General features: G+C 53.8%; 8 protein-coding genes across 26 annotated transcripts in view; 6 read left to right on the plus strand and 2 right to left on the minus strand.

Annotated features, from left to right (window-relative positions):
* The first annotated feature begins 11245 nt into the window (after positions 1-11245).
* Positions 11246-15201, plus strand: LOC102969811 (neutrophil gelatinase-associated lipocalin-like). Its single transcript, XM_007094458.3, has 7 exons — positions 11246-11485; positions 12005-12141; positions 13527-13606; positions 13750-13869; positions 14089-14190; positions 14848-14878; positions 15052-15201. Exons 1-6 carry the CDS (start codon positions 11348-11350, stop codon positions 14865-14867), a joined length of 597 nt encoding a protein of 198 aa, XP_007094520.1. The 5' UTR covers positions 11246-11347; the 3' UTR covers positions 14868-14878; positions 15052-15201.
* Positions 15202-24589: 9388 nt separating this feature from the next.
* LOC102969530 (neutrophil gelatinase-associated lipocalin-like) lies at positions 24590-28463 on the plus strand. 2 transcript variants are annotated; one of them, XM_015543051.2, is made up of 7 exons: positions 24590-24727; positions 25239-25375; positions 26760-26839; positions 26982-27101; positions 27322-27423; positions 28117-28147; positions 28270-28463. In XM_015543051.2, the coding sequence occupies exons 1-6, from the start codon at positions 24590-24592 to the stop codon at positions 28134-28136; spliced, it is 597 nt and encodes a 198-aa protein (XP_015398537.2). In that variant the 3' UTR covers positions 28137-28147; positions 28270-28463. The 2 variants fall into 2 exon arrangements, with proteins under 2 accessions (XP_015398537.2, XP_007094519.2); XM_007094457.3 differs by having other exon boundaries at positions 28323-28463.
* A 12047-nt stretch (positions 28464-40510) lies between these two features.
* Positions 40511-44405, plus strand: LOC102954048 (neutrophil gelatinase-associated lipocalin-like). Its single transcript, XM_015543023.2, has 7 exons — positions 40511-40694; positions 41216-41352; positions 42754-42833; positions 42971-43090; positions 43308-43409; positions 44069-44099; positions 44222-44405. The coding sequence occupies exons 1-6, from the start codon at positions 40557-40559 to the stop codon at positions 44086-44088; spliced, it is 597 nt and encodes a 198-aa protein (XP_015398509.1). The 5' UTR covers positions 40511-40556; the 3' UTR covers positions 44089-44099; positions 44222-44405.
* A 3910-nt stretch (positions 44406-48315) lies between these two features.
* Positions 48316-51878, plus strand: BBLN (bublin coiled coil protein). Its single transcript, XM_015543024.2, has 2 exons — positions 48316-48611; positions 51399-51878. Exons 1-2 carry the CDS (start codon positions 48533-48535, stop codon positions 51569-51571), a joined length of 252 nt encoding a protein of 83 aa, XP_015398510.2. The 5' UTR covers positions 48316-48532; the 3' UTR covers positions 51572-51878.
* Positions 51879-52832: 954 nt separating this feature from the next.
* CIZ1 (CDKN1A interacting zinc finger protein 1) lies at positions 52833-68315 on the minus strand. 4 transcript variants are annotated; one of them, XM_042963668.1, is made up of 18 exons: positions 68102-68315; positions 67191-67308; positions 66839-66954; positions 65167-65238; positions 63588-63817; positions 61306-61399; positions 61005-61113; positions 60142-60487; positions 59892-60063; positions 59593-59711; positions 58772-58969; positions 57914-58038; positions 56213-56300; positions 55618-55731; positions 55264-55416; positions 53770-53839; positions 53519-53640; positions 52833-53177 (listed from the first exon to the last, which is right to left on the minus strand). In XM_042963668.1, exons 1-18 carry the CDS (start codon positions 68253-68255, stop codon positions 52962-52964), a joined length of 2616 nt encoding a protein of 871 aa, XP_042819602.1. In that variant the 5' UTR covers positions 68256-68315; the 3' UTR covers positions 52833-52961. The 4 variants fall into 4 exon arrangements, with proteins under 4 accessions (XP_042819602.1, XP_042819601.1, XP_042819604.1 ...); XM_042963667.1 differs by having other exon boundaries at positions 59892-60487; XM_042963670.1 differs by lacking the exon at positions 68102-68315 and adding an exon at positions 67822-67929 and having other exon boundaries at positions 59892-60487.
* A 5590-nt stretch (positions 68316-73905) lies between these two features.
* Positions 73906-118046, plus strand: DNM1 (dynamin 1). 9 transcript variants are annotated; one of them, XM_042964226.1, is made up of 23 exons: positions 73907-74187; positions 86914-86987; positions 87304-87453; positions 87819-88022; positions 88258-88356; positions 88453-88613; positions 89663-89805; positions 89916-90051; positions 90229-90296; positions 91430-91568; positions 99611-99697; positions 103139-103209; positions 103415-103466; positions 103672-103683; positions 106043-106156; positions 109824-109933; positions 110665-110776; positions 111183-111194; positions 111564-111734; positions 112844-113085; positions 113453-113668; positions 115804-115840; positions 116767-116835. In XM_042964226.1, exons 1-22 carry the CDS (start codon positions 74027-74029, stop codon positions 115823-115825), a joined length of 2556 nt encoding a protein of 851 aa, XP_042820160.1. In that variant the 5' UTR covers positions 73907-74026; the 3' UTR covers positions 115826-115840; positions 116767-116835. The 9 variants fall into 9 exon arrangements, with proteins under 9 accessions (XP_042820163.1, XP_042820162.1, XP_042820165.1 ...); XM_042964227.1 differs by having other exon boundaries at positions 116764-116813; XM_042964229.1 differs by lacking the exons at positions 103672-103683; positions 115804-115840 and adding an exon at positions 114396-114397 and having other exon boundaries at positions 73906-74187; positions 116767-118046.
* Positions 118047-118693: 647 nt separating this feature from the next.
* GOLGA2 (golgin A2) lies at positions 118694-135232 on the minus strand. 7 transcript variants are annotated; one of them, XM_042964071.1, is made up of 27 exons: positions 134805-135232; positions 133092-133214; positions 132044-132124; positions 129896-130012; positions 129563-129606; positions 129379-129442; positions 128919-128978; positions 128648-128728; positions 127804-127842; positions 127455-127517; positions 127275-127368; positions 127074-127180; positions 125834-125892; positions 125402-125543; positions 124191-124280; positions 123976-124083; positions 123646-123733; positions 122561-122898; positions 122163-122276; positions 121283-121528; positions 121128-121203; positions 120831-120919; positions 120392-120574; positions 120184-120286; positions 119994-120100; positions 119758-119911; positions 118694-119670 (listed from the first exon to the last, which is right to left on the minus strand). In XM_042964071.1, the coding sequence occupies exons 1-27, from the start codon at positions 134886-134888 to the stop codon at positions 119444-119446; spliced, it is 3081 nt and encodes a 1026-aa protein (XP_042820005.1). In that variant the 5' UTR covers positions 134889-135232; the 3' UTR covers positions 118694-119443. The 7 variants fall into 7 exon arrangements, with proteins under 7 accessions (XP_042820005.1, XP_042820006.1, XP_042820007.1 ...); XM_042964072.1 differs by lacking the exon at positions 132044-132124; XM_042964073.1 differs by lacking the exon at positions 128648-128728.
* SWI5 (SWI5 homologous recombination repair protein) overlaps positions 135092-136894 on the plus strand; it is a 4521-nt gene continuing 2718 nt past the window's right edge. The window contains exons 1-4 of the mRNA XM_042963502.1: positions 135092-135114; positions 135260-135300; positions 135588-135636; positions 136582-136666. Coding sequence (XP_042819436.1) covers positions 135092-135114; positions 135260-135300; positions 135588-135636; positions 136582-136666 — 198 coding nt within the window. The remainder of the gene's footprint in view (positions 135115-135259; positions 135301-135587; positions 135637-136581; positions 136667-136894) is intronic.

Consider the following 136894-nt stretch of genomic DNA (forward strand, 5'->3'; position numbering starts at 1 on the left):
ATACTAATGAGGACTCCTAAGATACCTGAGGTCAAGCTAAGGGTGTTTTACCTCTAGTAAGGCATTAACGTTAGGAATGGTAGGGGTTCCTGGAGAAATGTTGTACTCTGTGTTTGCCTCAAGTACTTGTCACTGGGCTGCAGAGTATCAGGAAATTTAACTTTTACCTGCCATGTCCTTCTTCCTTTTCTTCCCCACATAACGATGGTGGATAGGGTGTTAATAGGGGCTCCAGGAAACTAAATCTGTAGGCTTCTGGAGATTAGACTATTGATGAGATTGCCCTTTTCTTCTATTTTTTTTTTTAATTTTTAAAGTTTATTTATTTTTGAGAGAAAGAGACAGAGCTTGAGTGGGAGAGGGAGAGAGAGGGAGACACAGAATTGGAAGCAGGCTCCAGGTTCTGAGCTGTCAGCACAGAGCCCGATGTGGGGCTCGAACTCACGAGTGGTGAGATCATGACCTGAGCTGAAGTCAGACGCTTAACCAACTGAGCCACCCAGGCAACCCTCTTCTAATTTTTTAAGATATTTGTAAACTGATGGAGACTTGTGTCCTGCATGACTGTGATCTCTATCAGTTAACCATATGTTTTCTTTCCTTTCCTTTGTTTTTGGGCTGCCAGAGGAATGTCACACATATCCCACCTTGAGGAGAGGGGGTTCTAGCTTGTTCTTTGCCCTCACCTTGGTATATGGTCCCTCCTCACCCAGAATCTCTTTTCTCAGTGCCCACCACCCGAAGGCCAGGCTAGGGGAGCTGGTTCCCCAGAATCAGGTGGAAGAGCCCATGAGGTCTCTGCGAGTCTCATCTGAGGCCAGTGAGCCCTCAGGTCAGCGTCATTTCAGGCTTTGGTCAGCTCTGGCCCTCTTGGTGACATCTAGGAGACATGGCTCGGTGGCTGGGACCCATCACTGCCTCCCATGGACACTCAAGCCGCCATGAGGAAACTGCTTCCCTCCTAGAGAAAGCTAGGATCAGCCATGGCAGGAACACTTTTGGAACCTAGGCTTAGGCCCCTGGGCTCCACAGTCCGAAACTATGGCTAAAGATGGCAGGTGATGTCAGCAGTCTCCCAACGACGAGTCTGAGTCCTTGCACTCACTGTGACCCAAAGTTCTCGGATACAGAGTGGCAAGGGTAGAGAGCCCCCATTGGGGGACCACCACCCCCACCCTTTTTCACACACTGCAGATGCATGGCCCCCATTGACCCCCTCCAGGATGGAGCTGGGACTATAGCCTCAGAGCTCTACTCTGTCAAGCTGTCTCATTTGCAATTGGCAGGCCCAGCTTGGAGTTTCTGTCCACTGAGCCCACAGGAGGGGCCAAGTCCCTTAGGGGTCAGCTGAGGTCTGGGTCCACCCTACCAATGGGGCATGGATGAGGGGAGGGGCTGACTCAAGGTGGAAATGATGGGGCTTTGGAATGATGGGGGTTCAAAGCTCACAACCAAGAATGAATTCTTGAGACATCTTTGGTGCACAAAAGGTGATTTTGTTAAAGCACAGGGACAGAACTTTTGGGCAGAAAGAGAGCTACACTGGGGTTGTGAAGAGTGACTGGTTATATTGTTGGAGAAGTGAATAAAGTACGCCAAAGATGGCTGATGGGGCTAAAACAGACTCTGGTCTCTAGCTTAGAGACGGCTCCTCCGGGTTCTTCTTCCTTTGTTTGCTGCACGCGCGAAAACCCCAAAGATATGGAAGCTGACAACTATAAATTACCCTCCTGACTCGCATTCAGGGCTCAGATCTTTGGAGAAACGGTCTCCCCTGAGCCCACCAGTGTTAAATAAATCTCCAATCCACCAAGATCTCCGAGTGCCGCTTGGTTTTTCCGCCAGTGTTCCAGCCTGGTTCCATAACATACTTGATTCCCTGACCGGGAAACCCAACCGCACTGGCCCATTGTTGCCACTGGTTTGGGAGAACAGCGAGGCGGTGACAGAATGAGGGATTGCAAGGAAGAGTGAGCACACTGCTTGAATTTTGGCAGTCTCCTGCTCGGTTGCCTCAGGCTGGTCCCCGCTCCACTCTTCCCACCAGACTCAGAGACCTGGTAGGTGAGGACCTGGACCCAATGTTGGAACCAGTAAGGCCGGGGCCCCAAAGAAGTCAGGCCCACCCAAAAGGGTGGAAGAGGGACCTCATCAATCCCTGGAGGCCTTAATAGGACTCACAGGTAGAAAATTTTGTGGGAGGGAATGTAATGGACTCTGGTGTGTGTGTGTGTGTGTGTGTGTGTGTGTGTGTGTGTGTATGAGAGAGAGAGAGAGAGAGAGAGAGAGAGAGAGAGAATGTGTGGCTCAGCCAGACTTGCCAGTCGAGTTCGAGTTTGTGGCTCCATGGACGGGCACCCTTAAGGTCCCCAAAAGTCTACAGAGTCTGAATGGGCTCTCCTGTGTTGTGGTGAGAATATAAGGTCTAGGGCGGTATTGGATCAGATTCCTATCACAAGTCACAAAGCTGAGTCTGCTACGGCCAAACCTCTCCTAAAGTTTCCCTCAGGAACACGACCAGAGGGGTATCTGATTGGTCCTCTCATCTGAGGGGATACCCTCCCTTTGTCTTTGTGACACCAAATACGAGAAAGAAATTAATAAGGGATCAAACAGCGTAAGCCTACGATTTTAGAGATCATGCTCAAAAATTTTAAAAAGGGATTTTCAGTCAATTATGGGGTGAAAATGACACCCAGGAAGTTAAGGACCTTTTGTGAACTAGAATGGCCCATATTTAGTGTAGGATGACCCCCATAAGGGACATTAGATGCTCAAATAGTGCAGCGGGTTTAGCTAATAGTCACTGGGAACCTAGGCCACCCTGATCAACTTCCATACATCAACTCCTGGCTTGAAATTGCCCAAAATCCCCCAACTTGGGTACAATTCATCATTAGCAAACAGAGCCAGGCAAAGGTTTTAGCCACTTTATCTGGAGGCTCACCCAGGGAGCCAAAGAAGCGACCCACCGCTCCTCTAATATTTAAAGGAGACATGGAGGAAGATATTGTCTTTCCACCTCCTTATAACTCTTCAAGCTCCCTCCCCCTTCCCCCTGAGCTTGAAACTCCTCCCCAGTCTGTCTCTCTACAGTGGCAGGAGTCACTGCCGCTCTGCCCTGCCTCCGATCTCCCTGCCCCTCTCAGACTCAGAGAACCCTCCCCCACAGGGGCCAGCAGCCAGACTGCGCCCCAGACCCAGACCTAACGCTCTCCAAATGCCTGTAAGGGAGACAAGAGAGCCCGAAAGAGAATGTGAACGGAACAGTCCAGCCCAGCCGTTCCATGATGTATTATTAACCTTTCTCTACAACTGACCTCCTCAATTGGAAACACAACACTCCATCATACTCTGAAAGCCACAAGTAATAGTCGACTTGATGGAGTCCCTCTTCCAGACCCACTGACCAACTTGAGAAGATTGTCAATGGTTACTCTGTACTCTGTTTAATACAGAAAAAAGAAGAAGAATGAGAGAAAACACGACAGTACCTAGAAGATCACACACCTCTGGGGATCAATGACCCTGATGTCTGGGCTCAAGCTGCCGCGGCTGAAGAATGCCCAACATGGGATTTCACCACAGAAGAAGGACAGGTCCACATCCAACGATACCAGGAAGCCCTCCTTTGGGGAGTCCGACCTGGAGCCAAAAAGCCCATGAACATGACTAAAATAGCGTCAGTCACACAGCATCCTGGGGAGTCTCCCAGAGACTACTAGAAAGATTATGTAAAATATATCATGTATACACCCTGTTTGACCCCGAGGCACCAGAAAGTCAACAGATGGTAAATACCTCTTTTGTGGCACAGGCTGCCCCAGATATCAGAAGAAAACTCCAGACGTTGGAGTGCTTTGCTGGGATGAATATCACTCAGCTGATAGAGGTCACCAATAATGTTTTCATGACAGAGAAGTCACAGCCGAAAGAGAAGTGGAGAGAAGACTAAAAAAGAAGGCCACGCTTCTTACAACAGCACTAAAAGAAACAGATGCTGCAAAGATGGGAAGACACCAACCACCAAAAGGGGGAAAGCCCAGGGGCACCTGGGTGGCTCAGTCAGTTAAGCGTCCAACTTCAGCTCAGGTCACGATCTTGCAGTCTGTGAGTTCGAGCCCCGCGTCAGGCTCTGGGCTGATGGCTCAGAGCCTGGAGCCTGCTTCCGATTCTGTGTCTCCCTCTCTCTCTGCCCCTCCCCCGTTCATGCTCTGTCTCTCTCTGTCTGAAAAATAAATAAAAACATTTAAAAAAATTTAAAAAAAAAAAGGGGGGGAAAGCCCAGAGCCCCCTTAGCAAAAGACCAATGTGCATACTGCAAAGAGAAGGGACACTGGAAGAATGAATGTCTGAATTGGAAGGGACCCTCAAAACCCAGCTGATATTGGGAAGAACCTTGAGGCCAGAACCTCGTTGGTCTGGCCGGGGTAGAATCGGACTAAGGGGGACCGGGCTCTTTCTCGCTTGGCTCCCATGAGCCCACGGTCGAAATGAAGGTAGGGGGGCGAACAATAACTGTCATGGTTGACACTGGGGCTGAATACTCCATTGTTACTTCCCCGGTGGCGCCCTTAAGCCAAAAGACAGCAACCATACTTGAGGCTACTGGGACACGGGAGATCCAGCAGCCCTTCTGTCAAGCTCAACAATGTGAACTTGGGGGTCACAAGGTCTGGCATGAGTTCCTCTACTTACCTGACTGCCCAATTCCTCTCCTGGGCTGGGATCTGCTCTCCAAACTTGGGGCCCAGATAACTTTTGAACCCACTGGACACACTAGCCTCCAATTAAACCCAAGGGAGAAGGAAACCCGGGTCTTGGTGATTACCCTGCCAAGGGAAGAAGAATGGAGACTATTCTGCACCCAGGCCCTACCCTGTAGCCCCTCAGAATTCAGGCTTACATTCCCCTCCATATGGGCTGAAGATAACCCGCCTGGACTAGCTTAGAGTCAGGCCCCCATCATTGTTGACCTGATCCCCAGAGCCCAACCTCAGAGACAAAGGCACTACCCCCTTCCACTCGAGGCTAGAATGAGTATATAAGAGCACCTGACCAAGCTCAGAGAAGCAGGTATTCTAGTTGAGTGCCAGTCGGCTTGGAATACCCCGCTCTTGCCAGTCAAGAAGCCAGGAGGAGGATACCGACCAGTACAGGATTTGAGGGCCATTAACAAAGTGACTGTTTCCTTACACCCAGTGGTTCCAAACCCGTATACTCTCCTCAGCCAAATTCCAGACTCAGCCAGATGGTTTACATGCCTCAACCTAAAGGATGCTTTCTTCTGCCTTCACCTGGCTCCTCAAAGTCAACCATTGTTTGCCTTTGAATGAACTGAGCCCGTTACAGGGCGCCAGATGCAGCTGACCTGGACACGACTTCCCCAAGGTTTCAAGAACTTGCCCACTCTTTTTGGGGAAGCACTAACTGCAGACCTCACCAACTTTCCGAGAGAAACCACAGGGTGTGTTCTCCTCCAATATGTAGACTACCTCCTTCTTGCCAGTGATACCCAAGAAGACTGAAAGGTACCAAGGCTCTCCTGCAGCTCCTATCCTACTTGGGGTACTGGGCGTTGGAAAAAGGCACAGATTTGTCAGCAGCAGGTCTGATACTTAGGCTTCCTCCTCACAAAAGGAAAAAGAGAACTAGGACCGGAAAGGAAGAAAGTTATCACCACACTGCCACAGCCCCAAACAAAACGAGGCTTGAGTGAATTTTTAGGGGCCGCAGGGTTCTGCTGCATTTGGATTCCCAGATTCTCAGCCAGAGCGAGGCCCCTCTAGGACCTGTTGGGAGGAACAGACCGGGAGCCCCTCGCATGGACTGAGGAGGCAAGGGCTGCTTTCACAGAAATAAAGTTGGCTCTGGGACAAGCCCCAGCCCTGGGTTTGCCTGACATAGAAAGGCCCTTTAACGGCTTCGTAAATGAAAAGGACAAAATAGCCCTTGGAGTGCTCACTTAGAGCATGGGGCCTTTGCAATGGCCAGTGGCCTACCTGTCAAAAAAACTTGATCCCGTGGCTGCAGGATGGCCACGGTGCCTCAGAGCTCTGGCAGCCACAGTCCTGCTCATCAAGGAGGCAGACAAACTCACACTGGGACAAACACTTAATGTTAAGGTCCCACACGCGGTCATGTCCCTCATGAGCACCCAAGGATATCGTTTCCTCTCCAATTCTCGGCTGACACAATACCAAGGCCTTCTCTATGAAAACCCAAGTGTCACTCTCAAAACAGTAAGAACACTAAACCTGGCCACCTTCCTTCCCACGGAGGAGGGAGAACCCGACCATGACTGTTCCGAAGTAGTGGATGAAGTCTACACCAGCCGCCTGGACCTCCAAGACCAAGCTATGACAGGCCCAGAAATCACTCTGTTCAGCCATGGGAACAGCATTTACAAGAGAGCAACCGAAGAGCAGGATATGTGGTAACCACAACCACCGAAGTTCTGGAAGCCAAGGACTTGCTGGAAGGATGGTCAGCACAACGAGCTGAACTGTATGCCTTAACCCGAGCCCTCATCCTTAGCAAAGTTAAACGATTTAACATCTACACTGATACCCAGTATGCCTTCACTACTGTGCATGTACACGGGGCCATCTATAAAGAAAGAGGCCTCCTTACTGCTGCAAACTATCAAAAACAAGGAAGAAATACTAAAGCTTCTTGAGGCTGTATGGCTGCCAGACAAGGTAGCTATCCTACACTGTAAGGGACATCAGAAAGGAGACAACCCCATAACCAAGGAAATCGCCTGGCCGACAAAACAGCCAGAGCGGCCACCTGTGGTGACCCAGGTGAAGCTTCTACCTACACTATGACTCTTGCACCCCACAGGGAAGACTCCCCGCCCCTGTACACAAACAATGAAAGAAGTTGGGCCTCGACAGAAGGGGGCACACTAAGCAAAGAGGGATGGTGGGTCATGCCAAATGGACACATCTTTGTCCTGTCATCTATGGGAAAACACCTAGTCAAGGAATATCACCAACTCACACACCTAGGGAAAACTGCACTAGAGGCCCTCCTCAAAAAGAACTACTATATCAGCCAGCTGCTGGTATTTTGCCAGGCATCAGTGAATAATGTGTAACATGTGCCAAAAACAATGCTTGGTCTGCCCCATGGCCCCTGCCTGGCACGCAAAAGATGGGGGTCACCCCTTTCAAAGACTTAGAGGTGGACTTTACTGACATACAACCAAATAAAGGGTTCAGGTACCTCCTTGTAATAATCTGCACATATTCAGGATGGGTCGTCGCATTCCTGACCAGAATGGAATGAAGCCGCGAGGTGGCCAAAGCTCTTCTATGGGAGATTGCGCCTCGATTTGGTCTACCCTTAACCATACACAGTGATAACAGGCCTGCATTTGTGGCAGACATTATACAAACCCTAACAAAGTCCCTCAACATTACCTGGAAACTGCACACTGCTTACCGACCCCAGAGCTCAGGGAAAGTAGAGTGGATGAATCGCACCCTCAAAGAAACCCTGGCTAAGTTCCACCAAGAGACTAATCTCCCATGGCCAGATTTACTGCCGCTGGCCCTCCTGTGTGCCTGATGCACACCTGGGGCACTAAGATTCTCCTCTTTTGAGTTATTTTATGAGCGACCCCCTCCCCATGTTTAGGAAAACTCCCAGGATACCTACACCAGATTGGAGACAAAAGAATAAGAGAATAGCTCCAGACCTTGGGGGCAGTCCTAAATAAGTTACAGAGATACACCATAGAGAGGGCCCCAATTTCCTTAGGGACCCCCGTTCACCTCTTTCAACCAGGAGACTCTGTGTGCACAGATTGGAAGAGGGAACCTCTTAGACCACGGTGGACTGGGCTCATACTGTCATTCTAACAACTCCTACAGCCTTAAAGTTTCAGGTATCGCCCCATGGGTCCATCACTCCAGAATTAAGAAGGCCAACTCAGAAGAACCCACAACCTGGTGAAGTGATCCAGATCCAGTCAACCTACTTAAACTGACCCTCAAAAGGGAAATTGGCCCCTGAGACCTCCAGCCCTGCTCCAGCCACACCCGGAAGATGGCTGGCCTGCGCATGGCAGAAGCTTGAGGAATCAACATGTGAACCTAGCTGGGGGGTTTGGATGCAACTCTGCTAGCCCTTGCCCCTTACTAGTGTCATAGCCCTGATCTTACTTTTTACTGTTGGGCTGATAGAGACTGCACTAACAAGGTGGACATGGGACAAAAGATGCATGCCAGGGGCGCCTGGATGGTTCAGTTGGTTAAGTAGCTGACTTCAGCTCAGGTCATGATCTCACGGTTCATGAGTTTGAGCCCCACAACAGGCTCTGTGCTGACAGCTCAGAGCCTGGAGTCTACTTTGGATTCTGTGTCTCTGTCTCTCTCTGCCCCCCCGCCCCCCGCTCATGCTCTCTCTCAAAAATAAATAAACATTAAAAAATTAAAAAAAAAAAAGATCCATGCCGGGACTCACATACTTTCTCTGGATGGGAGGGGCATTAAGTATTGCCTGTATATTATGATAACCTCTCACCCTCACAACTGCCGCTTACCCACTTTGCCCCCAGGATTGTTATATAACAATAAGGGGGTCAAGGGCGTTCAGCACCTTCACCTCCCTCCACAAAGATTGCTACAAGGGAAAAACACCCACTCTCTGTCAGTCACCCAGTGCCCCAAGGACTAAGTATTGGACCGTAGAGATAACCCAAAATGTCAGGGACCCATGTCACAACAAGGGCCTCCAGAGAGGGAAGCGAGCTTGCTACACTTACCTTCCTCAATGAGGGATCTCAGACGGAGGAGGGATGCCAGACAGGGCCCTTCAAAAAGTTATAAAGGATACCCAGGACAGGGTAATATAAGCCATAAAGGTGACCACTCCCCTGACAGCCTACCAAGGTTTGACCTTTCAGCCCTCAATCAGATGCTTACCAATTCCCCACTCCAGCGTTGGGCCAACACTACTCTACAACTCCTCCATAAAATAGATAATCACACCCAAACCTGCTGGATGTGCTTGCCGCTCAGCCGGAGGGCTTACTTAGCCACTCCTATCCCTTTGACCTCTAATTCAGCCTACCGATGCTTAGAGGCCAACTGGACTCAGATGTTATTTCCTCTTCCTTACCCCAGAGATATCCGTGTACACTGAAGATCAGCTCCTAACAGCCTTTAGCCCCAAGTTCCTGGCTAAACGGGCAATCCTGCTACCCGTTCTGGTAGGCGCAGGAATTGCGACAGGAATAGGAACCAGAATAGGGGGCACAGGTTCATCCGTAGGACTGTACCATAGACTATCTCAAGAGATAAATGAAGACATGGAACGGGTGGCAGATTCTCTGGTAAACTTACAAAGCCAAATAAACTCTCTGGCGGCAGTGACCCTCCAAAATAGGCAAGCCCTCGACCTCCTCACTTTAGAAAAAGGAGGGACTTGCATCTTTCTGGGGGAAGAATGTTGCTATTTCATAAACCAGTCAGGAATAGTTACAACTAAGGTTCAGGAACTCAAGGAAAGAATTCAACATAGACAACAGAAAAGTATCAATCAATGGAAAGGATGGGATCTCACGGATTGGGCATCCTGGCTTCCTGCCCTGGCGGGGCCCCTCCTCTCCATAATTTTACTTGTATTCATCGGCCCCTGTATACTGAATGCTGTGGTACATTTTATTGAAAACACTGTTGCTCGCCAAACTACTGCACACATCTTAGCCTTCTAAGAGTACCAACCTGTAAAACTGAAAGGTGATGCCTACTAAAAGTTTTTTTTTTAAGGCATCAAGGGGGAAATGTTGGAGAAGTGGATAAAGTACACCAAAGAAAGGCTGATGGAGTGAAAACAAACTCTGGTCTCTAGCTTAGATACTCCTCCTCTGGGTTCTTCTTCCTTTGTTTACTGTGCACAAAACCCTCCCCCTCCCCCCGCAAATATGGAGGCTGATAACTATAAATTACCCTTCCTTCTGGCATTCGGGGCTCAGATCTTTGGAGAAACTGTCTCCTCTGTGTCCGCCGGTGTTAAATTAATCTCTGATCCACCAAGATCTCCGAGTGCCACTTGGTTTTTCCACCAGCGTTCCAGCCTGGTTCTGTAACAATATACCATGGGGTTGGGGGAGATAAAGTTAAGAGGAAGTTTCTAGAGGGATTTTCATATGTTCAAGAAGACTCGCACATTACTAGAGGCCTAACTGTTGTCAGGCTAAAGTTGTTTTCACCTCTAGCAAAGCATTAACATTAAGACAGTAGGGAGTTCCTGGAGAAATGGGATACTCTATATTTTCTTAAAGAATTGTCAATAGGTAATAATGAAATTTAATGCCATGTGCCATTTCCTTCTTGCCTTTGTTGCCCATATCACTGGTGGGGGAGGGGGGGTGACAATAGGGCTCCTGGAAACCAAATATAGGCTTCTGGAGATTAGGCTTTTGATAAGATTCCCTTTTTCTCCTAATTTACTAGGACATAGGTACACTGATGGAGACTCACATCCTGCCAGATTGTGATCTCCATCAGTTAACCACTTGTATTCTTTCCTTTCCTTTGTTCTTGGGCAGCCTGGGGTGCCTGAGGAATATCACACAGATCCCACCTGGGGCTCAGGGAGCATGCTGGCATGTGCTCTGCCCTCAGCCTGCCTTGTGCTCCCTCATCAGGAACACTCTCCAGTCCACCTTTGGAGATGGGGGACGGGAAGGGTGTCTCACCCTGTGCCAGGGCCTGGTTGGGTCCCTATGGGGGACAGTGTCTGGGCTCCAAGAGCAGCACAGGGTACACTCTGTCCTTCCCTGCCGGGAACCTCCTCTTTCACCTCCCCTCCTTTCCTTGTCCCTTTGGAGAACCACAAAGCAGCATGGGCTCTGTTGATATGAGGCATTCTCCGCTTTCATCAGATACAAAAAAGGGGTACCACCCCAGTTACCCCACCCTGCACTTGGCCCCAACTGAGAGGCTTCTGGAGGTCAGAGATGACAGCCGGTCCAGATCAGAGACCCTTGTCCTCACACAGTACTAACCAGGGAGAAGAGAGTGTGGAGGGTTTCAGTGTCCTTGCCAGAGATGTGAAGATATGGGGAAGGCATCCTCCAGCCTCCTGGACCTTCCTGCCCCTCATCTTGCATAATCCTGACCTGGGGGAAGGGCAGAAAGCTTGCCATGATCTTCAGCATGAGTTGCTGACAATTGCCTCACCCTTCCTGGATTTGGTAAAGGATAAGTCATTCCACCCTGGGGTGAGCCATTGGCCACAGAGACCATAAATAGCATCCCCCCAGAAGCCTCCTCACTCACCTCCTCTTTCAGCTGATATCCGGAGTGGTGCCAGCTTCCTTGGCCCTGAAGTCATGGCCTTAGGTCTCCTGTGGCTGGGCCTTGTCCTGCTGGGGGCCTTGCAGACCCAGGCCCAGGACTCCACCCCAAACCTGATCCCAGCCCCGCCTCTGCGCAGGGTCCCTCTGCAGCCTGACTTCCAGGATGAGCAGGTAAGGGGCACGAGGGGCAGCTGCAGGCAGGCCCTGAGAAGAGTGTGAACAGAGGGGAGGAGAGGCAGGATGGGCTCAGGCTTTAGCTCAGTCTACCCTCGGGTCCCCTGATGGAAGGCACACCCCATGACCCCATCCCCACCCAACCTTGCTGACAAGAGGGTCAGCTGAACACAACTATGTTGGTCCACACTCTCTTCCATAATCCCTGCAGTCCATGCAAGATGGGATCATCTTCAGGGCCTCTACAAGATGAAGAAACTGAGGCTCAGGGATGCCAGCTGGCCACTCGCCAAGTGTCACCCTGTCCCTGACACACTAAGAGCTCTCCCCTGGCCAGATAGCTCCAGCTCCAGCTAGCTTCTTCAGCCCAGCCTGTGTGGCCAGTCTGGGTCCCAGCAGCCCAGTTAGAGGGGCTTCTGGTTGAAGCCTAGGCTGCCTAGAGATGCCTACAGGGATGGAGCAGGAGGGCCCCCTGGGGCTGCTCCTGGCTCTGCCTATCATCAGCCCCCATTGTAGTTCCAGGGAAAATGGTATGTCTTAGGACTGGCAGGGAATGAATTTAATAAAGAAAAACACGGCCAGTTTAAGATTTACTCCACCACTTACGAGCTAAATGAAGACAACAGCTACAATGCCACCTCTACCCTGGCCTGGTGAGTACCACCACCTCCTACAGGAACATGGGGGGCCTATAGGGCTGCCGTGGGGGTCCAGGAGGCAGACTGATGACATAGCTGAGCGGCAACCAAAGCTGAAAGATGATCATTCATCCTACCGCTGGGTACTGGATCCCTGTATTTATATCTTCTCTCATTCACTAGATCAACATTTCGTGGTCACTTCAGCACAGACACACGACAGTTCTGCGGATGGACACAGACTGTCATCAGGAAACAAGAGAAAGAAAGAATAGGTGTCTTAGAATGGGAGGAGGGTCACTGGATCCAGCCTAGAATCCCACCTAGGGCTTTGTCAAGAGCTTCCAGGGAGGTGGTCTGTGGGATGGGCCTTGAGGAACCAACCTGCGTCAGAAGGAGGCCTGGGACCTTCGTGGCAGGACTGCTGGACTGAGTCAGAGAGAGCCACTTCAAGAAACAGCAGGCCATTGCATGGCTGCCCTGAGCAGGAGCTGATGAGTGGTCTGGAGAGGAGGGTGACCACAGTGGCGGGGGTGTCAGGTACTGGTGAGGAGCGGGTGTGGCTGCAGCAGGAAGAGGAATGATGGTGTGCAGCCCAGGAGGCTGATCAGTCATAGGTGGAAGATGACCAGATCAGGGGCAGATTAGGACCTAGAGAGGGGAGTCAAGGATTATGCAGCACCCCTGGGTTTCTGGCTCTGGCACTTGGGGATGGGGCTAGAGCCTCTGTCATGGAAGGAGCAGAAGAAGGGCAGGTGTGGAGAGATTGGCTCTGAGGTGCCAGGGGAGATGGGATGCAGGTGAGAGGTTAGGTTTGGTCCAACAGCTAAGGGAGTCTTGGCATCCAGCAGACTGGAGTCTCAATGGTGATTCCCCCAGGAGAGTTTAAAGCAGGAGCCCACAAGATAAGAATAGGGGACAGGGGAGCCTGGGTGGCTCAGTTGTTTAAGAGTATGACATTGTCTCAGGTCATGATCGTGGCTTGTGGGTCTGAGCTCCACGTTGGACTCTGTGCTGACAGCTCAGAGCCTGGAACCTGCTTTGGATTCTGTTTCCCCCTCTCTCTGCCCTTCCCTGCTCATGCACGTGCACTCTCTCTCAAAAACTAATGAAAATCTAAAAAAAAAAAAAAAAAAAAAAAGAATAGGGGACAAATGCCTTGGTTGGCGGGGACAGTATGGTGGGAAGACTACCAAGGGGAAACAGCTCCAAAGAAAGAAGGACAGGAGGTGTGGAGGGAGAGTCTGAGCAGGTCAGGTGGGTAAGAGCACAGTAGTCAAGGACAGGCAGGGATGGGTCAGTGGGGAACAGCCAGGCACATCTCTGGGGTGGGGTGCAAGCCTACTGCTGTGGGAGGGTGGGCTATCACCCTCTCACCCACCCATCTTTTGCTTCCACAGGAACCAGACCTGTGACCACTGGCTCAGAACTTTCATCCCAACTTTGTGGCGAGGCCAATTCACCCTGGGCAACATTGAGCGTGAGTCCTGAATGGGGTGGGTCCTCAGGGGCATGAACCTCCCTGTTACCCCACACAGAAGCAATCCTGTGGAGACGGGAGAAGAATCAATAGCTCCCTCTGCCCAGTTAGGGCAGACTGAGATCTCACCATCCACCATACAGGATACACTGGAATCCAGAGGTACATTTTACGAGTGGCAGCCACAGACTACGTCCAGTTTGCCATGGTGTTCTTCAAGAAAATTTACAAACACCAGGAGTACTTCAAGATCACCCTTTATGGTGAGTCTTGCCCCTCCTGGAACCAGGATCTTGGTCATGTTGGAGGAGAAGAGGTCCGTGACACCCAGCCCCCAATGTGCCCTTCACCCCAGATCTGGGAGGCAGGAGAGGGGTCTTTCCACAAAACCCCTCAGGAGGAAGGGGTCTGAGGCATGGTTCATGGGTTTCACAATATTTATGGAGCTTTCACCAGCCATTCACCAGCCATCCTGGCCACAGGGAGGACCAAGATGCTGACCCCTGAGCTGAAGGAAAACTTCATCACCTTCGCCAAATCCTTGGGCCTCACAGATCACCACATAATCTTCGCTATCCCCATTGGTAATCACCAGGTGGAGAGAGGAGAGGGCCGTATGGGAACTGTCCAGGCCTGATGTTGCCTCACTATGGAAGGGGGGAGAGGAGGGATGCAGACCCCTGCCATGGTCACTGGAGTCTCAGGATCCACTTTGGTTTCAGGAAGACCCTGCCACAATCAGGGTTCTGGGCCCCTAGTGTTCCTCCCTCACCCTAGCTTGGGCCTGCCCACATGAGAATTGCAGGCATGGGGTGAAGCTTCCTCAGTCTCCTTGCCTGGCCACCTCCCCCTTTGCCCTGGGGCTGCCTCACTACCTACTTGGGAGGAGCCCTTGTCTTCAGGCAGCCTGGCCTGGGCAGGTGCTTCCCAAAGCCTGAGGGTCTGTCAGGACTCAGCAGGTAAACAGGCAGAAGGCTTGGTGCCCAAGCAGGAACTTGGCTGGGCCTCACCTTCCTCCTTTGAAGAACGGGTGTCACCCAGGTCTGCTTGTCCTCAGGCCTCTCCCCCAGTCCCTGCTCCATCATCCAGCCTTCTGCTGTACCATCCACGAAGGGAACCCCCAGAGCTTCTGTGGCTAGACTAGGCTGAGGCCCAGGGTAGCCCAGGGGCAGTGCAGGGGTCCTGGAGGTCAGGGATCCCACACACACCCCCTCCCATGCTGACCACTCTGTCCCACACAGATGAGTGCATGGATGAGTGAGCAAGTGTGTGGTAAGTATGGTTGGAGTGGGGGCTGATGGGAGCCAGGGTGCAGCTGGGAGGGGGTCCCAGGTCTGCCTTTGTCCAACCTTCCCAGCACTGCTGTCCTCTTTATTGCCCTGACTCCCTCTCTGGTGCCCTCTGGCTCTCTCCACCACATCCTCTTCACGTTGACCTCTGCCCAGGGCAGTGCCCAGCTGTCACCACCAACCTGGACACCACTGAGAGAGCCAGGAGACCCTTCTCAATGCACAGCCCACCAGCTGCTCCCCAGGCTGACCTGCTCATGAACCCCCTCCCTTCTTGCTAAATAAACACATGTCCCCTGGTCCTCACTCTGTGCTCCTTGACCTCTGGGCTCTCTGAGAGGGAAAAAAATCAAAGGGCAGTCTCCTATTAGCATCACTCCCAGGAAACGTGGTCCCCAGCAAGGGATGGAGGCCACAGAAGCAGTGTCCAGCTCTGACTGAATACTTCTAGCTCCCAACTCCAGGACCAGCCCCAGACCAGCAGCTGCCCTCACTTGCCCCTGCCTCCTAGCATACTGAGGGGGCACATCTCACACTCACGTCCAGCCATCTGCAGCAAGCCCAATGGCAAAGGCCCAGCCAGGGCCAGGCAGCTGGAGAGGGTTGGGGGGTCAATGTGCTGTCACCCCCACTTCACCAGTGATGAAGTTTTAGGGCTATGGTGCAGGGTCTGGAGCAAAGGACAGAGAAAGAATTCTTAAAGATGTTTTGGTGCAAAAAAAGTGATTTTATTAAAGTACGGGGCAGGACCCATGGGCAGAAAGAGCTGCTCTGGGGTTGTGAAGAGTGTCTGGTTATATACTCTGGCTTTGGAGGAGGTAAAGTCAAGGGAAGTTTTTGGAGATTTTCATATGATAAAGAAGATTTACAGAATACTGGAGACCTAGCTGTTGTCAAGCTGAGGTTTTTTCCCTCTAGCAAACATCAATATTAAGACAGTAGGGAGTTCCTGGTGAAATGTTCTTCTCTGCCAGCCTCAAGTATTTGTCAATAAGCTGCAGGGTATCAGGAAATTTAATGTTACCTGACATTTCCTTCTTGCCTTTCTTCCCCCAAAATACTATGAGGGGTGATGTTGGGACTCCAGGAAACTGAGTCTATAGGTTTCTGGTTGTTAGACTATTGATAAGATTGCCTGTTTCTTTTAATTTACTAAGATATTTGTAAACTGATGGGGAGTCATTTCCTACATGACTGTGATCTCTATCAGTTAACCATTTGTTTTCTTTCCTTTCCTTTGTTCTTGGGCAGCCAGGAGTGCCTGAGAAATGTCACACACATCCCACCTGGAGTGGGGAGGGGTAATGCTAGCTTGTACTTTGCCCTCAGCTTGTCTTATGCTCCCTCATCATATCCCCCATAAACAATTCTGACCCTTACATCTTTAAGGTAGTTGGAGGTGGAAGGTTTCATCTTCTGTAGCTTCTTCTTGCTCAGTAAGGGAATAGAGATGTCCCTACCTATGAGTCAATATTGATCAGTTGGGGAACATATAGAAGAGTTACAGAAGGCAGAGACAGCTGGGTCTAAGATGGACAATGAATATGAACCTCCTTGAGTAGAAAAGATCATTTGTTGGCTTGAAGTTATTGTAGTGATGGAGTCTTGTCACCAGGCAGAGAGACAGGGGAGAAAACAGCCAAATGTAATTAGAATAACAAGAACAGCCCAAATAAATGCCCTTTGGTAATTGATGGAAATCCTCAAGTCCAGGAGTTTAACCAATCATGAAAGGAACGGAGGAATTCTTTAAAGCACCAATTTGAGTATCCTGGTAATTTAGAAATCCAGAAATATTTGTGCGATAGTCTAGAATGTATACTGATGAAGTTTTGGGGTGTTGGTGGGATGGTCCTGAGACGACGGCCAAGAAAGATTTATGGAAGACGTCGTTGGTGGGAAAAAAATTGATTTTGTTAAAGCACAGGGACAGGACCAATGGGCAGGAAGACCTGCATTGGGGTTGTGATGTTTAACTGATTATATACCCTTAGGTTGGAAGGGGGTCAGGAATAGAGTAAGTCTCTAAGGTATTTTGGAAGCAAGGTTTCCAGGAATTTGAGGGGGGCTCACTGTTGGTAGCAAATGCCACTTATCACCATTGAATAAAATTTCAATCATGAGACTCTTCAGATGCATATCAGGGGCCATAAGCTTGGAATATGATTGCCAGCATATATCTTGGGGCAGTTGAGAGAAGGAAGTAGACTTACAGGACCCTCAAGGTTGGGATAAGGTTGAGCTAAGGTTCTCTTTGCCCCTAGCAAAGTGTCATCATCGAAGCAGCTGAGATCCTAGAGGGAGGTCACTCTGCTGGTTTCAAGGACTTGTAAATGCAGTAAAGGCATTTAATTTTTCATTTGTCTTACTCCCCCATCACCATGGCAAGCACTTAAACACCTTTTCTCTGTTCTTGAGCCCTCAGAAGTCTTTGAATATCACACATATTCTACTTGGGGTGGTGGTAGAGGAGGATGTGCCAGCCTGTTTTGCCCTCAGCTTGCCCCACACTTCCTCATCGTATCCCCCCTGAGCAATTTTGACCTTAAATATTTAAGGTTGTTGAAGGTAGAAGGTCTCATTTTTTGTAGCTTCTTCCTGCTGAGTGGGGGCATAGAGTCATCCCTACCTATGGGTCAGTATTGGCCTGTCAGAGAACAAAAATGGTAATTAAGGTGAGACAGCTGAACCCAAGGTGGATAATGTGTATTAACCTCCGTGAGTAGAAAGGATCATCTCTTGGCTTGAAGTTATTGTAGTGATGGAGTCTTGGTACCAGGCAGAGAGACATGGGAGAAAACAGCAAAACATAAGTAGAATAACTAGAAAGCTTAGCTCAAGTGAAAAGTCCTATGGTAGCTAACAAAAATCCTCCAGCCCAAGAGTTTAACCAATCACTAAAGGAAAAAGAGGGGTTATTTAATGTGACAGTTTGAGTATTCATGTTAGTTAGAAATCCAGAAATATTTTTGAAGTACTCCAGAATTTATACACACCGTTTTGTTCTTATGAGAATATAAGTTCCACCTTGTGCAGCACTTAAAACATCTAACACCATTCTGTGTGTTTTGTAGAAGTGTTTTATCCATTTGGGTTATTTTAGTGTTTATAATATAATGTTATTTTGAGAGTCATTTAAGGCCTTAACTGTGTAACAGGTGGTGTATTAGTTTTGTTTAGTAAGCCAGCAGGTAATTAATAAGAGATACTTTTATAGAAACAAGAAAAATGCAGGTTAATGCTTAGAGCAGATTACAAACCCAGTGTCTCCCAGTGCTGCCAGCACGAATTTTACATGTTAGGTTTGAATGCTTGTGGGAGCAGGCAGTAGAAATCAGATTGATCTTTCTGGTTTGTAACTCAAATGTCTGTGGTGATCCTTGTGAAAGGCCCATTGTAAGAAGGAACTGTTAGTAGAAATTGAGAAAGGAAGATGAAAAAGAAAGGTACAACCATCCTAAGAGAAGTTTGAGATTTTCCACAGGTTCACAGGAATAAAAAGGCACATTAGTTTGCTCATTGATTTCCCCTGTAGAGGGTACAGGTTTTATTTTAGATATAAGAGCACATGAAGTGTGCCCCTCTAAATTTTTTTGCAGTAGAAGTACATGATATGACCCAGTAGGGGCTCTTTCATTTTGGAGTTAAATCCCCTGTTGTATTGGACTTTAAATCTTTAAATAAACCAGGTGTTTTGTGTTTATATGGGTTGGGTTTCTAGTAACTGTCAGATCAGGTTTAAGAAGGATATGTTTTGCATATTCATTTAGAGATTTAGGAATTGCACATACATTTGAACAGTTCCAGCATTTACCCAAACAATATCACCTAAAGTTTATGACGATTTAACAGGGTCTTCGCTTAACATACCGAATAAAAAGTCCTCCTTGATCAAAAAGACTTTCTTTACAATTGAAATCCTGGGTCATTTGTTAAACCTTAGAAAGTGATAGAGCACATTTGAAATGGGATTCCGATCATTACAAATCTTAATGCTTTAAAGTATTTATTTAACCAAGATGTCAATAAGAGATTCCAAAAGCAAATATGTAGGCTTATATTGTTGTTAGCAAAATCTAGGTCCTTTAACAGTGAGAAGTTTTAACTAAGTGGTCAAAGACCTGATAAAGACATAACCTACAGCTGTCGTTTTCCCAGAAGTCAAAAGAGAAAACAATCCTTTGTACATTATTTTATCAAGAGCCTAACAATCCAAAAAAAATTGTCTTTTAACAGAGAGAAAAGCAGAATTTCAACCTTATACAAGTGTACTTTTAAAAATCCATTCTTTGCAACTTAGTCTATCCAACCACATGTAAAATTCCTTTCCAAAGATTTCCCTTCATGAACCTTCTACAACTTTCTGTTTCATTCAGATTTTTCCCCAAGCCTTTTTTCTCCAAACCAGTCTCATTTAGGACAAAACTATTTTCTTTTACCTGCAATAAAAAATTTATTTCCTTTTTTCTCTCTTTTTTACACATTCCTACTTTTTTACATATACAGTTGCTATTCTTATTTCCATCAGTCCTCATTATGTTTAGCAGAATTTTGACTCTTAGAAACGTTAGTCTCCAGCAGAGACTAAGTATACCCAACTGTAAACTGTTACACCAGAATCTTTAGAAGGCAAATTTATGAATCAATTAATCACAAACCATGTTTTCCAATAGACCCAAATGTTCTTAGTTTCTCTGCAATAAGAAGTCAAAAGCACAAATCTACATTCAGTAATCAATGCTTTAGCACTCCATTCTATTTGGAAAAGACCTAGATATCCAATGAATTCAATCCCGTTTATCCAAGTGTCAGATTACCAAACTTTGAAAGCTATCTTAACAATCATCCATGAAAACTTTGAGATACACAAAATTACCCTTTATTTTAAGTCATCTTGTTGCTAACAAGTTGCAACAGAGACAACATGAGTTCATTTGACCTTTAGGAAACATTGGTAGAAAAAAAAGTTTTATATTTAATTCTGATAACTCATAACACATGTCTGTCTTAGTTAAACCAACAAACTTAAATAAGCTTAACCACAAACAACATTCCACCTGCGTTTGCTTAAAGGACAATTTGTTCCCCATTGTCACATTTTACCTGGGACACCAGTGGGGCAATCTGAAGTGGGCGATCCAAGGGGGTGCTCATTGCTCCTTGACATCAAGGGTGGGAGGGTGGTATAGAAGCCAGTTATGTACATCCCATGGAAGGTGATGCAGAAACAGGAAGAAGGGGAGAGGGGGGAAGAAGAGGTAAAGTGCCAGAACAGCAGAGAAAGACAATTCCTGGTTCTAAACCTTGTCAGCTCTAAAAGAGGAGACCCCATGTTTGTTTGTTTGTTTTCCACCAAAGTGGAAATAAAGGAATCTATGTCAGGCTAGAGAAGACAGGGGGTTTCCCCGAAACAAAGGGACTTTAGGCAGCTGCCTAAAGGGAATATTTGCCTAAAGGGAATATTTTTTAAGTCCTTGCCCAAGGTAGACTAACCACAGTTGGCTCCACATATAGTCATTAAGTCAGGAAATGAGTGAGGGAGAGCCTCCCACATCTATTAGGTGGAGGAACAGAGAGAAAGAGTCAGCATGCCCTTTGTCAGGGATTGTCTGTGTTTCTTCTAGCACCTGAGTTCCATCAGGAGGCCTGTTAGGACATCCACTATGCCAGGAGGGAGTTTACTAGCCACACACATTTGGGAAAATACATTCTATAAGAGGCCTTTTGGTTCGGGTCCTTAAAGCTGTGAAGGCCTAGACCTCAGGTACCTCCGTCCATTGACCCTGTTTTCTGCAGAAGAAATCTAACTGCTAGATTCTACTAAGGTCATGCAATGTTATGGGACATCAGTCCTTTCCTAAATTTTGCAACCCAAATTGTTTCCAGTGGGTTGAAAAGGCATCCCAAGGGAGAGTTTGGGGACTGATGAGAAGCTCCCATCCTCTTTCTAGAGAGAGAAAAGCAGAGACGGTCCATTAAAACGAAAATCACCCCCACCTCCCAGATGGCATCCCACGTGCAGGATATATCAGAAGTTCCTGAGGTGTCAAAGTGACCCAAGGCATACCTTGAACAAAATTGCTATGATCACCAACCAGCCCCTAAGGGCCTCTGTAGGAGGGATACTGGCATCCCCCCACTTTCCCATTGCATCCTAGGCTACAAATAGGTGTCAGCAGATGGACCTTGCTGAGAAGGCTGAAGAAACCACAAGTTTTAACTCATGGAAAACACTGGAAAAGTATTACAAAGGGGAATTGCCCAATTTTGTACTTTAAGTAGTAGTTAATAAGGAACATTGACTGAAAACAGTGACGGCAGAAACCCATCATGATCTAATCTACATGCCAACACATACAGTCTTTCAGCCAACTTCCTAGGAAATGGTCCCCAGTTGTGTTTAAATTCAATCAGTTACTAGTTCTATGGGTTTCCAGGGGAGGGCCTACAGCCAGAAGTGGCTAGATCAGGGATGTAGATGGGATCACTTTAGACCAATGAGGAGGAAACCTCACACAGGAGTCTTAAGATTTGCATCTGTGCTAGTCACTTAGGTGGCTGTCCCGTGTCCAACACAGACAACTATGTATAAGAACAGGAATAAAGAGAGGGCACAAGACTCTGGGTCTTTTTTACCATTCTGGCCTGAGTATTCACTTCCAGCCAAAAGGCAGGCTTTCTCCTCCCCCATAGAGTAACCACGAGCTAGAGGATTACAGACTGAGCAATGAACAGGAAAGTGTTGCAATAAGATCATACTCCTTGAAATTCCTAAAATAAGAGTAAAGGAAGAAAAGAGAAAGTACTCACCAAGTTTGCACCAAAGCTCAGGGACCAGATTAAAGGACTCAGACCCCCACATTGGCGCCAAAAAATGAGGTTTTAGAGTGGGGTGGGTGGTGGGTTCCAGAGCAACAGACAAGAAAGAATTACTGAAGACAACTTTGGTGCAAAAAAAAAAAAAGTGATTTTATTAAAGCACGAGGACAGGACCCGTGTGCAGAAAGAGCTGCACTGAGGTTATGAAGAGTGACTGGTTATATACTATGAATTTGGGGGAAGTAATGACGAACTGGAGAGAGGCCTCCAGAAGGACATTGACATGCTAATGAGGACTCCTAAGATACTTGAGGCCTTGCTATTGTCAAACCTAGGTTGTTTTACCTCTAGTAAGGCATTAACATTAGGAATGGTAGGGGTTCCTGGAGAAATGTTGTGCTCTGTATTTTCCTCAAGTATTTGTCACTGGGCTACAGAGTACCAGAAACTTAATTTTACCTGCCATTTCCTTCTTGCCTTTCTTCCCCACATCACCATGGAGGTTAGGGTCTTAATAGGGGCTCCAGGAAATTGAGTCTATGGGCTTCTGGAGGTTAGACTATTGATAAATTGCCTTTTTCTTCTAACTTACTAAGATATTTGTAAATTGATGGAGACTCATGTGCTGTATGACTATGATCTCTATCAGTTAACCATTTGTTTTCTTTCCTTCCCTTTGTTCTTGGGCAGCCAGAGGAATGTCACACATATCCCACCATGGCAGAGAGGTTTCTAGCTTATATATAGCCCTCAGCTTGCCTGATGATCCCTCTTCACCCAGAGTCGCTTCACTCAGAGCCCACCACCCAAAGGCCAGGCTAGGGGAGCTGGTTCCCCAGAAGCAGGTGGAAGAGACCATGAGGTCTCTGCGAGTCTCATCTGAGGCCAGGGAGAACCTAAGGTCAGCCTCAGATCAGGCATTTGACAGCTCTGACTCTCGTGGTGACATCTAGGAGACACTGCCCGGGGGCTGGGACTCATCAGGCCTCCCATGGACAGCTAATCCCCCATGCGGAAACTGCTTCCCTCCAGGACAAAGCTGGGATCAGCCATGGCAGGAACACTTTTCGGGGGCCCAGGCCTAGCCCCTGGGCTCCACAGTTGAAGACTATGGCCAAAGATGGCAGATGGTATCAGTGGTTTCCCAAAAATGAGGCTGAGTCCTAGCACTCACTGTGACCCAAGGTACCTGGTGTCCAGAGTGGCAGGGTAGAGACCCCCCCCCTTGGGCCCCAGCCACCATCACTTTTCACACATGCAGATGCATGTCTCCCATTGTCCCCCACCAGGATAGATCTGGGACTATAGCCTCAGCTATCTGCTCTGTCAAGCTGTCTCATTTGTGGCTGCCATGCCCAGCTTGGGGTTTCTGTCTACTGGGCCCACAGAAGGGGCCAAGTCCTTAGGGTTAGCTGAGGTCTGGATCCACCCTACCAATGGGGCATGGATGAGGGGAGAGACTGACTTAACGTGGGAATGTTGTGTCTTTGGAATGGTGGGGCTTTGGATCTGACAGCCATGAAAGAATTCTTGAGACATCTTTGGTGCACAAAAGGTGGTTTTATTAAAGCATGGGGACAGGACTCTTGGGAGAAAGAGCTGCACTGGGATTGTGAAGAGTGACTGGTTATATACATTGGGGTTGGGGAGATAAAGTTAACAGGAAGTTTGTAAAGAGATTTTCATATACTCAAGACTCACACATTACTGGAGGCCTAGCTATTGTCAAGCTAAGGTTGTTTTCTCCTCTAGCAAAGCATTACCATAAATACAGTAGAGAATTTCTGGAGAAATATTATACTCCATATTTGCCTCAAGTATTTATCAATGGGTTGCAGTTCATAATGAAATTTAATGCCATCTGCCATTTCCTTCTTGCCTTTGTTCCCCATATCACAAGGGAGGTGGGAGGGTGATGTTGGGTGTCCAGGAAACTGAGTATGGGTTTCTGAGGATCAGGCTATTGATAAGATTCCCTTTTTCTCCTAATTTACTGTGACATAGGTAAACTGATGGGGACTCACATCCTGCAGGACTGTGATGTCTATCACTTAATCATTTGTTTTCTTTCCTTTCCTTTGTTCTCAGGTAGTCAGGAGTACCTGAGGAATGTCACACATATCCCCTGGGGGGAGGGGCATGCTAGCATGTGCTTTGCCCTCCACTTGCCTTATCCTCCCTCATCACAAACATTGCCCAGTAGACCTTCGGTGGTAGGGGGAGGGGAAGGGTTTTTCACCCTTGTCAAGGCCTGGTGTGGGTCCCTGGGAGGGCCAGGATCTGGGCTTCATGAAGAGCATAGGGTACACTCTGTCCTTCCCTACGAAGAATGTCAACTTTCAGCTGCACCCCTTTCCCTGTCCCTTTGGAAGACCACAAAGCAGCATGGGCTCTGTTGGCACAAGGCATTCTCTGCTTTCATCAGGTACAACAAGGGGACCCCACCACATGTAGCCCACCCTGCACTTGGGCCCCAGCTGAGAGGCTCCTGGAGGTCAGAGATGACAACTGGTCCATATCAGAGATCAATGACCACACACAGTGCTAACCAGAGGGAAGAGAGTGTGGAGGGAATCAGTGTCCTTGCCAGAGATGTGGAGACATGGGGAATGCATCCTCCAGCCTCATGGACCTTCCTGCCCTTCATCTTGCATAATCTTGACCTAAGGGAAAGGGCAGAGAGTTTGCCATGATCCTCAGCACGAGCTGCTGGCAATTGCCTCACCCTTCAGGATTTGGCAAAGGATAAGTCGCTCCACCCTGGGGTGAGCCATTGGCCACAGAGACCATAAATAGCATCCCCCAGAAGCCTCCTCACTCGTCTCCTCTTTCAGGGAATATCTGGAGTGGTGCCACCTTCCTCAGCCCTGAAGTCATGGCCCTAGGTCTCCTGTGGCTGGGCCTTGTCCTGCTGGGGGCCCTGCAGACCCAGGCCCAGGATTCCACTCCAAACCTGATCCCAGCCCCACCTCTGCACAGGATCCCTCTGCAGCCTGACTTCCAGAATGAGAAGGTAAGAAGCCTGGAGCGGCAGCTGCAGGGAGGTCCCAGGAAGAGTGTGAACAGAGGGGAGGAGAGGCAGGATGGGCCAGGCTTTAGCTCAGTCTGCCCTCGGGTGCTCTGATGGAAGGCACACCCCATGTTCCCATTCACACCCAACCTTGCTGATAAGAGGGTCAGCTCAGCAGACTCCCCTCGTCCACACTCTCTTCCATAATCCCCAGTCCATGCCAGGTGGGAACATCTTCAGGCCCTCTACATGATGAGGAAACTGAGGCTCAGGGAAGCGAGCTGTCCACTTGCCAAGGGTCACCTTTTCCCTGACACACTCAGTGCTCCCACCTGGCCTGATGGCTCCAGCTCCTGCTGGCTTCATCAGCACAGCCTGTATGTGTATGTCCCTGTAGCCCAGTTAGAGGGGCTTCTGGTTGAGGCCCAGGCTGCCTGGAGGTGCTTGCAGGGATGGAGCAGGAGGGACCCCTAGGGCTGCTCTTGGTTCTGTCTATCATCAGCTCCCATTGTAGTTCCAGGGAAAATGGTACATCATAGGATTGGCAGGGAATGAAATTAATAAAGAAAAACACAGCCAGTTTAAGATGTACACCACCACCTACGAGCTGAAAGAAGACAACAGCTACAATGTCACCTCTACCGTGGTCTGGTGAGAGCTACCAGCAACTAGGAAGCATGGGGGGCCTAGAGGGCTGTGGTGGGGGTCCAAGATGCAGACTGATGATATAGCCGAGGGGTGACCAAAACTGAAAGATGATCATTCATCCTACCACTGGGTACTGGATGTCTGCATTTAACTTTCTCTCATTCACTGGATCAACATTTTGTGGTCACTTCAGCACAGACAGAAGACAATCCTGGGGATGGACACAGACAGACATCAGGACACAAGATAAAGAGAACAGGGGTGACCTAGAATGGGAGGAGGGTCACTAGATCCACCTAGGATGTTCTCAAGGGCTTCCAGGGAGGTGGACTGTGGGCTGGGCTTTGAGGAACCAACCTGTGTCAGAAGGAGGCCTGGGACCTTCGTGGCAGGACTGCTGGACTGAGACAGAGATAGCCACCTCTTAAAGAAACAGCAAGCCATTGTATGGTTGCCCTGAGCAGGAGCTGATGAGCGGTCTGGAGAGGGGTGGTGACCACAGTGGTGGGGGCCTCAGGTACTGGTGAGGAGTGGGTGTGGCTGCAGCAGGAAGAGGAATGATGGTGTGCAGCCCAGGAGGCTGATCAGTCATAGGTGGGAGATGACCAGAGCGGGGCAGATTAGGGCCTAGAGAGGGGAGGCAAGGCTTACCCAGCTCCTCTGGGTTTTTGGATTTGGCACTTGGGTATGGGGCTAGAACATCTGTCATTGAAGATCCGAAGAAGGGCAGGTGTTGGGAGATCGGCTCTGGAGTGCCAGGGGACCAGATGTTGGCCCAACAGCTAAAGGAGTCTTTGGCATCCAGCAGACTGTAGCCTCGGTGGTGATTCCCCTGGCAAGGTTACAGTGAGAAGTTGCAAGATAAGAATAGGGGACAGGGGCACCTGGGTTGCTCAGTTGGTTGGACATCTGACTTTGCATTAAGTCATGATCTTGCAGTTTTTGAGTTAGAACCCTGGTCGGGCTCTGTGCTGACTGCTCAGAGCCTGGAGACTCCTTTGTATTCTGTGTCTTCCTGTCTCTCTGCCCCTCCCCTGGTCGTGCTCTGTCTCTCTCTTTCTCTCTCAAAAATTAAAGAACATCTTAAAAAAGTAAAAAAAAAAAAAAAAAAAAAAAAAAAAAAAAAAAGAATAGGGGACAAATGCCTCAGGTTGGGGGTTGAGTATGGAGGGAAGGCCACCAAGGGGAAACAGCCCCGAAGAAGGAGGGAGAGTAGGTGCTGGGGGAGAGTCTAGGCAGGTCAGGAGTCTCAGTGCAGAATAGGCAGGGACAGAGAGGGTGGGCTCAGTTGGGAAGAGCCAGGGCCATATGCAGGGTGGGTTGTGTGCCTCCTGCTATGGCAGTGTGGGCTGTCACCCTCTTATCCACCCATCTCTTGCTTCCACAGGAAAAAGGCCTGTGACTACTGGATCAGAACTTTTGTCCCATGTTCTCATCCAGGCCAATTCACCCTGGGCAACATCGAGCGTGAGTCCTGAGTTGGGTGGGTCTCTGAGGCACGGACCTCCCTGCCCCTCCACACAGACGCCATCCTGTGGAGGCTGGGAAGGAAGCAATAGCTCCCTCTGCCTGGCTAGAGCAGGCTGATCACTCACCATCCACCATACAGGTTACATTGGAACCAAGAGCTACACTGTCCGAGTGGTGGCCACAGACTACAACCAGTTTGCCATGGTGTTCTTCGAGAAAGTTTACAAAAACCAGGAGTTCTTCAAGATCACCCTCTATGGTGGGTCTTAACCCTTCTGGGACCTTGCTCTTGGCCATGCTGGGGGAGAAGAGGCCCATCGCACCCAGCCTCCAAGTTGCCCTTCACTCCAAGCCCAGGGAGGTGGGAGAGTGGTCTTTCCACAGAACCCCTCAGGGGGAAGGGGTCTGAGGTGTCTTTCATATATTCCACAATATTTATGGAGCTTTCACCAGCCACTCACCAGACATCTTGGCCACAGGGAGGACCAAGGAGCTGCGACCTGTGCTGAAGGAAATCTTCATCAACTTTGTCAAAACCCTAGGCCTCACTGATGAGCACATCATCTTCCCTATCCCCAACGGTAATCACCAGCTGGGGAAAGGAGAAGAACATATGGGGACTGTCCAGGTCTGATGTTTCCTCACTAGTAAAGTGGGGAGGGGAGTGACCCAGGCCCCTGTTGCAGTCACTGGAGTCCCAGGAGCCACTTTGGGCTCAGGAAGACCCTGCCACATCCAGGGTTCTGGGCCCCAAGTGTTCCTCCTTCACACAAGCTTGTGCCTGCCCACATGAGAATTTCAGCACTGGGGCCATGTTTCCTCAGTCTCCTTGGTTGGTCACCTCCCCCTCCACCCAGGCATATTTGTCCTGGGTCACCTCACCTTTGTCCTGGGGCTGACTTACCACTGACTTGGGAGGCACCCTTGTCTTCAGGCAGCCTGGCCTGGGTAGGTACCTCCTCAAGGCTGAGGGTCTGTCAGGACTCAGCAGGTAAACAGGCAGAAGGCTTGGTGCCCAATCAGAACTGTGGCTGGGCCTCACCTGCCTCCTTTGGAGAACAGGTGTCACTCAGGTGTGCTTGTCCTCAGGCCTCTCCCCAAGTCTCTGCCCCATCATCTAGCCCTCTGCTGTACCATCCACAAAGGGAACTCCAGAGCTTCTGTGGCTGGTCCAGCCTGGGGCCCAAGGCAGCTGAGGGGCAGTGTAGGGGCCCTGGAGGTCAGGGATAGCACACATATACCCCTGCCCATGTTGACTATTCTGTCCCCCATAGATCAGTGCATGGATAAGTGAGCAAGCGTGCGGTAAGTATGGCTGGAGTGGGGGCTGGTGGGAACCAGGGTGCATCTGGGAGGGGGTCCCAAGTCTGCCTTCGTCCCACCTGCCCAGCACTGCTGCCCTCTCTATTCCCTTGACTCCTTCTCAGGTGCCCTCTGGCTCTCTCCAGCCCATCCCCCTCACACCAGCCTCTGCCCACAGCTCCGCCTAGATGTCCCCAACAGCCTGGACAGCACTGAGAGAGCCAGGGGACCCTTCTCACTGCACAGCCCACCAGCTGCTCCCCAGGCTGCCCTACTAATGGAACCCCTCCTTGTTTGCTAAATAAACACATATCCCATGGTGCCAGTCTGTGCTCCTTGACCTCTGGGCCCTCTGAGAGGTTAAAGAACATAGGGCAGGCTCCTATTAGCATCTCTCCCAGGAATTGTGGTCCCCAGCAAGGGATGGGGGCCACAGAAGCAGAGTCTGACTCCGACTGAACACTTCTACCTCCCAACTCCAGGCCCAGCCTCAAACCAACAGCTGCCCTCACTTGCCCCTGCCTCCTAGCACACTGATGGGGCACATCTCACCCCCATGTTCAGCCACCTGCAGCAGGTCAATGGCAGAGGCCCAGCGAGGGCCAGGTGTGAGGTTATGTCACCCTACTTCACCAGAAATGAAGTTTTGGGGGTAATTGGGGGGGTCCTGAGCCAAGGGCCAAGAAAGTATTCTTGAAGACATCTTTGGTGCAAAAAATAGGATTTTTTAAAGCACAGGGACAGGATCCATGGGTAGAAAGAGCTGCACTGGGGTTATGAAGAGTGACTGCTTATATACTCTGGCGTTGGAAGAGGTAAAGTCAAGGGAAGTTTTCTAAGAGATTTTCATATGCTAAAGAAGATTTACAGAATACTGGGCACCTAGCTACTGTCCAGCTAAGGTACTTTTTCCCCTAGCAAAGCATTAGCATTAAGACAGTAAGGAGTTCCTTGAGAAATGTTCTTCTCTGCCAGCCTCAAGTATCTGTCAATGGGCTGCAGGGTATCAGGAAATTAACATTACCTGCCATTTCCTTCCTGCCTTTCTTCCCCATGTTACTATGAGGGGTGATGTGGGGGCTCCAGGAAACTGAGTCTATAGGTTTCTAGAGATTAGGCTATTGATAAGATTGCCTTTTTCTTCTAATTTACTAAGATATTTGTAAACTGATGGAGACTCATGTCCTGCATGACTGGGATCTCTATCAGTTAACCATTTGTTTTCTTTCCTTTCCTTTGTTCTTGGGCAGCCAGGAGTGCCTGAGAAATGTCACACACATCCCACCTGGGGTGGAGGGGGTAATGCTAGCTTGTACTTTGCCCTCAGCTTGTCTTATGCTCCCTCATCCTATCCCCCATAAACAGTTTTGACTGTTACACCTTTAAGGTAGTTGGAGGTGGAAGGTTTCATCTTCTGTAGCTTCTTCTTGCTCAGTAAGGGAATAGAGATGTCCCTACCTATGAGTCAATATTGATCAGTTGGGGAACATATAAAAGAGTTACAGAAGGCAGATGCAGCTGCATCCAAGGTGGACAATGAGTACGAACCTCCTTGAGTAGAAAGGATCATCTGTAGGGGCGCCTAGGTGGCTCAGTCAGTTAAGCATCCAACTTCAGTTTAGGTCATGATCTTGTTATGCCCAGAATTCGTGATCCCCAAAGACCACTAGGGAGCTGAGTCCAATGCAAAAGCAAAAGAGCCTTTATTCGAGCTAGCTCGAGCTCAATCCCCTACCTGCACCGAACCAGCGGTGAGATACAGGAGAGAGAGCGAGTTTCAAAGGGACAAAGGTTTTATTGGGGCCTAGGGACAGTTGGTGAGGTAATGGCTGTGGCCTCAGCCGATTGGCTGGGGAAGGGTCCGAGTGCTGTTAGGCAGGTGGGGGAGGGGGGTTACTCAAGGGGAGGAGGTGTGGTCAAGGTGAAGGACACAGAACAAGATGGAGTCGGCCGGTGTAGGCCCGCCCTTTCAATCTCACAGTTTGTGAGTTCGAGCCCCACATCAGGCTCTGTGCTGACAGCTCGGAGCCTGGAGCCTGCTTCGGATTCTGTGTGTGTCTGTCTCTCTCTCTCTCTGGCCCTTCCCCTCTTGAGCTCTGTCTCTCTCTCTCAAAAATAAACATTTAAAAAATTTTTAAAAAGAAGAAAGGATCATCTGTTGGTTTGAAGTTATTGTAGTGATGGAGTCTTGTCACAAGGCAGAGAGACATGGGAGAAAACAGCCAAATGTAATTAGAATAACAAGAAAGAACAGCCCAAATAAAAGTCCTTTGGTAATTGATGAAAATCTTCAAGTTCACAAGTTGAACCAATCATGAAAGGAAAAGAAGGATTGCTTAAAGCACTAATTTGAGTGTTCAGGTCAGTTAGAAATCCAGAAATTTTGTGTGATAATGTAGAATGTATACTGATGAAGTTTTGGAGATTGGTGCGGTGGTCCAAAGCCAATGGCCAAGAAAAATTTCTGGAAGAAGTTTTTCATGCAAAGAGGTGATTTTATTAAAGCACAGGGACAGGACCCAGGGGCAGGAAGAGCTGCACTGGGGTTGTGATGGGTAACTGATTATATACCCTCAGGTTGGGAGGGGGTCAGGGATAAAGTCTCTAAGTTATTTTGGAAGCAAGATTTTCAGGACCTTGAGGGGCTCGCTGTTGCTAAGGAAACACCACTTATTACCATTGAATAAAACCTCATTGGTGAGACCCTTCAGATGCATATTGGGGGCTATAAGCTTGGAGTATGATTGCCAGCATATATCTTGGGGCAGTTGTGAGAAAGGAAGTAGACTTACAGTATCCTCAAGGTTGGGATAATGTTGAGCTAAGGTTCTCTTTGCTCCTAGCAAAATGTCATCATTGAAGCAGCAGAGATTGAAGAGGGAGTTCACTCTGCTGGTTTCAAGAACTTGTCAATGGGGTGATGGCAGTAAAGGGATTTAATTTTTTTTGCCTTAGTTTCCCACATCACCATGGCAAGCACTTAGATGCCTTTCCTTTGTTCTTGTGTAGCCAGGAATGTTTGAATAATACACATATTCTACCTGGAGGGAGGGGAGGATGTGCCAGCCTGTTTTGCCCTCAGCTTGCCCCACCCTGACTCATCATGTCCCCCCTGAACAACTTTGACCCTTAAGTCTTTAAGGTTGTTGTAGGAAAAAGGTCTCATCTTCTATAGCTTCATCCTGCTGAGTAGGGGCATAGAGTTGTCCCTACCTGTGGGTCAATATTGGTCCATCAGGAAACATATAGGGCAGCTAAGGTGAGGCAGCTGAACCCAAGGTGGACAACGTGTATGAACATCCTTGAGTAGAAAGGATCATCTCTTGGCTTGAAGCTATTGTAGTGCTGGAATCTTGGCACCAGGCAGAGAGACCTGGGGAAAAACAGCAAAACATAAGTAGAATAACTAGACAGATTAGCTCAAATGAAAGGTCCTTTGGTAGCTAACAAAAATCCTCCAGACCAAGAGCTTAACCAATTGCTAAGGTAAGAGAGGGATCGTTTAATCCACCAATTTGAGTATTCATGTCAGTTGGAAATCCAGAAATATTTTGAAGTAGTCCAGAATGTATACACACCATTTTGTTGTTATGAGAGTTTAAGTTCCACCTTGTGCAGCACTTAAAACATCTAATGCTATTCTGTTTTGTAGAACTGATTTCTGTATTTGACTTATTTAATATTTAGTAATATAATGTTATTTTGAGAGTCATTTAAGGCCTCAACTGTGTACAGGTGGAGTATACTCATTATATTGACTCTGTTTTGTTTAGTAAGCCAGCATGTCATTAATAGGAGGTACTTTTATAGAAACAAGAAAAATACAGGTTAATGCTTAGAGCCAATTACAAACCCACTGTCTCCCAGTGCTGCCAGTGAGAATTGTTAGATGTTAGGCTTGAAGTATCCTCAGATGTTTGTGGGAGCAGGCAGCAGGAATCAGATTGGTCTTTCTGGCTTATATCTCAAATGTCTGTGGTGATCCTTTTGAATGGCCCATTGTAAGAAGGAACTGTTAGTAGAAATTGGGAAAAGAGGATGAAAAAGAAAGGTACAACCATCCTAAGAGAAGTTGGAGGTCTTCCACAGGTTCACAGGATCAGAAGGCAGATTAGTTTGCTCGTTGAATTCCTGTGAAGGGGATACAGGTTTTATTTTAGATACAGGAGCCCATGAAGTGTGCCCCTCTAACTTTATTGCAGTGGGAGTACATAATAGACCCAGTAGGAACCCTTCCATTTTGGAGTTAAATCCCCTGTTGTATTAGACTTTCCATCCTTTAAATAAACCAGGTCTTTTGGGTTTATATGGGGTGGATTTCTAGTAACTGTCAGATCAGGTGGAGGGAGGATATGGTTGGCATATTTAGAGATTTAGGAATTAACCTGGCCTCCAGTGAATAGTAAAGCACTATAGTCTTTATCTACTCATAGGTCTATAGTGAGAAAAGTCTGTGCATACAATTGTTGGCGGAATCCATCCCATTTTCCAGCTTTTTAACTATGCCCACGGGGATTTATTATTATCTCCACTGAATAACAAGCAGAAGATTTTTCTATACATGAAATATTGTGACAATTTTTCTGAAGTTTACCTCAAGGTGTCTAGTTTAGACAAACAGCAAACATCTAAAGACAATCAGAACTAGAATTTAACGTCCAGAGAGCTGCGTTATAGAAACATAGTTTTTCTGTCTAAAAACCCTCATTTCCAGAGATGGCCAAATCAAGACTAATTCGTTTGCAAATTAAGTCCAGTTTTAACAAACTTGGCCTAATGATTTACATAAGCTCAGCTAGAATAGTGATTGATCCTAAGGATCTTTTAAAGTTTGCTTTGCTGGAACCTGTTATAAGGAATCTCCAGGTTGAACTGGAGACTGAACTGATTGGCCTCTCCAGACCAGAAGCCAAGCCAAGTACTTGCATCACACAGGCCTGCAATACTTGTAGATTTGGGCAAATTTCTCTCCACAAGGTCCCCAAGATATCCTGAGTTCCCTGCACCTGCCCAGAAGTGACATTCTTTACTCACGCAGTAAAGCTGCTGGGAATTCTCTGAGCAAGGTATCTGACCAACGTTTTCTTTTCTTTTTTTTTTTTAATTTTTTTTAACGTTTATTCATTTTTGAGACAGAGAGAGACAGAGCATGAATGGGGGAAGGTCAGAGAGAGAGGGAGACACAGAATCTGAAACAGGCTCCAGGCTCTGAGCTGTCAGCACAGAGCCCGACACGGGGCTCGAACTCACGGACCGCGAGATCATGACCTGAGCCCAAGTTGGACGTCCAACTGACTGAGCCACCCAGGCGCCCCTGGCCAACGTTTTCAAGGGGTTTTATGGCTCCATGTTTCATAAAGTCAACCTTAGTTCCCTAAAGCCATTTGGTCATATCAGGGTCTATGCATTTCTCTCAAATAGGACGTTCCAGTCAAAGCCTTGGCAAAACAACCAGTATTTCCAAAGGTGTCCTGTTACAAGAAGAATCTTCTTGTACTTATGCAAATATCTATAATTGCCATGAAAGAAAGAAGACTCACTGAGAGTGGTTGAATTTCAGAGGCTTTAGGGAGAGAGAAAAGTTAAATGTTTCAGTTTACAAATGAAAACTTCATGACATCTCTGTACATTATAGATATCTTAAGAGAAAATTCCCTTGATCCAGAAGAGGAAATATCACAGAACCAGCAATATTTCAAACAAGAGTCACAAAAACTATAATCTTCCTCAGTTTATTTAGTGCCATGTTCCTAATGCTTGTTCAGTTTGAACGAAGCTTTTTAGTTCTGGAAATTCTTTCCCGTTTTAGCTTAATCTTAAAGATGTCGAATACCTGTATTTCTCCTAAAAGTCCTTTTTATGAATCTCCTTGAAGATGAAATACGTTTTGTGGGAGAACAAGAACAATTAAAAATGACAAGATCTCAGAAATGGACATTGTTAAAGATCTGATGAGAGTTCATGATGATGCGATTGACGAGGAAACAGTTATTTCTGTAACCCATAACACTTCAATAATCAGAATATCAAGGGAGGACCTTATATCAAAACATTAAAACTTTAGGAATTGTATATATATTTGAGCAGTTACAGCATTTAGCCATGCAATACAACTAAGGTTTACCATTATTTGACAGTGCTTTTCCAAGTAACTTAGCATACCAAATAAAAAGGTCTAATTGGTCAAAATCTTGGGAAAGTTTGTTAAAACCTTAGAAAGTTATACAGCACATTCTAAATAGGATTACAGATCATTACAAATCTTAAAACTTTATTTGTTTAACCAAGATGGCAATAAGAGATTCCAAAGGCAAATATGTAGCACTGTATAGTTGTTAGCAAACCTAGCTCCTTTACCATTAAGAAGTTTTAACCTTAAGTAATCAAAGACTTGATCAAGAGGAAACCTAAAGCTTTCGTCTTCCCAGTAGACAAAGAGAAAAAAACATTTGTTTACATTTTCTTATCAAGAGCAGATCAACAATGCCAGAAAACTTTGTCTTTTGAAAACAGAGAAAAGGAGCATTTCAACCTTAGGCCCATGTACTTTTAAAATCCATTCATCTCTGGGCAGCTGGGTGGCTCAGTTGGTTAAGCATCCAACTTCAGCTCAGGTCATGATCTTACAGTTTGTGAGTTTGAGCCCTGCATCAGGCTCTGTGCTGATAGCTCAGAGCCTGGATCCTGTTTTGGATTCCGTGTCTCCCTTTCTCTCTGCCCCTCCCCTGCTTGTGCTTTCTCTCTCAAATATAAATAAACATTTAAAAAAATTTTTTTAATAAATAAAAAAATAAAATCCATTCATCTCAACCTTAGTCCATCCTGACCACGCATAAAATTCCTCTCCAGGGGCGCCTGGGTGGCTCAGTCGGTTCAGCGTCCGACTTCGGCTCAGGTCATGATCTCGCAGTTCGTTGAGTTTGAGCCCCGCATCAGGCTCTGTGCTGACAGCTCAGAGCCTGGAGCCTGTTTCAGATTCTGTGTCTTACTCTCTCTCTGCCCCTCCCCTGCTCATGCTCTGTCTCTCTCTGTCTCAAAAATAAAATAAAATTTAAAAAAAAAAATTTAAAAATTCCTTTCCAAAGATTCTTTTCATGAACCTTCTACAACTTTCCTTTGCCTTCAAATTTTGGCCCAAACCATTCTTCTTGAAACAACCAGTATCATTTGGGACAAAATTACTTTCTTGTACCCTCAACAACAAAAAAATGTATTTCCATTCTTTATCTTTCTTACATATCTCCCACTTTCCTACATACAGAGTTGCTTTCCTTATTTCCATCCATTTTAAGTACACTTAGCAGAATTTTAACTCTTAGAAAACTTAGTCTCTAATAAAAACTTAGTAACCAATCATAAACTGTTACACCAGAATTCTTTAGATGGCAAATTCATGAGTCAATGAATCACAAACCATGTTTTCCAATAGACCCAGATTTTCTTAGTTTCTCTGCAATAAGGAGTCAAAAGCACAAACCTATATTCAGTAATCAATGCTTCAGTAATCAATCTATTTGGAAAAGACGTAGATATGCAATAAATTCAATCCCATTTATCCATGTTTCAGATTATGAGATACTTTGAAAGCTATCTTAAGAATTATCTGTGAAAACTTTGAGATACACAAAATTAACCATATTTTAAGTCATCTTTTTGCTAACAAATTGCAACAGAGACAACATGAGCTTCTTTGACCTTTAGGAAACCTTGATAGAATAAAAGTTTCATATTTAATGCTGAAAACTCCAAATACATGTCTGTCATAGTTAAACCAACAAACTTAAATAAGCTTAAACACCAAACACATTCCACCTGCATTCACTTAAAGGATGATCAATTTGTTCCCCATTGTCAAATTTTACCTGGGACACCAATGGGGGAATCTGAAGTGGGCGATTCAAGGGGGTGCTCATCACTCCTTGACATCGAGGGTGGAGGATGGTATAGAAGCCAGTTATGTAGGTTGCATGGAAGATTATGCAGAAACAGGAGGAGGGGGAGAAGCAGGCAGAAGAATGGAAGTTCCAGAAGGCAGAGAGGATTCCTGGTTCTAAACCTTGTCACAGGGAAAGAGGAGACCCCATGTTTGTTTGTTTGTTTGTTTTCCACCAAAGTGGAAATAAGGAGTCTATGTCAGGCTAGAGAAGACAGGGAATTTCCCTGAAACAAATGGAGTTTGGGAATATTCTTTAAAGTCCATGTGCCAAGGTAGACTACCCACAGTTGGCTCCAATTAAAGCCATTAACACAGGAAATGAATGAGGGAGAGGTCCCCACATCTATTAGAAGGAGGAACAGAGAGAAAGAGTCAGCATCCCCTTTGACCTATGTTTCCTCTAGCAACTGTGTTCCATCAGGAGGAGGTCTGTTAGGACATCCACTATGTCAGGAGGGAGTTTACTAGCCAAACACATTAAAGCAAATACATTCTGCAACAGGCCTTTTGGCCCAGGTCCTCACTTAGAGCTGTGAAGGCCTGGACCTAGGGTGCCTCCATCCACAGACCCTGTTTCCTGCAGAAGAGATCTAACTGCTAGAACTTACTAAGGCCACGCAGTATTACATGACATCACCTCTTTCCTAAATTTTGCAATCCAAATTGTTTCTAGCAGGTTGAAAAGGCATCCCAAGGGAGAGTCCTTGGGGACTGAGAAGAAGGTCCCATCCTCCTCCTAGAGATAGAAAAGTAGAGAAGTCCATTACCATGAAAATCCCCCCCCAACTCCCAGGTGGTGTCCCACATGCAGGATATATCAGAGGTCCCTGAGGTGTCAAAGTGACCCAAGGCGAACTTCAAACAAAATTGCTATGATCACCAACCAGCCCCTAAGGGCCTCTGTGGGAGGGATGCTGGCATCCCTCTGATTTCCCATGGTATCCTAGGCTACAAATATGTGCAGGCAGATGGACCTACTTTGCTTTGCTGAGAAGGCTGAAGAAAACACCATGTTTAACCCATAGAAAATACTGGGAAAGTTTTACAAGCAGGAATTGCCCAATTTTGTAATTTAAGTAGTAGTTAGCAGAAGACATTGACCCAAAACAGTGAAGACAGAAACCCATCATGATCCAAGTGACATTCCAACACATACAGTCTTTACATTCCAACTTCCTAGGAAATGGTTCCCGGCTGGGGAACATTTTAATTCAATCAGGTACTGGTTTCACCAGCAACAGAAGAGGTCCCGCAGCCATAAGTGACTAGACCATGGATGTGAAGGGGATCACGTTAGACCAATGAGGAGGAAATTTCTGCCAGATTCTAAAGATTGGAATCCATGCTAGTCATATAGATGTCTGTTCCATGCCCACGACAGACAACAATATATAAGGACAGGAAGAAAGAGAGGGCACAAGTTTCTGGGTATTTTTACCATTCCTGCCTGGGGACTCACTTCCAGCCAAAAGGCAGGCTTTCTCCTCCCCATAGAGTAGCCACGGGCTACAGGAGTACAGCCTGAGCAATAGCCAGGAAAGTGTTCTAATAAGACCAGATTCCTTGAAAAGCCTCTGAAATATGAGTAAAGGAAGAAAAGAGAAACACTCACCACATTTGCACTGAAGCTCAGAGTCCAGATGAAAAGACTCACAACCCCATATAGGCGCCAAATGATGAGGCTGGGTTGGGGTGGGGGGGCGCATATTATAGAGCTGACAGCCAAGAAAGAATTCTTGAAGACATCTTTGATGCAAAAAAAGTGATTTCATTAAATCGCGGGGACAGGACCTGTGGGCAGAAAGAGTTGCATTGGTGTTGTGAAGAGTGACTGGTTATATACTAGGAAGTTTGGGGAAGTAAAGTCAAAAGGAAGGGAGGCCTCCAGAAGGACTTTGATATGTTAAAGAGGACTCCTAATCTACCTGAGGCCTTGCTATGGTCAAGCTAAGGTTGTTTTACCTCTAGTAAGGCATTAATATTAGGAATGGTAGGGGTTCCTGGAGACATTGTTGTACTTGGTATTTGCCTCAAGGATTTGTCACTGGTCTGCAGGGTATCAGAAATTTAATTTTATCTGCCATTTCTTTCTTGCCTTTCTTCCCCACATCACCATGGAGGTTAGGCTCTTAATAGGGGCTCCAGGAAACTGAGTCTATAGGCTTCTGGAGACTAGACTATTGATAAGATTGCCTTTTTCTTATAATTTACTAAGATATTTGTAAACTGATGGAGACTCATGTCCTGCATGACTGTGATCACTATCATTAACCATTTATTTTCTTTCCTTTCCTTTGTTCTTGGGCAGCCAGAGGAATATCACACGTATCCCACCTTTTTGTGGGGAGGGGGGAGGTTCTAGCTTGTACATTGCCTTCAGCTTGCCTTATGCCCCCTCTTCACCCAGAGTCTCTCTCTCAGGGCCCACCATCCAAAGCCCAGGCTAGGGGAGCTGGTTCCCCTGTAGCAGGTGGAAAGCCCGTGAGGTCTCCAGGAGTATTATCTGCAGCCAGTGAGGCCTCAGGACAGCCTCAGGTCAGGCATTCTGTCAGCCCTGGCCCATGTGGTGACATCTAGGAGACACTACCAGAGGGCTGGGACCCATCACTGCCTCCCACGGACAGCCAAGCCTCCATGAAGAAACTACTTCCCTCCAGGACAAAGCTGGGATCAGCCATGGCAGGGACACTTCTGGGGGCCCAGGCCTAGGCCCCTGGACTCCACACCACAAGACTGGCCAGAGAGAGCATACGGTATCCGTGATCTCTCAAGAATGAGGCTGAGTCCTTGCATTCACTGTGACCCAAATTACTCAGTGTACAGAGCAGCAGGGTAGAGAGCCCCACTTGGGCCCCAGCCCCTGACCCCTTTTCACACAGTGAGGATGCATGTCCCCCATTGTCCCCCACCAGGATGAAGCTGAGACTGTAGCCTCAGAGCTCTGCTATGTCAAGCTGTCTCATTTGTGGCTGGCATGCCCAGCTTCAGGTTTCTGACCACTGGGCCCACAGGAGGGGCCAAGTTCCTGAGGGGCCAGCTGAGGTCTGGGCCCACCCGGCCAATGGGGCATGGATGAGGGGAGGGGCTGACTCAAGATGGGAATGATGGGGCTTTGGAATGGTGGGGTTCAGAGCTCACAACCAAGAATGAATTCTGGAGACATCTTTGGTGCAAAAAAAGATGATTTTGTTAATTCACAGGGACAGGACTTTGGGGCAGAAAGAGCTGCACTGGGGTTGTGAAGAGTGACTGGTTATATACCATGGGGTTGGGGGAGATAAGGTCAAGAGGAATTTTCTAAAGGGATTTTTTATATGCTCAAGTAGACTCCCACATTACTGGAGGTCTAGCTGTTGTCAAGCTAAGGTTGTTTTCTCCTCTAGCAAAGCATTAACATTCAGACTGTAGGGAATTACTGGAGAAATGTTATACTCAATATGCACTATTTGTATTTGTCAATGGGCTGCAGGTCATAATGAAATTTAATGCCGTCTGACTTTTCCTTCTTGCCTTTGTTCCCCATATCACTATGGAGGTAGGTGATATTTGGGCTCCAGGAAACTGAGTATAGGATGCTAGAGATTAGATCACCTTTTCCTCCTAATTTTCTAGGATATAGGTAAACTGATGGAGGACTGTGATTTCTATCACTTAACTCTTTGTTTTCTTTCCTTTCCTTTGTTCTTGGGCAGCCAGGAGTGCCTGAGGAATGTCACACAGATCCCACCTCTGGCTCGGGGAGCATGCTAGCATGTGGTCTGCCCTCAGCTTGCCTTATGCTCCCTCATCAGGAGCACTCCCCAGCAAGCCTTCTCTGGGGAGGGGAGGGGAAGGGTGCCAGGGCCTGGGGTGGGTACCTGGGAGGGCCAGGATCTGGGCTCCATGAGCAGCACAGGGCACACTCTGTCCTACCCTACCAGGAATGTCCTCTTTCAACTATCTCCCATTCCCTACCCTTCCCTTCCCTTCCCTTTGGAGAACCACAAGCAGCATGGGCTCTGTTGATGCGAGGCATTCTCTGTTTTCATCAGGTGCAGGAAGGGGGCCCTACCACACTTAATCCACCAGGCACCTAGGCCCCAGCTGAGAGGCTCCTAGAGGTCAGAGATGACAGCTGGTCCAGATCAGAGACCCATGACCACACACAGTGATAACCAGGGAGAAGAGACTGTGAAGAGAGTCCCCGCCAGAGATGTGGAGATATGGGGAATGCACTCTCTCACCTCCCAGAACTTACGGCCCCTCATCTTGCATAATCCTGACCTGGGGGAAAGAGCAGAGAGCTTGCTATGATCTTCAGCACGAGTTGCTGGCAATTGTCTCACCCTTCCAGGATTTGGCAAAGGATAAGTCGCTCCACCCTGGGGTGAGCCATTGGCCACAGAGACCATAAATAGCATCCCCCAGAAGGCTCTTCATTCATCTCCTCTTTCAGGGAATATCTGGAGTGGTGCCAGCTTCCTCAGCCCTGAAGTCATGGCCCTAGGTCTCCTGTGGCTGGGCCTTGTCCTGCTAGGGACCCTGCAGACCCAGGCCCAGGATTCCACCCCAAACCTGATCCCAACCCCACCTCTGCACAGGGTCCCTCTGCAGCCTGACTTCCAAAATGAGCTGGTAAGGGGCCTGGGAGGGCTAGGTGCATGGAGGCCCTGGGAAGAGTGTAAACAGAAGGGAGGAGAGGCAGGATGGGCTCAGGCTTTAGCTCCATCTGCTCTCGGGTGCCCTGATGGAAGGCACACCCCATGCCCCCATCCCCACGCAACCTTGCTGACAAGAGGGTCAGCTGAGCAGACTCCCCTGGTCTACACTCTCTTCCATAATCCCTGCAGTCCTTGCAAGGTGGGAACATCTTCAGGCCCTCTACATGATGAGGAAACTGAGGCTCAGGGATGCCAGCTGACCACTTGCCAAGTGTCACCCTGTCTCTGACACACTCAGGGCTCCCGCTTGGCCTGATGGTCTCCAGCTCCTGCCAGGCTCATCAGCCCAGCCTGTGTGGCCAGTCTGGGTCCCAGCAGCCCAGTTAGAGGGGCTTCTAGTTGAGGCCCAGGCTGCCTAGAGGTGCCTGCAGGGATGCAGCAGGAGGGCCCCCTGGGGCTGCTCCTGGCTCTGCCTATCATCAGCCCCCATTGTAGTTCCAGGGGAAATGGTACGTCTTAGGACTGGCAGGGAAGGAAATTCATAAAGAAAAACACAGCCAATTGAAGATGTACACCATCACCTATGAGCTGAACGAAGACAACAGCTACAATGTCACCTTTGTCCTGCCCTGGTGAGATCCATCACCTCCTAGGGGAACATGGGGGGCCCAGAGGGCTGCCGTGGGGGTCCAAGAGGCAGACTGATGTCATAGCCGAGGGCTGACCATAGCTGAAAGATGATAATTCATCCTACCGCTGGGTACTGGATCCCTGTATTTATTCCTTCTTTCATTTACTAAATCAACATTTCTTGGTCATTCCAGCACAGACACAAAACAGTACTGGGGTTGGACAAAAGTGGTCATCAATGACAAGACAAAGAGAGCTCGGAGTGTCCTAGAATGGGAGGAGGGTCACTGGATCCAGCCTGGAATCCCACCTTGAGCTTTGTCCAGGGCTTCCAGGGAGGTGGTCTGTGGGCTGGGCCTTGAGAAACCAACTTGCGTCAGGAGACCTGGGACCTTCGTGGCAGGGCTGCTGGACTGAGTCAGAGAGAGCCACTTCTTCAAGAAATAACAAGCCATCTCATGGCTGCCCTGAGCAGGAGCTGATGAGCAGTCTGGAGGGTGGGGGGGTGGCCACCCTGGCAGGCGCCTCAGGTACTGGTGGAGAGCAGGTGTGGCTGGAGCAGAGAGAGGAATGAGGGTGTGCAGCCCAGAAGGCTGATCAGTCATAGGTGGGAGATGACCAGAGCAGGGGCAGATTAGGACCTAGAGAGGAGAGCCAAGGATTGCGCAGCGCCCCTGGGCTTCTGGCTCTGGCACTTGGGGATGGGGCTAGAGCATCTGTCATGGAAGGAGCAGAAGAAGGGCAGGTGTGGGGGATCAGCTCTGGGTTCCCAGGGGACCAGATGGGATGCAGGTGAGAGGTCAGGGTTGTCCCAGCAGCTAAGGAAGTCTTTGGCATCCAGCAGACTGGAGCCTCTGTTGATTCCCCCAGGAGAGGTTATAGCAGGAAGCCACAAGATAGGCATAGGGGACAGGGGACCCCTGGGTGGCTCAGTCGGGTAAGCCTCTGACTTTGTCTCAGGTTATGATCTCACAGTTTTGAGTTTGAGCCCTGTGTAGGGCTCTGTGCTGACAGTTCACAGCCTGGAGCCTGGTTTGCATTCTGTGTCTCCCTCTCTCTCCCCCCTCTCCCTCTCAGGCTCGCTCTCTCTCTCTCTCTCTCTCTCTGTCTCAAAAATTAATGAACATTTTAAAAAATTTAAAAAAATTAGGAGACAAATGCTGCGGGTGAAGGGGACAGTATGGAGGGAAGGCCACCAAGGGGAAACAGCCTCGAAGAAGGAAGACAGTAGATGCAGAGGGAGAGTCTGAGCAGCTCAGGTGGCTGAGGGCAGAGTAGGCAGGGACAGGCAGAGATGGGCTCAGCGGGGAAGAGACAGGCCCATCTGAGGGGTGGCGTGCGGGCCTCCTGCTGTGTCAGGGTGGGGTGTCACCCTCTTACCCACCCATCTCTTGCTTCCACAGGATCCAGCGCTGTGACCACTGGATCACAACTTTCCTCCCAAGTTTCCAGCCAGGCCAATTCAACCTGGGCAACATTGAGCGTGAGTCCTGAGTGCAGTAGGTCTCCATGGGCAAGGACCTCCCTGCCCCTCCACACAGACACCATCCTGTGGTGCCAGGGGAGGAACCAACAGCTCCCTCTGCCGGGAGGGCTGATCCCTCACTGTCCCCCATGCAGGTTACCCTGGAATCCAGAGTTACACTGCACAAGTGGTGGCCACAGACTACAACCAGGTTGCCCTGATTTTCTTCAAGAAAGCTTACAAAAACCAGGAGCTCTTTATGGTCACCCTCTATGGTGGGTCTTACCCCCTGGGACCCGGCTCTTGTTCGTGCTGGGGGAGAAGAGGCCCACGACACCCAGCCCCCAAGGTCCCCTTCACTCTGAGCCCTGGGAGGCAGGAGAGAGGTCTTTCCATAGACCCCTCAGGAGGGAGGGGTCTGAGGCATCATTCAAGGGTTCCACAATATTCATGGAGCTTTCGCCAGCCACTCACCAGCCATCTTGGCCACAGGGAGGACCAAGGAGCTGACCCATGAGCTGAAGGAAAACTTCATTAGCTTTGCCAAAGCCCTGGGCCTCACCGATGACCACATCATCTTCCCAATCCCCAACGGTAATCACCAGCTGGGGAGAGGAGAAGGGCCCATGGGGACTGTCCAGGCCTGATGTTGCTTCACTAAGGAACGGGGGAGAGGAGGGAGGCAGAGCCCTGCTGTGGTCACTGGAGGCCCAGAAGCCACTTCAGGTTCAGGAAGACCCTGCCACAATCAGGGTTCTGGGCCCCTAGTGTTCCTCCCTCACCCTAGCTCGGGCCTGCCCACACGAGAATTGCAGGCATGGGGCGAAGCTTCCTCAGTCTCCTTGCCTGGCCACCTCCCCCTTTGCCCTGGGACTGGCTCACCACTGACTTAGGAGGTGCCCTTGTCTTCAGGCAGCCTGGCCTGGGCAGGTGCCTCCCAAATCCTGAGGGTCTGTCAGGACTGAGCAGGTAAACAGGCAGAAGGCTTGGTGCCCAAACAGGAGTGTGGCTGGGCCTCACCTGCCTCCTTTGGAGAACGGGTGTCACCCAGGTCTGCTTGTCCTCAGGCCTCTCCTCCAGTCCCCTGCCCCATCTTCCAACCCTCTTCTGTACCATCTATGAAAGGAGCCCCGGAGCTTCTGTGGCCGGACCAGGCTGAGGCCCAGGGTAGCCCAGGGGCAGTGCAGGGGCCCTGGAGGTCAGGGATCCCCCACACACACCCCTGCCCATGCTGACCACTCTGTCCCCCACAGATGAGTGCATATATAAGTGAGCAAGTGTGCGGTAAGTATGGCTACAGAGGGGGCTGATGGGAGCCAGGGTGCAGCTGGGAGGGGGTTCCAGGTCTGCCTTTGTCCCACCTGCCCAGCACTGCTGCCCTCTCTATTCCCTTGACGCCCTCTCAGGTGCCCTCGGGCTCTCTCCACCCCATCCCCCTCTCGCCAATCTCTGCCCACGGCACTGCCCAGCTGTCCCCACCAGCCTGGACACCAGTGAGAGAGCCAGAGGACCCTTCTCACTGCACAGCCCACCAGCTGCTTCCCAGGCTGCCCTATTCACAGGACCCCTCCTTGTTGCTAATAAACACATGCCCCCCGGTCCCAAGTCTGTGCTCCTTGACTTCTGGGCCCTTTGAGGGGGATAAAGAGCAAAAGGCAGGCTCCTATTAGCATCCCTCCCAGGAACTGTGGTCCCCTGGAAGGGATGAAGGCCACAGAAGCAGAGTCCAGCTCTGACTAAACACTCCTGGCTCCCAACCCCAGGCCCGGCCCCAGACCAGCAGCTGCCCTCACTTGCCCCTGCCTCCCAGCACACTGAGGGGGCACATCTCACACTCATGTCCAGCCACCTGAAGCAGGTCCAATGGCAGAGGCCCAGGCCCAGGGAGCTGGAGAGGGTTGGGGGGCTGAGGTGCTGTCACCCCTACCTTATCAGACCCCGTGGATGCTGGAAGATTGCAATAGCGGGGTGCACAGTGGGTGAAGCAGAAGGTGGCCCAGCTGGAGACCATGCCAGACACAGAGTGTCACCAGAGGTGGTCCCTTTCCTTCTGCCAGCCCCCTATGGGCCCACTGCTGGGTGGCAGTGTCCATGCTGACCACATTGTGAGTGCTGCCCCTCACCCACATCCCTCCACCATGAGGACCTCTGGAGAACCTGGGGCAAGGCCAGGGGAGGCAAGGATGAAAATGAATATGCTGCCAGGAATCCAGATTCTAGAAGACTCAAGGGTTCCAGCCTTATACCCCTCATTTGGCTGGGCCTGTGTCTGGGGCCTGACCAGCCCCTGTCCACCCCTCTGTGTCTACATCACACGTTTGAACCCCCTCCCTGGTCTCTTCTCCCCTTGCAAGGTCAGAGGCTGGAGGGGGCGAGGCTCTGAAGAAAGCCAGGCTTATCCACCCCACAGACTTGCATACTTACCCCTTCACCCTTGGGTTGGGGGAGTGGGGAGATAACTGGAGCTCTGAGCAGTGCTGGCCTCAGCCCCCAGGGGGCAGGACAGGGTTGACTGCTACAGCCTCAGGAGTCTGGGTCAGATCCAGGAAGAGACCAGCTTGCTGCAGCCTGGGTTGAGGGATGGATGGAGGCTCTGCCCAAGTCCAGAGACACAGAAGGGCACCCAAGGGACTGCTGGCTAGAACGCCACTAGCTGGCCGAGGGGGCGGCAGGTGCACCCAGCACGCCCGGGGCTTGGGCTCCACTTTGGGCAACAGCCAGTTTCTTTGCCTTGGCCCAAGCATACAGCTTCCTGCCACCACCCGGGGCCTCCTGGGTCTTCCAGGATCAAATTCTTAGGACGCAAATGGGCTTTGTGTTTCTTCCTGGAGTCACTGGATTTTATTGGTTTCCTATTGCTGCTATAAGTTATCACACACTGGCAGCTCAAGACAACACACATTTGTTCTATTACAGTTCTAGAGGTCCCAAGTCTGAAATCACTTTCACTAGCTAAAATCAAAGCCTCAGCGGGGCGGCACTTCCTCCAGAGGCTCTGGGGAGAATCTCCTTCTTTAACTTGGGGGTCTTTCTTCCTTAAAGACAGCAGTGTGGCATCTCCAAATCTCTCTCTCTCTCTCTGGTGAGGTCATCACATGGCCTTCTCTCTTGTCTGCAAATTTCCCTTCGACTCCCTCTTTATAGGGACACTTATGATTACATTTTGGGCCCACCTGGCAAATCCAGGGTAATCTCCCCCTCTCAAAACACTTCATGTAGGGGCACCTGGGTGGCTCAGTCGGTTAAGCGCCCAACTCTTGGTTTCAGTTCAGGTCATGATCTCACAGTACATGGGTTCGAGCCTCACATTGGGCTCTGCACTGGCAGAGTGGAGCCTCCTTGGGCTTCTCTGTCTCTGTCTCTGTCTCTGTCTCTCTCTCTCTCTGCCCCTCCCTGGCTCATGCTCTCTCTCAAAGCAAATAAACTTAAAAAATTAAATAAATAAATAAATAAATAAAAACGCTTCATGTGATCACATCTGTACAGGCCCTTTTTCCACATAAGGTACTGCTCTCAGGTTCTCAGGATTAAGATCCAGGTATCTTTGAGGGTGGACCACCACAGTGGGCTTAGAGAGGGAATGATGGCAGGGCTTGTGGGCTAGGGAGACAGAGGTGAACAGGGACCCCAGAAGCAGGGCAGCACCCCGGCACACGGCGTTCCCCCATCAGCGCTGGAGGGAGCTGGTGGCTGTTTTGTCCTGTGGTCCGGTTTAGGGGCCTTAACCACAGGAGTGAAGTGGGCAAAGGGACAGGCCCTCCCTGGGACCACAGCAGCCTCCAGCCAGGTGCCCTCACTCGCCCTTGGAGGCGGGTGGACTCGGACCTCAGTCGACCCTGTGCAGGCTCCACGCATGCGCATTTACAGCCACCTGCTGCATCTGCGTAGTAGGTGTACCTGCGCGTGCCTTGGCGTGTTTCTCAGAAACTGCCTGTCTCTCTGGGTTTTTTAGCCCATCCCATGTGCCCTGGATTCAGCATGCTTCTCCCCTGGTCTGTGGGCTCACACATAGAGTCAGGGCCTGTGATCCCAGGCGTGGTTTCAAACTGAGAGAAAAACATGTGCCCGTGGTTTTCTTTGGCTGTCTCACGCTTACAAGGATAAATGTGTTTGGATTATGTCAGCATGTCCACGTGTGTGATCTGTGTTTCTGCCACGTCTCTGCAGACCTGCGTGCCACATGAAGATACGGGTGTTTTGGGGCGCCTGGGTGGCGCAGTCGGTTAAGCGTCCGACTTCAGCCAGGTCACGATCTCGCGGTCCGTGAGTTCGAGCCCCGCGTCAGGCTCCGGGCTGATGGCTCGGAGCCTGGAGCCTGTTTCCGATTCTGTGTCTCCCTCTCTCTCTGCCCCTCCCCCGTTCATGCTCTGTCTCTCTCTGTCCCAAAAATAAATTAAAAAAAAAAACGTTGAAAAAAAAAAAAAAAAAGATACGGGTGTTTCTATGCCAGGCAGGGCACGTGGGGCTCCGCTCTCTTGGTCGGTGAAATGCTTGATCCTCAGGGGGACCTCTAACCCCTCAGCCAAAGGCGGATGCCCAGCCCTCTTTCTCAGCCCTGCCCACTGGTTGAATGCAGGCCTCACCTCCACTCAAGCCGGTTCAGGGTGAAGGCAAGGCTGCCAAGAGGGCAAGTCCGTGGTGGCTCTGATTGCAGGCGGAGGACTCAACCTCACCTCTACCTTCCTCAGGTGAAATGACCGGGCAGCTTCTGGGACAGAGAAGATCCCTCCCCGTTGTCATCATTTGGGACATATCCAGGTCCCCGCTGGGGCCCGACATCGCAGGCTCAACAACGGAAAGCAGTGACAGTCCGGTTGCTCCGACAGCCAGCGCCAGGCTGAAGGTGGAGGCGCCAGATGGACAAGCCTAACTCCTATCCCAGGACGTCCTGCCCACAGGAACTACCGGTGTGAGCCCAGGACCGGGCTGCTGCTTCCATAGGGCCTCCTGGCAGAGTCCCAGTCCCCTCTCGCCTGGAACACGGGTCTGGCTCAGCTGGACCCCTGGCCAGGATCACACTGGGTCCAGCGGAGCTGGGTCCAGCTCAGGAGCGACAGTTGCTTGGTGGGTGACTTTCGGCATGCCTCCCTTTCTCAGCTGGTAAAAAAGGGGTGGGGGATGATGGCCAACCTTATCCCGAAGCCGCACGCAGCCCTGTGCCAACCCAGACCCTGACTCTCGCTGAGGCCGTGAACGTTTATCTTCTGAAGCCATAGGGAGCCTTAGAAGTCACGCGTCTCAGATTTTGCCCACGCGGAGGCTCCGGCTCAGGAACTCGCAGGTCCCCACCGGCAGGAAGGGCACAGTGGAGGCCGCCCCCACCCCTCGGCCGGGCTCGCTCGCCCTAGCTGAGGGCCTGCGCCCCCACCACCTAGGCTCCTCAGCCAGCGGCCCGGATAGCCACGCCCGGCGGCCTGGAGAGGGGCGGGGCTCAGAGCTCGACTGTGAGGCAGGGTGTGGGCGGGACGCGAGGGCGGAGTCTGACGGCGGGCAGGGGAGGAGTTCTGGCGGCGGGGCGGGGTGGGGGCGGAGCTCGGGCCGCGCGGTTCCGGCCTTGGGGGCGGGGCCGCGGGCGCCGGGCCCCGTTCCGCCGCGCCGTGCCACTCTTCCGGCCCAGCGTTCCATCCGGCGCCGCCACCTTCCGCCCGGCGCCGGCTCTCGGCGCGACGGTCGCCCCGTTCCGTCGTGGTGCTGCCCTCGCGGCGCCGGAGCCCGCCATGTCGGGCCCCAACGGGGACCTGGGCATGCCGGCGGAGGCGGGCGTGGAAGGCGAGGATGACGGCTTCGGGGAAGCAGGTGACCCAGGGGGGCTGCTGAAGCGACCTTTGCTTTCTCAGGGCTGCCTCCTGGAAAGGAGAATCGGGGTCGGACTGGGGACTTGGAAGGGACCGCAGAGCCCTCCCACCCCTCGCTCCTGGGTGGGTTGCAGCTGCGGGCGCTGGCTGGAGGTTCAGGGCGAGCATCAGTGAGTGGGTCCCTGGAAACCGCAGCACTGGAGAACTGCGGGCAACCGGCCCCGTTTTACAGATGGGGAAACTGAGACCGCTTCAGGGTCACTCGCCCTTTTGGCATCTGCTCCAGCCGCTTCCTCCAGCCCCTGTGGCGAGGGAAGTTCCTGAAGGGGCTGGGCGAGTGGGCCGTTTTGGCTTAGCGGGAGGGGCTGTCTGGGTGGGCGAACCCGCCTTGCTGAGTCAGCATCCCCAGCCACCTTTGCTGTGATCTAGAGTCTTGGCGAATGCGACCTGCTTACCGAGCAGCCTGTTGCCTACACAGCGCTGCGGGGGAGGGGGCGGATGGGTGGTGGAGAGAGAAGCATCAGCTCCCCTCTCATCTTGGGGAGCCTCAGTTTCCCCATCTGTAAAGTAAGAATAATAATGTGTCTCCTGCATTGAGATGTGTCAGGATTAAATGAAAAAACAAATGGAAAATAGTAGGTTGGAAGCATGCAAATGAGCAGTTATTATTCTCTTTAGTGTAATAAAGATGGGTTTCTCAAGTCGGAAGACAGGACCTAGTAAATGTGAGATAAGTATGGAGTCTGCTTTTTGTTTTGTTTGGATAACAGCTTTATTGAGCTATAATTCACATACTATATAATGTATCCATTTAAATTTTACATGTCAGTGGGTTTTAGGATATTCAGAGTTGTACATCCATCACAATAGTTTTAGAACACTTTGATCACCCAGGGTCTGCATTTAATAAAAAGGTAGAGGGCCTCCCACAGGGTGGCAAAGGGTGGACTGGCCAGTTTTCCCTAGGCACCGCAGGTCAACAGTGGCCAGATGTGTGCAATGGAGCCCACTGCAGTGGTGGGAGTGATCTGGAAAAGCCGCTTAAGTGTCACAATGAGTAGATGTTGGCAGGTTCACAGGACTTGGTGCAGTGGGGAGGAGGCTGTCCCAGGCAGATGGCAAAGCTTAGAACTAGGAAGTGCCCTTGACGTGGATAAAGCCTGGCCCCAGTGGTGTGGAAACACTCGCCTCCGCCATCCTGCTTCGGGCCTGTGTCTCATGACACAAAATGTGCAGTGTTGATAATAATCATCTACTAAGTACTTGTCGCGGCCAGACCCTGTCTGAGTTCTTAATGTATTTGAATCCTTACAACAACCCAGTCCTTATTCCCTTCCCAAAAGATGCAGTCACTTGCTGGGGCAGAGCAGAGCTGGGAATGAAACCCGTGTGCCCCTGCTCTCTCTAAATCTTGGCTATGCCACCAACCAGCTGGAGGATCCTGGGTAGGTCCCTTCCTTCTTGGGCCTCGGTTTCCCCATCTGTACCACAAGGGGGTTGGACCCTTAAGATCCAGCAGAGACTTTCCAGGACTCTGTCCTCTGGGAGGTGTGCCAGCTCTGGGTGATGGTGGTTCCCCATCCCTCCACCCCCCCGAATGCAGACACACTTGCACCCATATTCCAGACACACTCCTCCAGCCCTGGCCTTTTCCAAACACTGCCAGCTGCTTCCCCTCTGTCCCAAGCTGGCACCTGAGTGTATCTGAGTCATGGGCTGGCTCAGAACTGGGTCCGCAGTGGGCACAGGCCCAGCCCTTGGATCCTAAGGGACATTATGTTGCTGAGAGGCAGGTCAGGAGTGGCCATGGAGGAGGGAGTGATGGTTTCTGGTGGACACCAGGGAAGGCTTCTTAGAAGAGGCGTTTTGAGCTGGTCCTTGAATAGCTGTTGTGGTTGAGGCGTTCTGAGTGGCAGAGACAGGTGAGCAAAGGCAGAAAGGCTAGAAAGTCAGAGGCTTCATTCATTCATGCATTCATTCATTCAACAAGTGCTTATAGTGTGGCAATGAGGGCGTCAGGGGAACCGCAGTGAACACAAGAGCATTCCCCCTCTCAAGAGCTCTGCAGTCTGGTCGGGGAGACACAGCAGCACACGTAGCAGTCAGGCCAGAAGTGAAGGAGGGCAGTGGAGGCATGTGGAGGGCAAGGAGGTCAGACACAGAGGCTTGATCCCGTCTGGGGCATTGGGAGGTCTCTCTGTGGCAACACCCATGCTAAGACTTGAAGGAGGAGAGGGGGAGGGAAGGAAGACAGGAGAAGGACGCCCTGCAGGCAGAGGCAACAGCAGCATGTTTTAGGGGCCCCGAGGTGGGCAAAGGCGGGTGAGGAAAGGAAAGGGTATGGGAGACGGGGCTAGAGAGGGGGAGGGGCCTTGGGGCTTGGGAGGTTCTTTTCCCTCAGGGCAGAGGGAGCCTCTGAAGGGCTGGAGAGTAGAGCCTGCCTGGGGACTGGGGCTTTGACTGCCCGACTCGGGAAGGTGGGCCCTGGCCTCCAGGCAGCTGATGTAGGAAGTGCAGAGAAAGCTGGCGTTGGCAGGACAATGTCTGGCAGACCTCCCCCCGACCACCCTAACCATAGAAAAAAGGATGGTGCGCTAAGGTATTATGTCCCCAAAGCCTTTCACTTTTGGCATCCACCCATTTTCCTGACGGTGACACCGAGGCTCAGGAAGGAATAGGGACTTGCCCAAAGCCCTTTTGTCCCCCAGGCTGGGACACAGTGTGGGTGGGGATGTTTGTGAGCCCCGAGGAGACACAGAACCTTGGCTGTCTTTTGCCTTCCTCCCAGAATATGCTGCCATCAACTCCATGTTGGACCAGATCAACTCCTGTTTGGACCATTTGGAGGAGAAGAACGACCACCTCCACGCCCGCCTCCAGGAGCTGCTTGAGTCCAACCGGCAGACACGCCTTGAGTTCCAGCAGCAGCTCGGGGAGGCTCCTAGCGATGCCAGTCCCTAGGCTCTGGGAGCCTCCAACCAGCCCCAACCCTGTCTTCCTGGGCTAGGCTGTGGCCTGGGCACTCACCACCTGGCTTAGATACCTTCTTAAGGGCGGGTCTGCGGGTCCCTCTAGTAGGTGTGCCTGCCTGGGCCACCCTTCTGGTACTTCCTTTGGCATGCCTGGGCCAGCCCCCAACACCTGACGTCCCCTCCTGGGGTCAGGTGTGGGCCTGCGACCCACCCACCTTGCCTGCCTGCCCAATTCCAGGACACTCCCCACTCTGCCCAGGCCTTGAGCATCCACATTAAATGGGTCTCCAACATCACTGTGCCTCTCCTCTGTATCCTGGGGTGAGGACCCCACTGGCCACTAGCGGTGAACAGGTCAGTGGAGGCATTCCAGGCACTGATCATACACTGATGGCTCATGGGCCTGCTGGTAGGGCTGGGGTTCTTGGCTTTCTTGTATTTCTGGACACAGAGGGTACAGGTGAGGCAGGGCTTCCTCCCCACCTGGTGCACGCCTGGCCAACAGCTGCCTCCTCAGCCCAGCCCATCAGACACGCTGTGTGACCCAGTATGATACACTCAGCTTCTCTGGGTACTAGGGCCTTTCATTCAGCCAGCCAACAGCAATTCATGCTGTGTAACCTTGGCCATCATCCTCTTGCTCCTGGCCTCAGTCTTCTCCACTGGCCAATAACAGGGTCGGTCTGGCTGTCTATCTCTAAGGGTCATTCCAAATGGGGAAATAGCAGAATTAAGGAGCCAGCTCAGCCTCGGCCCCGTTCACAGATGATTCATCTTAGGGTCGCCTGACAAGGGGGGGTGGGGGGGACCAGAGGAGTGGGGAGCTTCCTGCACTTAAGCTCCCACAGGGTTCAGGTGGACAGAAAGGCCAGCACAGAGCCAGAGCTCAGGCCCAGGACCAGTTGTATGACCTTCAGCAAGTCACTTGACCTTGCTAGGCCTCTTCACCTGTTTCTTCACTTGTACTTTGGAGATAACAAGAAGACCTGCCCCCTAGGGTCCAGACTCTGAAGGCTGAGGCAGATCTAAGTTGAAGGTGCTTTCCCTAGCCCTGACCACCTCATCAAGAGGGAAGCAGACTCTGGGGGAGGTGAAGTGCCTTGTGCCCTCAGAGTCCCTGGTTAGGGAGCCCGTCTTTGGCCTTCCAGCTCGGCCACCACACCGTGCCCAAAGAGGGTGGGTTCTGGCTGAGAGCTGGCAGGGTTGCCCCCTCACCCTGTCCACCCAGACAGAAAGGCTGGTGGGCCCTGTACAGCCAAACTACCTTCTTTTATTAGATTTTCAGTAAAAACACCAACCATGTCAAAATTTCCACACAGACTTCTAAAAAGCAAAGCAGACCTAGACCCAGACGGGATGGGCATGAGGAGCTCCCTCTATCAGGTTTTGAGGCGGGTTGAACGCCGGGGAAGTGGGGGAGGAGGGGGTTGGGCTGTCACCTTGCTGGGGGTTTTAGCTGTGTCCTGGGTGCTGGGCTGGGTGGGCGCACGGCCACCAGAAGTGAACAAAGCAGTCAGGGCGTTCCGGGCGTTGATTGCACACCGGCGGCTCACGGGCCTGCTGGTAGGGCTGGGGTTCTTGGCCTTCTTGTATTTCTGGACACAGAGGGTGCAGATGAGGCAGGGCTGCCTCCCCACTAGGTACGCTCCCTGCCAGCGGCTGCCTCCCCAGCCCGGCTGACGCTGCAGCGGACACACCGTGTGATGCTATGAGATGTCCTCAGCCTCCCCGTGCCAGAGCTCTGGAGCTAACAGCCTGGCCCTCGGCATCGCCCCCCCGCCCCGCCACCACGCCCCCCGCCAGGACAGCAGAAAGAGCTGGGCACTACCCTTGTTCTGATTCCCTCTGTGGGCAGGGCCTTCTGTTGGGGGGTTGTGCCCCAGGGCTGAGGCCTTACCCAGCAGCCAGGGCGGGTGGGGCAGGAAGCCTGGCTCACCTGCAGGTTCTCGAAGTGGGCCAAGGACTTGCAGTGGGAGAGCTGTGCCCCCGAGTTGCTGTGGTAGAACTTGTGGCAGATGCGGCAAATGTACCCCATCACGGGCACCAGGAAGTCCACACCTGTAGGACGGCAGCATCTGTGCACTCGTCCCTCCAGGCCAACCCGTGTCCCGCCCTCCCTAGGGGCCCATTTGCTCGCCCAGCCTCTGAGTGGGACGAGGGGAGGCGGGGTCAGGGCTTGGGTCTTACCGTATGCAGTACTGGGGCTATAGGTCTCTGAGCCTTTCCACTCCTCTATGGATATATCTCTGGACCTCACCTGGAAATAGGCAAGTGTGGGCCTCAGCTCTGACTTCCCTGAGCTCTTCGACACCACTCCCTTGATACCCAGGAGGATGATCCCCAGGAGGTTGTGGGTGGCATTCTCTGAGCCTTTGCACATGCCTATCCTGCCAGAGTACCCTTCCCGATCTAGACTTTTTTGGGTTCAGCTCCATCAGTCCCCTCCTCCAGGAAGCCCTCCATAATCCATGCCGGGTGTGCCCGACACATCACAAGTGTCGTCTCTGAACTCCATAACAACCTTCTACACTTCGCTCATTTTACAGAAGAGGAAACAGGTCCAGGCACAGTAACTCACTGGCCCAGGGTTTACGGAGGAGCAGCGTATTTAACCCTGGTGGGCCCCAGGCCCTCGTGACATTTCTAACCACGAGCCCCCTGCCAGCTTCCTGAATTCCTATCTGATGTTGCAGTGACCTGCTCAGGTGACTAAGGACCCTTCCTCCTGCCTACCAGACATGAGCCCCTTCCAGACGGGGCCATCTGATTCCAGCCACAGCAGCCCCACCATGCTTAGGAGCGCCCTCCTCCACTCACCAAGCAAACAAATGTGCCTTCCAGGAGGGACAACCACTCCCATTTGCCACCCCCGCCTCAGGCCGGGCTTCGGCCCTTCCTTAGAGCCTGAGTTGGGACTCTTAGTTCTAAGCAGAGGAGAAACGGGGGGCTCAGAGAAGGCGAGGGGCTTGCCTGAGGTCATACCACGGCCAACTGCTGAGTAACAAAGCGATCTCACATCAAACCTGCATAGGGCTGGAGGCCACCCTTGCGACACTCCATCCACAGCCCCTCCATGATGCCCCTTTCCCTGGCTCCCCACCCCCCCCACCGCCACCCCCGGACTGCAAGGGCAAGCTCTGGGAGGGCAGGGCCAGGCCTTAATCCCCATGTATCCCCACATCAAGCACCAGGGCGTGGCTCAGAGGAGCTGCGGTGTTAGGAGCACGGGCTCTGGCATCTCACTTCCCAACATCCAAATGGGTGGGTCTCTGCCAGGAAAGTGCTTGGTACATAACTGGCACACGGTAACTGCTCAAAAATGTCGTCTGCTATGGGTGTCATCGTCATCATCACCTTATGCTGACTCTTCCGTGTCCCCTGCATAGTTCCCTCTGTGCCCTTATTGGCCTAAGATGCCCTTTCCCTTCCTCAATGCAGGTCAAAATTTCAGCCAGATTTTGAGGTCCTCACCCATGTAACCGGCCGCCCTGCAGTCATCGTGATGTGTATTTATACCTAGCCATACGGAATACAGTCCTATTTGTACTAAATTTTGGCACCCGTTAGTGCCTACAAACGTCAGCACTGTGCCCCCTGGCCCCGGGAGGTGGGGCGAGGTCCCGCCTGGGCTGGGAGCCCAGCCTCCAGCCTGCCTCCCACCCTACCTCGCCCCCCAAGTACCTGCTTGCAGAATTCTTCCTCAACCTCGATCTCTTCTTCTTCATCCTCCTCCTCCTCCTCCTCTTCTTCATCGCCCTCAAAGCAGCCCACAGCGTCCACCGTGATGAAGTGGTCCTCATCTTGACCGGCAATCTCCTTCTCAAGCATCTTCAGCTGCCCCGGAGAGTGGGCCAGGGCTCAGGTCAGCTCTGGGCAGCCTAAGGGCCACACCCCACCCACCCCACAACTCTGAGTGTCCCAATCCCTCCAGACCTGGTATGAGTTCAGGCTGCGAAAAAGCTCAACTTGCTGTGTGGCCCTGGCCAAGGCTCTGTACCTCTCTGGGCCCATGTCCTGTGAGGGAGCTGGGGTTACCTCCTTGGCTTTGTCCTTATGCCCCTGGGACTTCACATGCTCCACAAACTTGCGGGGGGTCTTGAAATAGCGGTTGCAAACAGTGCAGAAAGGTCGCAGGGATTGCTTGGCAATCTGGGGAAAGGAGGGCAGGCCGAGTAGGTGGCAGGCAGTGTCCCCGGGTGCAGCCAGGCTGTGCCCAGTGAGATCTCATCTCCCACCCGCAGACTACCACATCTGTAACCAGCTGGCTGTGCCCCGCCCCTTTACCAGAACATGGGCAAACATATCCACTCCCTGTGCTGTTGGCTACAAGACGGGATGGCAGATGGCAACAGGACAGAGAGAAGACGAGCCGGGGAGAGAGAGTAGCCGCCAAGAGGACCCCACCAGCCCCGTGGCTGAATGACAGGATGAGATGGTGCCTCACCCACTTGGAAAAATGGAGAAACTGAAGCCCAAAGAGGAAACATCGAGAAGCCACGCTTCTGAGTTATGACCATCCAGAGATAAAGAGTGCAATTGTCTTTCCGTCCCCAACCTCAGCTCCCTCCTTCCCAACCCTGGGCTTGGAGATAGATGTGTGGGTACCTTCGCAGCACACAGGCCCTCATACCTTGTGGTCCTGAGTCCTGCGGTGCTGGATCAGGTCCCCCATGTAGTAGACCTGGCAGGTGTTACACCAACGCCTCGGCGGGGGCTCTCTGAGTGACGGCAACCAAAACAAGTATATACAGTGGGATGCTGTTCTTGTTGGAAAGACAGCCGCTCTCCCAAGATGCTCCCCATAAATGTAATGCAGTTCCAACAGGAGCTTTTTTAGAAACTTATCAACGGTTCTGAGATTCATCTGGAAGAATCCTTAAACAAGAATAATAACCAAGGAGGAAGGAGAGGCAGCCAGTCTGAAGGACTGGCCTCAGGGGGCCAGGTCAGGATTCAAGGGGTGACGTCATCAGGAGACAGTTCAGTGAATCTCCCGCACCTAAAGCCTGTTAAAAGACGGGCCACATCCTTCCGCTTTTCTTGTGTCACGAGATCCCAAGCTCATTCTGCACATGGCAGTTTTGAACCTGTTCTAACCTGATGTTGCATCACACCTGCTTCCTCGTTCTCATGAATTCCCTGCCGTTGTCCTGTTTATTAGAACCACTCCACCAAGTGGACAAGCCTGATCTAACTGATCCCGCAGGTTTCGATATTCTAGAAAGTTTCCAATTAAAATCTGTCACCATTACATTACTCTGCAAGGAACATCTTTGTGAGTCATCTTTCTCCTGTATTTATGATTATCTCACCTAAGTATAATTCCTAGGTCCGCAAGCAGGGGGAAGTTTAAAGGTCGAGAACATACTGCACAACCACGTAGGGAAGTTCTTCTCAAAGAAGCACCTAACAGAGACACCGCTGCCTCTGGAGAGAGTGTTCCGTCACCCAGAGCATGCGGACAGGGAGCTCCAAGCTGTGACCCTCTGTAAGCGCTCAAGGCTGAGTCCCCAACCACTGCCTCGGGGACTGCCCAGCCTGTGAAGGAGTTTGGTTCGGCCTCCATAGGCTTTGTTTCATCTTGATTCTGAGCTAGCTGCTAACATTTTGAAATTGGGAGATTTCACATACAAAGCTGGGTTTCTAGATTCTCTGGAACAATTAGGAGACCTGGAGCTGTAGGGCAGCTGTTCTGTGACAGAGCCCATGTCCCCCAGCATGGCCTGAGGCAGTGCCTACCTGCTTTCCCCCCCCCCCGCCCCCCCAGCCCCCCAGCAGGCCTCCATGACTGCCCACAGGGTGCTGAAAGGTCTTGTACCTTCCACCAGGCCTTCTTAGCCCGAGAGCTAGTTTTGGATTCCAGGAGGGCACATATTTTGGGTCAATGAAGCCCCTATGGCAATGAAAAAGGGGTGGCACAGTGTAGCTGTAACCTCAGGCCACAAGGTGATGATCCTCACCATTGTGTGTCCCCACCCCACCCCCCGCCCCCCCAGCTGGGGTCAGCACATATGCCGGAGAAGCAGGGCTCTGTGCCACAACCCACTTCCTTCCCATGTGGGTGGTCCCACTGTTCCTGGCTGGATGGAGCCTTAAGAGACCACCTAGTTCATGAATTCTTACATTGCATCCTTCACCAGGCCATTTTACAGATGAGGAAAACTGAGGCCCGAGGCTAAACCGTTAATGGTGCGGAGAGGCCTCTGGCAGAGGGCAATGCTTAACCCAAAGGCGGACCTTGAAGATGGCAGACTCAGGGCCCTTCCCAGCCTCGCCTGGCCTTCAAGACTGTCTACCCCCCAGTACAGAGCCTCCGAGATCCCCCACTCACTCGTCCTCTCTCTCCAGGACATCCCGGGGCACGGGCAGCAGGGACAGGAGGCAGGCTTGGCTCATGTGCTGGATCTCCCCCAGGCGCTGCTGGTGCTGGGCCCCCGCCATGTGGTCCTGGAACTCCTGTAGCCAGCAGAGCGAAGGATGGGCCTGAAGAACGAGCCCCGGAACAGCGGGCAAGGGTGGAGGAGGAGGCCTCCGACCTCGGCTTCACGGCCACCCCGCCGCTGCCGAAGCCGTCTCTCTTACAACAGCCCCGTGGGGGCCACAGAAGGATGGTGAACTGAGACACCAAGTGGGCACACAGCAGCCGGAGCTTGTGCTCCTTCCGGAGACTGTGTGGGCCCCTCAAAGGCAGGGAGCAGTCCGATTAACCTCCGGATCCCATGGCTCTGCTCTGGATGACAGAGGTAGCAATAGCAAGGGTAATAATAATTATTGCTATTATTACGAGCCTAAGGCTGTTATTAACGTGCTGCTCGCTCCAGGGGGCGCTTGGGGCTCGTGATTTCAATGTCAGGTCACTGAATCCTTGGAACCTCCGGGTGAGGTGGGTTCTAAGCGTTTCTTCATCTGATGCGTGAGGAAATGGGAGTCATAAAGAGGAGAATTCACCTTCTGAGGTGTACGCGGCTAGTCAGGGCTGGTTTATACCCGGTCTGCCGGACTCTAAATCCCTAACTTCTTGGCTGCTCAGGAACTGTTTTCAGGGCAAACGCACAGCTGCCCCGGATGGTGCTCACGGGGCCCTTGTGGCCACTCAGGCGCCGCGGGGAGGCCTGGGCAGCCGCCAGAGACACCCTCCACTCTGCCCACCGGCCCTCCCCCCCCGTACCGGGGCCTGGCCGGCAGGTACCTGCTGGCTGCTGCAGCTGGCCTTGCAAAGGTAGCAGAAGAACTGGAGGGTCTGCTTCGAGGGTGTGCTGGCGGAGGCAGGGGTGGCGGAGGTAGAGTCACCCGCGCGGGGCACGGGCGTGAGGGGGACTGTGCTGAAGGCCCGGCTGTCGCTGCTCTGCAGGATGGTGACCTTCAGGGAGCCCCCGGCACCCCACACCTGCACCGGGAACAGGGGCAGAGCTATCACCAGCTGGGCACCTACGGTGGGCCAGGCCCTGTGCTAAACACCCACGAGCAGGGTCTTACTGGGCCCTCCTGACAGCCCGCTTCACAGATGGGGACACCGAGGCACTGAGCTGGCAGGTGACTGCCCAGGCTCACAGAGCTAGGGAGTACTACAGCCAGGACTCAAACCCAAGCCCACACAACTGTGAAGTCCACCCCACCCCACCCTCACGTGACAGACGGAGACATGGAGACACCAGGAAGGGAACGGGTTTGGCCACGATCACACCAGGAGGTAGAGCTGGGACCCAGACGGCATGCATAGGCCTGCCCTCTGTGTTCTCTCCACTAGAGCAGTGCTCCCCCATCAGGGACCAAGGGCTCTATTCCAGGGATGAACAGGTTGGAAGGGACTTGTCACCAAAAGCACCTCTAGTTCTTCAGAGCAAAGGCATGTGAAGGCAGCACACCAGCACAGGAGCTTGACGACCCTCCATCAAACCCACGGCCCCGGCAGAGGGCGGCTGTCACCTATCACGGGTGGGGAAACACAAGGGGTCCTCCCGCCGCCGGGCCCCGCGGTAAGCACACAGCCACGGTAGCGTATCTACCCACCCCTAGCATCTCTCTTGCCCTTTTTTCACATTCTCCCACATCCAGACCGCTGGTCAACTCCTCCTGGCTCTCCACGCTGACCTGGGAGCCTCCTGGCTCTGGCGAGGCCTCCTTCAGGCCTGAAATGACAGAGGGGTCCATCTCCCACCCAGGCCCAAAGCGATCCGGGCCTGAGAGCCACCGTTTCTACCCACAGCCAGGACCTTGAAGCCTCTGGTGGAGACAACGCCAGGGGAAGGGCAAAGGGTCCAGGCCGAACTGTCCCATCACGGGGCGACTGGGAACCAGTGCTCCCTTACCTGCTCCGGCGTCTCTCGGATCTGGTGGTGTCTCCGGCACCGTGGAACGAACCGGAACCGGTGCTTGCTCCGATGCTGGCATGGACACCTGCGGCCAGGTCTGAGGCTGCCCCTCAGTCCGGTCAGGGGGCTGCACGGGAGGCTGTCCTGGTGGCTGCTCTGGTGGCTGGACCTGAGGATATGTCTGCGTCTGTGCCAGCTGCTGCGGCTGCGCCTGCCCAGGGGGCTGGGGATGTGCCTGGGGCTGCACCTGTTTCTGTGGCTCTGCCTCCTTCTGCACCTGCTGCGGCTGCACCTGCTGCGGCACCAAGTGGTCTGGAGAGGTCTGCGTCTGTGCCTGTTTCTGCAGTTTGGGCCGTGCCTGGGTGTCCCCTGGAGGCGGGGGTGGCGGCGGCGGCGGCTGCGGCTGCGTCTGAGGCTGCACTTGGGCCTGGATCTGCAGAACCCGCGGCTGGAATCGTGGCAGCACTCGGGCTTCCGGCGGCTCAGGCAGCAGCTCAGGCGTCTGGGTCTGCTTCGGTGCCGTGGTCCGGGCCTGAGGCTGGACTTTCGCCTGCAGCTGCCCGGCGGCCCCCTTCTCTGTGGGCAACTCCGAGCTAGGGAGGATTGAAAGAGATCTTCCGATGTCTCCCAGTTGGCCCCAGGGGCTCCTCAAAAAGGCCAAGACCCAAGTTCAGTCCTAGTTATAGCACGTGCGAGCCCGAGCCGGGCATTTGGCCGAGCCCCTCCGGCTCTCCACGCCCCAGTTGTACCTAAATAAATGGGCAGGATCACTCACCCCTGCCTCCCACCATCTGCTATTATGTATCCAAGGCCCTGCAAAGCCGCCCATCCTCCGCCCACTCTGAGGTCCCAGATGCACATGTTCACCTCTCCGAACTGGCCACCAGGTGACTCAGGCCCAGTGAAGATACCCGAGATTCTCTGGCCTGGGGTCTTCCCAAGTAAGATGCAGAATTGGGTTTGACCTTCCTCCAAGCCAAAGGTCAAGGCCCTTTCCTTGTTCCAGCTCTCTATAAAGGGTCCTGGCCGTCAGCTACACCCACCCCCGGGCTTTGCAAGAATGAGAGTACAGGGCCCCTGGGCCCAGGGAAGGTTTTCAGCATCGGTTACCTCTTTGACCTCTTAGCCGGTGGCTCCGATGCCTCACAAGACTCGGGCTCAGGTGCTACAGTGTGTTTCTCTTTAGCGATGCCATCTGGGCAGGGTGGGGAATCTCGGTCTGGAACGGAGGGCAGATGAGTGACCGCCAATGCCGTGAGCAGCACAAACTAGGAGCTCCCCCCTCGAGGTGGGGCCTGGGCTCGCCCCACACCAAGATCCCCGCCTCCCAGGTCTGCCTCCATCACCGACCCTGCACCCGCCTGCCCCAACCTGTGTCCCACCCAGAGGGCTAGCAGCCTCCCTCCCTTACCTTCTGGTGTGTCTGTTCGGGACTCGACAACTTCCTCAGACCCCTCTGGGGGGTCTGACTTGTCTTCCACGGGCACCGTCTGAGAAGAAGAATCCTGCTTCCTTTCAGAAACTGTTTTTGACACCGGCCACCCACCCTCGTAAGCAACCCCCTGGCCCAAGAGCGGCTTCAACAGTCCCGCAGGGGATGAAGAGCTGCCCAGAGACGATCCTCAGCACCCCAGGAATCCTGTGTAGGCTACCTGGCTGTTAACCCAGATTTGGGGGATACAGAGCCCCCTCCCGGCGGGCCCATGGTGCTGCCTGACTTCCCAACCACCTTCTCCACAAAGCAGCCGGAAGGGTCCTTCTAACACGCAAACCTGATCATGTCTTTTGTCTCTTTCAGGCTGAAACCCTCCTGTGACTCCTCCGACTCTAGAGTATTCCTTCCTCACCCAAGCCGGCCCAATCTGCCCTCTGCCCCTACGCCCCCACCTCCAGCCAACTCCCCACTAGCCTCCTCGCCCTCTCTACGTCTACCCTGGCCTTCTCTCTGGTTCCCCAAGGTCCTAGGTCTCTCCCGGCCCCCAGGAATTCACCCAGAGCCTCAAAGGCACTTCTTGCGGGAAGCCCTCCTGACCCCAGAGTAGATAGACCTTTAACACAGGCCCAGAGGACCTTGGGCTTCCTTTTTGTGGCATTTGCCACAAGGTGAATTAACTGGTGGGAACATTATCTGCATTAACGTCTTACCACTGCTAACACCCTCCTCCCCAGGCGAAGACCTCCAAGGAGGGTCAGGCCAGTCACACCATCTGTACCACTGGGGCTCCTACCAGACTTACAGATGTTTGCTAAATAAATGCACAGCTCCGGCTGGTCCTGGGCACTCGTTACTCCCAGGAGCCTGCCCACAGCCTCTGTCCCTCCTCCTAAGCCCGAGGAACCAGCGCTGAGTGGAAACATGCATCCCATCGGGACTCCATGCCCTTCAGAACTCCCTGCCTCTCACCCTGCATGACACGGGCCCTACTGTCCTGTAAGGCTCTGGGTCTGTCTTGACAGCTGTGCAGCATGGGGCAGCCTCCACCATTCTCCCTGAGCCTCAGCTTTCCCATATGTAAAATGGGTGGTGGAGACACTGGACAAGACCATGTTAGGAGGGGCCCAATGGGCAGGTTGGAGGCCAGGACCGCTCTCTGGAGGGAAATGCCTCACTTCCAGATGTGGGCCGGCCTGAGAGCAGCCCAGAAAGGGCAGTGTCATCCCTGCCCCCTGGAATGCTCTCAGAAGGGTGCCCTATGTGAGGGGCTGCCGGGACACTCAGGGACACGACAGTCCCAGAGAAGCTACTCCCTCGACTCTTTCTGCTTCTGTCCAGGACTGACTCTGCTGATGTCAGGGTGAGCCTCCTTCTAATGCCTTGCACCCTCTTCAAGGCCCAAGGAGGTGGCGGTGCAGCTCCAGAACCTTCCAATGACAACACTGTAGAGTTTAGGGTCCTGTAATGTTGTTTTACCCTTTCCTTTCTTTCACTTCTGTGTACAGCAATTCTTTTGGACTGTTTTTGAAATTTCAGGTAGTGACATAATGTTTCCTTGTTAAAGAAATGTAACCGAGGAGAAGCGAATTCATTTAAAGCTCAGCTACTGCAGTTAGTAACCCCTGGCCGCGGGTGCCTGGCTTTTGAGTTTTCCAAAGGTAGCAAGCCAAATGGAGATACATGCCAGAATTTGGAGACTCAGTACAAAATAAAAAGGAATGCAAAACGCCTCACTCGCGTCTTAAAATATTGATTGGAGGTTGAAGTTGTCATGTTTTTTACGTATGAAGTTAACTCAAATCTGTTACCGAAATTCATCTCACTGGTTTCTTTTTACTTTGTTAATGTGATGGCTAAAGAAATTTAAATTCCATTCATGCCTCATGTTTTATTTCTATAGGGCGGCGCTGGTTTACCGAGAACTGTGACCGGACACCTAATACAAATACAGTGTTATGGGTCATTTGTATCTCCGTGTGTTTACAAAGAGAGAAATATCAGGTAAACAACAGGATTGCTGGCGTTTGGACGTGGCAAAAGTCCCATCAGAGAGTCACAAAGATCTGAAATTTGGGAAACACTAGACAAGTCCAACTCACTAACCCCTTCCCCCTTTTTACAGATGGGGACACCGAGGACAAAAAGGGATGTGACCTGCCCAAAGGCCCAGTGTGTGCCAGAGTGGGTGGAGTTAGGCTGATACCAGGTATGACCTTCCCACGCCCATCCCCACCTGCTGCGCCCCAGCCATCACTCACCTTGCGATTGGGGGTGGTGGAGGAGGGGGTGCGGGCCTGTTTCTGGGGAGTCCGCCCTGAAAGGTTGATCTGGGAGGGGTTTATGGGGACCCCAACAGGAGGGGCCCCCAGCAAGGACTGCCGAGTGGCCTGGGGGAAGAACTGCTGTAGATTTGGGGTGGCCAGCTGGGGGACCGTGAGGCTGGGGCCCGTCAGGTTCGGGGTTGGCAGGTTGTAGCCACGGAGGTTACCTGCAGGCAGGAAGAGGGGAGAAGAGGTTAACAACACGGTTGGACGGTAGAGGCCAGGGTCAGGCATCAGCCCCCCAAAGCATCAAGGAAACAGCACAGATCACTTGAAAGGGAACCCTTCCCGTACAAGGGCAGCCAGGGGAGGGAGATGAGAGCCAGAGGCCCACCCGCACCTTGGGCATTCATGGTGAGGGGGCCTTAGGGCTGGTTTCCTGCTCCAGCTGAGGAGGAGACAGGCACTGCCTTCTCCCTCTCCAGATAGGTATTATGATCTCTACTAATGACAAAACAGACGCAAAGCAGCGATGTAACTTGCCCAAGATCTCTGCACATTCTGCCTTTGCCCCTCCCCATGCTGCCTAAACCCTTCTGTAGCTCCCTGCTGCTTTGAGAGAAGCCCATTTCCTCACCTTGCAGGGTCTGGCCCTGCCCTCCTCCCAGACCTCCTTTCTTGCCCTCCTCCCCACACACGTACCCACTACATTTCAGCCACAGGCTTCTGTGCATTACCTCAACAAGCCTGGTTTCTTCCCGCCTCTGGGCCTTTGCACATGCCATTCCTTCTGCCTGAGCTGTTCAGCGCCCACTACCTCCTGGTCATCCTTCAGGCCTCCCTTTAGGTGTTTATCCTCTGAGAGACCTTCCCACATTTTCCCTGTGTCCCCAGAGGCAGACTTCCTTCCCTCTTCTAGAACCAGCTGCACAATTTCCTTGTCTGCTTCCCAATGCCCACCACCCAACCACACTGGGAACTCCTTAAGGGCAGGCACCTCATCTAACTCAGAGGCCCAGTGCTCAGGAAGTGTTTGAGCCATAAAAGACGGTTCAAATCCTTGCCCCAAAGCTGGGACAGGAAGCACAGGATTGAAAGCGTGGGTCAGGTGTGCTGTAAGAGCTAGTTTGAGTCCTACAGCCCAAGCTCTGTGGCCTAGAGCGAATCATTTCCCTCTTCTTAGCCTCGGTTCCCTCATCTGTACAATGGGATAATAATAGTGCCTGATTCACTGTTTTACGAGGATTCAATGACATATGCGAGTGTGCCTGGTATAGAGTCAGCGTTCAGTTAACGTTAAAACAAATACATGTACACGTATGTGCAGAGAGCCAACCGGCTCTTAAAAACAGTAAGATCAAGAGATCTAAAAGATCTAAAAGAAAAATGGACAAAGGACATGGACAAGTCACAAAAAGAAATATGAATGTTGAAACAGACAAATATAAGACGTTTGGCTACGCTAACACTCCAAGAAATGTAAACTGAAGATTAATGATATAGCTTTTTTGCCAACCAAGTTAGTAAGTTGTATGCGTGTGTACATATATATATATATATAAAAAGCATATAATACCCAAGGTTGCCGTGGGCATGGTGAGACCGACACTGTCAGACGTGGCTGGTGGCACTGCAAACTGGTCCAGTCCTTGGGGAAAGCAAGTTGGCAATACTTATCAAGAGCCATAAAACATCCATCCCCCGACCCAGTCATCCACTTTTGGGAATCCACTCTAAGAAAATAGTCTCAAACGTGATATTCATCCCAGGGTTATTTAAAACAGAAAAAAAAAAAAAAAAAAGAATACGGGAAAAAAAAAGAAAAAAAGGGGAAAAAAAAGGAAGCAGCTGAGTGTAGGTACGCAAGAGCAAAACAAAACAGCTGTTAAAAAATAATCTTTACAGAGACTGTCAAATCATCTGGTAAATGACCAAGTCATTCTACTCCATGAAAAAGAAACAAGATATAGCTTTTCACTTACATCAATAACCAACCACAATCATATACAAATTCCCAAGTTTGTGCCTAGAAAAAAATTGGGAGGAAATACACCAAAATCTTCACGGGTGTTTTTTATTGTTGTTGCTGTTGTTGTTTTCCTTCAGGAGGTGAGTGAGTCTATCTATGACAATTTGGGTTTTCTTGTCCTCTCAAAAATTTGTTTTCACTTTTCTTTGAAGAGTGTGACTTTTTAAATGGGAAAGAAAAGGGGGGATACATACATATGTATACATCGTGGGTCCCTGTGTGTGGTTTTCTCTCTCCAACTATCCATTGATCCTTTGTCAATCAACTCCAGGACCATCCCCGCCTATGTGGCAGGGCTGAAGAGTGACAGCCACCACATCTTCTGACCTGGCAGCATACCCAGCTGGATGGCAGGATAGCCTGGTGTCTAAGAACATGGCTCTGTAGCAAGACCTGGGCTCTAATTCTCCCTCTAATCCACATCTACTCCCTGGGCGACCATGGGCACATGATGCCTCTCTAGGTCTCAGTTTTTTCATCTGTAAAATGGGATCATGGTATCTCCCTCCCAGGGTTGTCAGCAGAGTCAAGGAATTGTGTATGTAAAGGTCTCAGCACAGTGCCCCGCCCAGAAGGACCACCCAGCAAGCCACAGCTTCCATCTGGGAGGGGCTGGGTCTGAACCTGAGCTGGCCGCAGGTCATTGGGCTCCTAAGATTACTCCCAAAGGGGCTGAAGTATCTGAAGCAGCATCTTAGAAGGAAGAGCTGAGAGACTGCTCTCCACATGGGGAAACTGAGACAAGGGCACCGGCTTAATACACAGGGCTAGAGACGCCCATTCAGAGACCCAGGGGGTCAGGAGCCTCAGGCCTTAATCTAGCTGTGTGATCCAGCACAAATGACTTCCCCCATCTCTGGACCTCAGCTTCCTCATCTATCAAATGGGCCGTGGGGGCAGGGGGCGGGGTGTCAAAATAGACCTTTTCACCCATCATTTCCTCTAATCTGAATGTGAGCGAGGGGTGCTGAGGACAGCCCACAGAGTCAGCACCATGGCCAAGGGCACACCTCCCCCGGTGACCAGCACAGACCGGCATCCAGCTGAGCAACTTTGGGACTTCCACCTCCTGGAGCCTCAGTGTCCTCGTCGGCAAACGAGGACGCTGAGAGTAGCTCTCTCTCAGAGTTAGCGTGTGGATCTGGGGGAGACTTGGCGCAAAAGGGGGATGCTAGGGCACCACCGCTAAGATGCAGTGAGAAGGGGCCAGTAGCTATACCTTGCAACTGCTGCAGAAGCAAAGCTCTCTGTAGCACAGAGCCGTTGAGGAGGGAGGCGGGGCTGGCGCCTTGGAGGTTCAGGAGCTGCTGCTGTGGCTGCTGTTGGGGCAGCCCCCTGTGTGCGGGGAGGGGCTGTCAGAGGGCTGCGGGAGAGTCGGACCCTCCCTCTTCCCTCACCTCCATCCTCTGCCCCCTCTCTACGGCAGACAGAGGAACCTCTTAGGGTGGGAACTGATGGCTCCCAGGACTGAAACAGGGACGGCCCCGGGCGAAAGGACTGGGATGGGGTCTCCGCCACAGGGATCCGAGTGGCGGGACTGAAGCCGCCCGCCCCTCCAGAGGGGAACTCACCTGCTGACGGCCATGGGCAGGGGGGGCTGCGGTGGGGACTGCTGGAGCAGCTGCTGGAGCTGGAGCAGCTGCTGCTGCTGGAGCTGCTGGAGCTGCTGCTGCTGGTTGAACATGGTGGCTGAAGGGAGGGCGCGGAGTAAGGCGGGACCCCTCCTTCCCTCCTCCCCCGCCCACGGCCCTCAAATACCTGCCCGCTGAGCTTCACCGCCACACCCCAGGCCTGCCTACACCCCAGGCCTGCCGAGAGCACGCCGCATTTGCACCCTCATGCTTTCAATAACCCCCGCCTCCCTCCACTTTCCCGTAAATCCTGTCGACAGTCCCTCCCTCAAATGCCCAACCCCGCCTGCCATCTCCCCTACTCCCACGGCTCTGTCCTTCCCGGGGCGTCCTACCCAAATGCGCCTCCACCCCGCCTCCAGCCTTTCTCGCGCCACCGCGTCCCGATGCCAGCCCCCCCCTCCACGACAACCCCACCCTCTTCCTCGCGCCTACTCTGTGTCAATAACAGCACCCCCAACCTTTCGCTTTGGCCTCTGAACAAAGTAGGAGGAAGGCTTCCCTCCCCGTTCTGTTAACCCCTTCTTCTGCCGATCGAGCCAGCCTTACACATCAAATCCGGTTACCCCACCTGCGCGCGACGCCCTCAGCCTCCATCCAGATGGCCCCTAAACCCTTCCGTGCGTCCCCAAGCGGCGCTCGGCCCGCGCACCTCACTTCCCCGCACCCCCGCCGCAATCGCGCCGCCCCCACCGGCAGAACGGGCGGGGCGGCCCGAGCGCTCCGCTTTGCTGGGGCCTGACCGGGCCACAGCAGCGCCCTCTGGGGGACCGGAGGACTCGGTGCAGCGGCCCGTGGCGCAAGATCCTGCGCTGAGCTCGCGTCCCGCTGCGGGGGCGGCACCCGCTTACCCGGCGCCTCGGCTGCGGCGGGAGCGGCTCGGAGCTGCGAGGGGGCCCGAGGCAGCTCAGGCCCTCCGCGCCGCATCCTCCGCACCGGGAACCCGCGGCTCCGACCCCGAGGTCCGTCTGTCGCCCGGAGGGGTCTGTCGTCTGGTGGGGACATCGCGGGCTACTTCGAGGAGGACCGTCCCCAACCGACCTCCCCGCGGCCGCCACTGTCCCGCGATCCTGGGGCCCCGCGCGGGGCTGAGGTGGGAGGGGCCGTGCAGCCGGCAGCTGCACATTCGGGGACCTAGACCGGGCCAGAGGGTGACCAGCACAGTCGACAGAAGAATTTGCCCTAAAACGGGGTGGCGAGGTCCGTCTGGAGGTGTTTATTCGATTTGACTCGGGAGGGGGTGAGGAGGGCCGAGTTCAATTATTAAAAACGGCGTTCATCCTGATCCTGAAATTGTCCTGCCCCAAGGACCCTTTAATTACGACTCAGTCCCGCATCCCGACGCCCCTCTCCCTCATCCCCACGTGGAGTCACTGAGCCAAACAACCGGCGGTTACTAAGTAGCGATCCTTTTTCGCTTTTCTATTACCTAAAGTCGTCAATGCAGGTAACCGCCGGGGGCAATCCCCTTCTTTTGCATTAAGCGCCAATTGTGCGCGGACACCGCGCACGGTGGCGCTAGAGGCGCGCAGACTGGAGGCCGGCCCGGCGCGCCTAGGCGCGAAGACCTGAGTGTCAGCCAATCCCTGCAGTCGTGTGACAAGCTCTGTCTTAGAGCTCTGGGCCGGCTCCACTGCAGCCCCAGGCAGCAGCACAGGTGCCTAATTCGGCCTGGATTTAGAGACGCGAAAGTGGCTCGAGTTAGCAGGACGTTGCGCCCTTGGGTGGAAGGGCAGCCTGGAGCATGGGAGCTTTGAAGGCCTGGCCTTGGGCTTTATCCCCGCAGGGCAGAGAGCGCTAGGGTATGACGGCATCGCATCCGCCTGGATTAGAAAACTCACTCTGGTGAGAACCGAGACAGAGGCAATGGGGAGGGAGAGAAGGAGCCGAGTCAAGATCGCTTAGGCTTCCACCCAGGTCCAAGCACGCTGACACCTGGTCTGAGTGCCAGCAGAAGTTGGAGAAATTGAATCGGGGCTTCACTACCTTCTGGTTAGGTGACCCGGGTTGACAGGGGAGTCCTCTCTGAGCCGGTTTCTTCTTCCCTTCCATGGTGGGTGTGAGGATAATATTATGTAATGCTTAATACTGGCACTTGACACAGTGTGAGTTTAGTGAATTGCCAGAGTAAAAACAAACAAAACACTAAAAATAATGTTCATGCTGGTGATCCTGTGTTGATTCATCTTTCTGAAAATCTGTAAATTCTCCATCAAGACTATTGAACGTGTTCTGCCCTTTGACCTGGTAACCCCTCTTGCAGGAAACTTGCCCAAGAAACTAATCAGAAACAAGACTTTTTAAAGCCAGTAGGTCATTCATGGAAACATTACTGATAATAGCTGTCTGGAAAGTAATCAACTTTAGGGGAACAGCTAGGTAAATCATGGGGTCTGCCTCTTAAGGAGTGGCAGGCATACAGCCATGAGAAATTATGCTTTCAGGGACAGCTGGGTGGCTCAGTCGGTTGAGTGTGGGACTTTGGCTTCGGTCATGATCTCACTGTTCATGGGTTCCGCCCACATTGGTTCTGTGCTGACAGCTCAGAGCCTGGAGCCTGCTTCTGAGCTTCTGATTCTGTATTCCTCTCTCTCTCTCTCTCTCTCTCTCTCTCTCTCTCTCTCTCTCTTTCTCAGCCCCTCCCCTGCTTGCTCTCTGCCTCTCAAAAATGAATAAACATTAACATTTGAAAAAAAAGAAATTATGCTTTCAGAGCCCAAATGTCCATCAACTGATGAATGGATAAAGAAGATGTGGTATATATATTCAATAGAATATTATTTGACGGTCAAAAAGAATGAAACCTTGCCATTTGCAACAACGTGGGTGGAACTAGAGTGTATTATGCTAGGCAAAATAAGTCAGTCAAGAAAGACAAATATCATATGATTTCACTCAGATGTGGAATTGAAGATAAAAACAGATGAACATATGGGGCACCTGGGTGGCTCAGTCGTTTGAGCGTCCGGCTTTAGCTCAGGTCATGATCTCACTGTTCGTGAGTTCGAGCCCCACATCGGGCTCTGTGCTGGCAGGTTGGAGCCTGGATCCTGCTTCGGATTCTGTGTTCCCCTCTCTCTCTGCGCCACCCCTGCTTGTGCTCTGTCTCTCTCTGGCTTTCAAAAATGAATAAACATTTAAAAAAATTTTGAAACACAGATGAAACTAAGGGAAGGGAAGCAAAAATAATATAAAAACAGAGAGGGAGACAGACCATAAGACTCTTAAATACAGAGAACAAACTGAGGGTTGCTAGCGGGGTGTTAGGTGGGAGGAAGGGGTAAAGGGATGAGGGGCATTAAGGAGGACACTGGTTGAGATGAGCACTGGGTGTTATGTATAAGTGACGAATCACTAAATTCTATTCCTGAAAATAAATAAATATATATACTTGATTTGAAAAATTGTGTTTCAAAGGGTATGTAAACACTCACAATATGATGTGAAGTGAACTCAGCAGGTTACACAACCGTATACACAATTACGATCCTGGTTTTGGAAAAAAATAAATATACGTGTGTAGTGGAGCGCTTTCACTTTTCTTTTTTCTACTTTACTGTGATGGGTTTGGATGACTTTATCATGGGAAAGGAGTGAATTTTTAAAAATGTATCCGACTCTGTGCTGACTCCTTGAAGACCAGACAAGATAATGGCTGGTAACTCGTTGGGGACCCTGTTCAGCACTAGACTCGTGTTAATTGCTTTTAACCAATACCTCGCTGGCAAAGCCCCCCAGTGGACTAGATTCTGAGGCAAAAGAGAAACCCCATCTCCTTGCATCTGAAATGAAGTCTGAGGCTGTACCATCACCTGGAGGCCTCTTTCTTGCCTCTAATTCGAGCTGCACCTTTATTATGTAATGAACTCTTAGACTCACAAAGATCTATGTCCAGACCTATTCTGCTCCAGGAATCTACCCATCTCTCCCCATGATGCTACCATATAATGTAATTATTACAGTTTTGGAATATATTTTAATGCCTCCATAGCACAAGTCCCCAACACTGTCATGCTTTACAAAAAAAAAAAAAAAATGTCTTGCCAAATTCCCAATCATATAACATCTTTTTTCCAGGTAAATCATAGAATGATTTTGTTAAAACCCTCCCCCAACTCCCCACCCGGTCCCAAGGTGCATATAATAATATATATCAGAGTTTCTCCAACTTCAATAGGAGTTGAAGGAATAGGGTATCTGGGGAAGGAATGGGAATCTTTTGGGGCTCTTGGTTCTTGTTAATCGCAGGTTGTGACCCAACAGATCATGAGTAGAGCCTGAGATTCCACATTTCTGACAAACCCCAGGTGATGCCCAAGCAGCTGGTCTTGCTGCATCAGTGACACAGCAGTACCAGACCTATAGTATGATCCCATTTCTGTAAAAACAAAGTCAAATAAAATGAATATATATGGAAAAACCCACAGAATAAACACTATAAAAATTATAAGGGCCCCCTGGGTGGCTCAGTCAGTTAAGCATCCAACTCTTGATTTCAGCTCAGGTCATGATTTCAGCGTTGTGGGATCAAGCCCCAAACTGGGCTCTGCACTGAGTGGGGAGACTGCTTGAGATTCCCTCTGTCTCTCTCTCTCTCTCTGGCTCTCTCTCTCTCTCTCTGCCTCTGCCCCTCTCTCCCCCCTGTAAAATAATAATAATTAAAACTATAAATAACAGTTATCTGTGGGTGGGAGGATGACCAGACGCTTTCAAATATTTGGTAAAGTCTTTTACAGTAAGTTTCACTACTGTAATTAGGGAAAACAACCCAGCCATGACGGTGCCCCTCCGGGCAGACATCTGTAAACTGCACCCCCTCCCCAAACTAATGGCTCCACTCCAGGCTTCCTCTCCGCCCTCTCTGGTTCTCAGAACATCATAAAGTGGCTGGCTCTAAGCAGCTGTTCAAGATGAGCATCGTGGGTAGCTGAAGCTCCAGCTGCCAGGAGGGCTCAAAGCACTGGTTTAATAACGTTCTCCTGAGCACCAGGCCAGGGCCAGGCTCTCACAGGGATTCTATTCTCTCATTATCCCCATTACCCAGATTAGATAACTGAGGCCCAGAGACATGTGAGCACCTGAATCACACAGCTTGACTAAAGCCCAGGCCAGGCTCCTGGGGCAAGGTCTGTTCAGTTTCCTCTGCTTGCCTGGAACCCCCAGCCCCACCCCACCCCCCACACCTAGATGTCCACGCGGGTCGTTTCCTTACTTCCTTCAGGTCTCTGCTTACATTTGTACCAGAATCTTATGCTCATCACCCTAAAAAACACTCCCCTGCCCCTGACTTTCCCCAGCTTTCTTACTTTCCAAAGCACCCATCACGATCTGACAGAGTCATATTCATTGGCTTCATTCTCTCTTTTTCCACGTATGGGTAAGGACTTTGTTCATTTTGCCTACTGCTTTATCTCTGGGGTCTAGCATAGCGCCTGGCTCAGTTAATAGGCATTAAATGGGTGAATGAATGACAGTCTCTGATTCCCAGGCCGCTGCCCTCCCAGCAGTGGCCCCCACCCCCACCCCTCACATTCACATACAGGGTGACCTGCTGATGCCCAGCAGCACAGGGTATGCTGACCTCTCTTCTCTAGACTCTTTGTGGGCTGTCCAAATGAGGTTTCTTAAATGCAGAGGTGAATGGCTAGGCCTGCGGCCCGTGGTCTCTCCGTGTGAAAGGGATAGATAGGGTAGATAGATAGGAGTCCTGGATTCAAATCCAAATTTTACCAGCACCCCGATGGGTTGGGGCAAAGTCTGACACTCTCTAGGACAAGAAGTCCCCACTCTCGGAAGAAGGCCTTGCGAGGGTCAGGGCCCTTATACTTGCTGTTCATTCAGTTTGGCCTGCTCTCCCCTCCTGATCTGCCTGTGGCTGGCTCCTTCTCATCATCTAGGTCTCTTCTCAAATGTCACCTTTTCAGAGAACCACCCAACTCCTCCCAGGCTAAGTAGACCTGCGCACCCAACACAGGTACCTCTCTTCACATCCTGTTTATTTCTTCCATCACTATTGGTATAAACTATTTTCACTATTACTATTTCATTCACCTGGTTATTCGTTTGCTGTCTGTCTCCAGCACCCAACGTAAGATCTGTAAGGGTGGAGACTTTGTTGGTCTTGTTTACTGCTGTATCTCTACTGCCTACAACAGGGACTGGGTTTTGGTAGGTGCTCAGTAAATATTTGTTGAATTAATGTTCTTTCTCCTTCTAGAAACAGGGAAACTGAAACCCAAAGGCGGGCAGGGGCATGCCGCCATGAATTAGTATCAGAACCCAGAGTAGAAGAAAGCAATAAGGCCAAGTGGAACTCCAGGTCAGGATACTGTGACCTTGAAGGAGACCCATCTCTTTCCAAGCCTCAGTTTCCTCATCTGTAAGATTGAGTGAGACAGCCATGACCACTATCCAAGAGGCCCGGCACTAGGGGTACACCTCGCCCATTTCCAGGAGTGATACCGCTTTGCAGCATCAGAGCCCCCCCCGCCAGACACGGCTCCAGCGCCCCAAACCCGCAGATGAAGAAAACTACAATCCCCATGGTGCCGCAGGCTGCACCTGCGCACGACTGCCATCCCGCAGCGCCGTGGGCGCCCTCTGGCGGCATCCTGACGCAGAGCTCCGATCCACTCCCGGAGGGGCGGGGGGTCCGCGGCACAGGCAGTCGGAGCGCGCGGCTGCAGCGGCGGAGCCGGAGCCGGAGCCGGAGCCGGGAGCCGGAGCCGGGAGCCGGAGCGGCGGCCGGATCGTAGCCCGCGGGGCCCGCCGCAGCCATGGGGAACCGCGGCATGGAGGATCTCATCCCGCTGGTCAACCGGCTGCAAGACGCCTTCTCCGCTATCGGCCAGAACGCGGACCTCGACCTGCCGCAGATCGCCGTGGTGGGCGGCCAGAGCGCCGGCAAGAGCTCGGTGCTCGAGAATTTCGTCGGCAGGTAGGAGCGGCGCGCCTCGGAGCGGGGACTCCCCCCGCCCGGGCCCCCGGGCCTCCGCCCCCCACCCCCCCAGCCCCGACGGCACCGCGACCTCGCAGCCCTTGGCGCTGTACCCGCGGACGGCGCGCTCCCCACCTCCAGCCAGAAGGAGGCGGCCCCCCCTCCCCGAGAGCCCCTCAGGGGCAGCAGCGCCCCCCGCTTGCCCGCAAACGTCGTCAAGCCACCGGCCACGGTATCACGCCCCCCTCCTCTGCCACATCCTTTAGGGAAGACGGCGCTCTGCTAAGACACCCTGGCAAAGGGTCCCCCCTCCCCCAGTATAGGCACCAAGGGGGCCTGCATTACTCAGCGCCTCCCTTCGGCTCCCGCGTTCCCCGGAGCGGGCAGCACCCCAGGGGCAGTGCTCCCCGGCCCTGGGCTCCACGGAAGACAGCTCCCTCCCCCATGAGGATCCCTGGGCCAAGGCTGGGAACCCTCTCCCCAGCTGTGTCCCTGGGAGAGGACACAGCCCCCGGGCATCAAGGACCAGGCACAGCCTCCCCCCTCACACACACACACACACACACACACACACACACACACACACACACACCTCTGCAGCTCCCGCCGCCATCCGTGCGCAGCGCAGCGGCCGGGGGGGGGGGGGGGGGGGGGGGGTCGGGGGAGCTGCAGGACCAGGATGGGGGTGGCGGTGAGACCGCTTCTGATCCTCTTGCCAGCCGCCGGCCGCTGGCTCCGCCGCCGCCCCTGGGTGGGGGGCGCCTGACGCCGTCGCTCTCCCCGGGGCCTGGCAGAGGGCTTGTAATGGAGGGAGAAGGCGGCGGAGGGCAGAGATGACTAAGACAGGGAAGCAGGATGGCGGGGAGGGGGGAGCCATTTGCAGAACCTAATCCCCCTCCTGCCTCTGATCCCACAGGGCGCTGGGAGGGCCAGGTGGCAGGGAGTGGGGGGCAACCTCAAAGACAAAAGGTCCTGGGTTTAGGGGGGCAGGTAGGGTCGTGACCCCTTGCCCAGGCTCCCCAAATAAAATGGACGCGGGGATGGCTTTTCCGTGCTGAGAAGAGGATGACGCTCTCCCGGGAGTGGGAGGGGGGCTGGGCAGACAGGGAGAAGGCAGTGACACTGGCCTCCGCACTCTGGCATGTCCCTCCCTCACCTTCTTCAGAAACCCTAGCTTTCTCCCAGTGACCTTCCAGGCTGAGGAAGCCACTGGCGAGGGAGGCAGAGGCCCCTCCCTCAGAGGGCAGCGGTTCTAAGGAGACATCCTGGATCCAAGCCAGGTTCTGCTGTGATGCCTCAGACCAATCACTTGCCCTCTCTGAGCCTGTTTCCCCACCTCTAATGAGGACAGCTGGACTGGATGGTTGCTCCTGCCCCTCATATGACTGAGAAGACCAGGGGCAGCCCTGGGGCTCAAGGGAAGGGTTCTGACTGGAGCAGTGTATCTGGGAGACATGGGAAAGCCACCATTGGGGGCGGCTGGGCCCATCTGGTCAGCAGAGGGGGAGGCCGTCTGTCTCTTGGGGACCGGCTCCCACAGAGCCCCCCTCCTGCTCATGTGACCCCCCCAGAGCTGCAGAGACAAACCGGCAAGAGATACACAGATGGGCCCCTTCCCTGTGGCCCAGCAGTCAGGGTGAGGGAGTGGGGGGACTCTGGAGACAGTAAAGCCCAGAGGCCTTAGTGCTTTAATGGCACCCATGGAAATGCAGCACTTTATGTGTACAGATCATAGTCCTACCTTCATCCATTGAACATTTGCTGAACGCCTGCTTATTGCAGGCTGTGTGCCCTGGGCCGAGGCGGGGGTGGGGGGGAGGTGACCTCAGCCCCCATCTGCTGAGCCCTTCTCGCGTGCCCCACACCATTCTTCTCGGGACGGCTCACAACAGCCCCATGAGGCAGGTACCATGGTGCCCATCCTGCAGATGAGGAAACAGACCCAGAGTCACACAGCCAGGAAGGACAGCATCTATTATATTCCAAAGCCCAGGTTCCTAATGTCAATCTTAAGAGCCCCCGAGAACCAGGCCCTGAACCAGACACGGGGACATGCAGGAGCATGGGCCTCCATTTTCCCCATCTGTGGGATGGGAACACTGGCAGTGGCTGCCCTGCCTTCCTGAGAGGGTGGCGCAGGGCTCCGGTGAGTCCCTGGGTGGAAAAGCCCGTGTTGGGAGGGAGCTGCTGATGGTCAGTTAGGTTTGGGGACCCATGCGTGCTAGGGCAGACCTGGCCCCTGTCTTCCTGGAGTTCGCTGTCCAGCAGACCAGCCAGGCCCCAGCTGACTGTAGCCGCTGTTAGCTTGTTGACTGGAGCAAGATGTGGACTCTGTTCCGGGAGCCCTGGGCCCTCTTATGCCTCCTGCACCTGACAGTGGCCCTGCAGGAGGATAGGCGGGGTGTCACGGGCTCCCGGCCTCTCCTCCGAGGGCTGGGTCCCCAGACTGGTGAGCATGGTAACAGCCGCTCAGCCTCCTGGGGCTTCCCAGGAGCCAACACCCCATGGAGAGGAAGTGGAAAATGCACCAGGGGAAGCAGAGGCTGCTCCGGGCCAGCCCGGGCTCCTGGGCACCCCGGGGCGGGGGGGGGGGGGCCCTGCTGGCAGCTGTGCAACGGAAGTGGCCCCGCAGCTGCCCAGGACGCTGCTAGGACTTCTCTGGGCCTATGCTCTTTCTTCATCCCATTTTGAAAGAAGGGGAAACTGAGGCTAATTCATTTAGTCACTCGGACATTCGTAGAGTGTCCACAGTGTCACAGCACTGGAGATTCCAGGGTGGAAAAGACAAAAGCTTTGCATTCCAGAGGGGGAAACCTCTGAAATAGTAAACACAGGGACAGGTATATGAAGAAGGCAACCGGAGAATGTGGTCAGTCCCGTGGAAGGAAGAAGGGCCGCTTTCCACAGGGAGGTCAGAGAAGGTTTCTAGGAGGGGGTAGCATCTGAGATGAGAAGCCATGGGACGGGGAAGCATTCTAGGCGGAGGGAGCAAAGGCAACGGCCCTGGGGCACTAATACATTTGGTGTGTTCAAAGAACGGAAAGGAGCCACGGTAGCTGGTTGTTTGGTGGGCAAGGGCAACATGGCATCAGAGAGAGATGGGCAGGGGGTGGGTCTACAAGGCCCTGAGGCTACGATGAGGAGTTGGGTGCATTTTCATTATTGCCAGAAGCTTTTAAGTAGTAGAGCGCCTTGAGCTGACTCCAGCAAGTGTGTAAGTTGGGGAGGGGGTGAGGGACAGGGGAGGAGGCTGCTGCGGTGAGCCAGAGCCGTCGGGGAGCCTGGCCCAGGGCTCTCACAGTGGGGAGGCGGAGAATGGTGGGCTTCAGGGGACATTTTGGAGGGAAGTCCCCACAAGACTTGCTGGGATGGGGATGGGGAGGGTGAAGAAAGGGGACTCAAGGCTGACATCAGTGTCTTTGACTCTGGGTGGGTGTTGGTGCCATTATCGGAGGACGGGAGGAGCAGGCACGGGGGTAAGATCGGGAGCTTGCTTTTGAACATGTTCAGTCTGAAGTGTAAGGTGGGCCGTGTGGTGATGCAAGCCTGAAGCTCAGGGGAAGGCGGGCTGGAAATGTAAATTTGGAAGTCCCAGTAGAGGTGAGATTTAAACCCATGGGAGTAGATGAGATCATCTCGGGGTAAGTGCAGACAGAGGGGTGCGGGGGGCCCAAGACACCCCAGCGTTTTGTGAGCAGATGCCTGCTGCCCCGGGCCACCCTCTGTCTGCCCCTGGCTACGTGCCCCCTCCCTGCGACACCTGTCCAGTCCCAAGAGCGGGGTGTCCCGGGGCAAGCTTTCAGGCTCTGCTCCCCTCGCTCTGGTGCCCGGTCAACTGGACAAGTGGATAGTGGCCCCCCTTCCTCCCCTCTTGGTCCCTGGGGAGGCCAAGGCCGGTGCGAATGTGGCAGAGGGGCTGAGAGCTCGGGCTCTGGAATCGACCCTGGGTTTGTAGCTCGGCTCTACTACTTATAAGCTGAGTGACCTTGGACATGTTTCTTAAACCCTGCTCAGCTGTTCTTTCCTCATCGGCAAAATGGGGATAATAATAGCACCTCCCCCATGGGACTGTGCCGAGTGTTGAGATAATGCCCACAAAACACTCAGGGTAAGGCCTAGCACAGAGGACGTGCCCGTTCTGTTCCTTCCGAACCAGCTGGGAGGCCGGGGTGCAGGGAGGGCAGGATGTCTGGTGGGTGGGCTTCTGCCAGGAGGCGGCTCTGAGAGGCAAGGTGTTGGGTTTCCCTAGTGCCTCTTGCCTCTACCCCTGCTCAGGCTCCCTGCCTCCTACCAACCTCCTTGCCCCTTCCTCTACGTTCTCAGCCCAGCACAGGCTTGGTGCTGGTCTCTGGCCTCTGAGAGCCCCTCTTGAATGGTTCCATTTCCCAGATTTGGAGACTGAGGCCAAAGAGGATTAGGGGATATCTGAGACATCGTAGGTAGAAAGTCACTGACTGGAGGGGACGGAGGGGACTGACGTTTGCTGGGCACTTACAGTGTGCCAGGCCCTAGGGATACAGCTGTGAGCAAGCAGGACCCATCCCTGCTCTGGGGGCTGGGGGGTGGGGGGTGGGAGTTCACAACTGAGCAGGACAGACAGACACTAGATGACACAAAGAGCTCTTTTGTTGTGTGGACCCCCGAGGAGGTGGCCATTGAGGCTGGACATGAACAAGAAAGGGACCCGGTCAGGCAAAGGGGTGAACACACTCCAGGTTCAGGGTCCCACCTGAGCAAAGGCCCAAGGAGGGAAAGAGCCCCCCGTGGGTTCGAGAAGCCAGACAAACAGCAGTGTCACCGAGTGAGGAGTGGAGGCCCCAGTGAGACCAGGCCAAAGAACACCTTTTCCAAACCCCCACCCTACCCAGTGGCCCCCAAGGAGTCAGGCATGAAAGGTGACTCTGGCAGACAGCATCTGATCCCGGCTCCAATAGAATCGAGTTTCCCAGACCTTGGCCAGGGTCAGAGGGTCAGAACCTCGGGGGAGGGGATGCAGGGGGGCCTTTGCGGAGGAGGCCGGTCTAGGGCACAGTGTTATCAGGCGTGAAACAAGAGCGGGAAGGGAGGCCCACGTGCCATATGTCTAAATATTCCAGTTACAAATCAAGCGAAGGGATTGCTGAATACGATACACTCTGTCCTCCCACCTTGGCAAACACACCTTCAGAACGACCTGGCCGACCGGGTTTGAATTAGAATTTCAGGCTCCTCAGAGCTCCGCGATGGGAGGTAGAGTGTGGGGACAGGTGGCCCCTCTCCCCGACCTGCCCCTGTCTCTTACTCCAGCCTGCACCACAAGGGGCCTCCTGGGCTCCCATGTGGACACCCAGCCCTCACATCTGAGCTCTGTCTGTGGTAGCAGAAAGGATCCCCCCCTTGGGCCTGGGACTGCCCCTAACAGTTAGGTCAGACCCTGAGGGAGGGCTTGAGACCGACAGGAAATTCCAGAACACGCCAGTGTGGCCTAGGAAGGGTACATAGGCTCCAGCTGGGACCCTCGGCCCCTGGGGGCCCCTTGCTCTAGAGATCCAAAAAGCGACCCCCCTAAAGGACTGGGCAGGGGCCCTGATTCCCCACGTCCAAGGGCAGTGCTCATTATTTTCTTGGAACCAACAGCCCGTTAGTAGGAGAGGCAGACTATCATCCCGGGTTTTCAAATGGCGAGATGGCTCAGAGAGGGTAGGGACCTGCCTGAAGCCCCACAGCACTGGAATTAGAGGCAGGACAGGAAACTGCCCCGGTCTCCTGCCTCTGGGTCAGCGTCCACCGTCTTCACCCCCACCCGTGTGGGTACGTGTCACACCCCTCAGCTTCCCCTCTGCTCTCCCTGGTTGTCTCTCTGGACCCTTACCCCTCCCCGGACCGGAATCCAAGAAAGGAGCAAGAGCTGTACGGGGAAGGCAGCTCTGGCAACTTGGGATTAATTACTACAGGCACCAGAGAAAAGGACTGTTGGCCTCGGAGGGCGTTTAAGGAAGTGGCATCTTCCCACTGCCCTGGCCAAAGGCTCCTGGACCGGCCTCCCCTCCTGTGTCATCCTCCCCACGCGAGTCGGGCCCAAACCCTGTGGATCCGGCCCCCGGCCCACCCACCTCTCTGTGTCTCAGCTGCCGCCTCCTTTGTCTTAGCTCCTGGGGCAGCCTTCTCTCGTGCCCCCAACCCATCCTCCACCCGGCAGCATGGAACTCTCTGTGGCCTCCCAATCTGATCCCCTCCGCTTAACGCCCTCCTTGGCCCCTGCCCTCCAGACAGAGCCCTCGCTCCTGCTCCCGATTTGGGCCCCTGAGGCCTGCCTGCCTTACCCAGCCTCGCTTCCCGTCCAGCCTCTCCCTGCAGGTGCGCCCTCGTAGCTTACAGTTCATGGGAAAAAATGGGTCCTCACCTTCACCGTGCCTTCGTCTTCCTCCTTCACTGGCTCATCCTCAAAGTCTCACATCAGCCAATACCTCCTCCAGGATGTCTTCCCTGACCACCCTCTCCCCTGTGACCTGACCCTCGGTGTGTGGGGTAGGGCTCAGTTTTCTCCCACGATGAGGGGCTGCGGAGGAAGAGCGAGGCCACTGCCTTGGGCTGAGGGCTCCTAGCCAACAGCGGTTCCAACCGCAGTTACCAGGGACATTTTACCTGTTTATTAGTGCCCCAACCCTTTCATGACTCTGGCTCAGGTGTGTCTGGTCTGAGCACAGGGGACTGAGGCCACCAGCCAGGATGGGGAGAAAAATCTCAGCAGGTGAATGCGCACTCACCTCTGACCCGAGTCCCAAATCTGAAGGAGTGAAATGCTCCCTCGCACACACACAAGGCACCTCGCCTACAAGCACCAGATGGCTCGTGTGGCACCACCAATGGACACCCTCCATTAGACCCTCCCACAGCAGGGATCTCAGCAGCCCTAGGAGGGAGCTGCTGGGTTGTGCCCATTTCACTGATGGGGAAACTGAGGTGCGGAGCAGGGAAATAATTTAGTGGTAGTGCTACGATACTTTCACATCAAGCTGCTGGTGATAAGAAATGAGCATCCAGATGTAGCTCCATATTGGATGACCTGATGAATGTCCTTGATGAGCTGTTAGGCAAACAGAGCCTCTACTTAAGTGTCACCGGCGGCCGATGCATGTATGGGCACGTGAGGGGTACCTGACCTCGTCTCCCGTCCCACCAGCCTCACCCAGCCTTGCAAGGAGCAATCAAGAGGATGCAGGGGACACCTAAGCAGGCTCAGTCAGTAAAGAATGCGACTCTTGATCCGAGGGTCGTGAGTTCGAGCCCTGCGTTGGGTGGAGAGATTCCTTAAAAATAAAATCTTAAAAATAAAAGCGGGTGGAGATTTCTTAAACAGCTTTATTGAGGTACAGCTTGCATGGCATAAAATTCACCTGTTTGTGGTGCGCAGCTCGATGATTTTTAGTGCATTTACACGGTTGTGCAGCCATCATCACAATCTAATTTTAAAACACTTCCATCACCCCAAAAAGAAGCCTCGTGATGATGCAGATTTTCAAGTGCCTGGCGGAGCCCCTGACCAGCAGCGCCCGATCCATCAGTGTTTGCCATGATTATTATTGTAAATGATAAAATGTTTACAATGGAGAGCCCCAGGTGTTGGGGTGATGGTTGCGCTTTATTTTTAAACATTTTGTGTATTTTCTGAATATGTTTTCAAAGGGAGAACATACGACTTTTATAAGTAGGAGGCAAAACAGAAATCTATTTCCATCTTGAAAATATAAAGTCATCAACACTGGAAAGGAGGGAAAGAAGGGATGAAGGAGGGAAGGAGGAGAAAGGAAAGATCATGGATTTTTTTTAGTAGGGAAAGTGGTTGCTGAGGGGAGAGTGTGTACTCAGAGTCCAGACCCCCGCGTGCCAGTCCTACCCAGTCACCAACTTGCACTGTGGTCTTGGACAACACTCTTTCCCGCCTTGTGCCTCAGTTTCCACACCTCTACAATGAGGGTGATGGTGGGAAAACTGGAGGAGCTCGTCTTCAAATCATTCTTTTGGCCAGCTGGGCTACCTCGAGTGCCAGCTACCTGCCCTGCTCCATGCTGGGGGCTGGGGACACTGGTAAACAGGAGCAGCCCAGTGCCTGCTCTCAGGACATCAGAGCATCAGGAGAAGCCAGGCCAGGACTGCCCTGAAATGTTCAAACCGCAGCTGGAAATTCACAGGCTGTGTGATGTGGGCATGCCTGGGGCCTCCTGGGATAATGGGAACAGAGAGGGACTTCTTGCCTGGAGGCGGCCTCACCTCCTCCCAACTGTATTTCTTGGCCCACCCGCTTCCTCGCCTCCACCCCAGCTCCGTGCTTCAGAGGGCACCTCAGAGCCTGCCCGCCTCTCTTACCTTCCGCTTTCAGGGGCAAGATTTGGCTGGAAATATCCTGGCCCACCCGCCCACTCTTCCGGCCAGCCCCCGGGAGACCCACCTTCCAACTTCCTCCCTGCTGCATCATTTGGTGGGAGCCCAGCCCGTGTTCCCAGCTTGCTCGACAAGTTATATTATTTATAACCATAATAGCTACCATTGATTCAGGCCGCAAGTTATATAAGCCTCACAGCAACCCATTTTACTGATGTGGACACTGAGGTTCAGAGAGGTATAGCCATGTGTCTACAACCACACAGCTCCTGAGTGGCAGCTGACATTCAACGCCGGGCCAAGCCCAGGAAACAGGAGGCTTAGAAGCAAGACTGGGTACAGACCAAACATGCCGCTTTCTGGTGGTTTTTGCATTCCACAGGACGGGGGAAGCAGGGTCCCTGAGCTCTGGCCACAGATCTCAGGTATGAGAGTAGAGTAGGGGAGGGTCACTTTGGACGCTTGGTGTACTTTCTCCGGACCCCTCTGGGCGTGACAGCACCAAATCAGGCAGGGAGCGTGCGGCGCTCGGAGGTCCTGAGGGGTGTGCATTTCATCCTCCCTGTGCTTCAGGTTTGAAGGTGCCTCTGCAGATGGCAAGGCAAGGCCTCCTCGGGAAGCCACCATCTGTCCAGAATGAGCAGGGAGAGCTGGCATGCCACCACGCACCCCTCCCACGTGGCCCCCGAGGCTGGTGGGCCCAGCACGCTTTTCTCCGGGCACCTGTTCTGTCCTCCCTCAGCCTAAGCAGGAGCTGGGTGGGAGGTGCAGGGTGGTGCTGGCCGGAGGCCAGATCAGGCCCGAACCCCCACTTTACCAGAGCGCTGTGGGACAGTGTGTCCAGGTGGGAAGCAGGAGCCATGGAGCTATTTAGCCATGCTTGGTCCTTTGAGCATCGCCTGAGCACCTACTATGTGCCAGGCCTCTGGTGAGCGCAGGAGTCCAGCGGGGAGAAAGGAGCTCACAGTCTGGACGTGCGAACCCGCTGGCGCTCTTTGCACCTGCCCGGGCCTGGAGCCCTGAGCCCCGATAGGCCACTTCCTCCCTCATTGCACCTCCCTGCCCCTCTCTGGGCCTCTGTCCCCACCTCTGGACAATAATGGGGGAATGACATGGTCTCTGAAAACTTCTCCTCCGTGTTCATCATTTCCATCTAACATTTCGTGGTCAGAGTCCAGAGATCCGAGTCGTGCCTGGAGGAGGCCGTCAGAGGGTTCTGTGGGATCTGTGTTCCTTGGTGACATTTGGGAACCCTCCTAGAGAGGGGGCTGCTGAGCACCTACTGTGTACCAGACCCAGGCGACGCTTTTTCCATGCCCCCGCCCCCAGGCTGCTGGGCCTTCTTGCAGCCCACGTGTGCTAGAGGATAATGCCCGGTTTCTATAAGGCCAGTTTGCAGCTGAGGGCTTTGAGGCCCAGAGAGTGAAACACCTTGCCCAAGGGCACCAGGCGGCAGAATGGCCAAGGCGGGATTCGAGCCCAGGGATTCGAGTGCAGGCCATGTGAGGGCCTCACTCTGAGAACCTGGGCCGTGATAGAGACGGGGCCTCTCCCCCCACCCAGGCACCTCCATCCCCACCCTGGCCGCACGAGATCCTGGTCTGAGGAGGGGCTCTACTCCCACACATAGCCCTGCCCCTCTAATCTCTGCTTCCCTTAAGCTGCTTGTCCCTTAAGTAGCCCTGGGGAGGCAGTGACTTGGGGCAGGCTGGCCCAGACCCCTGACCACCCTTCCAGCTGGGCCCTGGGCGCCGCTCCCGTACCCTCTAGGTGGCACCTCGTTGACCTCTGACCTGCAGGTCGGCAGGGACCAAGTGGGCCCATCTGTGCAGGGGAGGCCTCTCAGGGAAGAGCTCCAGGGAAGGTCCATGTCTCTGCGTGGGGGGCTTTCTATGGGGAGTCCCATCCTTTCCAGCCCCTCCTGCAGTTTCCGTGGCAACTACGTTGCCATGGTATCGCTGGGTGAGGAGCGGGTGGGGAAAAGGGTGGACCCCAGGCCCCCAAGCCCAACCCAAACCCAGCCTCTGAGAACAGATGTCCTATCTCCACAGCCCTGGGGGATCCCAAATACTAGAGGGTCACCCCCCCCAAAGGAATGAGTAAAGGATGGCAGAGATAGAGACAGGAACCCCCCCCCACCCCCGTTAATCCCCTCCTTCTCTCTGCTGACTGGTGCACCTCCGTCCCAGCACATGTCACACTGTATTGCATTATCTGTTTACTTGTCTGTCTCTCCCACCACACTGTGAGCTCCTCCTCCGGGTAGGGAGCGGTCTGACTCATCATCTCGCTTCCCCAGGGCCCAGCACAGGGCCTGGCACAGAGCAGCTGCTCCCAAATATGTCCTAGACTGAATTTAATTGAATTACATAAAAAGCCACGTCTGGCTTCTTGGATTGAAGGAGCAGCACACTTTGACAGGGAAGTTCCCAGGCTCTGGGGCCCCACAGACCCTTGGGTTTGAATCCTAGCTCTGCCATTCCCATCTGGATGACCTTGACAAGTCCCTTCACCTCTCTGACCCTCAGATGCCTCATCTGTAAAGCAATTTCCATATCAGAGCACTGTTTTGAGGACCTGGGGATTTCAGTCAACGTTTATTAAGTACCTCTTGGGTGCTAAGCCTTGGGCTGGACAGTGGGATACAGTGGTGGACAGAAAGACGCCAGTCCTGCCCTTCAGAGGCTTAGTCTTGCAAAAATGAAAAGTGCTTGCCTAGCACCTGGAAACAATGAATAAATGCAGGATTCATCATCCTTCTCCTTCCTCATTGAAGTGGCTGACTCCTCCCTATTAGCCTCTAACCTCCCCAAAGGAGGGGCAGGGTGAGAACAGGATGAGAGAGTCCTCCCCAGGGCCCAAGAAGAGACCTTGAACCCAGGAGCCTGGGCCTACTCTGTTGTGCCCGGGACCCTCCAGGCTAGGGAGTGGGGGCCGGGGGGAAAAGCTGTGTGGTCCCGGTCAGGCTCTGAGCTGGGGGTAGGAGGCCTGGGTTCTTCTCGGGCTCTGTCCAGGTCCTATAGGAACTTGAATGTGTCTTTTCCCCTTCTTGGGCCTCCATGTGCCTCTCCATGAATGGGGTGGCCAGCTGGAGCCCTATGGTCCCCTCAGGCTGTAGCCTGCTCCCCCTTTCCTGGGTCCTGAGGATCCCGTGACTGCAGTTCTGACAGCCTGGTCCCTGAAGAGGTGCCCACCCTCATGCTTGTGCTGGCCTGGGTGGGGCCAAGGGCAGGCGGGGATATGAGAAGAGCTGACAGGACAGAGAATCCACCCACAAGGGTTAGCCAAAAGGACTGCTGAGGTTCACACTGGCACAAGCAGAAATCTGAGGTATAGACATCAGGTCTAGGGCAAGGGGCGACTTTGGGAAGCTCAGGTCCAGTCCTTCAAAGACTGGATCTTCAGGGGACTGAAGGGCAAGGAGCTCTCACTGCAGAGTCAAACAGATCTGCATCCAGGGTCTGCTCTGCTAGATACTAACTGTGCAACCTAAACACCTCTGAGCCTCAGTTTCCTTATCTGCAAAATGGGGATAATAATGGCACCTACCGGGGCGCCTGAGGGGTTCAGTGGGTTGAGCATCCGACCTCAGCTCAGGTCATGATCTCACAGTTCGTGAGTTCAAGCCCCACATTGGGCTCACTGCTGTCAGCCTGTCAGCGCAGATCTCACTTTGGATCCTCTCTCCCCTTCTCTCTGCCCCTCCCTGGCTTGCGCTCTTCCATAAATAAATAAATAAATAAATAAATAAATAAATAAATAAATATTTAAAATAAAAATAATAATAATGGCACCTACCTCACAAGGCAATATCACGAGAGATTGCCCACAAAGAGCCTGGCATGCAGTAGGCACTTAAGAAGCATGAATTCTTGTCCTTGCTTCCTCCTTTCCCCCATGCCCCCCTCATCCTCAACCCCAGCCAGATGGGGCCCTGGGAAGGGGAAGTGAGATGCTGCCTTTCCCCACAGCGGAAGGGAGGGAAGAAGGTGCAGCTCCATTTCCTTGAGATGCACTCTGTGGCCACTGGACACTTGGGCATGTGGGGTACCCCGCGCCTCAATTGAATGGCAGTGCCTGGGTTGAGGCAGGGACTTGTTGGCCCAGAAGCAACACAGAGCATACCTGAGAGAAATCTGGGAGTTATTAGTCTTGTCTCCTGGCAGCTCACACGCATAAATCTGTGACCCAGGGCACATGGGGGAGGTTCTTTCCACCTTTCTTGCCTGTCATCTCCCCTTAGTGACCTGAAACCCTCAGGCTAAGGTGTAGTGGGCACTTTAGGAGAGCTTTGGAGCTCCCGGTGGCAGGACAGGTGCCCCTGGGACAGGCCTTGACCCTCCTCTCACTCCCAACTCATTGCAGAGACTTCCTGCCCCGAGGGTCAGGCATCGTCACCCGACGCCCCCTGGTCCTGCAGCTGGTCAATGCCACCACAGGTACGCGCTTTCGTCCACGAGCATCCCCACCGGGCCTCTTCAGTCCCCCACCCTATCCCCCAGGGAGGAGTCCAACCTAGCCGCTGAACTTGCTTGCTGTGTGACTTTGGCCCTAGATTCCCCACCAGGACAGTGGGGAACAAAAATGCATAACGTTAGACCTGGCGTTGTTGTGGAGAGGGAGGGAAGAGAAGGCGGTATTTGGGGGTGTGTGGGGGTCTATTCCCAGTGGAAGATGGGTCCCAGGTGGGTTCCGGGCTAAGATGCTTACCCATCTACCCTTCTTCCCTCCACCCCACCCACACTTTGGGGGCAGAATATGCCGAATTCTTGCACTGCAAGGGGAAGAAATTCACCGACTTTGAGGAGGTGCGTCTGGAGATCGAGGCTGAGACCGACCGAGTCACTGGCACTAACAAGGGCATCTCGCCGGTGCCGATCAACCTCCGCGTCTACTCGCCGCACGGTGAGGAGACGTGGCCCCGCCCCCGGCCTCCTGGCTCCCTCGCTTAGCTCCGCCCCCGGGACCGAGTCTTGGCCACGCCCCCTTGCTCGTTCCTCCTAAGGCGGGCTCCGCGCCTCCTGCAGACTCCGCCCCCACAGCGACCCCTCCTCTGCCCGTCCTACCCCCAAGCTCCACCCTGCCATGACTCCGCCCACCCCTGGCCACGCCTTTAACGGGCCGCCGCTTTGGCCCCGCGTTTCCCTAATCCCGTCCACCTGCTGCCAAACTCCCAAATGGATCCTCTCTAAACCCGGCCCTGTTCCTTAATCCGCCCGCCCACGGCCACGCCCCTCGCCTTGAGCCCGCCCTCTCGCCGCCCTGTCCAGTGCTGAACCTGACACTGGTGGACCTGCCCGGAATGACCAAGGTCCCGGTGGGGGACCAACCTCCTGACATCGAGTTCCAGATCCGGGACATGCTTATGCAGTTCGTCACCAAAGAGAACTGCCTCATCCTGGCTGTATCCCCGGCCAACTCCGACCTGGCCAACTCCGATGCTCTGAAGGTTGCCAAGGAGGTGGACCCCCAGGGTAGGTTCCTAAGGGCAGCAGAAGTGCAAGGCCCTGGGGGTCTACCCTCAGTGCCAGGCGGAGGGAGCTGCTCTGTGAAGAATGAGTGAGGCGGAAGAGCAGAGGCAGGCAGTGGGGGAAGGAGGGCGTGGGGAGGGAGATGTGGGGAGCGGGATGGCAGTGGGGGGTGCATGTGGGTCCCATGGGAGGGCAAGTGCAGGTGTAGATGGCCCTCTCCTGCTGCCCTCCCCCTCAGGCCAGCGCACCATCGGGGTCATCACCAAGCTGGACCTAATGGACGAGGGCACAGATGCCCGTGATGTGCTGGAGAACAAACTGCTCCCCCTGCGCAGAGGTAGGCAGGCTCCTCCCCTGACCCGCTCCACTGCCCTTCCCTGTCACCCCGCCCTGTGCAAGGCTGGTTGCCCCTGACCTGGACCCCCTTCCACAGGCTACATTGGGGTGGTGAACCGGAGCCAGAAGGACATTGATGGCAAGAAGGACATCACGGCGGCCTTGGCCGCTGAACGCAAGTTCTTCCTCTCCCATCCGTCCTACCGCCACTTGGCTGACCGCATGGGCACGCCCTACCTGCAGAAGGTCCTCAACCAGGTAGAAGCTCAGGCCTGGGGAAACCAGCATGAGGACAGAATCATTTACATGTGTTTTGGGAGGGTGGCCAACAGAGGTTAGCGTCCACATCGTGCGTACGAACTGAGCCCCAGAAAACAAAGCAACTTGCCCACAGCCCCACCCACCGTGAGGTAGCACCAGAGCTTTGCTGACTTTTCCCTGACAGGGGCCTGGAAAGGGAGCCCTGTAGCCCCTGCGGGTGGAGAGAAGACCCAGACCTTGTGTGGAGGGTGGCACTGACAAGGGCTTGGGTTTGGGGGCCATCACTAGAGTGTACTTGGCCGAAGACCTTGCTTCCTTCTGAAACGGAGAGAGGCTCGTCTGGAGACAGGGATGGGCGATTCCAGGGCCTTCCCTAAGATGTTTCTCCATCTGGAATGGGGCTTCCAGAACTGAGGCATGTGTGTATGTGATGATGGAAGGGAGGCAGTGGGGAAGGCAGGGTGGTGTAGGGGCAGAATTGGGGACTCTGGAGGCCACAGACCTGACACTTGAGCTCTCTGAACCTCCATTTCTGTAAAATCCTGATGATGGGAATAAGGCCCCATTTCATAAGATCCCTGTGTAGCTTCAGGGAGATACTGTGTGTGGGGACCGAGCCAGAGCAAGCCCCAGTACTTGAGAATTACCTTACAGGAGGCCTAAACCCAGAGGGTACAAGGGGACAGCCCCCCCCCCAGCCATCCCTGTCCCAGAGAGATTTTATTTGGCCCTCATCGTGTCTAAAAATATTGTTAGTCAAAAATCAGGTAATTTCAAATAAAAATATAGACTTCTGGCTTCTGTTGAAACTTGTATTATTCGCTTATGAATTTAGTTAATACCCCCCTGTATGCCAGGCCCTGCCCTGGGCAGCCTTCCTTCTCGTAGGCAGGGCAGTAGTGGGCAGGGTCATGGCTGCCTTCTGAAGCTCTCAACCTGACCACACCCACAGTCCCCACCCCCTCCGCCGCCCCCGGGCATCCTGGACCCCATGGGCATCTGTGTTGGTGCCCATGGCCTTAACCCTTGTCTCATCCCCGCCCCAGCAACTGACCAACCACATCCGGGACACCCTGCCGGGGCTTCGGAACAAGCTGCAGAGCCAGCTCCTGTCCATCGAGAAGGAGGTGGAGGAGTACAAGAACTTCCGGCCTGATGACCCAGCTCGCAAGACCAAGGCTCTGCTGCAGTGAGGCCCTCCCCAACTCCTGACTCCCCGGCACTGAGCTGCCCTCCAGCGCGGGGTTCGCCCAGGGCTCCCTCCACTAGGCTCCTGACGTCGCACCACTCTCCCCCCAGGATGGTCCAGCAGTTTGCCGTGGACTTTGAGAAGCGCATTGAGGGCTCAGGGGACCAGATCGACACCTATGAACTGTCAGGGGGAGCCCGCATCAACCGGATCTTCCATGAGCGCTTCCCCTTTGAGCTAGTCAAGGTAGGATGGTCTCCCCGGGGGCGGGGGAGAGGGGAGGCTTAGAACTACCACCCTCCCCCCAGGACCTTCACACATATCTTTGCTGACCTGGCACCCAGCCCCGGGTGTGGGGCGTCTGTCTTGGCCTTCCAGGGAGGAGGAAGGCCCTGACCGGCTGTCTCTGGCTCTCCTACACAGATGGAGTTTGATGAGAAGGAGCTCCGAAGAGAGATCAGCTACGCCATCAAGAATATCCATGGCATTAGGCACGTATTGGGACTGGGGAAGGGGGCTGAGCCCTGGAAGGCAGGGGTTCTGGTGCCACGGCACAGGGAGTGGTGAAGTGAGCCGCCCTCAGGAAGGACCAAGAGCTCTGGTCCCCAATCCCCTCAACCCCTTCTGGCTTCCAGCTCAAACGGGCTCGAGCTGGGGGAGGTGGACGGGAGGCCTGGGCCGCTCCCTCCCCGCACCTGCTGTCCTCCTTTGCTGTCCCTGGGAGCAGGGCCTGGAGGCTGGACCAGGCGGGCAGAGCCCAGGACATAAGTGGCTGGGGAAGCTTCTCTGGGCTTGGGCCCCTGCCTGTCCTCAGGATGAGACAGCTTCCCCCAGTCCTATCCAGGTAGCTGCACACAGCTGGCCAAACAACTGGGGAGGGCCTGGGATGGAGCATCGAGGTATTGGTCTGTGTCCTTTTATGATAGGACAGGGCCTCTCAACCCTCCAGATCCTCCCATAGTCCCATTAGCCCAAAGTGGGCCCCATTCTACACCACTTCCCTCCTTCTAGCTAACCCCACTGCCTTTGGAACAGGAAGGGGGGACTGGAAAAAAAGATTGTTCCTTAAAAGCTTAGCCCCCTTCAAGGACCCAGATCTACACTGTTCATTCAACACGAAAATTTAAAGCATCTGCTATGTGCCAGGCAGTGAACAAGACAAAATGTCCCTGCTTTTATACAGGTTGAATTCCAAGGTTTGGTATGGAATTTACAGACTGATAACTGCATTGGCCAAGACACAGAAAAAATATATATATATATCGCTCCTCAGCTTAAAATAAAATGTTTTATTCCCAGAAAGGCTCCTAAAGAGAACCCAGTTTGGCATTTTTCATACCATTTCTGGCCATAGAACCTTTTGTATGAATAGAATCTTAAGAGCAAGCCGGACATACATGACAATTATAAGCAGACCTTGTCTTGCCCCCAAAGAGCATCCATGGAATGTCCTTCATTCAAATCCCTCCTGCCCATTTTACAGAGAAGGACACTGAAGCCCAGAGAGGGGTAGTGGGAGGACCCCAAGGGCAGAGTTCAGGCGGTCGGGGTGGGGCCCTGACCTGGCACTCCTGGTAGGAGCTGGCCTGTGACACTGTGCCCTTCTCCCGTTCCGGGCGTTCAGAACGGGGCTCTTTACCCCAGACATGGCCTTTGAGACCATTGTGAAAAAGCAGGTGAAGAAGATCCGAGAACCGTGTCTCAAGTGTGTGGACATGGTTATCTCGGAGCTAATCAGCACGGTTAGACAGTGCACCAAGAAGGTAACCCGGTGGCCCGGGCCAGCACCCCCCCCCCCCGCCTCTGCCCCCATCCTGCATTGCTGCCAGGCTCTCCTTTCCCACACCCCCCACTGCCTCCTCGGTAGCATGTACAGACCTCAGCGGGGTGGGGGAGGCAGGCCACCACAGACCAAGATGGGGGGCCTCTCCGAGGGGGCCTTACCCACCTCCTGGCCCCCAGGCACAGGGAACAGACATTGATAAGACAGGTGTGATGGTGGCTCTTGTCCTGAGAGCCCACCAAGAGCTGCCCCAGCTCAGGGAGAATAGGCCTTGAAGGGCCCTGAGCCCTCTTCCTGCCCTCAGAGGTGAGGTCATCTCTAGGGGCTCCAGGGAGGGGTCTTGGGGACACCTTGGCCCTGCAGACAGGAGAGCTACAGGGCCTACTTGGCTGCTGCTCTGGGGATCTGGATGGCCAGAGGGGTGCAGAGGACCCAGGTCTGGCAGGTACCTGACTCCCCACTGTCCTTCATTCCCCCACCCCCATTCCCACCCTAGCCTCACTCAGGACCCTGCCCTTCCCTTCCATCCACACCCAACCTTCCAGGGACAGAATATCTGAGCCTCACAGAACCACGCAAGGAGGGCAGGGCAGGGCAGGGAGGATGGCGCCCATGTCACAGCAGGAAGACTGAGGCTTAGGAGATCAAGTGACTTGTCCAAGGTCATATGAGCCAGCAGGTGGCAGAGCTGTTACTCGAAGCCGCGGCTTTGGACTCCAAATCCAGTCCTTGTTTAATTCCACCCCACAGCCTCCCTTCCTTTCCTCTCTTCACTACTGCCCTGGCCCCTCTCTACCACCTCCACTCTTTCTGTCTTTCCTCTTCTCTCTCTGTCTTTCCCAGCTGAGTTCTCCAGACCCTTTTGGAAGAGAGGCAAAGGATGCCCCTTGAGGAGAAAGGGAAGGGCAGGAGTAGAGTAGGGAGCTGGAGAGTGGAGGTCAGGCAGCTACCCTGCAACTCCAGGAGGCATCATCTGCACCACAGTCTATGCAAATGGAGCCCCCTGGAGTTTTGCAGTGCACAGCCTGGGCAGCTGGATGCAGTAATCCTGGTGGACGTACGGAATTGTGCTGGGCTTCGGAGTCAGGATGAAGTGAATGCAGGAGGTGATGGCAAACCCAGAACTGAACAGAATGGGTGGGTGGGGTCCTGGCCTGGGCCAGCCCCTTAGGAGGACTCAAGGCTGGGACAAAGATAGCATCAGGAAAGACAGAGAGGGCCGGCTCAGGGTAGCTGGGGGTGGAGGACGCCAAGCCCTGGGGACAGGATCTCAACTCAGTAAGGGGCCTTGGACAGAACAGGGGGTTGGTCCCTCAGAAGCCCCCTCCCCTCGCCCCATACCCACAGAACCCTTCAAGATACTTGGCCGCTCCTAGGAGGTGCCGGCCCTGGGGGGCGGTAGGGAGGGCCGGTCCCACACTCACATTGTCTTCTGTTCTCTCTTTCTCTGTGTCGGTGTCTCTCTCTTTTCCCCCATGCCTGTGCCATCCTCCACTCCTGAATCCTGGCTCTGCTTGGCTTTCACTCCCCTTCCTTCTCCCGGCCCTGCCCATGGCTGCTTCTCCTCCTGTCCCCTCCTCCTCCCCGGGTGCAGGACGGGCCTCTTCACACCTGACCTCGCTTTTGAAGCCACAGTGAAAAAGCAGGTGCAGAAGCTCAAAGAGCCCAGTATCAAGTGTGTGGATATGGTAGTCAGTGAGCTCACGGCCACCATCAGAAAGTGTAGCGAAAAGGTATGACGGCCACCAGGGCGGGGCTGGGCCTGGCCGTCCCTTCCTCATGGCCAGGGACTCCCGTGGGCAGAACCATCTGCTGAACAGACCCGGCAGCCTCTCGGCCACCCACGTGGACCCAAACACCTGTGCTGGCCAGGTGACTCCGGGCCCTTAAGTTTCATGCCAGCTTATCACCCTGGGTCTGTTTAAATTTATGATCCTTTTAGGCCCCCATCCCTGCCAGAAGACCACCCCAACCCGCGCATCCTCAGTGGCCCCTTTTCACCAATAAGAATGACAATGGCGACAATGCTAAGGGGACAGCTGCTGTTTATTGAGCACCTATTATGTGCCAAGCACCGAGCTAAGTGCTTATCCTTTTTATCTCACGTTAGCCTCTCAACAACCCTAAGAAGTGGGTAGTATTATCCCCATTTTACAGATGAACAAACTGAGTCTCAGACAAGAAGAGCAGAGTGGGGTTCTGATTTAGGAAAGCTGAGGGAATAGACCTGGGATCAGGGCCTCCTGGAGTCGGGGAACTATCCCAGTTCCTTAAAACAAATTTGCCTAAGAGCATATTGGATTACTCACTTTCTAGTAATCCATATGCATTCGACAGGGTCAGCCTCTTTTGGGTCTGTGACCTTTTAGATGCCTTCTTCCTATTTGTCTACTTTGGGGCATTTTGAGGATTTTTAGCCAGATATTCCCAACACAGTTCTTCCCTCGGGGGAGTGCATGAGAATCGGTTGCCTGGGGGAACTTTTCCAAAATTCAAATGTCCCTGCCCAGCTGGCTGAATCAGCATCTCAGGGAGAGCCCAGCCTCACCTGTACTTGAAAAAGCTCCCTATGCTGGGAGGTGGGGGCCCTTCTGCCCCAACTTCATGTTTCAAATACATGGGTTTTCATGGCTCGTACATAATTAGTCATGTGCACCCCCCCCCCGTTATCCTCTATCACTTTGCCCACTTTTCATGCCTAATGCAGACGGTAAGCAAATTAACAGCCACTCCATCCCTGTTTCAGGTGGAATAAAATCTGGGCTGGACTCTCCACTGCATAGTTTTTACCACGACATCTGAGTCATGGTCCCACTGCACCTTGACTACTAAGCCACACAATCTCACTTTTGTTAAATTTTTAAAAATACCGAGTTTAGTTTAAGCTGCCTCGAATCTCTTTACAAACGAAGACAAGGTATGACTACATTTTTTTCTTAACTTTGCCTTTTAATCGTAAAACCAGTACATTCTTCATTTTAAAAGTTTGGTAAACGCCAAGGCTTAGAGAGAAGGCCACCCCCCTCCCTTTCCAGGGAGCCACCCTGGAGATTTTTGTACATTTCTTGCAATGTACACTCCTTTAAAAAAAAAAAAAAAAGAAAGAAAGAAAGAAAAAAAGAAAAAGAAAAAGAAACGATCCTTCTTGATTTTGTTCTGATCACGCAGGATTGTTATAAAAATATTCAAGCAGCACAGAGAAAGCAAATCCCCACAATTGAACAACTCTAAAGATAAGAAAAAATGCCTGGACCACGCTTCCTAACTAATTACGTATATATGCCAGTTTAACCTAAATGGACCATACTCCACACACTGATTCGGGAACTCTTTTTTACCAAGCAGTGTGTCATGGGAATGTAGCTACAGGAAGATGTGCCCTTGAACGGCTGAATCGTAGCCCACGGTAGAAATGGGCTGTGATCTACATATTCAATACCTCTTGACATTTAGATTGTTTCAAACTTCTTTTTCTCTTACAAACAGTGTTGCAGCGAACATCCTTATAGATGTATTTACAACATATGTCCTGTTGCTTCTTCTTTGGTTTAATGTTTATTTATTTAGAGAGAGAGAGAGGGAGGGAGAGGGAGAGAGAGAGAATCCCAAGCAGGCTTCGTGCTGTCAGCGCAGAGCCCAACGCGGGGCTCGATCTCACCAACCGTGAGGTCATGACCTGAGCTGAATCAAGAGCCGGACGCTTACCCGACTGAGCCATCCAGATGCCTCTCCTGTTGTTCCTTTAGAGCAAATTTTTACCCAGAGAATCGCCTAGTCGAGAGAGATGAGCATTTCACGATTTTGGTAACTTCCACAAGAGTGCTGCCCAGAAAGTGTTACCTACTTATTCCTCCAAATATCTTTTTCTCTATGTAGGTTTATTTACTCTGTTAGGTAGTCACACTGTAAACATACTAGCATTCTGCTTTTTCTTTTAGTAGCACACATTTTGGGGGGTATTATCACATAGTCAACATAAACATTTTTTAGTGGTTGCATAACACTCTCCTGAATAGGTGTATCATGGTTGACATAACGGTTTTCCTATTGGTGAACATTTAAATTGTCTCCAGTTATTCAATATTATAAATAATCTGACAATGAACATCTTTTTTTTTTTTTAGTGTGTATTTATTTCTGAGACAGACAGAGAGACAGAGTGTGAGCAGGGGAGGGGCAGAGAGGGAGACAAGAATCTGAAGCAGGCTCCAGGCTCTGAGCTGTCGGCACAGAGCCCAACACCAGGCTTGAACTCGTGAACTGCGAGATCATGACCTGAGCTGAGGTCGGATGCCCAACCGACTGAGCCACCGAGGCACCTCCCCCCCCTCCTTTTTTAAGTAAGCTCTACACCCACAATCCTGAGACCAAGTGTCGCAGGCTCCACCAACTGAGCCAGCCAGGCGCCCCTCAACATCTTTTATCTGTTCAAATGTCTTTAGGATTTTTTAGGATTTTTTCTTTAGGATTTTTTCCTTAGGATAGATCCCTAGAAGATGGATTACTAGATACAAACATTTAAAAACTGTGAAATGGGGCGCCTGGGTGGCTCAGTCGGTTAAGCGGCTGACTTCAGCTCAGGTCATGATATCGTAGTCTGTGAGTTTGAGCCCCGCATCAGACTCTGTGCTGGCAGCTCAGAGCCTGGAGCCTGCCTCCGATCCTGTGTCTCCCTCTCTCTCTGCCCCTCCCCTGCTTGCTCTCTGTCTCTGTCTCTCTCTCTCAAAAATAATAAGCATTAAAAAAAATTTTTTTAATTAAAAACTGTGAAACACTCTGCTGAATTGCATTCCAAAAGAAAGCAGTAATTATCGTATATGGTAAAATTTTGGAAACAACCCAGATGTCCACCAAGAGGCGATCGATTATGTAAAGTATCACCCAGTCAACGGCAGACTATATGTTGGAAGGGCAGGCGTATTTATTTCCATTCACATGTCCCTCTACAGTGTACTGTGGGGGGAAAAAGCAGGTTTCAGAAGACAATGTATAATATTTGGGGGGAGGAAATAATATAATATATATAAATAACAAAATTCCAAAGGCACAGTCACCAAATTGCTAACTGTTACTTTAAGAGCAGGCAAGGAAAAATGGGAACTTTCCCATTTCCACTCTGAAAAATTTAGTCTTACAGTGAGTCTGTAGATTTTTGTCAGGAGGAATATGGATCAACAAAAACTTTAAAGGGGAAACCTTATAAATTATTTCTTTCTAAAGTTTATTTATTTTGAGAGAGAAAGAGCGAGTGGGGGAGGGACAGAGAGAGAGAGAGGGAGAGAGAGAATCCCAAGCAGGCTCCACACTGTCAGCACAGAGCCCTACACCGGGCTGGATCCCACGAACCGTGAGATCATGACCTGAGCTGAAACCAAGAGTTGGACGCTCAATCGACTGAACCACCCAGGTGCCCCATAAATTATTTCTAAAAAATAATTTTGCCTTTTGATTTATTTAATGAGTAGTAATGATCTCGTTTCTTTACACGGCAAAATACACCCATCTTCGTCTATTTTTTTCCTCCCCAAGTCTTCTAAAAGTTTAGCAAGGCCCTCCCATGACAGAGGCTTCTAAATAGTCAGCTCTTAACTATTCCCAGACCTGCTGGGACTGCAACTTTCCTCTCTGGATAAAATCTAAAGTTTAATGTCACACGTGGGACGTACTGCCCAATCCTCTCAACAACGCCAAAAGGGAAGGTGCTGTTACTACCCCATTTTACGTGTGGAGAAGCCAAGGCTCGGAGAGGTTGCAGTCACTTTTTTAAGGACAGTCGGCAGGGCAGGGGCTGGCTTTGAAACGAGAGTCATGTGGCTCCAGGGCCTGTGTCCTTGGCCACGAACTCGTGGGCTCCAAACTGACCGCCCCGCTCCCTCAGCCAAGGACTGAGAGAGAAATGTTCCATTTTAAAAACTGGCTAAAAGTCCTGGAAATGCTCAGAGGCAGCCAGAATGGAAAAAGATGCTCAAAGGGAACAGAACTTCTCAAAGAGGCTGAGGCTGCCCTGTCCTGTGTGACACGTGGAAAACTTGACAAATGTAACGTCCAGGCGGTTGGTGGGAGAACTGGTCATGGTCTTTGGCAAATTGCTCCCTCGGCCCTCCCCCCTCTCCCCCCACACCCCTGCCACAGCCCCACCCTGGGAGGGAGCACTTGGGACCACCTCAGAGGAAGCCTTCTGCTGGTGGTGACTCAGTCCTGAATCTCTGCCCCAAGTTGGAGACTTCGAGGAGGAGTAGGAGCCCCTCCTTGGGCCTCGTGGGGCAGCGGACCCACCAGGCCCGTCCAGCCAGCGTTTGTTTTGAAGCCCCAGGTCTCAGGCCACCTCTCCCCAAGGTCCCCTGTGCTTGGCCACGTCAGCCGCACCTTGGCATAGGCATGGGATGGCCGAGGGTGGAGGGGGCAATGTCCCGTCTCTCATGTCTACCTCTCCTGGGCATCCAGGGTGCCACTTTCTTCCCCATCCTCTTGCCTCTCCCCGTGCCCCCCCCCCGCCCCATCTTCTCAGCCTCCATCTTGCCCTTAGAATCACTACCTGCGACCCAGGCACGCTAACCTCCAGGTCTCTTCCCACGTAGGAGGATCCACCTGAGGGGCCTGACCCAGGCATGGGAAGAGGGACAGGACTGGTTTGAGGTTGGCCCTACCTGGGTCCCACGTGACCACCAAGTGGGGAGGGCAGGCCAGTGGGACTCGAGGTTCCTGTGGGTGGGTTCCCCATCATCAGCTCAGCGAGGCCCCCTCCCCGAGGAGGAGCCTGACCATGAGCCAGAGGAACTGGCGTCCACTCACCCTGGCAAGGAGGGCAAAGACATCCATCCTTCATTCATTCTGTCTTTCCTTCAACATGCCCTCTTTGAGCCCCAGCCTCGTGCCTGGCCCTGCCCCTGCCCTCAGGGCAGCCACAATCCTGTTGATGGGGTGGGGGGGCCACAGAGAGGCCCCTAACCCAGCTCTTGGGGTGGTCAGGGCAGGCTTTCTGGAGGAGGTGGCAGCCAACAGTCTTGAAGGAGAATGAAGCAGCCTGGGCTTTGTCCAGAGCCGGGCTGAGCTGAGGGCAGAGTTCACAGGCAGAGAGAGAAAGGTTTGGAGCAACTTCCCCTTCGTCCTCAGTTGATAAAAACCGGAGGGAAATGGGTGCTGCTGAGCTCCTACCCCAAAGCAGTGGGGTAGAGACCGGTCGGTCGCCTGGCCAGCTCAGAGCTGGTCGGACACCGCTGGGGATGATGGTGCCAGGCAGGGGCATGCAAAGGGAGGCAAAACTGGGTGGATTCTACCAAGAGGGCCCGGGGCCCAGTCAGGCCCCCGCGGGGTACTGCTCATGCTGCTGGCACCCCACTCCGCATGCCGCCCACCCTGTGCCCTCGCATGTCCTGCCTGGGGCTCCTGCATGTCCAGTATGTGCCTGCTTGTTTCCCCTGGCCCCTCCCTCAGCTCTGACAGGGCCACTGCCTGTCCCCAGCCTGACTCAGGAGGCCAGCTGGCACCTTGGGCCCTGCCCTCCCCAGACTCTTCCCGGATAGGAATCTCGAGGCTGTTCTCTGCCTGATTCCACCCGACTCCTGATTCCACCTGATTCCTCCAAGCTTCTGGGAGGACAAGGAGTAGCCCCAAGGGTCAGCGAAAGCTTTGGGAGCTAACGGTCCCCCAAACAAAGGCCTCAATCGAACAGTCTGTTTCCAAGATGGCTGCCACCAAGGTGGCCGAGGAGGCTGAGCCCCGCGGCATTTCTGCCCTTGGGAACTGCCCTCCCCCGGAAGATGCCCAAGTAGGCCAGTGAAGAGGGCCTGGAACCAGAAAGACCTTTGAATTGCCATTTGGATCCTACACTTGGGGGAAAGGGTGGCCGTGGCTTGGTGCCTTCAGCTTCCTGGGACCCCAGGCCTCTCTTCCCCTCATCTCGGGCATTCTGTGTGTGCCTCCCACCCCACGCCCCTGGATCCCTGGATTCTGGTGGGGTGGGGGTGCCCCCCGCCGGTGCCCCCTGTGTACGTGGCTCTCTCCCCTCCCGCCCTTCCCCAGCTCCAGCAGTACCCCCGCCTGCGGGAGGAGATGGAGCGCATCGTGACCACCCACATCCGGGAGCGCGAGGGTCGCACCAAGGAGCAGGTGAGTCCCTCCCGCCCCCCACTTCTCCCCCTCCCCACCCCGGGCTCTCCTCCTCCTTCCCATTTTGTCTCTTCTGTCTCCATCTCCCTTACACTTTCTCGCCTCTACTCTCTGCTTCTCTCTTTAAAAAAAAAATAATAATAATGTTTATTTAATCTTGAGAGAGAGAGAGACAGAGCGTGAGAGGGGGAGGGGCAAAACGAGAGAGGGACACGTTATCGGAAGCAGGCTCCAGGTTCTGAGCTGTCAGCACAGAGCCCGACGCGGGGCTCGAACTCACAGACTCAGGAGCCATGAGATCATGACGTGAGCCGAAGTCGGATGCTTAACCCACTGAGCCACCAGGCACCCCTCTGCTTCTCTTTTTTATTGTGGTAAAATATATATAACATGAAATTTACTATTTTAACCATTTTTAAGCATGCAGTTCACTGGCCTTAAGCACATTCACAGTGTCACGCAGCCATCAGCACCATCTGTCTCCAGAACTTTTTCATCTGCCCAAACTGAACCTCATTAAACAGGGACTCACCGTCCCCTGCTCCCCACCAGCCCCTGGCAACCATCTTTCTACTTTGTGTGTCTATGAATTTGACTGCTCTAGGTAGAAGCTTAAAACTGTCCTGTTTGTTTTTTTTTAATTCTGTTTCTTTTTTTTTTTTTAAGTTTATTTATTTTTGAGAACAAGAGGGAGATAAGAGAGAGGGCGTGTGAACAGGGAAGGGCAGAAAGAGAGGGAGAGAGAGAGAGAGAGAGAGAACTCCAAGCAGGCTCTGAGCGGCCAGCGCAGAGTCTGACGTGGGGCTCGATCTCACGAACCGTGAGATGATGACCTGAGCCGAAACCAAGAGTCAGACGCTTAACTGACCGAGCCGCCCCGGCCCCCCAACAATTGTCCTTTTGTGTCGGGCTTATTTTACTTAGCACAATTTCTTCAGGGTTCATCCGTGTTGTAGCGGGTGTCAGAATTTCCGTCCTTGTAAAGCCTTTTAAGGCATATGCCACATAGTGTTTATCCATTTGGGCTGTTTCCACCTTTTGGCTCTTATGAATAATGCTTCTATAAACATTAGTGTGCAAATGTCTCTTTGAGACCCCCTTCCAGTTCTCTGGGGCATACACCCAGAAGTGGGATTGCCGAATCATTTGGTAATTCTGTATTTAACTTTTTGAGGAGCCGCCATACTGTTTTCCATACTATTTATTTCCATAGTATTTCCATAGTATTTCCATACTATTTCCATACTATTTCCATACTATTTACTGGAGCTGTGCCATCTGGCATTTCCACTGTCTCCTTCTCAACCTTCTGACAGTCTGTCCTCTCGTCATCTCTCTTGGGGTGTCTCTCTCTATTTTCTACTTCTCCGGGTCACCATATACCTGTCATAGCCACCCCCTCTTCCATTTATGTAGTCATTTATCAAGTATTCATTCATTCATTCATTCACTGATTCATTCAGTCACAAACATGGTCCCTGTTCATTCGTTCATTCATTCATCGATTCATTCAATCGCAAACATGGTCCCTGAATGTCGCCTCTGAGCCGGAGGAGCAGAGATGAGCAGGCTCCCTCACGGCCCTCACGAAGCTCACAGGCGAGTCCTCCTTGCTTGTCCATCTCTCAGTCATCCTTCTGTCTATACCTACCTCTGGCTCCCAGTTCCCAGCCCTTCTCCATGATGGTGCTGTCGACGTCTTTGTTTGGATGTGGTGTTTTTGAATCCTTACAGATCTCTTTCATTTCAAAAGTGATAAATACTTAATAAAATATTCAGTCAGTATAAAAGCAATCAAATTACAAGTAAGTGTTCCTTCATTGACTCTTCCCTGCCCCCAGCTCCTCCCACAAAATAACCATCACGCACAGTTTGATGTGTTCCCTTCCAGGCCCAGGCATTTTTTTTTTTTTTTCTAGGCGCATCCAGATTCCAGATTCCATCTTAATCTTCCGTAACCACAGCCCTGCTGTGTGTCTTGCCTTTTTTCTCTAACGATAATTGTAGTAGCTGACATCTGTGGAGCCCCCGTTACATGTCAGACATGTGATCTGCCTCATTTCATGTGTCCTCACCACTCCTGTGAGGCAGAAACACTTCATCTGTGGAACTTGAGGCTCAGTGAGCACAGGCTTATTACAGGGAGCAGTGGGGCTTGGGTCAAAACCCGGCAGTGTGGATCAGGAATGTCACTCTGGGGGCGCCTGGGTGGCTCAGTCGGTTAAGCGGCCGGCTCCGGCTCAGGTCACGGTCTCACGGTTTGTGGGTTCGAGCCCCGCGTCAGGCTCTGTGCTGACAGCAAAGGGCCCACTTCGGATCCTCTGTCTCCCTCCCTCTGTGCCTCTCCCCCGCTCTTGCTGTCTCTCCCTCTCTCAAAAATAAATAAACATTTAAACAAATTTTATTTTTTCCACTTTCCACTTAAAAAAAAATGTCACTCTGATCGTGACTCAGTTCTGAATCCCATTAGTCCTCATTATTTGCAAAGGGGATCTTCCCATGCCAGAACTTAGAAATTGTCCTCATTCTTTTTTTTTAAGTTTTTAGAAGTTTATTTATTTATTTTGAGAGAGAGAGAGAGCACAAGCAGGGGAGGGGCAGAGAGAAGGAGAGACAGAATCCCAAGTAGGCTCTGCACCATCAGCGCAGAGCCCGAAGTGGGACTCGAACTCACGAACTGGGAGATCGTGACCAGAGCCGAGATCAAGAGTCGGATGTTTAACCGATTGCACCACCCAGGCACTCCTGTCCTCGTTCTTTTGAACAGCTGTAGAGTGCTTTATTGCTTAGAGGCGACCATAATTTATTTCACTTTCTTATGGCCATTGGCTTGTTTCCAATTTTTCACTATTACCAACCACACCACACTGAACACCCTGGGATACATAGCTTTGCTCACTTGATGAGCTTACCTACCAGATAGATACCAGCTAGATAGATAGATAAATAGATTTCTAGAAATGAATATGTGCATGTTAATATTGTTAAATATTTCCAAATTACCCTCCAAGAAGGTGATGCTAATTTACACTCCCACCAACAGTGTATGAGAATCTGTCTCCCCACAGTGTGTCCACACCGGTCACTATCAATATTTATTTTTCATTTGATAGAGTATGAAAGGATCTCATTGTTTTCATTTACATTTCTTTATTAATGAGGGTGAGCTTTTTTTTCTACACATCCTTATTGATTATATGCGTTTCTTCTATGAATTATGCAATCATGTTCTCTGACTATTTTTGATTTGTGTTTCTTGTCTGCCTTTCACTTATTGACTTGTAGGAACTCTTTTATTTATTATGGATACTATTACTGATGTGTTGATTGATTTATTATGGATTCTATAGGTGCCATAAGTATATTTCTTCCAGCTTTTCATGCATTTTAAAACTTTGCCATACTTTTTCCCCTTGCCTGCTGACGTGTGTATCCTCAAAGGTTATGCTTCTCATCGATATTGAGTTGGCTTACATGAATACCAATCATGAGGACTTCATAGGCTTTGCCAAGTGAGTGCTCCCTAGGCGGAGAAGGTGACAGCTCCCGTGAGTGTGTGTGGGTGTGCGTGTGTGTGTGTGTGCGCGTGCGCATGCATGCATGTATAGGACACAGGCCTGCTGGGCTGACCCTCTGAGCGTGGTGCCCACTGGGTAGTGGCATTGAAGCAAGGCCTCTTGAGAGAAGTTCTGAGACTCTTCCTTCGCTCCCTATTAGTGCTCAGCAGAGGAGCAACCAGATGAACAAGAAGAAGGCTTCAGGGAACCAGGTGAGTGAACCCCAGTGCCCCAGCCGGAAGGATGGAGGGTGCCGGACGGACGCCAAGCTCTGAGAGTCCCCTCCCCCGAGGGGAAGGGTCTCACAGGGGCCAGGGAGCCTGTCAGCTGCCAGCCACAAGCCTCCCACTCTGCCTCAGTAACCCTCTCTCCTCTCTCCCGATGCTTCTCGTGGTTGCTATGGTTACCTCTTTGCAGGATGAGATTCTGGTGAGTACCAGGACTGGGGCTCTTGGCTTATGTAGTGAGGGGGAGGAGGGGGCCCATTTGTAGTGGGGACACACGGTGGGGGAAAGGGCACCCTGGCCTGAGCTGCTTGCACACACCAGCACATGGGTGTCCACACACGATCTCAGTCCAGAGGCAAGGCTTAGCCATACACAGAGCCCATCAGCCTACCCATCAGCGTGCATGAGCTAAGTATCTACTTCAGTCAGAGGTAGATCATGTGGGCTGGGTAGTGAAAATGGCTGGTGGGGGCCTGGCAATCATTAGGTGCTCCTTAAATATCTGTTGGATGGATGGATGGATGGATGGATGAAAGAGAAATCTGTTTTTAAGGTAGCCATCTCTCCCAGAGAGTTGAGTAAAGAGATGAGTGAAATATCAAGAAACATGTCCCTCTTTGCCTTCTTCTGCCCTTCAGATCTCTGCTGAAGCACCACTTCTCATCCTCACCTGTACACACAAGCCATAATCTGGAATTTTCCAGAGGCCATAGTTTCTTTACAATAATCTAGGTGTTTGTGTGATTATTGGCTTCATATCTAGTTCCTTCTCAAACCCCATGAGGGAAAGGGCCGGGTCTCTCTTGTCTACCAGCACATTCTCAGCCCTCAGCCCAGGGCCTGGCACACAGTAGGTGCTCACTAGAATGAAGGCACTGATGAATGCACTATCCCAGGGCAGTTCGGTTCAGCAAACGCTCGGTGGCGTCTACGCTGTGCTGGTCCCTGGACAGGAGTCAGACCTTGGTCCTGCCCCTTGGAGACCTGAGCCTGCAGTCAGGACCCAGGCAGGGTGGGAGCTGGAAGAGCAGGAGGTCTCTGGTGCAGGGGCTCTGGAAGGAGGTTTGGCAGAGCTGGGGGTGGCCGAGGGAGCACGAAGGCTGCAAGTCAGCAGGAAGTAGCATGACAAGGTCTGCTGGTCAGATCCTGGGGTATGGAGTGCCGGGGCGTGGCATTTGGACTCAATTCCGAAGACAGCGACGAGACACTGAGGGGATCCTCACCGAACCGGGACAGGGTGGGAGAAGGATCATGGGGCACCTGGCTCTCTTGTTTCTGTTAAAGGCTAAGACAGCTACGCCGCTACTGATCCACTGCGTGACTTGGGTTCTCTGCAAGGTTCTTGGGGAAGCCAGAGAGGGTCAAGGAAGGCTCCAGGAGGGTTTTGGGGGCCTCGGAAGCGGGCCTGACCCCCGATGGCTTTCCTGCGAGCCCCAGGCTCCTCTTGTCTTCTCTGGATGCTCAGAGAAGCCAGGGAGGTCAGGGCCAGGGGATGGAGCAGAAGAAGCTTCCTCACGCTCAGGATGGCCCACCGCTAGGGTCTACTTAGTGGCCTTGACCTTGGAGTAGAATCTGCAGGCCCTGGTCTGCGGTGATGGCACAGGATGGTCTTGGGGACAGCAGCTTCCTACAATGAAAAGAGACCTTTGCCTGTTACTCTGGGCTCCCCAGGGACAAAGGGGCCTGTTCAGTTCGTGCTCAGCCCCTCCCCTTGCTCCCACTCCCCAACACCCCACTCCTGTCCAGAGCCTGGGGCCAGAGACCCCGAGAACCCTACTTCTGTTGCATTCATGTGTTCATGTCACAGATGTTTATTGATCACTTTCTGCCTGCCAAGCACACTGCAAGGTGCTGGGATATTCCAGTGAGCTTTTAGAGGGCTCACAATTTAGCAAGACAGGCATCAACAGATAATCTCTCTCTCTCTCTCTCTCACACACACACACACACAAATTTTGAATCTCAGCCATTGTCACAGAAAGGAGTGATAAAGGACAACAAGACTATAGTGGGGGTCCTGACTCCTACTGGGGGCCAGGGAGGGCCCACCTGAGAATGTGACTCCTGAGCTGATGCCCGGGCTGGGGTAGGGGGTGGGGGGAGGGGTGCATAGGAATTTGACAGGCAAACAGGAGGGGAAGTGTGTTCTAGGCAGAGGCGGCAGCAGCATGTGCGAAGTCCCTGAGGTCAGAAACAAGTCTTACAATAAGGTGCATCTCAAGCTGAAAAGACCTTCAGAATCGTGTGGCCCAGTTGGCCACCTCAACTCGACTCCACACTTTGAGCAGTGGGGAGCTCATCCCCTACGAAGGCTACCAGTCCCCTACTCAGGTGGCTCTAACTATCAAAAGGCTCTTTATCCCGACCCGACCTCTGCCTTCCTGCTTCTTCCAGTCTGTTCACTTGTGGTTCAAACCAGAGCAGGTCTGGCCTGCTCTGACCGGCCAGGCCTCCAAGAGCTAGAAGAGGGGCGGGCTTTTGAGCACCTCTCTTTGCCTACCCCATCCTCCGCAGGGAATCCGGGCCTCTGCCCACTGACCTCCCGCCCTCTCACCCTCCAGGTCATCCGGAAGGGCTGGCTGACCATCAACAACATTGGCATCATGAAGGGGGGCTCCAAGGAGTACTGGTTTGTGCTGACGGCCGAGAATCTGTCCTGGTATAAGGATGACGAGGTAAGGAAAGAGCCGCTGGTCAGGGGGTGAGGCTCAGACACCCTGGGCTAGGAGTAGACCGAACCACCCAACAAACGGGTTTTTTTTAATCCCATCAAAGACCCTTGGATGGACTTGGGCTGCAAAAATCCAGGCAATCCCGGGAGCTCATCCAGGCTGGACAGAGAAGATGGCTTATCGGGATCGGGGAGCCTGGGGCTCAGCGCCCTGGAGAGGGTGGGCAGGGGTGCTGGGCACCCCCCTGACCCCACCAGCCCTGTGGCCTTCCTGTTTTCCTGCTCCAAGGGCGCGCCGCCTCCCCCGTGGCCCCCACAGGCCTATGACACACACACGTCCAGCTGCCAGACGCCCTGTTAACCCCTGCACCCCAGTCCCCCAGACCCTGTCGGTGCAAAGGAGGTGCCCCAGATGCCTCGAGGCTGAAGGACCAGGAGTGATGGGGCCCTGTAGAGGAGCCACGGAAAACCCCTCCTTGCCCACAGGGGCAGACAGAGCCCCTGCCGTCTCCCTCCCCTGCTGCTGGTCTCCTTTAAGAATGAGTCTATTTGGCTTCCACATCTGGATTCCAGAGGTGACCAGAGAGAATAGGGAGGGCTGGGGGCGGGGGGGGGGGGGGCTTGTAGTAATGAACTCCAGCTGGCCACAGAGTGGGGGAGGGGACCCTCTTCCTGAGGAAGCTTTTAGAGGAGAGGGCGCTCTCGGTGGGGGAGTGGGGCTGGGGTGGGGGCTGTGATTTTGGTCTCCGAGCCCCCTCCTTGATCCCCGCCCCCTCCAAGTCATCCCGGGCAAGCCCCCCCCCCATCTTGGGCCGGGCCCTCTGTCGTCACTGGCTGGGGCGCCAAGCCATCTGGACCTCATTACCCCAACGCTGGCCTCTCCCGGAGCATGGGGCCCCTGGAAGGGAGGGAGTGTGAGGTGGCGTGACGAGGTGGGGGGGGGGTCGCTTCCTGCTCTGTCGCTCAGGCAGGCTGCCTAGACCCCTCGTGGGCCAGGAGTGCTGACCGCTGGCCCCAGAACTCCTGGTGCCCTTATGTTGGGCTCCTCACATGGGGCCAGGGGACCGTGTGACCTGGGGCTGAGGGCTATACTGCAGGGAAATGTATCCAAGAGGGGCCCTGTCCTCCCGTGACGGGGTCTCATTGAGCTTTGTGTGCACATTCGAGTGGGGTCGCCTGTGGGAGCCGTGCTGAGTTGGTGTGGGCGGGGTGGGGGTGGGCAGCGAATGCCGGGAGGCGGGGTGTGCGAGGCTGGTGGATGTTGGGGGGGGGGTTGTGGGAGAGCGTTTGGGGTGTAAGCATCTAGGTGTGGTTGGGGGCAGACGGTGTGTGCCCGAGGTCTGACTCCGGGGCGTGTGCGCCTGTGCTCGGTGTGTAAGTGAAGGTGCGTGTATGTGGCAGATGGACTTGAGGAGGGAGGGTGTGCACGGGAAACAATATGCATGTACTTGGGACGCAAGGATGGGAGAGGGCCGGTGTTCCATGGTGAGGGTGCGCGTGTGCGCGCACGTGTGTGTGCGTGAGACGTGCAGGAGTCACAGATGTGTGATTTTAGTTTGGGTGTGGGAAGGTATGTGCCTGAGTTGTGGGGGGTGTGCGTGTCGAGTCGTTGAGTTCGTGTGTGTGTGTGTGTGTGTGTGTGTGTGTTGGATGTGAACGGAGTTTTGCACTAGAACACCTGGGGGACGTGGAGGTGGTCTGGGCTGTGAGGAGCGTGATCTGTCCCCCTCTCTACCCCAGCCGCCAGCCCTCTGGCCTTTGGGACTTGGGTGGCCCTCTGGGCAGACAGGCGGCTGCCCAAACCCCCAGCCCTCGCTGACCCCCCAGCTTCTCATTTCTTCCTCTGCCACCCGTCAGCACCCCCATCCCGTCTCACAGCAGGGTACCCCCCCTTCCCTCTGCACCTCCTCCCCGCATCCCTCCCAACCCGCCCCCCCCCCCAGTCCCCTGCCCGGTCTCCAGACTCCGGTTCTGGGATGGCGTGTGGGGGTCGGTCCAGCTCTCCAGCGGCGGTGCCGAGGGTCTAACCCAGCCCAGCCTAACCAATGTGCAGACTACTGTACAATTTGGGAGTCCTGAACAGATAGTCTAAACACTGGGTAGACGGAGTGGAGGTGTCCTCTGATCCATCCAGGCAGCAGTGTCTGTCGGTCGGGTGGGAGCTTCGGCCCCATCTCCTGGAGATCCGAGGCCCCCCAGCCCCAGCCCAGCCAGCCCGTGGTCCCCTCTCTGCTCCCGACTCCCCTTCTGCCTCCTTTGACGTGGCAGGGGTGAGCGGGAGCTGTGGCTGGGAAGGAGGGGCCTGGGGAGGGGGCCGGCCAGCAGGAAGGGAGGGGTGGGGGGAGGAGGCCGCTCCTACCTAGAGTCCAACCCCAGAGCGCAGGCAGGGCGGCCGGGCGGGTGGTGGCGGGGCCTCCCTCGAACGCTTCCAGATGTTCCCTGGCCGCGTGTGCAACTTCCTCCTCTCCTCCCCCAGCCGCCCTCTGGGGCTCCTGGCCACCCGCCTGGCATAAAGAAGGCTTTATGTGGCTGGATGGGCCAGGCGGGTGGAGGGGGGGGGGCAGAAGGAGGTGGGCAGGACTGGGAGCAGGGTCCTCCTAAACCCAGCCCCTGACCCGCGGTCCTGGTCGAGGCTCGTGCCCAAGCCCTGAGTCCCTGAGACCCGCATAGACATCCCCGCCCGCCCCCCACACCCCACCCCCGGCCACAGCATGGGTCGTGGGCAAGTGGGGTGCCGGCAGCAGAAACCCTTGTCCTCCTCCCAGAGCCCCATCCTGGACTATCTCGTCCGCAGATCCCCGGGGCCTTCCCTTGAACATAGCAACCTACAGACAGATCTCAGCCCGTGGCAGGCACACACGCGCGTGCACGCCGGCCTGGCGCCCACATGCGCATCCACAGACACACGTCACTCCTCCCAGAGGGCTCCGGCCAAACCAATCCTGTTAAACAGGCCACGGGCACGCAAATGCGTGTGCCCACGGTGTGGCCCGCGGGCACGCCCCATACGACACAGGTATTCACAGTTGCCGCCCGCATCTACAAAAGCCTGCACACATCCGCCTTGACACACGGTGGTGACGGCGTACGTGCTCGGGCCGGCGTGCGTTCGCACAGGCACACGGCCACACACACGTTGCACACACAGGCGTACCACCTCCGGGTCTGTGCCGTGCGCCTGATTGCTAACACGTGGGTGGGTTGGGGGGAGTGGGCTGAGCCGGCCCTTTGAAGCCCCCGGGGCTGCCGGCGGCCCCCCCCTTCTCTGTCTCTCTGTCTCCACAGTCAGGAAATGAAGTCAGCAGCTTATCCGAAGCAGGTCTCCCTTGGCCTGGCCGGCGGGGAGAGAGGCTTTGAGGGCGGGGTCCCTGGCTGGGGCCGGCCTGGACTGCATCCAGGGCTTGCTTGGGGTGGGACTGGGACCCACCCTCAGTCTTGCCACCCTGCGCTCTTGGGAACGGCTTGAAGGTCGTCGGGCACCAGAGGCGCTCAGCAGGCCCAGGGCTCCAGCTCTCTTCAGACAGCACCTGTTCAGTGCAGGGGGGCCCTGGCGCCCAGAAGCCCGGGGCCACTCTGGGGGTCCGCAGCCCCAGCCCCCCGCCCCCAGCACAGAGTGCTCTTCGGACGTGAGGCGCGGCCCCCCTCACCGTTGCTCCCATGTCTATCCGCAGGAGAAAGAGAAGAAATACATGCTTTCCGTGGACAACCTGAAGCTGCGGGATGTGGAGAAAGGTTTCATGTCGAGCAAGCACATCTTTGCCCTCTTTAACACTGAGCAGAGGTGGGTGCCCAGACCCTGCAAGCCCCAAACCAGCCTCACTGGGCAGAGAGGGGAGGGACCCTGCCCTGAGCCCCACAGCACGTCATTCATTTGACAGATACTTACCCAGTCCCTACTCGCTGCTGGACTTCACATCAAAATCTCCTTCCCCCTTCCGCCACCCCCCCACCACCTTCCAGTCATTCGGTTAGTGGGTTAGTGCCTGTTCTGCGTAGACTCTGCCGGGCACTGGGGACGAAGAAAAGCCCATCAGGCCTGGTCCCCTTCTTGTTGCTCAGTGTCCAGTGGGGTCCGTGACAATACCGGGTCTCTCCCCTCCCAAGCCAGGGCTGACTCCTGTGGGCTCCACCTCCCTCGAGATGAGGGTTCAGTACAGTTGCCATCGGGGAGGTTCCCAGAGGGCCAGGGAGGGAGCCACTGGGGGCTGCCTGGTCAGGGATGCCCCTCTTATGAGGGGCTCAGTCCCCCTTTTTCTTAGAGCATCGTACTGCTGGTTTCACTGAATCCTGACAGTAACCCAGGGCGGTAGGAGTCATTATTAACCCATCTTCTAGACAAGGAAACTGAAGCTTGGAGAGAGGCGGATTGCCCAGGGTCACACAGCTGGGAAGTGAGAGAGCCAGGACTGGACCCCAGGCATGATGACCGCCCCCCCCCCCCATCCATGCATGCCCTTAACCACCTGGGTGAGTGGGTTTCATGCCTTTTCCCCTCCCTGCCTGCCCTTGCAGGAATGTCTACAAGGATTATCGGCAGCTGGAACTGGCCTGTGAGACACAGGAGGAGGTGGACAGCTGGAAGGCCTCCTTCCTGAGGGCTGGCGTGTATCCGGAGCGCGTTGGGGTGAGTGGTAGTGCCGGGAGGGGGCCAAGCCACCTGGGTCACCAGCCTCAGCCCTTATGGGCTCAGAAACAGCACAGATCCTCCCCCTACCTGTCCTGGGGCGGGATCAGAGTTAAGCCTTCCTCCCGTCCTCCAATGCTGGTTTTACGTGACCCTCCTCTGCCCCCTCCTCTGCCCCGTTGGCATTTCGCGCATCCCCTGCATATAATGGTGGTTTCTTGTGGCTACTTCACTTTCCTCCTCTCTTTCGCTGATGTCTAGAGTTGCTTTAGAGTGGGGGTAGGGTGCCCTGAGTTCACTCCCCTTCTCCTCTCTGTGTGTGTCTGCTCCGGCTCTGCTTGCTGGTGGCGGCGGCGGTGGCAATGCTGGTGGCGTGACCTCTGTGGCTTTGGCGTGGGCCTCCCAGGACAAGGAGAAAGTGAGTGTGCCCCTCCCTCGCCTTCAGCCAGGTGTCTCCAGCCTGGCCGCAGCTCCGGCCAGGTCTTTGGAATCAGGAAGGGACCTTGGAAAGCCTTTCCTAATCGATGGACTGGGAAACTGAGGCAAATTCTAGGCACTAGACTGAGAGCCGAGATAAGACTGAACAGGGTCTGGGGTCTTAAGAGGCACTGGGCAGAGCCCAGATGCAGAGCGTTTGGGGGAGTTGGCATCTGTGTGTGCAGGCCATTTGTTCTCTGCGCCTCAGTGTTCCAGGCCACCCTTGGAGGGAGGGGCCAAGCCCCTGGGGGTGCCTAGAACCTGGCTGCGAGAGCCCAGCTACCCTAATGCCCTCTATTCTCAATGGCAGGCCAGCGAGACTGAGGAGAATGGTTCGGACAGCTTCATGCACTCCATGGACCCACAGCTAGAGCGGCAGGTGGAGACCATTCGGAACCTGGTGGACTCATACATGGCCATCGTTAACAAGACCGTGAGGGACCTCATGCCGAAGACCATCATGCATCTCATGATCAACAATGTGGGTGCAACGCTTCGTGGGCGGTGGGTGCTCTTTTGGGACCAGGGAAGCAGCAGCCAGGTTGGCCCAGGGGAGGCACAGGCCAGTCCCATGGGACCAGGTCTAGAGAGGTAGGTATAGGGCCACGCCAGAGCTGTCCAAAAGAAATAAAGTGTGAGTTCCTTGTATTATTTTGTAGATTCACATATCCAAGTCACTACAAATGTTCTTAAATGTTTTCCAAAAGGGGCTAGGAATCACATCTTTTGAGCAGTCCCAGACTGTGTTTTGAAATACATACCCCAGAGAACCACTACCTTCCATGGCTTAGTGAAAAAAAGCATGGCTGCCAGAGAATTAGTACTGTGTTTGAATCCTGGCTTTGCCACAAATTCTGTTGGACTTTCAGTAAACTACCCTCTCTGAGCCTCTGCTCCCTTGTATGTAAAATATGGATAATAACAGAGTTGAGAATTAAAGGGATAAAAAGAGAGTAACGCAGTGCCTGGCACATAGTAGGTGCTCAGCACATCACTGAATAACGAACGAGTAAGTAAGACACAGGCCTGTGGCATAAAAAACCTCAGTGCCCCTCCATGAATTATCCCAGAGCCTGGGCCAGGTAGCACCTGCGGAGTTTAAGGAGAACATTAACCACCCCCCCCAACCCCCTACACACACAGACACATTTCATCCAATCCAAACACACATTTACACCTGTCACTCAAGGGCTCAGAAAATTTAAACTGTCATCCACCTTATTTTGGCCCAGTGGAGCATGCAAGTCCTTGGACAGGGTGCAAATGCCCCATTTTACAGATGGGGAAACTGAGACCGAAAAAAAGCTGCACAACTAGGTGTCCTGGTTGCATGATAGGCCCTGGGAGCCCTCCCAAATCTATGACTTTGAACAGGTCACTTTTCCTCTCTGGACTATCTGAGGAAAGAGCAAGGACGGAGACGGGGAAGTGGCGGGCGGGGGAGATCTCCGGGTTCAGGCGGCGGCAAAGCCAGGACACTTCCCTCTCCCCCGGCCCCGAGTTCTCAGTCCAGCGCACACACCACGGCGCAGTCAGCGTGGTACAGGCGTCAGAGCCCAGCCTGTCCTCTCTTCGCTTCCTCGCCCGCAGACGAAGGAATTCATCTTCTCGGAGCTGCTGGCCAACCTGTACTCGTGCGGGGACCAGAACACACTGATGGAGGAGTCGGCGGAGCAGGCGCAGCGGCGCGACGAGATGCTGCGCATGTACCACGCACTGAAGGAGGCGCTCAGCATCATCGGCGACATCAACACGACCACTGTCAGCACGCCCATGCCCCCGCCTGTGGACGACTCCTGGCTGCAGGTGCAGAGCGTACCGGCCGGACGCAGGTACCAGGGCCGGCCCCCACGGCCCCAAAGCCCCCCAGCCCGGGGCCCGCGGGAGGAGGGCCGGGACCGGGCAGTGGCGCGCCCGCGTCGCCGGAGCGGCTCCCACCTGGAGCAGGGGGCGGGGCTTAGAAATGGGCGGGGCTTGTTGCGGGGCGGGGCTTGCCGTGAAGCGCTGGCTGCGGGGCTGGGTGGAGCCGGAACTTTAGAGCCACCGGAGGCGGGCCTTAAACTCCGGGAACGAGTAGGGCGGGGCGGGGCGGGGCTTGCGCGCATGGGCGTGACCGGCACGGGGCTGGGGGCGGGGCTCAGGGTGGGGCGGAGCCGCTCATCTCTCCCTTCCTCGTCTTCCGCACCCTGTCGCCCGCAGGTCACCCACGTCCAGCCCCACTCCGCAGCGCCGAGCCCCCGCCGTGCCCCCAGCCCGGCCCGGGTCGCGGGGCCCTGCTCCTGGGCCTCCGCCTGCTGGGTCCGCCCTGGGGGGGGCGCCCCCCGTGCCCTCCAGGCCGGGGGCTTCCCCTGACCCCTTCGGTCCTCCCCCCCAGGTGCCCTCGCGCCCCAACCGCGCCCCGCCCGGGGTCCCCAGGTGAGTAGGGGCTGAAAGCGTCGGAAGAGACCACCGGGCGGGCGTGGCCGGGAGGGAGGTGGGGCCAGAGCAGACCCCCTCCATCCGGGGCGCTTCGGACGTGGGTGCCGGAGCTACGGGAGGTGTGGCCGGAGGTGTGGCCGAGGGCTGGCGGAGCCTGCCCCCACAGGGAGCGCTGAGTCCCGGAGGTGGTCGTTTCTGCGGAGGGGGCCGTGGGACTCATCCCATCTGCCCCCTTCTTTCCAGCACTTGCATGGCGCTTCCCTCCCTTTTCACTTCTCTCTCCCACTGTTGCCTACCTCCTCCTTTCTCCTCGCTCTCCGCCATTCTCCATTCCGTCCTCCACTTCTCTCTTCCAGCCCCTAGTGACCCACCTCACGTCTGGGGATTTGAACTCAGATCTTCTCCAGATGTGGAGTTTGTTCACTTACCCTCAGGGCTACTCTGATGCCCCCCTTCTGAGTCCTGACTCTGAATTGTCCCAAGGGGGGTGTCTGGCCTCTGGCCCACAGCAACAGAGGCCAGGCTGTGACTGTGACCAGCAAGGTGTGTGTGATGTGTGTGTGTGGGCGTGCACACGGGTGTGAGTGTAAGAATGGCACTCAGGCACGGGGCTAGGATGCCGAGCAGCTGGGAAAGGGGACTGGGAGGGACGGGGCAATCTAATGGCTTTCTTCTTTCCCCCTGCCCCTACCTGGCCTGGACCAACATGGTGGGTGGGGGGCAGCAGTGGGTGAAAGGCTGCCCCGTTCCCAGAGGTTTCCAGGGAAAAGAATTCTACTTCATCCCTTGGCTTTGCCTTCTTGATTCGTGACCCTTTTTCAAGGAAGCTCGTTCTGATATCTCAGTCCGTGTTTCCACTGGCCACATTCTCTGAGGAAGAACATATCAGACCAATAGCATCCACCTGTGTTTCCAGATGGCTGGAGGGTAGGACCTAGCCTTCATGGGTCTAGTTTCCATGAACCCCAAATGAAGCAGAGATGGGACTTGCTTCCACGGTGCTCTGATGACCAAAGCAGATGGGTAAAGCAGGCAGCATGGTCAAGAGCGCTGGACTGGAGCCCAGAGGTTCTGGTTAACCCTGTGCTTGTAAGCAAGTCACTTTCCCTCCCGGGGCCTCAGTGTCCCTTCTACCACATGATATTTAACATTCTGCCTTTCTCCCAGGGTTGGCGTGAAGATGGAGGGAGAGAGACAGTGACTGTAGAGAAGCCGCATGAAGTGCAAATGTGGCTGTAGGAACACTTTGCTAACTCCCCTCGGTGTTCAGATTCTTAAGGGAATTTGGCACGCCCAGGTGCGCGCTGAGGTGTGACATAGGGGAAGAGGAAGATCTGACACCTGCTCTAACTCCAGTCTTGCCAACACACAGGAAACACTTGGCAAGTCACGGCCCTGCCTCGGGGAAGAGAACAGTCTGGGAAGCTTCAAGACAGCTTGACATGGGGGAGGTCCGGGGGCTGACTGGGCTAAGACTCAGGTGGTGAGAAGTCAGGGGCATCTGGGTATGGAGCGGTGGTGTGGGCGAAGGTTTAGTGGGGATGCATTGAGGAGAGCCGCTGGCCAGAGGAGAGTGCAGACGGAATGAGGAAGAATAAGAAAAGGTTGCCCTGACTACAGTGGGGCAGGCTGCAAAACCTTAAAAGTTCACAGAAGTTTGTCTTCTTGAGGCTCAATGCTGTGGGGACTAGGGAGCCCTGGGAGGTTCTTGGGCAGAGAAATGACAGCTGGACCCTGAGAAAGCAAGACCTGTCCCTTACGGAGCATCGCAGGTGGCCCTCTGAGCACGCCAGGCACAAGTGTGCAGGGAGCTGGTGCAAATGCCTCCTGTGTCCGGGCGAGCTTCTGTGTTGTGACTCAGCCCGCGCGTGTGCTTCAATGTGCCGAGTGGCTGCATGCCCCGGATCCGTGCTGCACGTGCCGGCCAGTGAGGGTGCTGGGCAGCGGGAGGCGGGGGAGGTGTGTACGTGTGCGTGTTGTTTGTGGGCATGTGTCAGCGTGCGCATGCGGGGCCATGGGGCCTCACAGCATGTGTGTGCACGCCCGGGCGTGTGCGTGTGCGTGACCCCACCCCCCGGGCCTGCCCCGTCCGTGCGTGTGAACTGCCATGTTGATTTCGTGCTGTCTTTCAGAATCACTATCAGTGACCCCTGAGGAGCGTCAGCCACGGTAGGTACATACATGCCTCTCTGCCTGCTGCATGAACGGTGTGTCTGCCCCCCGCTGCACCAGCTCCACATTGGGGGGCGCACCCGGGACCTCAGAGCCAGGCTCCCCTCCCTCTCCCTTCTGCAGCTCCAGACTTATTCTTTCCTCTTTCTGTCCTTGCTGCCAGCTGGCTCTCTCACCTCCCTTCTCAGCGAGCCTCGGGACTCAGTGCCACTGCTCAAGACCTCCATGGCTGAGCCTGGGGAGCTCTTGGGACAGGCTCCGCACCCAGGCTGGCAGACGTGGGTGCTCTCTGGAGCCGTCAGGGAGGGCAGAGAGCTCACGGTTTATGGTGTAGAGGCAGGGAACTCGGAGGGGGCGGGCGTCGTTGTGCGTGGGGCTGGACTCAGACAGCCAGAGGCCTTAGAACTTCATCCTGGGGATGCCACGCTCATTCCCCCGTCTGAGCTGTGCTGTTGGGGCAAGGAGCTCTGGGAATCGAATCCACGATAGGGCAGAGGGGGTCGGAGCCCCATCTCCTCGATCACATAGCCAGCGATTGAGCAGCAATCTGGGGCCAAGGCTCTGGTTATGTGCTGATTTCTGAAAGCTGGAGGGCCCTGTCCACACCTCACAGGTGAGGCAGGGTCACACGGCCCCTTCCCCTACCTCCTTGGTGTTGTCACGCCTGTGAAGGCACACTACAAACCACAGCCCGTCCTCGGCCCTAGACGAAGCACCATAGCCCGTCCACGGGCTCATGGGCTTGGGCCTGTTACTCCTAGGGGTGACCTACACTTTTCAGCCAAGGGGACAACAGTGTCCACTGACCTGAGCCTAGTCAACTTCTCTGAGTCCCACCCTGTCTGGGCCGCACATTCACCCAGCGACCCGCCTGTCACTCTGCCCCTGCCGCTGACTCTTGCTCTTCTGCTTTTCCCCAGCAGGAAGGGCCCAGCCTCACCTACGCGACCTGTGGTCCCCCGACCAGCTGAGGCTCCCCTCTTAGACTTATAAGCCTGTGGCCAACTGGCATCCGGCTGCCTGACCTCCCTGCCTCCCCAGGGTCCCTTCCGAGGACTCCGGGCTTTCTGCCCGCCCAGAGGGGTGTCCAGTGCCCCCTCCAGCCATCCTTTTAGCTTCGCCCTCCTGGCTCAAACAGTGTTCTTTCTCCTGTCTCTCTCCATGAGGACTGGTAGCTGTGGCCACGGGGCACGCGGCCCCACACTCCAAGGCTAGGGGTGGCCCTGGGCCAGTACGTTGAAAGACAAGGGGGCCACAAAAAGAGGGAAGGCAGAGGGGCCGAGCATGTGTCTGGAGCTGTGGGTGCACTGCCTGGTGGTGTATGAGAGACCAGCGTGCGTGGCAGGGGGCGGGGGGGGGGGGGCTGCCTTGACCTCCACCCCAGACCCTGGGGAAGCTGTGGCCCCCATTCATCTCCAGTTCTCCCACCTTCCCTTTCTCATCTCTCTCCTCCATTCCAGAACCCTTGCCCACACCCGCAGCTTCCTTTTCTCCCCCTGCCCTCCCCTCCTGCCCCACCGGGCTTGGCATTGCTTGCCTTACCAGTTCTCTCCCTCCTTCTCTCCGTTCTCTCTTTGCTTTCTCTCCAACTGCCAGCCGATCGGGTCAGGCAAGTCCATCCCGTCCTGAGAGCCCCAGGCCCCCCTTCGACCTCTAACCAGATCTCTCTGTTCCTCGGAGACCTCCCTTTCCAAGCCTGCCTGGACGGCTGTTCTGTGACTTGACAGTGGCTCCCCAGCCCCAAAGCCTCCCCTTCATCTGTGACTTAGTCTGTTGTAGTGGTGAGCTGACACATCCAGGCGTGATGTTGGTGAAAACTTGTGCCCCCTCTGTGGTATTGCTCCTACCCCATTCTATAAATATCTATAAATATTCATATATATACACACACACACACACACACACACGGCCGCCACAGCCTCGCCGCTAGTGTTGGGAATCAATCACCATGCTGTCCCTGAGGAGTCTTGTGGCCCAACTACAAGGGAACACTGTCACCCTGACATCCCCCTCTCCAGCGTGTGCCACCTCTGATGAGCCTCCCGATCATGCCCAGCCCGTGGACAGCCACCTTTCCGTCCCTCCCCTAGTCGAGCACGGGGGTGCCATACTGGCAGCTGTGTGGTTCCCTGACTACCACCAGTCTTGCTGTCTCTTGGCTGAGAATAAAACCCATTTCTGGACAATGGGAAACTGTCCTGTCGGCTTGTGTTCTTTGTGGAGTTCAGGAGAAGGTGAAGGCTTAAACCCTGGGATGCAGGGGTGGGGAAGGGCCCAGCCATTGCTAGTGTGCTGTGAGGAGTGGCAAAGAAAGGCCTCACCCTTTCCCAGGCCTACTGGGAAAGCACCGGGGGGCTCACAGGTCCTTATTCTAGGAAGCCTGCTCTGCCCACTAGGGGGGCAGGGCCACCAACTCAGCCTGGAGGGAGGGCTGGGGGCACCGGCACGCACTATGGAGGGACGGGACAACAGGCCACCAGAGGGGCAGGGTGACGCCACAGAAACTGCCTGACCTGGAAGTCGGCACTCTTGAGTGCTGGGACCTTGCTTGCCCCTCCCCAGGATTGGATCAGGCTTCTGAGCCTCTTGGCCATTAGGGCATGAGCCCCGCCCCCCACCACCACCTTCGAGTCCCCCTGAGATCCCCCAGGCTTCCCCAAGCAGCAGGAGGGCGACAGGGCTGGACCTTCTCTAATAGCTCCTTTGGGCAGGTTCAGACACAGCGGGGCTTTGCACAATCCAGAAGCCTGCCCTCTGCTGGCAGGACCTGCTCCCTGTTCAGCACCCACAGCACAGACCCCAGGACCTGGTGACCGGTGACTGGAAAAGAGGCACACACGAGGCCAAGCGGTATGGCTAAATCCATTTATTCTGAGATAAAAAGCGAAACAGGAGTCGAATTACCCCTGCAGGACCCCGTCCCCACCCCCTTCCTCTCTGTCCTATGCTATCAATAAATAAGTTTCCCTATATTCAAATATTTAATAGAAGTTTCTCCCCATTTGCCAGTTCAAACCTCTGCTATGGTACAGGGGCTGCCCTATCCCCAGAATATACAAAATGTTACACAGATAAGTATGTACACTGGGGAGGGAGCTGGGGAGGAGCCCACCCCGCCACCAGCTTATGCCTTTGCTTGGCTTGTTAGCCCTGACATCCCAAGGCCTGGGAGAGTGCTGCCCAGTCATCTAACTGGACAGTGTGGGGGCCACTTGTGCCCCAAAGTGCCTCTGAAGAGAGGATGCATGAGCCCCTCTGAATGAAGGACTACCTGATGGGGGCGAGGAGGCCACCAGGGAGCCCCTGCTCCCCAAAAGAGGCAACCTCCTAAATAAACTATATTTATTGAGCCTCTGGCTCTTTGTTTTTCCGGAACTGTGAACAGCCCAGAGATAAAGATACAGCCGTTGCCAAGGTGGCAAGGGGTCTGTACGTATTTGTCTCCTCCGTTAGGGGGTTCATCGTACCCCTCTCGAGGGTCTTATCTTGGTAGTCTAAGGAGAAAAGGGTGGTCGGGAAGGAATGATAGGGTGGTAGGGACAGGCTGGGGGCAGAGCCCCCAGCCCCAATTGTCTAGGCTTTGTGTGCTAGTGTTAACTCCTAGACCACCGTGATCTTCACCTGATCATTTTCATCGGCCCGGTAGAAGAAGGGGACACAGGGGTTGTTGCCCAAGCCCGGGCGTTCTCGGGGGTTCTGGATCTCACACAGCAGCTGCATGATCTGCTGAGCGGTGGGGTTCTCAGCGGCAGTGTGGCGTGACAGGGCCTCTCCCTGGGGAGGCTCCGCACTGTCACCGTCGGCCAGGCTCACTTCTCGAAGATCATCTTCGGGGGGAGAGAGAGGGGCGGGGCCCTGAGCGCTGTGCAAGCCCTCCCCCACCGCCCGCCCACCCGCCCGCGGGCTCTACTCACCACCCCGGCCACTGGCAGCGCCAAGCTCTTGGGCTGGGGGTGCCGTAGCGGGTTCCCCAGCAGGGTTCTGGGCAGTGGCCAGGAACTTGCCCTGCCATTCATTTCGCTCGTCCACCAGACGGAGCACCAGCTCCTGCAGCTCCAGTAGCTTCACCTGGAGGGAGAGGTGCTGAGCCCCAGCTCTACCCCGGCCCCGCCCCGCCCCCTCTCTGCTCCCGGGGACGCTGAGGGCCCACCTTCATTTCTTCTTTATCCTGAGCCAGTCGGCTAATGTACTCCTCTTTCTCCCGGTGCCGCTCCTTTAGCATGGCCCTCTGATTCTGGTAGAGGGTAATGTACTCTCCTGCGGGGCAGACCGGCTGACGCTCAGGCTCTGCGAGCCCTCACGGAGCTCCCCCGACCCCGGGGGCTGGCCGGCCCGCTCACCTATGGTGTCCGTCTCTCCAGAAAGCTGGATGCAGCGATGCTCCAGGTCCTCCACCCGCTCCTTCAGATCCACTTTCTCCTGCATGAGCTCCAGGAAGCGGCTCTGCAGCCACAGCAGCGGGGGTCAGGGCCCGGCAGCCCTCCCTAGCCATCTCCGCCGCCCCCCCCCCCCCCCCGGCCGGGGCCGTGCCGGAGCCGATTCACTCACCTGCAGCTTGTCCATGGCCACCTGGAGGGCCTGGTGGGTCTCCCCAGGCACGCTGTCCTCGGTGGTCCCAGGGGCCACCAGGTGAGCCAGGCGCTTGCAGCGCAGCCTCTGCTCCTTCAGCTGCCCGCGCAGCCGCGCCTGCTCCTCCTCGGCACTGGCCAGGGCCGAGTTACAAAATGCCACCTGCGGGCAAGACGTGTACGCGTGCGCCTTTGTGGGGGACGCTCGGGACGAGCCGGGGCCGGGGAGGCAGAGAGGCGCTCCTCTCACTGCCTCGGTGGGCACACCTGGTGTTTCGAGGATGGCGCAAGGTCGGACCACCGGCTCCCGGGGGAGGTTGGGGGTCAAGAGAAGCCGAGGGGGGCAAACCAAGAGAGGAGAAGGGTGGCGGGGGACCCCAGAGGGAAGCGGGAAGGTGGGACGGGGAAGGGCCGCTCACCATGGCCTCGCGGCTATCTAGGTCCTCCGGCATGCTCAGCTTCGGCGGGGCTGCCTCCCCGTCCTTCTCCTCACCGTCCAGTCCGTCTCCTGTCGAGGCAGCCGGAGGGGCCTCAGACAACCCAACGGGGGAGGTGGAGCGGGCAGGGGAGGAAAGCCGGGCTCTGCCCCACCTCCCAGAGCGACCTTGGGCCAGCGCGTCCCCGGAGGAGGAGGAGGAGGAGGAGGATTCGCCGCCCTGAAGTCCCCCCTCCTCCTCCTGGGGCTCCGTCCTCTTCCCTGGGCCGGTCCCGCTTACCTTCCTCAGGCACAGCCATGAGGTTCAGCTGCGCCTGGAGCTGCTGGTTCTGCTGGGTGGCAGCTTCCAGGCGTCCCTGAGGGGCCGGGAAGGAGTGAGAAGGGATACAGGCCGCAGGCCCTCCCCGGGGGGGCCCGGCGCTCCAAGCCCCTCACCTGGGTCTCCTGTAACTCTTGGCGGGCCATCTCGGCCTCCGCCTTGCCCTGAACTTCCTCGTGCTGCAGCCGGTCCATAAGCTGCGTCTGCAGCAGCACCTGCTTCTGCAGCATCTCCTTGTCGGAGGCCAGCTGCTGAAAGGCGGCCACGTGCTGCTGATAGGCCGCCACGTACTGCTGCAGGTGGCTCACGTACTGGTCTCGCTGCTGCTGCAGGCTCTCGGCCTCCTGGCTCTTCAGCTCCACCTGCGGGAAGACCCTGGGAGTGAGGCAGGCGGCCTGCAGATTCGGAGCCGGGACCGGGGAGGTAGGGGCAACAGCTCTTTCTGCCGCCCTGCCGGGGGCGGTTGGGGAGAGGGGGGGCGGGGGGTGGCCTGGCTCCTTCACTCCGGGACCTCAGTGACTGCCCCCTGGCGCAGCGCCCCACGCCTCCCTCACCCAGCCTCACACCTCCTGACAACCTTCTTGCCATTTTAACTTTAGTGGAAAATCGAAGCGCGGCCCCCCCTTAAGGGCATGGTTGTCATTTAACCCTCGACACCTCTGTAAGCAAAAGGGTCATCTCCCTTCTAGATTAAGGAAACTGAGGCCGAGAGATGAGAAGTGAAGAGTGACCGCTGGGGTCAGAAGCCACAGCTGAATCCAAGAAGCTCTCCCCCCTCACTGGGGGCTCGAAGGCTCTAGCTGGAATGATGACCTTCGGCCCAGGGCTACCCACTTCTCAAAGTCAGGAGCGAGGAGCCACGAGGAGCTGTGCTCAGAAGGACTCTGCCGTCACATGCCCCCGCCACCAACCCCAGGCTGGAACCGCGGGTCCTGGCCAAGCTCCTCCCCCCCCCCCCCGCCCCCCCCGGGCCTCTGCAGCTGACGCAGGGGTTACCGTCTCCTTCAGCTCCGCCAGCCTCTCCTGCAGCTGGCCCAGCTTCTTGGCCAGCTCCTTCTTGACATGCTGCTCTGACTGCAGCGCGCTGGAAATCTCCATATTCTCGTTGCTCTGGACGAAGAGAAGGAATCGGCGGCTACCCAGTGTGGCCGGAGACCCCAGAGCTCGGTGTCTGCCTCCCACAGCTCAGGGAAAGGTGGAGGCAAGTGGGAAAATCCCCCCACCCCACTCATCTGCGCTCACAGGTGCCGTGACTGGCACCATTTCACGTAAAGGTCCGTACCCCGCCGCCCCCCCCACCGGCCCCATTTTACAGGCGGGGAGACGAAGGCCCGGAGAGGTCAAGGGTCTTGCCCAGCACCGAAGGACTCAGCCAGGGAGGAAGGGCTGCGCACCAGCCTGACGAAGCCATTCTGCAGCTCAGCCAGCTGCTCCTTGAGCTCACGGTTCTGGGACAGCGCACGGCTGATGGTGGTACGGTCATTCTGCATCGTCTCCAGAATCTGCTTGCGCTCCTCAGCCTGCTCCCCCCAGCACTCGGCGGCCCGCTCCAGCTCCAGCAGCCGCTGCTCCTGCTCCCAGTTCAGGCGGCTCAGACCTTCGTTGTCCTGCACCTGGGCCCGCAGCTGCCCTGCCAGGTTCTCCAGCTCCTTCTGTAGTCGTTCAGCCTCCGCCTGCAGTCGCTCTTCCACCTCCGAGGGCCCTGCTGGAGGTTCCTGGGCTGGGGGGACCTCTGCGGGGGGCACGTGGTAGAGGCTTCTTATCCCTGTGCCTTCAAAAAACCCCTCTTTCTGGTCCGCAGCTCCTAGTTTTGTTTTGTTTTGTTTTTCTTTTTTAAAGGAGGCTCCACGGGGCGCCTGAGTGTCTCAGTCGGTTGAGCGTCCGACTTCGGCTCAGGTCATGATCTCGCGGTTCGTGAGTTCAAGCCCCGCGTCGGGCTCTGTACTGACAGCTCAGAGCCTGGAGCCTGCTTCGGATTCTGTGTCCCCCTCTCTCTTCGCCCCACCCCCACCTGTGCTCTGTCTCCCTCTTTCAAAAATGAATAAACATAAAAATAAATAAATAAATAAATAAATAAATAAAGGAGGCTCCATGCCCAACAAGGGGCTGGAACTCACGACCCCAAAATCGAGAGTCGCACGCTCTACCGACTGAGCCAGCCAGGCGCCCCTTGGTCCACTGCTCCCAACTGGGCTTCCTCACCCCAAACCTTGGCTTCCTGACCGATAATCCCTCACACTCATAGGACGTGCAATCTTTCCAGACACTTATGAATAGAGTTCTTCACGTTTTTATGCTCAAGACAACTCTGGGTGGTTGACAGTGGGCACTCAACCCAGATATGCCAACTCCTGGTCCAGACCTCCTTCCCTTGGCCACAGTGCCCTTCCATCTGTCCGCCTTCCTAGAGCATTCGAAGGCATCCTCGCTGGCCCTCTGACACCAATCCTGTTCCCCTACCACTCCGGCCCCAGCTTACCTATCTGTTTCTTCAGTTCAGCCAAGCTGGCCTCCAGCTCCTGCACCTGACTCACGCTGTGCTCCTTCTCTTCCTTCAACTGCTGCATCTGCCCAGAGCACAGAAGGGATGGACGTGTGGGGGGTGGGGAGGGAGGGATGGGCATGTGGGGGCTGCGGAGGGAGGGACGGCCAGGCAACCGTCGCCCTCTCCACCCACCCCACCCCCACCGCCCCCGCAAAAACCACCCAGCCACCTCTGGCTGCACACAGCAAGTGACAGCCTTCCCATTTTACTGACGCCCCGAAAGATCAAATGACCTAAGGTGCGGGGCCGAAGGTCACACCTTACCTTTTCAGACATCTGTTTCATCCTTTCCTGCCAAAAGGCATTATCCTCTTTCAGATTCTCTACGTACTTGTCTCTCTCCAGCTGCATATGCTTGAGGGTGTCTTTCAGCTGCAAGAACGGGCACAGAGGTTAGCAGGGGCAGCCACGGGGCCTCACCAGCTCCTGCTTGCCTGAGATCATCCTGCTTCCACACCCCTCGCCCTGCAAGGCCTCACCTGCCCCACACGTGTCTCCAGCCGTGCCCGTTCTTCCAGGGCCTGCTGTAACTGTTGGTTGCTGTCGGGGGGTTTAGACCCACTAGCAAACTGGAGAGTAGAAAACGAGAAGGTTAGCGTTGGGAAACCGGGCTGCTCTATGCAGGTTCCCGCAAACGGGTGTGCGCTAGGATAACGCGCATCCACATCGATGAAGAGGTCCACCCTCACGTCATAGTACTACGTCCGCAAGCCTCATGTTTACTGAATATTCATTGTAAGTGGCCCTCTGCCTCCCAGGCCCATCAACCGGGTGTTCATCCTTCCAGATCCTTTCTGGCTATAATGATTAAGGCTACAGAGTGGTGCTTGTCCCAGAGATGGGGTGTTCAGGTCACAGAGGACAGGCATCCATCAACTCCGGAGCAAGCATAAGCCCTCACTTTTTCTATCTCCAGCAGGCCATTTGTTAGACTGCCCATCACAGGAATGGGCACAAAGGAGGCATTCCAGTCGTACTGGGTGGATGGATGGGTGGATGGATGGATACAGAGCTCTGTATGCTGCCCAGGCCAGGCCGAATCTGCAGACTCGTGTTTTGCTCTGGAAGACTGACTGTAAGAGGAGCCCTGACAATTCAGGTCCCATCCCGAAGAAAGCAATCAGGAGGGTGACAGACCGTGGGAGAAACAGTTGGGGCTGTTTCGCTAGGAAAAGATCTTAGGGAGGACAAGGAACCTACGCACACTCCTTCTCAGAGTATCTGAGGGTCTGTCTTGGGCAAGAGGCAAGATTTTTCCTGTGCTGATCTGGAAGGAAGAGCCTTGCCGAAGGAAGTGACGTGAAGGCTGAGTGTTGCTCAGTGTGAAGAAGCACTGACAAGGGGAAGCTCTCTGACCCAGGCACCCTGACGACCTGGTGGCCCGGCCTCCGAGAGGAAGCAGACAGACGCATGGGCTAGAACTGCCTTGTTATGTGTCATGACTCGGAACTATCATCTATACGACAATGGTTTTCAACCGGGGCGCTTTAAAAAAAAAGCAAAAAAAAGCCCCATCCCTGAGATTCTAATTCCACAGGTCTGGGCGGGGCCCGATTTGTAGATGCTTTATCGATGTCTGCAGCAGGATTCTACGGCAGGAGCAGAACGAGAATGCAAATCTTCCAGCTCCTGGCTGGAGACGGCGGCCCCAGATGGATGGGGCCCCAACTCCCTGGGACTCTGGCCTCACCTGCTGCAGCAGGAGCTCCGACATCTCCAGCTTCTTCTCCAGCTCCTGCACCCCAAGCTGCAGGGCCTCCTTCTCTTCCATACAGACACGCAGCCTCTCTTCCAGCTCCGAGTTATGCTCCTTTAGGTCCTCGTTGTCTTTGCTGTAGCCACGGGCAGCAAAGAAAGGTACGAGTAAAGAACAGAAAAGAGCGCTCTGGTGATCCACCCACCACCCTCACCACAGAGCCGCAGAACAGTGGCGTCGGAAGGGACCCGGGGATCAGGAGTCACAAGTGGCAGGCCAGAGAGAAGACAGGAGCGGCCTGAGGCCACGGCCTGTGTTGATTGCACAGCTGGGCCCAGAGCCCGGCTCTGCATCTGTCCTAACCCATATGCCCCCCCCCGCCATGTTCCTGTCCCCCTCCCACTTCCCAGCCCCCAGCCATCCTACTTGTTCTTGTATAATTCCAGTTTGAGGGCATCTCGCTCTTTGGTCAAGTCCTTGTTGTGCTGCAAACACAGAAAGGCGAGGTCAGGATCGGGCAGGCAGAAGGTGCGTCTCAAGGACTAATGGACGCACAGGGACTCCTCTAGAGCTGTGCTTCTTCAGCCCGCACCCGCCCTTGACATTTCGTTCAAAGCATTCCCAAGCCCGTGTTCTCACATGCCTCGGCTAAGAACTCGGTAAGGGTGGGAGAGAGCCACAGCTGGCTAGCGGAGGCCCACACAGGGCAGGTAGGACTGCAATCATTATTACTAGCGGCACCAGCACTTCTGAACCTTTACTGGGCACTTTACTGGGCGCCGAGCTAACAATCGCACCGAATCCCCACGATCACGATCACCGCCTGGGGGAGGCATGGGTGCATGTCTGTTTTACAGGTGAACAACACAGAGTGGCACAAGTTAAGTCGTCACCGAGACAGAGCTGGGATTAAACATCTGGTTCTTCACCCATTTTCTCCCTGGGGTGGGGGAGCAGACACAAGGAGGGGAAGTGAGTTTGCATCTGATCCTCTGTTCCTTTTTTTTAATGGATGGTCTGTTCACACAGCTCACCACCCAGAAGGACAGAGGTGACATGCCTCCCAGCTACTCTGTTTCTCTCCCTGGGTATTTATACATCCTTTCACACACTTCGTATCTAGCACACACACCCTTCTCCCCTTCCTGTACAAATGGTAGCGTACTGAAAGTACTGTTCTAGGGGCACCTGGGTGGCTCCATCAGTTAAGCATCCAACTCTTGGTTTCAGCTCAGGTCATGATCTCATGGTTCATGAGATCGAGCCCCAAGGCAGGCTCGATGACCACCTGGGATCTGCTCGGGATTCTCTCTCTGCCCCTCCCCCACTGGCACATGTCTCTCTCAAGAACAAACATTAAAAAAAAAAAAGTACTGTTCTGTACTGGCCAAGGTCCACAGCCCATGGAGGGCAGGGCTGGCTCTCAGCCTCTGGGCTCTGCATTCAGTGCTCCCTCCAGAAAGCAGCTCCCACCCCTGCCAACTCCCTCAAGTCAGCCAGCTCAGCCCCAGGTTGCTTTTAATAACCACACAACTTTAAGGCAGCGAGAAATGGCCCATGCCGCCTTCTGGGCAGCAAGACACCCCGTCGTACAGAAGGGACCTTCAGGCCATTCCCCTGTCAGGGTAGCTGCGCCTCCAGTGGATGGGTCAGCTGCTGGGCTCACCTTGTCCACCTGTTTCTGCTGTGTAGACACAGCAGACAGCGTGCGCTCCAGCTCTCCTACGCGCTGGCGGGAAGACTGCAGGCGACTAGCAAGATCTTCAGACTCTCCTGGAATGACAGAGTTCGAAGTGGGACCCAGGAAGGAATCCCACCAAAGCCCTGCCAATGTGCCAGGCTGAGACATGGGTGTCTAGACTCCTACCTGCTTTCTGCCTGACTGCCTGCTGTGTATGGACCAAGGCTGTATGTAAATCGGTCTTCTCAGACACCAGAATCCCTATGGTCTGGATGTGAACCTTTGGGAGGGAAGGGGAAGCAGCCGTGAAGAGGAGGAAAGGAAGCGTTTCCTGGGGGGTGGGAGGGAGACCTTGACACCACACACCTGTAGCTGTTCCCTTAGAGAACCCTGTTCCTTCATAAGCTTCTGCTCAAACTCCTTCTTCTCCTGCAAGAAGGACACAACATCCCTGACTGGGAGGAGGCAGAGTTGAAACAGCAAAAGACACGCTCCTGAAATGCCACCGATGGCCCAGGACAGGCCCAACAATGAGGCCAGATTTGGGGCCCGGGGGGGGGGGGGGGGCAGCAGAGGGGTAGGGCAGGGGTGCGGGAAGAGGGGGCCCTTTATTTCTCCAGGCTGGGAGCAGACCCAGACGAGAATGGGCCTCTACAACTGAATCCTCCCCAAACCTATCCGCCACGTAATCAGCAGACAAATCATGTTACGTTACTTTTTCCAGTTGATCCAAAGTTTCCTGGTGCTGTTGTTTCTGTGGAGAGAGTCAAAGGAGGGTAACTGAGGCTGTCCCCCTTTTACTACCCTCCCCAGACCAAAACGGAGGGATGGGCAGGGGCCAGAAATGGGTTTTAAAGGGAAAGTTCATGGGGACATGAACTGACAGACTCTCAAGTTCCCAAGGCAAGAGACCTTGGGTCTTGGGTGGTTTGCCTCACATCTACACAAGTGAGTCTGAATCCAGAATACCCATGAAAGGCCAAGGACATAAACCTCTAGAAACGGGAGCTGAGAAACGAGACTACCCTTCTGCCAGCTGGTGGCTTGGAAGGGTGCACTTATTCAGCAGATATTTACTGAGCGTGTACCATAGGCCCCGTTCAGTTCTTAACAGCAGGGATATGGGAATGAAGGGCCCTGATCTTCTGAGCTAAATCGGACAGACTCGGACACCTCGAATTCTACCTCCTCAGGAAACTGAAGCCCACAGAGGGAAGGTGACTTGTCCGAGTTCAGAGACGGAGCAAATTAGGGACTGAGTCAGGGCCAGACCACACCAGTCAAGCCAGTGCTTCCTCCAGAGGCAACAGCCCCGGGGCAAGTGGGGAGAGGACTCGAGCAGGGGTGTCTGGAGAACAGAGAGGAGGCAAAGAGGGCAGCCACAGAGAGCCATGCTGCATGCTCCGTGCTCCGGGGTCCCTCCAGCTGAGACCTAGGCCCCCCAGCACCCCACTCTCCCTTGGCAGCAGGGGCCCCCAGCCCCTCTCTTCAGAGCCCCAGGGGAAAACTAGAGCCCCAGATTGGCAGCGTGAAACCAGGGGACCCCACTGGACTCTTACCAATTCCTCTATCTTGCTACTGAGTTGTTTGTTTGTTAGATTGCTGGAGTCCAGGGCTAGTGATAGCTCTTGGTACCGGCTCTGAGGCGCATGCAGAGGAGGAGGAGGAGGAGGAGTTGGACGAGGGCAGGGGGAGAGGTAGAGAGAGCAGTCATTAGGGTTGGGGGCTGTCTGGGCTGTCTCAGCTGGCAGAGGGGCACCCAGCCCCCGCTGTGGGAGGAGGTGGGGGCTGGCCTGCAGGATCACTGGGCCGTGGTCCAAGCCAACTTACCTCCAGATCCTTTATGTTAGCAGAAGTAGCCAGGCCCTCCCCATTGATGTAGGATGAAGACTAGGAGACACGAAAGGGCTCACATGGAGACGCGCGCTGTCCCCCTCGGTGCCTAAGCTCTCCAACTTCCTGTCTTGCCCAACAACTGCAAACTTTTCTAACTTGGCAGTAACCCCTTTGTACCAACTCCTCCTGGTTCTTATCTCCCCCTCCTCCATCCCCCTCCCGGGCAGCTCTCACTCCGTGCTGTCTGCAGCAGGATCAAACGAGGTAACCAGCCTCGAGGTCCAACCCCTTCATTCGGGGAGCTTCAAAGAGGACACTCAGAGGAACTGTGACGAACTACACATCAGCCAGCAGGCCAGCTGGTCCCAGGCTCTTCCCTCTCTCCACCTCTGTTGCCTTCTATCATGTTTTCCCTCCCCCTCTACTCCCCTTTGGGCTTCAAGTTCTGGGGTACCTCAGACACAAGACCATTGAGCTGCTGAGAAAGCTGTCGCAGGCTCTCGGTAGATGACAGACATCTGCGGATGAACACAGGAGTCAGGGGTGTAGGAGGCTCGAAGAGAAAGAGGGGGTCACGGGCAGTGGCCCACCCCAACTCCCTCAGCCTAGGGACCCCTGCCCCCATAGGAGTTACTCACTTGCTTTCTTCCATGAGAAAAGGTTCATTTTTTGCATCATGGTTCTGTTAGGGAAGAAATGCATGAGGTAGTCACTCAATTTCTGGTAAGACCACCCAGGGATGGGGGCGGGGGGGAGCCAAGCTCATTCTGACAACCTTCCATCTTCCCAAACTTCAAGGAAAGACCTGGTCTTGGCCTCCCTCACTTCAGTCCTCGGGAAGGGTGCTTGGCTCTAGAAACCAAACTACCTGAAGAAAGGGGACGAGGGCCCAAAGCAGGTACGGTCCTCTGAGGAGGAGCACAGGGCGAACGTACAGTGGGGTGGCAGGCAAGGGGGGAGGGGGCACAAACCTGAGTTGATGCCATGCTAGTGACACGGGGGGGACTAGCACAGGGGGAAGGGACACCGCCAGGTGACACGGTGTCATCAACAGTTGGTGCAGCAGGAGCGGCGCGGTCTTTGGGCGCCTGTCACAGAACAGAGCAGGGGGTTAGGGGCCATGCAGGTAAGAAGGTGCCTTGCTGCCATGGATGCAGGAGTACAGAGCGGGCAGGACAGGGGTTGCTGTGGTCAGAGTGACAATCGCACATGCTGGGAGCCACTCTGGAGCGTGGAGGGCCGCTCTGCAACCTTCTGGATGGCCAAAGCTCAAAGCAGGGTATGCATGACCTCCTTCATGAATACGTGATGGCTTTGCTCTCCCTGGAGCTCAGCAAGAGACAGTACCAGGCTTTGACCTTGGCAGCCACAGCAGGTGGAAGATAGATGTGCCCAGTCAGGGAGGAGACAGGCGCGGCTCTTCCGGAACGCCAGAGTGACCCTCACCCTGGGCCCCTGCTGGGCAAGAGGGTGGTGGTGATGGAGATGTGGTCAACGCCACCCTCTGCCTCCTTCCTCTCTTGCTCTCTTTTCCTCTCCCCCCTGCTCCCCCCAATCACTGGCCATGTTTGCCTTATTCAGGCCTTTTCTGGGAAAGCAGCTGCCCAACTAGAAGCCTCACCCTATGCCTGCAAGTAAAAAGAAAAACATGGCCACTACCCCCACCCCAATCTTCTGGCTCTAAAACCAAGAACCAACCCGAAAAGCCAGAGGTAAGATGTCTACCCTCTGATTCTTGACATTCTGGAGAACAATCCTGGGAGTGGGGACAAGGAGCCATGGAGAAACCACTTCCTCTTCCCTACCTGGACCTACTTGCTTGACCAGAGCCCCACCCAGACTCTTTCCAGGCTCAGGCCTGACACTTAGTCCAAGCGTCTGGCCCCTAGAGATCTCATGTCCTACAGGCCAGATGAGCAAAGAGATGGGGAAGACGGCTGACAAATTCAAGTTTGATGAGGGGAGAGGACTAGGGAGCAAAGGCCCAGCCAGTGAAGCCAGCAGGAGGAGGCCATACCTCTTGCAGGGCCCAGGGCTAGCTGCTCTCTGGACCCATCAGCCCTGGCCTCTGACAATCCACCCCTACCTCCCTCCTTAGATCAAATGCTGCAGAGCCTGGGGAGCTGAAGATGAATCATTTGCATGTTTACTGTCCGTGCTGTGACCTTTGACCCCGGAACCTGGTGTTGCCATGCCAACCTGTTCAGGGAACCTGGGTTCCCATGGATCCCTAGCACTAAACACAAGAAAGTTCAGAAAAGGACAAAAGTAATTTTCTGAGGACTTAAATATATATCACACGACAATCCTGTGAACAACCAGGTTATTTCACACCGTTAGGTCTTGTAGCTAAAGTCTGGAGTGTTTAAAAAACACTGTCCACCCCCCCCAAATGTCCCATTGAAACTAATCTCTCCATGATTCCTCATTTCTGGAAATGCTGTCAGCTCTGTCCAGGACCCTGCAACCACAAGCCTGCATTGCGGGAACAGAAAACCAAAGTGGGAAACAGCTACTGAGACAGAGGGGGTTTAAAAAAACGACAAGCAGGGGCACCTGGGTGGCTCAGTCAGTTAAGCTTCGGCTCAGGTCATGATCTCACAGCTCGAGAGTTCAAACCCCACGTCGGGCTCTGTGCTGACAGATCAGAGCCCGGAGCCTGCTTCAGATTCTGTGTCTCCCTCTCTCTCTGCCCCTCCTCCACTTACGCTGTCTCTCTCTTTCTCTCAAAAATAAGTAAACATTAAAAATAATAAGACAAGAAGGATCTGGGACTTCATTTCCAGGACCACAGCAGGATACAGACACGGAATCGTAGAACTCAGTGCAAATACAAGCTTCCAGACTCCTCTAGGCCTGTACTCCCTTCCCCATGCCCCTTAGCGGCTCCTCTGAGCCTATAAGGTATGTCTCACCTTCTCCAAGATGATAAAAGATGTGGGGGAAGGAAAACAAACCCAATCAACCAAGCAGGTGAAAAAGCAGACATGAACAGGCTGAGGGTTAATGACAGCAACATAAAATAAGCCAGAGGCAAAGTATCCCCCAAACCAGAGAAGCCTTGGAGCATGCACAGCTGGGAAAGAGCAAGCCAGAGAGGGGGCTCGGCACTGCCTCACCTTCCACTTGTCCAATGGGGGGAGCGCTACCCCATTGGAGCGGTTAAGGTCGGACACCAGCACCTTCAGAATGTCCTGAATCTACAGGAGGCGAAAAGGGAGAAACAAGGGCAGGGGGAGAGAGAGAGAGAAAAGTGGCTTAGAGAGAGGTGAGAGAGTCAGGGAAGGAAGAAGAGATGGGGTCACGAGAATGGAATGCTGGAAAAGAGAGACGGGAACGAACCCATGGCCTGTGCCGCCTTCCCAAACGGCCACCTGGCGCCTTGCAGAAATCAACGTGCACAGAGAGAAAAGTCCCCTGAAAGACGCAGTGACACAGAATGCAGTCACCTGCCCGATGCAGCTGTTTTCTGAATACATGCGTGAGACCCTCTAGTCAGGCCCAGGATGCCGGGGATGAATCTGACGGGAATCTCATCTCTGTTTCAAAAACCAGACTGCCGAGGGAAGGGTTCACTTGAACAAAGGGGGCTCCAGCTAGAAGTCTGGAAGACACTGACCTGCTCCAACAATATCATCTTACAGATGAGGCCACTGAGGCCCGGGGGAGGAAGCGATTTTCCTGAGGTCTCCCAGCCAACAGGTGGCAAAGATAGACTCAAAACCCACTGTCTCCTGACCCAAGTGCTTGGGGCTCTCCTCACCACACCCTGGGCCTCTCTTGGTGCTTCCTAAGGGAAGGCTGTGGTGGCATATGGCTGTTCGCACTGCCTGGCTTCCCCTTGAAGCTGGGGATGAGGAAAGTCACCCCATCAGTCACACAGCACCACCCTTGACTGAATGTTCACCCCGCACAAGGCCCTATACTAAGGGATTATTCTAAAAACAACATCAATCGTCTCATTTCAGTGTCACGAGTGTAAGTCAGACAACAATGACCCCAATTTTTACTGACGTGGAAGTATATCCCCAGCAGGGACAGGTCTCCAGCAGAGGGACAGTTGGATTCAAACCTGTACCTGACACTTTCTCCACAACCTTCATCACTGCCCTTTACTACCCCTCACGTACCCCTGTGCCCCCGGAAGCCTGGCCAGCCAATACTCACATCCTCAGGAGAGTGACAATCATCAGCAGTGGTTGTCTCAGGGCTACTGCCATTTTTAATCTTCCTTTTCTTCTTCGATCCTGCAGGAATACCAGGGCTATTCCTCTGCTGATACTCTCTCAACTGCAGCAAGGAAAAGCAGTAGGACTCGTGAGAACCGTAAACCCCCATATTCACATCCAGCTTTGTTGTTTACAATATACTCCTCTATCCGCCACCTGATTTAATGCCACCAGCAACCCGACAAGATGTTGTAATCCTTAATGACTGCAGACATGGATGGGTAACGGGCCTTTAAAATAAAGGGGGGGGGGGCAATAATGGAATTTAAACCCGGTCTTCTGCCTCAGAGTTCTGGGGTTATGCTACAAAATCAGCAGGTGCCAAGAGGCAATCCCAGAGGCACAGAGGTGGAAAAGTAAACATCTGAAACATCTGAATAATCAGACATCAGAGTCCATTCCTGCACATCTGTCAAGGCTGCAGACTGGTATTTCTCAAACTTTTACACCAACAGACCCTGACAGCAGAAAGCAGTGAAGGCACACGCCTGGTGAATTTGGAAACACAACAGAACAAGGGCAACCCAAGCACCATTTCAGAGAGAAGTCTATTATAATCTTACAAATCTATGCAAATGTCATATTATTATGACATAATGTGTCATAACAATGTGTATTAACTTGTAATGTAATTATATGTAATATGTAATGTAATTATAATGTGTAATAATGTATATTAATATGTAATAATGTGTATTAACATAAAAGGATTTTTCTCAAGAGAATTAAGCAAAAACTGAGGCTTTGGTCCCATATTTATCCTGTGGCACTCAGGACACTCCATGATGATTGGGGGAAGATTCCCAGCTGTGAAGTTCAGTTTCCAGAGATCTGTTCCACAGAGGGTAAGCAGATCTCACTCCAAAGAGCAGTGATTAAGAGGCACTGGTTCCAGAATCATAGGAAATTAAAATGTGAGGTAGAGGATTCAGATTTAAAATGTCAGAAGTCTTTCTGAACAGTAGAAACCTAGGAGGATACCAAACTAAAGGAAACACATTCCCCCCATTGTCACCAAGGTGTTATCAACGTGTCTCGATCACTAGTGAAGTCAATGTCTAAGGATGGGATACAGTCTAGTAAGGGTGCTTGAAACCCCTCCCACCTAGGTCCTACAGTCCCCAGTTCCCTTCAAACTGGAAATTTGTGCCATGACCAGACACCGGAAAGGGGATGAAAACACAGGGGGACTGAGTAGTTAAGATCAAACACCAGGCTCCTGGCGCTAATGACAGTTCCGAGGGGGATTGTGACGTAACTACATTCCACTCCTCCCTACCGACGCCCGCGGCTCCGCTCCGCGGTGGGGGAGGGGAAGGCAGGGCCAGGACCCAGGTCCTTGGAGACCGGGATCAGCCCGGGGAGCCCAGGTCGTCTGGTTCTGGGTGGCAGAAGGCGAGAGCCGAGCCCGGAGTGGGGAGCCCAGGGAGTCACTGCCCAAAGTCACCCAGGGGCGACGGGAGAGGGCGGGGGCTGGGCTGCCAGGGGGCGGGACGGGCTGAGAAGACTTTGGTGGGGGAGCGGGGGGGCCGCCAAGGGGCGCCGAGGGGCTCTCCCTGTGTGCCTTAGGGGCAGCACAGACTCTGACCACCGCCCGGCCGTCGAAGGGGCCTTTGGCTGGGTCAGGGAGCCGCGACTCGGCACGTTTTACCTTTTTCCTGGCCGCAGCCAATTTGCTCTGTCGGGTTTCTTCCGACATCACGGGAAGGGAAAAGGGACGGGGGGGCCACATCATCGCGATCCCAGCAACCACTGCGGAGTTACTCCCGGTAGTCACCGCGCAGACGTGATGGCCAGAAAAGGAGGGACGGGGCGTTTCTAGCTCCAGCTGGGTGGGCGTGGCCTCAATCCTCCAATCCTATTGACCGACAAGAGAGATGAAAGGGAAAGGGGGCATGGTTAGAGCCCCGCGAGCTCAAAGGGACAGGTGGAGTCCCAATGAAAGCTGCGCCCACCCCGAGGTGGGCGGGGACAGCGGCTGGGCTCGCAGGATGCGCGCGCAGCTCGCTACCTGACCGTTGCCGGTCTCCACCCTAAGCTTCCGGTTACCTGGCGGGCCTGAGAGGCCGCTCTCCCGCCTCCGCCCTGGACGCTCCTGCACTGCAGACTCCCCCGAGACGGGGGCCCCGGACCCCAGGGCTCAGAAGGTGGGCGAAGAGCGGACAGCAGGGCGAAAGCGCATCCCTTCACGGCCCCTCTCCTGATGCCTCATAGCCCTGCCCAACTCTCATCTCAAAGATCACTTCCAGAGCCCCCCATCTAGCCCTCCACACTCCCCTTCTCAGAATCCTCCTTCCTTGAGGATCCCTGCCCTGATCCCGGACCCTATCTGCCCCCTTCCCAACTCCTTACCTCCTACACCCCCACATACCCGTTTCCTCCCAGCGCGGATTCTAGGTTCAATCAGTCTTTTTTCCCTCGGATTCCTCTCCAGGACTCAACCAGGACTTTCCAAAAGTTGCCGCGGGGCCTTCCAATCCCCTGTGAGTACCCTTGTGCCCGCCCCCCTTCTCACCCTCCACGGCGTAAGTGGGTGCTGCCCCCAGCCCTCCTCCCCGTCCCCAACAGTAGCTGACCCACCCCAGCCCTCGTCAGGCCTTCACCCAGCAGACCTTGTTCTGCTGAGAAACTCCAGGCCATTTCTCAAGCCTTCCCCTTCTTTTCCTCCTGCCCACCAAGCTTCAAAGAAGAAACGGTCTCCTGGCCTTTGCCAGCGGTACCCCACGTTCTCCAAGCTGGCTCTGTCTCTCCTCCCTCCTGACAGCACCGCAAGTGGTTGGTTTTGTTCTTTTTCACACCACGATCCACCCCACGCAGAAACCATTCTCATTCCCTCAGACGCATGTGTTCTTTCCTGCCTTGGCCATCTAGATACACGCTCCCCTTCTGGAATACTTTCCTTCCAGCTTTTTGCCAAGCTGATGCTTGCTCCTCCTTTAGAGTTGAGGTCCCTAAGAGAAGCCTCACCCCAACTTCTGGCTCAGTCCGGTTGCCCCGTTAGGCGCTCCCTTAGCACACTGTATTTCAAGTTCAAAGCACTTTTCGGGCTTGTTGTTAGCTGGTTAATTATTTGTCATTCACTCATTCATTTGGCACATTTTATTGAATGTCCACCACGTGCCAGGCACTGTTGGGGACACAGTGAACAAAACAAAGTCCCTGCCCTCATGCATTTTACACTCCAGTGGTGTAAGGCCAACAAGGAGCATAAGGTTATTAATGAAACGTCTATGTCGGGTGGTGATGGATGTTATAAAGTATCAGGACAAAGGAATAGTGGGCCATTGAGAAGTAACCGTTTTAGTGGAGCTCTCTGGAGGGAAAACACAATTATTGGCTGTTGTATATACATTCTGTGAAGGCAGGGGCCAGGCTTGCTGTCTTATTCGTTGCTGAATCCCTTCCTCGGTCTCTTCTGTCCTGTGCAGACAGTTGATCCAACACACATTTCCTGAAGATCAGCAGCGTCCCAGGCGCTGGACTTCGCAGCTTTTAGAGGCAGAAAGGGCAAAGGTGAACGGCAGCTCCCGGGAAGGGTTTTGTTATCCAATGAGATGATAAGCCCAGCGACATCATAGACTTGAGAATCCAAGAAGTAGACTTGAAGCAGATTATCTGAGGTCAGATTAGGGGCCAGGGTGAGCCCACTGGTTAGGATTACGTCTGGCTGGGAGTGAAAGAAAACCCCAAATAATGGTGGCCTAACCCTAACCCTCAGGGACCCAGGTCTATATCTTGTTT

The sequence above is a fragment of the Panthera tigris genome, chromosome D4, assembly GCF_018350195.1.
Source record: "Panthera tigris isolate Pti1 chromosome D4, P.tigris_Pti1_mat1.1, whole genome shotgun sequence".
NCBI classification, from domain to species: domain Eukaryota; kingdom Metazoa; phylum Chordata; class Mammalia; order Carnivora; family Felidae; genus Panthera; species Panthera tigris.

Coding starts and splice junctions, on each gene's coding strand:
- LOC102969811 (XM_007094458.3), top strand. CDS start 11,348: ATGGCCTTAGGTCTCCTGTGGCTGGGCCTTGTCCTGCTGGGGGCCTTG. Junction 12,142..13,526: donor GCCACCTCTACCCTGGCCTG/GTGAGTACCACC, acceptor TTGCTTCCACAG/GAACCAGACCTGTGACCACT. Junction 13,870..14,088: donor CTTCAAGATCACCCTTTATG/GTGAGTCTTGCC, acceptor TCCTGGCCACAG/GGAGGACCAAGATGCTGACC.
- LOC102969530 (XM_015543051.2), top strand. CDS start 24,590: ATGGCCCTAGGTCTCCTGTGGCTGGGCCTTGTCCTGCTGGGGGCCCTG. Junction 25,376..26,759: donor GTCACCTCTACCGTGGTCTG/GTGAGAGCTACC, acceptor TTGCTTCCACAG/GAAAAAGGCCTGTGACTACT. Junction 26,840..26,981: donor CACCCTGGGCAACATCGAGC/GTGAGTCCTGAG, acceptor TCCACCATACAG/GTTACATTGGAACCAAGAGC.
- LOC102954048 (XM_015543023.2), top strand. CDS start 40,557: ATGGCCCTAGGTCTCCTGTGGCTGGGCCTTGTCCTGCTAGGGACCCTG. Junction 42,834..42,970: donor CAACCTGGGCAACATTGAGC/GTGAGTCCTGAG, acceptor TCCCCCATGCAG/GTTACCCTGGAATCCAGAGT. Junction 43,410..44,068: donor CATCTTCCCAATCCCCAACG/GTAATCACCAGC, acceptor TGTCCCCCACAG/ATGAGTGCATATATAAGTGA.
- BBLN (XM_015543024.2), top strand. CDS start 48,533: ATGTCGGGCCCCAACGGGGACCTGGGCATGCCGGCGGAGGCGGGCGTG. Junction 48,612..51,398: donor TGACGGCTTCGGGGAAGCAG/GTGACCCAGGGG, acceptor CCTTCCTCCCAG/AATATGCTGCCATCAACTCC.
- CIZ1 (XM_042963667.1), bottom strand. CDS start 68,255: ATGTCCCCACCAGACGACAGACCCCTCCGGGCGACAGACGGACCTCGG. Junction 65,239..66,838: donor GCTTCTGCAGCAGTTGCAAG/GTATAGCTACTG, acceptor GCTTTCCCCAAG/GACTGGACCAGTTTGCAGTG. Junction 58,039..58,771: donor CCAGCTGCAGCAGCCAGCAG/GTACCTGCCGGC, acceptor TGCTGGCTACAG/GAGTTCCAGGACCACATGGC.
- DNM1 (XM_042964228.1), top strand. CDS start 74,027: ATGGGGAACCGCGGCATGGAGGATCTCATCCCGCTGGTCAACCGGCTG. Junction 89,806..89,915: donor AAGACCAAGGCTCTGCTGCA/GTGAGGCCCTCC, acceptor CTCTCCCCCCAG/GATGGTCCAGCAGTTTGCCG. Junction 106,157..109,823: donor CCTGGTATAAGGATGACGAG/GTAAGGAAAGAG, acceptor GTCTATCCGCAG/GAGAAAGAGAAGAAATACAT.
- GOLGA2 (XM_042964071.1), bottom strand. CDS start 134,888: ATGATGTGGCCCCCCCGTCCCTTTTCCCTTCCCGTGATGTCGGAAGAA. Junction 127,843..128,647: donor GTAGCAAGATAGAGGAATTG/GTAAGAGTCCAG, acceptor CTCTCTCCACAG/AAACAACAGCACCAGGAAAC. Junction 125,893..127,073: donor AGCAGAAACAGGTGGACAAG/GTGAGCCCAGCA, acceptor CTGTGTTTGCAG/CACAACAAGGACTTGACCAA.